Source organism: Haliotis cracherodii, unplaced genomic scaffold (genome assembly GCF_022045235.1).
Source record: "Haliotis cracherodii isolate W230 unplaced genomic scaffold, xgHalCrac1.p SCAF_18, whole genome shotgun sequence".
NCBI lineage: Eukaryota > Metazoa > Mollusca > Gastropoda > Lepetellida > Haliotidae > Haliotis > Haliotis cracherodii.
The window spans coordinates 18,371,156-18,512,102 of NW_027266273.1; the positions used below are offsets into that span (position 1 = coordinate 18,371,156).

A 140,947-nucleotide genomic window follows, 5' to 3' on the forward strand; every position below is an offset into this window, starting at 1 on the left:
CTAACACACAGTATGACATCATACATGCTGCACTGAACACAGCATTCGACACCACACATGCTGCGTCGATCAAGAAATATCTTAAGCATCTATCATACTATGTGCATCGCATTCATCGCACCATATATCTTCCATGTTTCATATTTCGGAAATGTAAGCCATCCGGCCAATAAATCGCAAACAATTCGCAAACAATATATTGATGAAAGGCCCGCCTTTGCACTTTCATAACATTACTATCAATATATATATCATCAACAACTGGTATTAATTCATATCACAGTGTTTTTCAATCCATTGTTTTCTCACATTGAAGCCATGAAATATGTATGCACCTAATCTCCATGCATGTTGGCTGTCACACATTGTCACGATATTGATAACGCTAAATTGTCCTTTCACAACGCTAACATACTTATTCCTCAGTCCCTTATACAAAGAACAGATCAACAGAAATTGTCCTTCATCTTCGATAACTGTCTTTAAACAAACATGTTTGCAATATATGCGTAAACTTGCTTTCTACCAAATATTTTCCCATCGTCCAGACTCAATATGTAAATTTTGATTTCCACAACGGAATTTACTTTAGCATTTCTAATGTATTCACATGGGTCCTGGTGAAAACGGCCAAGGTTGAAAACGACACCCGCGCAGTTAGAGAAAACCGCACCCGTGCAATTCGAGAAAACGGCACCCGCGCCATTAGAGAAAACGGCCACTGCAAAAGAGAAAACTACCAACAGGGTTCGTAAAAACAGCCACTACGAATGGAGAAAACGGTCCTACATTTACAATATTTTGATGATGGAGTGCATTTGGTACTCAGTTGTGTATAAACGTTCTGTAGAAACCATTTCACTGCCGATTTATAAAGATGTGTACTGCATCTAACACACCATATACACTGCATCTATCACAACACATAACCCGCGCATCACACCACATTCACTGTATCTATCACCATGCATAAAACACAACACAAGTACTATATCTAACACACCGTGAAGATCCGGCGAAGGATAGGTCTTCAGCAACCCATGCCCTGCCTGCCGTAAAGGGCGACTATGCTTGTCGTAAGAGGCGACTAACGGGATTGGGTGGTCAGGCTCGCTGACCTGGTTGATGCATGTCCTCGTATCCGAATTGCGTGGATCGATGCTCATGATGGCAATCACTGGGTTGTCTGGTCCAGACTCGATTATTTGGGGACCGCCGTCATAGAGTTGGAATATTGCTGAGTGCGGCGTTAAACAACAAACAAAGTATCAGCATGCAATGTATCACACTGTAAATACTGCAACCTGTAACAACTTATAAACACCACATAAACTACATCTATCACACAGCATCTACCTCATCTATCACACAGGGGGCACGGGTAGCCCAGTCGTCTAAGGCGCCGCGATTCGCTGTGCAGAGTTGCGTCCCTTGGGCACGCCAGAAACCCATGATTGTGGGTTCGAATCCCAGTTCGCCCCGATTATGTTTCTAGGTTTCTCAGCACCATACCCGTGCTCGTGGGTTTCACCGAAGTGGTAAACGTCTGAGACCTGCATCACTTCGGGCTTTCCTCCCACATTAAGCTGACACGCCGCGATATGACTGTAATACTGTTAAAAGCGGCGTTAAACCCAACTCACTCACTCACTCATCTATCACACAACATACACTCCATGTATCACTCTCCCTCTATAATACATGAAGCATTGCATGGTACATGGTATCTAACAACATGTTACTATACAGAATATTCTATACATTTACACGCAGTGACTACCATCACTAAGACTATTTAGTACGTTCTCAAACAGGTGTTCATATAACCTTACTCCTTTCTAGACAGAGCATTCCAATCAAGCACTCGGATTATAATGTGTCTGTTGATATCGTTATCCTACTGTTTATAATACCTGTGTGTATGTAGTATGCTTCATACCGGTACTAACAACAGATTGTTATTAAACAGTATAAAGAAGTTGATTATCAATACTTTTTCGTAACCAGTGCTTGATCAAATGTTTAATCATCGTTAGAGTGACAATACATGATTATCATTATTCATAGCTTGTTCAGTTAATAGTACCTGCAATATCTTCCTCATCTTGAGAGAGAGGGGGGCGAGAGAGAGGGGTAGAAGGGGAGACACAGAGTGAGAAGGAGAGACACGTACAGAGGGAGAAGGAGAGAGAGGGAGGAGGGGGGGGGGGGCAGAGTCAGGGAGACAACACATGTTTAACACACTCCAGTACCATAAGACCAGCGCATAAAATATACATAAAACGTCAAAGCCAGCGTTAAAGGCAAAATAGCAGTGAAAATTATATGAATGTATCACAGAAATCCATTGACGACACCAGGTGTTCCATTCTACAAATTACAAACTATCAAACGATGTAAGCAAAAAATTAATTACCGGAATGAATTATTGTACTTCAAATTAATACAACTAAATGTTTTACGATTAATTTGAGACGGAATGTCCAAACAGGATGTGCGGGGATGGTTCTGGTGTTGGGTCTTTCAAAGCCTGAGCCAAGTGTTCGCCTGAAGGCTCGTGCTGAGCCAAGTGTACATCAGTGATTCTTTAACGTTACGTACCAACGCTCTGCTTGACGTAAAGCCACTCACGAAACATGAAATGTACATGTTTCACATGTACGATTAATTTCAAACCTAATGATGCATAAACCATTGAAGAAAGCATTTCCTTTGCAACGTGGGCGAAGCTTTTCCTTACAACTAGTTAATACCCTTTTCACGTCACTTAAACGTAAAACTAATCTTCCTCAAAATTATGTTCTGGTTGTTTTTACGTTAATTATTTCATGTTTAAGCGACATATCATTGGTGAAAAGCACGGACAAATGATTATATTTGCCACGACGCGAGACACAAGTTACTTGTTGGGAAAATATTTATTTTTAGCGTTCGCCAGTAATTAGTTTAGTCAGCGATCCGTGTAGAGGTTTCAACTACCGGATATGTCGCGAGGGAAGCGCGATGTTATCACGAAAGCTTCGCGTTGAGTTTGGTGGTGAGGCAATCACAGCAACGACAATATCCGTGTAGATGTAGACATGTGGAACACACGTTTATGGAATGTTAAACAACGTGAAAGTATTTCTCCTAACTGCCTCATCCACGTGTCAAAACTGAAATTTAAGTAAAGATATTCAGACTGACAAACGCAATATGTTAGGTAACAATTTATTTCTTAATGATATATTCTGGCAATAGTAGTAAGGTGCCAAGCTGGGTTTGGAATAGGGTGAGTGAGTGAATGTGTTTTACATCATATATAGCCAGCCATACTCATCTTTTACACGCCATGGATTTGAGTGAGTGCGTTTGCTAACTATATTCAGTAGCTGTATCAAGATATGAATTTGGGTTTGGGTGTTGGTTACAACTTCAAAGACTTTCACTCACTCATCACTAGTCTGCCATACAGACCCTGAAACAAATGTATGCAGTACAGCCCGCAAGGTTTGGCAAGTCTAGATTTCTGCAGTATCTGAAAATGAAAATTCTGGGCTCCTTTATATTATATTATATTATTAATATTTTTATAATTTTATTTTAACAACTGTTTTCATCTGATGATATGTTCATTTCAGATACGAGATGTTAGTCTACTCATTCACCTTAATCCCAGTTCATGTTGTGATATTGCTTTACTGTATAGTAACAGGAATATTAATATGTTTTAGTGTACCGCAACCATTTCTTTTGCTGCATAGCTACATGACTTTGTTTTACTGTATCCCAACATGGAATTGTGTTACTGTATCGCAACATGGAACTGTTTTACTCTATCGAAAAATGAATTTGCTTTACTCTATCGCAACATGAAATTGTTTTGCATGTAATTGATTCACTGAATCCCAACATGAAATTGTGTTACTGTATCGCAACATGAAATTGTGTTACTGTATCGTAACATGTAATTGTGTTACTGTATCGCATCATGAATTTGTTTTACTCTTTCGCAACATGAAATTGTTTTGCATGTAATTGATTCACTGTATCCCAACATGAAATTGTGTTACTGTATCGCAACATGAAATTGTTTTGCATGTAATTGATTCACTGGAACCAAACATGAAATTGTGTTACTATATCCCAACATGAAATTGTGTTACTGTATCCCAACATGAAATTGTGTTACTGTATCCCAACATGAAATTGTGTTACTGTATCCCAACATGAAATTGTGTTACTGTATCGCATCATGAATTTGTTTTACTCTTTCGCAACATGAAATTGTTTTGCATGTAATTGATTCACTGTATCCCAACATGAATTTGTGTTACTGTATCGCAACATGTAATTGTTTTACTCTATCGCAACATGAAGTTGTTTACTCTATCGCAACATGGAATTGTTTGACATGAAATTGTTTTACTGTATCCAAAGATGAAATAGTTTTTTTCCGTTTTTTTTTTTGCTTCACTGTATCGCAACATGGATTTGTTTTACTCATCGGAACATAAAGTTATTTTACTCATCGCAACAAAAAGCGGTATAAGTGAGTGTGTTATGTTTTCACGCCACATTATTTCATTCTATCACGGCGAGTCAGTATGTGGAGGAAAGCCCGAAGTGGTGCAGGTCTCAGACCTTGACAACACTAGTACTAGTGCTGCAACCAAGCATCATAATCAGGCTTTGGATCCGTAAGAGAGCAGTTTTCTATCGCAGCCAGCCACATCTGTTAACTGAACATCATGAAGGATGATACGAAGCACCTTATTCCCCTGAGATGTAGGTTAGCCTCTTGGTGACAGGCGTATGTTAAATGTACATGTGTACTCTGGTTTTGCCACTGGATGTGTGGAGCGAGCGTGTTTTCACGTTTGTGACCAAAACATGGAATATCCACTGTGTTGCGACTGGCCCTATACTAACATCTAGTCTCTGAAATGAACATGAATGAACAGAAAAAACAGTTGTTCAGTTATCTTAATACAAATATAATAAAAGGGAGCCCAGTGACTCTCTTCATGTTCAGATACTACGGTAATCTAGACTTGCCAAACATTATAGACTTGCATGGGCTGTATTTGATATATATTTGTATCAGGGTCTGTAAGACAGATTACGTCAGGCCCCACAACATGCCAATACATGACCGCTGGTACTTCTCCAGAGACTTACAAGTTCAGTGTTGACTGTCAGTGAAATCCTGTTGCCTCGCAGTAACACAGAGGACGATGCTAGTTCGTGGATCTCCCTTTATACCGCTTAACAAGTGGTCGCCTATGTCGATGTATCAGCTACGACTACTGTATGTCGATGTATCAGCTACGACTACTGTATAGTCTTCGGGATCAGGATACGCCGACCCTCTACCTGACTGCCAAAGTGTCATGTCTCATATCTTATAAGCTTGAACCGTTGAATCTGGATGATCAATGATGCATTTCTTTTAGAGCCTTGGTTTGGGTCCTAATAACAATGTTTCAATTGACTGAGGGAAGGGTTGTTTCTTCGCATCGCAACAGTCCAGCTATTCCGCAACTGTCCGTAATATTCGAGTCTCATCCGAGCAAACCTGGGGTTGATGGCAAGAGAGACTAACTACGTTGGGTTAAGATAAAATACAATCAACTGGTCACACGCTGTGACAACCCGATCCTATTTTTGCTATTTAGTCGGCAAAGCTTTGGTACTGAGGATCTATTCTGTCACAAAATATCCATGGGACTTATATACCTCCTGCTTGATTGATGTCAGGACGCTAGGTATTCATATATCCCTCTTTATCGTTAAACTGACCCGTCTTCTCTTATTATCATTTCCATATCCAAATGAAGATACTAACTAAATGATGCAAAACGTACTTAAGTTATCATCGATGTAAAAATACAATCACATTTTAAGAACTAACCTAAATCAACGATTTTTTTGAAACTGTACCTCAACATACTCTGTATATAAATAGGCTTTAGTGAAATTATATTCTGTTCGGAATAAGGTCTCAAATTTCGTATACCCTATTAAGATAATCAAAGCAACGTTAACCAGAAAGTAAAGCTTATCTAAGGCTATATTAACCATCCATTCATTCAGTTTAGTTGTAGCGTGAGTGGACGAATAGTATAGTGAGATGTGTCTAACGATTACCTATATGAGCCGTGACACTCGGTCGCCGGGGGCTCTAACAGCTACCCCTATCAGCTACCCCAGCATTCAGTGTGGAGGGTGTATCTGGATGAAGATAGACTGTCTAGCAGTGTGTAAATCAGAAAGGTAACAAGCCGTTAGTGGAAAAGTGGGGGTCATCTTGCTGGTGACACGGAGACACGATACCTGCCAGGCGAGGGGCGGGTAAGACTGTTGTTACAAATGGGCATTCCTCCACAAACCGTCGCCACATCTTTCTCATATACCCAAACTGATTCCACAACTGTTTCAACATCTCGGGTAATTTACAGCACATAATCACAGCTCTTCAGCGGCAAATAACAGGTTTGCTGGGCCTCTCAATTCGCTTAACGGCCTCCTACACAATAGTTGGGGGCAAGGGAACGGTCATTCCTCGTAGAGATGGGTTTCGGCCTTAGGCAGTGGTTAAAGCATTATCTAAGCCTTTACGCAAGGCGAGGGGGTATAAATATCTGGTAGAATTGGAAGATGGTGTTCTGATTAGACTCTGTGTAAATATTTGACGTCTGACGACAATACGACTGCGGAGGCGGGCTCCAGAACGAAAGAAACAATTGTTACAGGGTTATCTTCGCGGATTACGTAGGAATCTGTCTCCGGCAGATGATATCCGCCATAAGTCTCTCCCGCAGTGAATACATCCAATCCCGCAGTGAATGTTTATTACATTTTGATTGGTAGAGATAATTAAATACCACTTGGAGATAGTTATTTCCCTGTACGTCCTTTCACGGTCGTAAGACCCCATTTTAACAGCCGTAATTCAGACGGAGACCTGCTGTCCATGTTTACTTAAGGAATCCATCACCAAGCTCAGGACAAATGGACTCTTCTGTTAATCAAAAGGGCTGACGGTGACAATTCAAGTTACGAACATGTTTGATTAAGGCCATTGCACGTAACGCAGGTACCAGATTAAGTATTCAATGCGGAACAAGTCTGTCAGATAAAATATCTAATTAGGTTTCGTAATTTGGGTCAGGTTTCTACTGTTATAAAGCCATTACACGTACGTCATATGGCTCCATCATGACATATCTAAACTGAGGTGATAGATGCCCGGTGTATATCTACACAGCACACGCAGGCCTTAACAAAGTATATCGTTGACACCAAGTTAATTACACCTTTGTTGACCACAATGCTTACTGGATCATGTTGATTGTTTCAGTAACACAATTCAGTATCCCTAGCTAGATCTGATCCATTATGAGTTATAAAACATGCAAGACATTAACCCAATAAGTACATGGTCCGATCAATTGCGTACCATTCATTGTTGTGTTGTGGATGTAACAATGTCGAAATGAGTTCCCAGAGACAGACAACTTCACTTAGTTCATTCTATTCCATCGAGAAAAGTTTGTATGAATGTGTATACTTTTGAGTACCATGTACCTGATCTATGAAAATATCAAATCAACGATAGCATATGTCTAGTTAATACAATTATCAGAACCCCATCAGCAGGCAGTAAACACCGTCCATGACTTTGTTCTTAAAATATCGGGTGGAACAAATGACTTTCTAATGTGTACGTATAAATACAGCAAAAACATATGACATACGGAAACGGGTTATATTGCTATATTTGAAGGCTTCCCATTTAATGCTGACGGTGAAGTTTGTCCACAGTCGGTTTGTCCCAACCCCGTTATATTTGCCGCTTCTCTTATATTTTGGAGTCCTTCTAGGTACACAGTTCATAATGAATGTCGGGAAAGCATTTTGCGTCAGGAATGTTAATTTAGATAAAATATAGTACGAAAACTCTCCAGTTGTGTTGTGACCATATTTCTTTTATGCAGATTTAGTTGAGAAAGGACATTTCTATTCAGTCTTGAATTCCGTTTCAAATGTACCCAGTTTAGTTGACAGTTAGGCGAGACACGTTTTCCAAGAGTTGGTCATCAGATGAGTATCTGATTATTTCTACCGTCCATGTAACAGCTATGTTGTGTGTAATCGACGAAGTACGTTTTTACCGAACGATTTTTATATTTATCATGATAATATGTTTTAGGATAAAACGCGATTGACATATACTGATTTTACTTTTGTGGAATTCACTGCTGCCACAGACTTAGGAAGGACATCATTCAACCTGACTCTACCTTGACAACAATCACACTGTTACATTCCAGCACGATATGGAGAATATAAGCCTACTTTAAACGTGTTCTGTCTCAAAATTAAATGAAGATATATCAAATTTCAAGAACATAAATTAAAAACACCCGAGTTTAAATCAGATATGAGTTCACATTCAATCTTATTTTACGGCTTACAATTTGAATACCATTTATATTCTAATTCGCCTTTAATTTCCAGTTTTTATATTAAAATACCGAATAAAATCGTGGCATTATCATCTGATAGTTATGTTTCCTGTCGCGGAAATCCGTTCCAATGCAGTAGGAGATTATGTTTCCTACCTGGCCTCATCCTGTAGGAGTCGATTACAGGTGTCCTTTCATCTACCTGTGTCACACCTGCACACAACCCCGAAACGTCTATTGATATAGTCCATGGGACAGAGGATACATATACGATGCAGTCTAATGCAATGTAATCTTTCATCGCTGGAGTTAATATATTCGACTTCTTGCAAATTACGTTTATAAAATGAACATGTCAATATGCAAAACGCTTTATTCTGTTTAATATGTATTTATTTTATCATTATTCGATTGGAAAATGTTGATATTCATTTTTTGTTATTAAATTCTCCCAAACTGTGTGCTGCCCACAGCAACATATTTCGTCACTGCAGTCTTAAGTGACGATATTGTTGCCCCACAGAGGCGATATCTGGTGTCATTACACCGTAAGACCGCCTCCGTGGTCTAGTGGTAGAGCGTCCGCCGGGAGAGCGGAAGGTCCTGGGTTCGATGCCCGGCCGCGTCATACCAAAAGACGTTAATAGATGGTACTTGTTGTAACCCTGTCTGGCGCTCGGCATTAAGGGGCTAAAACAAGGACTGGTCGGCTCGGAGTCAGTATACTGTGTCTGAGTGGGGTATTCATGTTAAACTGCGGCATGGTATCTCAGTTAGCTAGCACTATAAATCGGCATCAGTCCGAACTAGTACAAGCAGCCACACAAACATACACACGTACATGCACGTCGCTATATAAGTTCAATAATCTTGGACGCGACGTTAACCCCATTTCACCTCACCTCACCAATACACTGTAGAGTGCCGATACATGACACTGAAGGAGTTAACTGTATCACCGCCATGTAAATAGTAAACTGAAGTAAGTCTTATGACAGACATCATAATCTACGTAATTATATCGTGTAAACAAAATAACCAAAACATATTTAATTTCTCAAAATATGGACATGTTGTTTTCAGTTCTGACATCGTTAACGGTTTGGACATTCAAACGCAACCGTGACATGGGTATGAAGGTGCTGGAACCTTAAAGGGTTAATGGACGTGGTGGAATCCTACTTCAGACGTAACTTCCAGAACTTTTCACTTCTTAAATTTATCTCACGCGAACAATTTGTCATCTGGATTATTATTTTACACAAACATCCTTCAATATTTCCTGACATAATGAATTTCATGGCTCACCACAGTGTCGCTTACGACCCTCGGAAATAAGCAATTATTGGATTACTCGATTACCTCCCTTGCGCTCGAGCGCGCGTGCCAGGCCGCCTCTGTCACCAAAAAATGAAAACTGCTCAATAAAATTCCTCATGCAATAAAATAATCAACATGAAAGATGTGGTAATACTCCGTGGTCGGGCGTGATAAGGCCAACCATTACGGGAAATGTTCTGAGGCGAAAATCTCTCCTAAAAGACATGTTATCCCGCCGAACAGGAGGGCTTCGGGCCATCCCAACCCAATAAACAGTATTCGATCAATCCGTCATTTACAAGCCCGTTGATTCACCTTTAACGCTAACTATCGATTATGATACTCTGCGCGGTTTGACTGCAAGGCCTGTGTAGGCTCGGCTACAACCTGTACGGGTGCTGTAGTGACGAGGCGAGTGGCCACCCAGCCCCACCCGACACAACCCCTTGACTTAAAAGCACACACGAAAACTGCAATGAACTTTGCAGAAACACTTATGCATATTTTTTGTGTGCATTTTTCTGTATCCCTTTACAATATAACATGCGCGTTTGCTGGAATGATGTGGCGTTAGGATATCATAGGACTGTTCCATGATCTACGTGCCATTTAAAAAATCTTTTAGACATATTTAAAAAAAATATTTTATGTTGTTTGCCCCAAATGTTAACCGTTCTAAAACCTTTCATGGGTGACAAATCAGGACAATAATGTCAAATTGCAATCTACACTAAAAGTCAACAACAATGATTAATGAAATTAGATATCCAAATATTTTACTGTCATTTATTTGTAACACGCGTAAGATACCTCTGACCAAATCAACAACTTTTTATCAATCTATTTTTTTTAAAGTGCAGTATAACTATAACACCAATGGATAAGGAGTATATGTATCATACACGATGAATGTAATAGTTAAAATGTCAAATGTGTACGAGAAATTATTTTTAATCTTTAAATAATCTTGATATTCTATTTTGACAGCTACCTATAAATAATCTTAAAATGAAAAGATTTGCGTATTCAAAATCAGTCTGTTAGTATTCGGCACAGATGGACCGCCATATCTACTGCTGTTGGCACCAGAGGCGTCAAAGAGATCTGTCAGGGTTTTTTTCTGCTAGTGAGGATATTCCGACTAAGTATGATGTGAAGATGCAGCACACATCTCAATGGGAAGCCCAGACCAGTAAGTTGCTTCTTCTAAACCCCGAGGTAAATTCCCCTTGAAAGCTCTCAGAATACAAAGTAACTTCATGTTGATGAGACAAACGGTGTGGTGTGTATGGAGATGTATAAACAACTGATGTGTTAAATCATCGGACGAAATATACCGTTACAGAAATGAAATGTTTATACATGTATTATAGCATATATAATGAGTACTTTTTGTATTAATGTCATATTACCTTCAGCGGTAAGCAGAAAGGTCTGTTTAGAAATAATCATAGATTTATTGTTATTTAAGCAAAGAAAAATCGTCTTCCACCTCTTTATTTTTACCCAAAATAAACCAGGACAAGATTAAGTGGTTGTTTTATTGACAGATTCACCTCTGCACATTCACCTGACGACTATAAAGAGCTATCGGAACTCATGGTAATAGCGACGTCCTTAAACAAGACCAGTATGGCGTCAACGCATATTAATTTTTCATTATGTGAAGATACCATCAAAAACAGCGAGAGGTTTTTGTTGTCGCATGAATTGTCCTATGAAAGATACTAGTTGATATATATGTATCTAGACTCTTAAACAGGAAATTGGGTGCCATGGTATCACAGCAAATGACCATATGTTGCAGTGTATGCTGCATTTTCCTCCATTGTGTTAACATCAGCTGAAAGCTGTGTGCATCCCTTGTTTTAACCACAACTTCCCCTAATTTTTTTCTGATTTTATCTTTTTGAAACAATATTCAGGCGATCGTTCAAATACAGTCAAGTATAACCCGTCATACAAGAAATAAGGCGTCGAATACAGCTTAGCTGGCGGTGACACATGCACAGCTTATTCCTCTCAGCGATACGAACTCTCGGTATGAATAATCATGAAAAGGCGTGGGCTTATCTTGAGCAATGAACCTTTCATTTGGACATAATTTCTTTTTATCTTTAATCTAAATCTTTTATTTAAATCGTTAATTTTAAATTTACATTTCAATTGTGGAATAATTACGTGTTTATCTCCTATTGTTTAAATGGGCCATGCATCACTTAACACAGTTGATATGTTTACAATAATACGTCAGAGCTGTCTCCGCATTCACGTAGAGTGGGTGAAAGGGACGGACTAATGGTTAGTAACTATTCAGCCACGTCTAGTTATTACACATATTTATTCTGTTACAAAAGTGCGATAATAATTTACAGTACCAACCTCATCAATCATTTCTTTCTTCCTGTCGATGTTTGTGGCACCGATGTTTTTCTCTAGCGTGTGTTTGTTGTATGTAAGAAGATATCACGGCCTTCAATACATTTGTGATTGTTTAAAATTAAGCACTTCGTTAGTGGTAATAAAATCGAAAAATATTCATCGAAAAATGGTTGCATATTCATTGCTGATAAAGTGGATTTCTATTCACTTCCATATACTGTGTGATTAACGCCAGGTAATAACCAGTCTCGATTTTCTGACGAAACAGTTTCCAACGGAAGCAAAAGACATAAAGTGGTGAAACTATATGAATGGACAACGGAAAATCAGTGACGGCACCAGGTGTTCGTGGAAATGGTAAGCTCTCGACACACATAATTCGCATAAAAGGGTTAACAAATAATATAAATGATGTTTATTTTAGGGGAACGAGCATTGCAATATTTTAAGTTACCTGTTTACGGATTAACAATGAAGCAAACACAATAGGATTTTAGAAAGACACAATTATTGTAAACACAAACTCCGTTTATTTTATTCGCATTCTTTTGTCGGTTCAATCTTGCAACGTCGTGTATGAATATTTTATTCTTGAACGGTATTGAAATGAATGATAACAGGAACACCTATTTGCGTAATATATCATATGTGCCATTTTACATAGGATAGCATTGACAGTATTTAACGCAACGATCTATACATATTAATTGAGTAATCTACCATCAAATACAAGCTTATCCTTTCAATTCATGAAAGCAAAACACACACACACACACACACACACACACACACACACACACACAGGCATTCTACATACACCCATGGCTAAGATCCGCCATCCGACGTCCTCTTTGGGTAGACTCGTTCATGTGTTAATATTCTGGCGCCTACAGACACAAACCAGTGTCATTCTTTAACCAAGCTGTTCATATAAATTCACGACTGATTTTTCCAGAAAATCGCCCATCATCCGGTGAACTGGAATTCCATTGCTGAGTATATCAGTCGCTGCCCGTTTGTCAATGTACACTACTTCTGTTGAACGTCATTAAACCCAAGTTTTAAGGAGATTTCAAGCGCGTGAAATCTGTCTGTGGACAAGACCACTGGGTTAATTATTAAACGAGACATTTCGCGGGACACTCGATTTGTTTTCAATTATCGCACTCACTATGTGCATAGCATGAGCACGCGATCTAGAGCACACATTGGTCGAGTCGACACGCCACTCCAACAAAGGCCACGCCCCCAGATAGCGATTTACGACAAGTGTGTTTTTGAGTGTAGATGTCTCGGGTATGAAGTAAGCTCGGTTTGAATGGATGTGTGACAGAGCTCGGTGTGTTATCATCGCCTGTTGAGAAAGATACAGAGACAGACATGGGGGATTCACAACCAAACTGCCACGACAGGGACCATGATTCCGATAGTCAAGGACATGAAATGGCAGTTCAAAATTTAACGAACTTTTCCATTGATGAAATTCTTAAACCAGACTTTGGTGTGAAAAAGTTTACAGTGAGAATAGGGTCGGCGTTTTCGCCAGTGGACTTGAAGAGGCGATCTACCTCCCCATCCCTATCCCCTGCCCCCCGGGAATCAGCTCTACCACCCCCGGGGAAGACGGAGGTGAAGCCAGCTCAAGTGTGGCCTGCTTGGGTATACTGCACAAGATATTCTGATCGACCCTCGTCAGGTAGGCTGGGGACCCTTTACAGTGATAATCAGTCAGGCAGCAAAACATTAAAGTAAAACATTTAGCCATCTATCCTCCATTAGATCTTCTAACTTTGTGTTTGTGAATGTACCGGAATATGTGTTGTGTTATGCAACTTACATGCTAGATTAGATGCATAATTGAAACTGATATATATCTTATTGTAAAGTCATGAAATCCTATTCTTCACATATGCACGTGCAAGTCTAGTCATTTCCAGTCACCATTATTTCGTAACGGTTAATGACAAGGGGGAATATCGATATCTCAGAAATGTAGAATACATCATATATTGTTTGTAGTGTGATGGTATATGATATTGATATTAATACATAGTATTGTGTACCAATATATGTTTCGTGTGTTGTACAGAGATACCAGTATGATTTGTTCTAATGCTCATCTTCTTTCAGTCATACCATTATTTAGTATCAATTCAATCAATACTATTTACAACGTCCTTGAAATATATAACATTTCAGATTATTACTTTTTTTTAATATTTGTGATTTGTATTTCAAATAATCGTTCCGTGTGAAAACTAACACTAATTTATATAACTGAAATGCTTTGAAAGACGTGTGGAACATATATATTAAAATTTGATACCATGTTAATTATTCAGTTCTGCTGGAATCTCGTAAATTCGTTCGAGTGATTTGATACCTCTGATTGTACACAGTCAGTAATTGCATTCAGTGTAAGTGTCATCTGACAAATAACATACAACCAAATAATTGGAATGCAAAGTTACTGTTATTGCAATCTAGTGCTAAAAGCATACGGCAATTATTGCCACGAGAAACTGTTACCTACACTCATAGATGCGAATATACGATCAGTGCTTCCTACAGATATCAAAAACGTCATTTCTCTGCACAAGTTACTGTCGGACACGACGTCATGACGTCATACTTGCCCATTACATGTATATATATATATATATATATATATATATATATATATATATATATATATATATATATATATATGTGTGTGTGTGTGTGTGTGTGTGTGTGTGTGTGTGTGTGTTAGGTTATTACGTTGACGTCTGTCGAGTCTCTGTTAAAAAAATTGAAACATAAAATATAATTCCTATCTTTATGTGTATATTTCGTACAAAAGAATTCTCACCAATGTTGGTAAGCTTTTTATTTTATATAATACACGCTGTTATAATCCATTTAAATGTCATATCGTGGCGTGTGTTTTATGGTTAAGTAATATGTAAGTTTTCTTTCAATAACAGCAATCGCGTTACCCACACTTTCATGACAATATGAATAAAACTTCATGCCTATGTATAACAATATCCTCAACACTGGGAGTTTTTTTCTGTCGTGTTATATAAGCATTATATTAACGACTGTCAACAAGCTAGAGTTTCCAACGCATGCTGCGGCATCATCTCACGTTTCCCATTTCTTCCCCATACCGTTCTGCCATCGCTACATTTTCGACTATTTTATGGTCGTATGTTTGTGTTCCGCCAAAATATCCAATCTTGTTTGCTTGTGTATCTAACAGACGCGCGCAGATACACAGCTTAATTCCCCTGTAGCATGTCTGTTCTCTGCTGAGTCCCTCTTTGTCTCCCGGGGCTGCAGTCAAGAATAAATACACACAACGCAACGCACCAATTGTTAGGGATGTATAAAACAGTTTTATAGAGACAGCATGGTTCGAAATAACCCACTGTGACTAGTTTTGAATTATTGTCATTTCATTTTAAATGCCAGGGATTGCACTATCGTGTAATTTTCAGCTTGAATCCTTTCCCCAAACAAATTGATCTGCCACGTGTGTTGTTTGAACCAATGCGGTTTGATGGAGATGCATGTGATGATCCCTATACGCGCAGTGAACACAGTAGGTTTAGTGGAATCGGAAATGAAACACAAACATAATTCGTTAATCAGCCTATCATATGGATATTTTAGGTAGGAGACAAGATAGTAAATTCGTTATTTTAATATTTAAGTAGGCTAAGGACACCTTCTACTGGGCTGGTGAAATATGACAGTTTGCAAGGTATCAGCCTGAAAGGATACCTCTGAAGGAATCGGATATATTGACTTATGAATCTCTGTACATGAATGCGTATGTGTATCAGTTCAGTGTTGTTTTTTATCTCAAATTTACATCATATAGAATTAAGTAGTTGAAGATATCCATGCAACAACTAGATGAACCAGCTTTTGTTTGATTTATAATGCTACAGTGTGTGTGTGTATATATACAGTGACACAAACAAATCACTTATTCTGTAATCTGCATTTGTTAGACATGTATGATCAGTAAGTTTATTGTACCCTCACCTTACCTTCAACTTCATCTTTTGATGATAAGATCTAGATTTTTGTAGTTTGAAAACAATTCTCCTACAAAGACTATCCCTAGAATTATCCTTAACTCGTTCATCGCCTTTATGAAGTTATAACAGAAAAATAGGTTACCCCTTTGTCTGTTGCTGATGTAGTGAGAGAGAGGGGTGAATGTGTTGCGGGGGTGGAGTGGATGGGGAAGGGAGTAGGGTAGCTACGTTGTGGATGGGGCGTAGGGTAGCGTGTTGAGGGTGGGGCGTCAACAGTGATTTTGCGGGTGGGGCCCAGCGTGGTATTGAGAGGGTGTGCGTGATTAAGGAACCGTTGTTACACCGAGAAGGAGTGGAGCCAGCAACTAGTAGTATTCTTTAATTTACACAACTCGATGTATTATCTGAAAGATGTATAGTCGGATGACTTAGTTGCAGTATTGTTGATAACGCCGAGGTTTCAAGGTTAATTGGACATTCATCATTAATTATTTCGTCTGATTACATGGCCTGACATCACATCTCTGACAAATCTTTCATTTGCAATTATTAAATTACAAAAGTCCCCGTAATCTGCCGTATTGAAGAAAGAAATTAAGACAAGTTAGATGTCTTACATCAACCAATTGTGTTTTTGCTCATGCTATTATCTATTAATCGTTTTTGGCAATAATTATTAATCACAGTAACCTTTGAAAAATAAAATACACATTTTAATTCGTTGTTCTTCTCGGTTGTGAACGATACCCCAGTTTGAAGCATAATCAAAGGGTTTCTGCACTTTATTGTAGATTAAGAAAAGTTGTAACAATGTATTGGCTCAAGACGAATTCTGTCAGGCAAGTATGACGTTCGATTGAGGATTAAAAGATGATATTCAAACGGGACGAAATTTGAAACCCGAATAAGTGAGGGTGTTTTTTTAATATCTGGCGAAGGCACGCTTTGAAAGAAGGCACCGAACCATGCAGCAAGGAGGCGTAACACATCTCATTATAAGGAATAACACAATTAGTGGTCCCTTCTGTGAATGTTTGAAAACGTTACAGAGCTTCGGTGGGCTTTAAGTTCTGAGAGATTAGTTTTATCTTTTTTCGCCCATCGTAATTTTACTGCGTCTAAGACAACCCCACCAGTCAATCACAATTGTTGGCAAAAACATATTTATTTTTTTCAAAATTGTTGATTAACTTGTGATGTTTCTGATTATTTATTAAAATTATGTATTTTTTGTTTTACTGACACAGATAAATTGTTTCTTTACCACTCTTGCTGAAACTATTACATTACGTAGTTCCAATTCCTGCTGTTTCGATTTCAGTAATTCAGTAACATTAAAAAAAAAAAAAAAGAAATATTGCAAAACTATTTCATATCACTCGAAACCATTTCATCAATGCTATTACTTAAACGTAGAATTAGGAATCCACATGAGTGGTCCGAAGGGGCAGAGTTTCTATGTTGTCAAGTTTGAAATAGGAAAATCTGAAACGTTCATGCATACATCAGTACCGAAGTTCTATCGAATGCTATAGCAATGGACTTTGATCGTGTTTCTTCATTCCCAGCAAGGCATATCTATAACAAATCAGCTACACTAACATCGAACACGATGGGCCCTGGTTTAGAAATGCTGCCACATTCATATCCCTGCAAAGAAAAAGTTATTTCCATTCGGTGAATATGATAAAAACGAATACATTATTACTAAAACCAGTTATAAAATCGACACAACTTCTCTGATAACGGAATTCACAGATTCACTTCATTCTCTTTTAGCTACACAATATTCGAGAGAAGTTGATCTTTTACAATTCCACTGAACAATGAACACGTGGAGAACTATTTTGCACGGACAGAAGGGCAACTCTGTGATTAGGAAACTATGCATAATAATAAATAAATGCAAAAACACAAAACTATTTCCATAATCATAAAAATATTCTATATTTTATATAATATACTAAAACCAGAGTCCATTGTACGATTCCAACAACATGTATATGATGAGAATATGTTTCTGAATCACTATCAAATACCAGGGGATGGGGATACTATCAATACAGCCCAAAAGTATGAAGAACGTGTAATAGGGGTGATATCGTTATGCTATGCCTAATGTGAGAGTTGACAATTTCCCTAACTATAACAGAACTCTAGCAAAAGGCGCAGTTAGTGGATATTTTTATAAATACAGTAAATAATCTGCTCAATGAAATTAACAATTCTTATCAATTTAAAAATACAGATAGACAGGCGTATCCAAAATTAACACGGCTAATTGATGGGTGTAATGGCTACCTATTCTTTTAATGGTTTCTGTCAGTTTTGTGAGCGCAGTGGGAGCGGGTGAGTAGTTTGGGGGCATACGTTTATACTACTGGGAATAAGAAGTAATGATACACCAGATCACACACACCTTTTGTCTATGCAACTGAAAAGGCAAATATTTAGCAGAAAATACATTATATGCATTCAAGACACATGTAACAGCGCCTCCAGCAACTGAAAGGGGGCAGAGCAGTAAGACACTAGAGATGCCAATGTACCACGCACTGTGCCCTCGCACCATGTACCCATTGTTGCACCTTTGTTCTTGAGCTTACATTTTATCGCCTCTTCAAAATAGTATTCAAGGTTCTATTTGATTGATGTGAAAGTTGTCGAGTCGGTGGTGTTTATCTGGCACTCCTCATTATTGAAGGTCCATCTTCAGTATGGTATTTCTCGCTGACTACCGCACATATCCAACCACTTAATGAAGAAGTTTTGACACTTTCAAGTCAAATATTTCATTTCAAAACGCCCCTATCCCTCCGTCTCAAGAATGAATGATTTGAAATTGACAAACAATTCAACTGAAGAATCCTGTTATGGAATGGACTTGCGAATGTGTCAATCATTCGTGCATGTCCGTGCTACTCGGAGCGACCTCTAGCGGGAGATTTCTGAGTTGACATGGCGTGCTGCACGTGAGCGTCGTTATCGAGGTTGGGGGTGAAACTGAAGTGGTCGACACACTTAACCCCCCATCCTCAGCGAGACTGATAAAACAATAGAAGATTAGTGTGCGTGTTACCGAGATAAAGGCAGATTTTGACGTGTCAATTTGTGTGTACTTACAAGGTCAGATGACAGTAATACAGACCCTATACAACACAAGGGATTATATCACTCTCAGCATTCCTGTGATACAGACCCTATACCACAGAAAAGAATATATGTTATTAATATAAATATATGATAAACATATCCTCAAATACCTCATAATTGGTTCTGTATCATTTGTGTAGGGCTGTTCCACTTTCGAGGGTAACAGATAACAATTACTGGTGCAATCAGCCTTACCTCATCCCGGTAAAAACTGTATATTATATAAAATATAATTTAATGGAAACGTACTTCCTTCACGTTCATATAATGACAACATACTTCCTTCACATTCATATAATGACAATATACTTCCTTCACATTCATAAAATGACAATATACTTCCTTCACATTCATATAATGACAATATACTTCCTTCGCAATCATATAATGACAACATACTTCCTTCGCAATCATATAATGACAATATGCAACGTAAGATTTTCTTAGTTTTTCTATATTAATTGCAATAAATTTCTAAATTCAAATCGGCGTCAAATCGGCGTCATTATTCCTATAATAATGCGAAGAACACCCACGGGGTTAAACAGTCATCAGTCATTGTATGATAATGACACAACGCTATGAGAAGGGTAGAGTAAATGCCACTATACATTTGTATACGACACGAGGACGTACATAACACTCATCACCATTTCTATAATATAGGCAATATGCAATGTGAGGGCACTTCTATAATATAGACAATATATAATCTATCCTACAACGATGATAAAATGCTACTTTATTTGTTAAGCCTTACTCTTCAGCACTCTTTTGATAATGACAAAATGCTACCATAGACGTCAGATCTCTTCAGCACTCTTTTGATAATGACAAAATGCTACCATAGACGTAAGATCTCTTCAGCACTCTTTGGATAATGACCAAATGCTACCACAGATCATTCAGGTAGTGTTCTGTGCTACTGACCCGTGCACGTTTTATTTTCTTTAAACTCGGTTACACATGCTTCCATTAATCAAGGCCACGTGACTGCAGTAACAGCAATCAGGAGGATAAGGTATCAATCAGTTGGTCATGTTCGACATAAAGATATTCTTGAAAGAGTAGGATAGACGCGGCATTATTCCTAACACAATCACTATTTCAATTTAGTTTACACACATGTCGCGCAGTTGATAGCATTAGACTGAACCAGAGTCGAACATATATAGTGCCACTTTCCAGTCTGGGGATTTAATTCAAACTGTTACCTCTCGTGTGACTTGCACGTGTCTCGTTATTGGATATTTGCATTACCGAGTTTAATTAAAAGTTCACCATTGATTTTATCAATAACTATATCAACATTAGAGCTGGGCGAGTGCTGAATTTATGATACGGTGAGCCACATCACCCTTTTACAGGCCAGGTTACCCCTCTTCCAATTGTCATTTATTGCCGTTGAAATGATTTTATCCACATTAGTGTAATTAATAATTATATAGTTTTTCCTCTAATTAAAGCCTTGGATAGTTTTCTTACGTGTGTCTCTTTATTATTTCACTGTTTATTCATTCAATCCATCAACGTCTATCGTCATCTTATTAATTTGAAACATATTGACAGGTACACTCAGAAATATTGGACTTGTTATATGTATATCCGAGGAGCTATATCACGTTGCACCAAGTGTACGTGCTCTTATTTTTGAAAGAGTCACGCTGTACATCGATTTCATTGCTATATTAACGTTAATTAATCAGAAATAACGTTTGTTTTGCCCCAACTCAACGGCAGTTTGAACCCACGATGTGGACATGTTATAGTCGGAGGCAATAATATACAGTCAATAATCCAAGTTCCAAGTTGTCCGACTCCCCATTGTTCTCGGTGCCTAAGGTTTGGTACCTCACAATCTTTTCACTGACATTGGGAGATCATCATCATCATCATCATCATCATCATCATCATCATCAAAATTGTAATAATAATAGAACATCAAAATTGTAATAATAATAATAATAGAAATCATGACATGTTAATACGTTAACTAAATACAGCGCATGTATTCACACAAATAAAAGAAATGTTTTGTTTTTTATAAAACAAAAAATAACCAGAGTCACACGAATCGATTAATACTAATAGAAGAACTTCAAAAAGTTATTTCATAATGAGAGGAAGAAGCTGAAATATTAACTGTTTAACTATAATATCACCTGCATCCACCGATGTGAAATAGTGTAATAGACAAATATTGTATCACCGTGGTCCATTCTCCACGTCTTCTTTCAAACTGTTCTAATATTGTCATCATAACAGACTTGAGATAAGAGGTTGTGTGAACTTGGAATTAAATAACTTTGGTGTCTTTCTATATTTGTATTGTTGTATTGTATTTTCCTGGACTTATAACGATTGACATCTCACAACAAAACACAAATACATCGATATATAGAAGGGATAAATTCGAAACTGTTAAAATGCGATGTGCAAGTTAATCTATTCTTTTGGCATACCGTAAATTAAAGTGTGCAGTCATCAGTTGGTCTGAGAGGCTAAGGCGTATCTGCGCCAGGAGATGTGTATCAGTACACGTCTACTCATTGCAAATATCTTCTTCTGTTTCCCCGCACGTGGGAAACAGACAGACGCAATCAGAGCATCTTCCGCTCTTGCTTGATTTGATTGTTGACTTCAATCGTCACTAATTATAGTTCATTTAAATCTAAACTAGAACTTGGCCCCAATCGTTGCGATAAGGCGTGTGTTTTAGAGGGCAGACCGAGTCAATACATTCTAATAAAGGCTTGTTAAACGAAGTCTTAAGGGAACTATTACTGTGCCGTTAACTTAATGTTTCCTCCGAGGAGATTAACAAATTGTTTTCGGTCTTGTGGGTGCGGGTAGAATAAATCAAAGTTCACCGCCATAGTTGAGGCAAACCATAGCGTTTGTCCTCCGTCACTTTGGGAAGCCGCTTTGTGTTGTGGTGCTACCGTGTACCAAAGATTAATGGGAACTGCAAAGCAGCCCTGACGTAGGTGTAATTAGAGTCGGTCATATTATAGGCAATCAGAAATAATAGATTAGTCAACTGCTTAGCCTATTAGCCCCCGTCCTGGCTTTAATGACCAAATTAGTTAAGCTGCTCGATTATTAAGTCGCAAGTCGGGCTGAAGACAATCGGAGGAAGTACTACTTTCACACCAACTTATTTCTGTGCGAGACGGGGCGTCGGTTGAGGCCTGAACCGAAGCAAAATTGATGACGATAGGCTGTAATTAAAGCGGTCAATACTGGCGGGACGGTCGTAAACCAGCCCCATTTGTCCACTTGCCTCTCCAATCTGTAGAGACACCTGATTTGGGTACGAGGTGCTAGATTAGCACCCCTTCCCGTAGTCGGGCTTGCAAATCTGGATGGGAAAATTGACTCAGAAAATTAGTCTGACTGCAGCCTTGACGTGAGGTTAATATCGAAGATCAGTTGTCAAGAAAGTACAACGCATGAAAAATGACTAGCTTAGGTAGGGTGTTCTAATTGGCAAGGGTTAATTCCGGGTCACTCTGATGGACGAATCATGTACACTCAGGCCCAAATCGCTGATTATCAAGGCATTATCTCCCCCTGAGAGAGCTTTCATACAGTCTTCCGTCTATTCTACTAATACTTTAAGCAGGTATATCTTCTGACACCGTGTACTGTGTGGATTGTTCCACCAAACACACACTAATGTATTTAGACTGCTTCTACTCCCCCGCGATATCACATTTCCTATGACAGCTCCACTCATTTTTCAACATGTCTGGCTAATAAAGAACTACATTGAGCTTCAGAACAATGTCACATGCAATGTCTAACAATGGAGCTATTATACGTTTGCTTTTGACATATATGCTGGAAAATGAAGTTTGTTCAAGAATGTGGACGTACAAAGGATTCATTTTCCTTCAAAGCAACTTCAGTCATTGAATTAGCACGGGTACGTGTCCCTTTTTGCAATGTTCCCGTTATTACGACCGCGGACACAAGAACAAAGGCGATCTGACGCTGATCTTCGTTGTGACGAGCAAATGTTTTAATCACTAGTCCATCCAACAACCTTCAAAGCAGCTTTGTGAATATGTCTGTAAATAGATTGCAGGCTGAAATGTTTTTTTAGATCAAGAGGTCTTTACTGTCGTAGCGTATTTAACTCAACGGAAACAAAGTCAGTGTTTAGCAAATAGTCTGTTTTACCATCACACTTCCAATTCCAAAGAAGTATTACTGACTTTACTGTTCATTCTAAAATTCTTCTGACATTCCGAGCTGATTATTTTTGCCCTTTAGGGTGTTTGCTCTTCTGCACGACGTTCTTTTCAGAACATGTGGTAATATTTTAGAGTGTGTGAGTTCGGTGTAACGTCGTTGTGAAGGACATTTTAGTTATATCACTTTCTTTTGGAAAGGCTGAAGGTGATACATATCATACAGCACCGTATGGTTCTGACAAACACTTATCAACCCATTATCATAGGATCCTGGTGCAGAAAAGAGGGGTAACATATAGAATGAATTACCGATATGTGCTAAGCAACGCAATAACTGCATTATTAAAGTAATATTTAAATAAACATTAATAGTTTAGTGACATGTTTCCAGCAAATTTAGGATAGAATGAGCATTTGCTAGCTTGCAAACGGAAATTGTTTCGTGGATTATACATTTATGTCAAAAACAAATTAAATATGTAAGTGCAGTCCCTCCCCACCTCCCCAATCATATTACAAAAGGCTGTGCATCCTCCTTTCCATAAAGCTGTATCCGGGCTTGATTGTGCTAATTTTATATTCTTTGAAGGTCCTCGATCCAGGAAGACGAAGAAGCGAGAGAGACAGGAACAGCAACAGCAACAGCAACAGCAGCAACAGCAACAACAAGAGGACAAGCGCCCAAGGACAGCGTTCACAAATGATCAACTCCAACGTCTGAAGAAGGAGTTTGAAGACTGCCGGTATCTCACAGAACAACGGAGAAAAGAACTGGCTTTGTCTCTGTCACTCACGGAAGCTCAAATCAAGATCTGGTTCCAGAACAAACGGGCAAAGATCAAGAAAGCAAGTGGAGTGAAGAATCCTTTAGCATTACATTTAATGGCCCAGGGACTCTATAACCATACTACTATTAGTATGCATGATGAACTTATGGACGTGACGTCATAGCTCTAACCATGACGTCATCATGACGTAAACGAATGAAAGGGTGTGAAAGCGACTGTGATGAAAGTATCGTGTATTATGTTTATTTTCTCGGAACACACTTTTCCTTCTTATCATAAGTAATACTCAGTTGTATGTATGCTTTATACAAACAATAGGCTGGATGGACTTTTCATCCGATAACATCCGCAACTTATATTTTCTGTGAATATCTTGAAACGGTGTTCGATGTTCGATGTCCTGCTTGTGTAGTACGCCTGCTGTGTGCTGTGATGTCACTGGAACTCTCTGTTTCCTAAAGCTGTGCCGACATCAGATCAAAGTTTCGTCACAACATGACGTCATTCACTGACGTCACAAAATGACGTCATTTATGCTATACTACTGGATTCTATACAAGCACGGGTGGCTGTTCCTTGAGCGTCTTCCAATATCAAGGTATGTATATTATACCTTTTCATAAAAATATTTCATGTTCACATTTTTTAAAAACTTCAAATTGTTTCTTTCGGAGACATAGGAGGATTATCATTAAATACAAGCGACAAAACCCATTTCATAATCATACTACTCATTCTGATAAGCGTCACAGTGCAAATACTTGAACTAATCTGGTCGTCATCTTCAGTTGACTCATCGCTGTCCACAATAGCCGTGTGCAGATAGGCCGGTAACACAGATGTGATGTCCTCACGTCTATCACAGATACCTAACGTATTGTCGCATTCTTACATCTAGATAGGGATCTTCTATCACGCCAGGCATTCAATCTGCTATCTTACGAGCATTCATTGCATCCTCATTCATTCGTCAATGATCTGTACAGCGACGATTCAGCTGAATCTAAACTACCGGGTATAAAAAAGTATATACCCTTGTTTGATTGTGGTTAAAATGAAAAAGAAACAAGACATTGTTATTCGATGGTGATGTTTTTAATACGGGTATCATAAGTGTGGTTTGGACTTCAGTTTGTAGTGTTCAGGCTAGCAACGTTTTGATAAAGTTTGTAATTTTTTAGTCCATCCAGTTTTCAGGATCTTTGGATCCTGGGGAATTTATATTGAAACTGAATATCGCAATGATACAATGATAGTAACATCATGTATCAACTGCGTTGAGTTTTGATGTATGTGTTTGTCATGAAACTAACCTGAAGACATGACACTTTTGATGCATAACGACTTTTCTATTGTTTGTAAAGACGTGTCAGGGCTAATGAACGGGCAAGAAGTAGTCCTGAAACGTCCTTGCAAATAGTGAAGTCAATATGCATAAACACGTCGTGTGATCAATGTCCTTGGAAGCTCTATATGCCTGTCAAAGATTGGGAAGCATCCACTATGGACGATATGTTTTCAACCAACGTCAGCCAATAGCTTTGTTGTGAATACGTGTAATACGAGTATAAGTCTCAACTGTCGTGTCCCGAATGTAGCTTTAAAATTCTGTGATTAATGCTCTGTGTACCACATACCTGTCTGCATGTGGTGATGGTACTCATTCATGGTAAGGTTAAACTAAACGATAAAACCGTGAGATTCAGACAATTGCAATATTTTTTAAGTTCATTTAAAGTTGCTTGGATTGCCAACTGTCCCTAGTATTGTACCTCTATAATACATGCGCGTATTCAGAGTCTCCGCACACACGCACAACACCACCACTGAAACACAACACCACTCCCTTTTGAAGCATACTATTCGTTGTTTGTTGTTTAACGCTGCATTCAGCAACATTCGAGCTGTATGACGGCATTCTCAAAATAATCGAGTTTGGGCCAGACAATCCAGTGAGCACCATGAGCATCTATTTACGCAGTTGGGATGCGATACCATGCATCAACTAAGTCAGCGGGCCTGACCGCCCGACCCCGTTAGTCACCTCTTTCGACTCGGATGGGTTGCTGCAGACCTATTGGTAAAACATCTAAATCTAAATCATTTTGACACTAGATTAATATGCCTACTGCCAAACGCAATCTTGTTCCGTATAATGTGCATTGAGCTATCACTTTTTCCGAAACCTTTTCGCACTGATTATACCAGTGTCCAGTATTGAGTATTGCACACATAGCACGTTACACGAGGAAGGTCAGGTAGTATCACATCCTAATTTGGAGATATCTCTGTAGTATCTGTAAGAAATGTACAGATGGCAGGAGATCACACGACGGCGATAACCCTCTGTCACATTGTCATATGTATCAATCAGACTGCACGTATCACACATGCAGTGGATGGCCACGCTGTGACACGGGTCTGCTTCACTGCACGTATAAAGAGGGTCAAGAAATACAAGATAATTTTCACATGATTTTCAACTGCGAATTATTATATCCGCCACGAAGTGGAAGGAGATATAGAAATGGGTGTTGTGCGTCCTTCGTTTCGTTTTCTGAACAGAACTAAAAAAAACATGGGAGATATTTTAACTAAACTTGACACATACATAGATCTAGTGTAAAACTGTGCCTTTTGAAAGTTTGGGATTTTTTAAAAATTCATTTTTCGAAATTCCGTTGAACGACTTTGACTTTGATTGAAAATGTCGTTAGTGCTCCACACAACCGGACATGTCATATCGGCGGGGGATATGAGTATTTCATGCTTCTTATTTATAATAACCAGTGTACGGTATGGGAACTTATAATGAACGGAACAGTGTATACAGTTTAATTAGACACCAACTGTGAACAATTACGGTCATTTGAAATTGTCTGTATATTACAATTGGGATTCTTTCAGTGCATGCACATTCTTAATGTAAATAGATGTACCCAGTTCATAATATTTTGTCAATACGAATTAACATCTCCCTGATTTGTTTGTTTGCAGTGGCACGTTCATCAGCTGTCCCTCGTGCTGCTCGAACCACCAGCCTCCACTGCCGGTATGTGTGCTTGAGTTATCTCTATGGTGTCAAAGCTCCACAGTCTACATGCTTCTGATCACATCTCTTATACCAGCACAGGTATACTATCCTTGTTGTCGATGACGCCACCCTCTTACCATCTATAGGTTTTGTATGGGGTGATGTGAATTTCAGGAATAATCAGCTTGGAAAAGAGTTTTAAATATTACTTTTTTCCAGATTGTTCAGAAATATTGTAGTTCCATATGAAAGCATATTTATTTGATAAATATATTTGATATTAATGCTGAAACAATATGACTAAACTGACGAGTAAAATTAACTTAATTGGTCAGTCAGTTCCTGATGTTGTCTGAAAGCATATTTATTTGATAAACATATATAATATTGATGCTGAAAAATTATGAATAAGCTGACGAGTAAAATAAACTTAATTGGTCAGTCAGTTCCTGATGTTGTGATAAGCTTGTAGAGATTTGACATTTACAATTTAACACTTGACATGTTGAAGTATATAATGTAATGATACAGTGGTTAACATTAAGAAATATATTTCGTGAGTGTCCTATGAGAAACTTGTGGATAGAAACTACAGAATGACGCCATTATTGATATGTGGATATATGTTGCATGAAGGTAACATGTCACTGGCTAGCACGTGGAAATTAACGACGGAATGGTATCATTAATAACAAGTGAAACGTATTGTGTAATGGTACCATGATTGACATGTGTAACTATATTACTTGAGAGTTTCATGGAAATTAGTGACGTGAGTGTACTAAGACAAAGGTGAAATATATCACGCATAAGTAGTATTAATCACATATAGAAATGACTAGTGTTATTTAGTTGTTTCAAGTTTATAAAGTATATGTACAATGCATAGATACAAGTTATATGTATAATGTATGGGTAAAATCAATACTGGGCCGATGGTAGATGCTAGATGTTTATCATTCCCTGGAAATGGGGTGCTGAGTTCGGATGCGGCAGGACACCAGGTACATACACATTGCAATGTTTCCATTGATAACACCATGTCACTGTGTCGGCTGGGGAGCATGTCTCGTGTTGTGGTTGATACATCGCGTTCTCCATGGCCACGCTCTTATCAAACACAGATGATGTACGTGTAGGTTGACATGTTAATACTGATTGTCTTGTCATACACATTTCAATTATGAGAGATAACAGATCTCATCAAGGCTACCAAATAGAAATTGACTCAGACGAAAGCAATACATCTTTACTACTGGTTTGATTGGTTCCTGGGGTGGTGTGGTAGCCTTGTTGTTAAAGCGTTTGTTCATCACGTCGAAGACCTGGGTTCGATTCGCTTGAGTAAAACATGTTGATCTCATTATTGTGTCCACCAAAGTATCATTTTGCCTCAGGTTTTAGAAAACAAACACATGTTACACTCGGTGTCCTGAATAGAAATGGATTTGGGGTACAACAATAATTATTGAGGATGCCAGTCCCTAGTCTGTCCTACAGACCCTGATACAAACATATATCAAATACAGCCCATGCAAGTCTATAATGTTTGGCAAGTCTAGATTACTGCTTTATCAGGAAAATATGAAAATGAAGAGAGTCACAGGGCTCCCTTTTATTATATTTTTACTAAGATGACTGAACAACATTTTTTTCTGTGCGATATGTTCATTTCAGAGACTAGATGTTAGTCTAGGCAGTCCTCTGAATCCCGAATTCTACTACACTGAGAAAAGAGTGCGATTTGTAGTTAAATCACTGATAAATATCGAAAGAATATAATATATAATTTGGACTTTATTTTACGAAAACAGTTATATTTTTGAAATTTGAATCTGCGTACCAAATATGATTTTTGTTCGTCCCGCTTACCACACCGTTGAGCTCGAATAACCCCCAAATAGACCTCGGATCCCTCGTACCAAGCGGGACACAAATTATTGCCTCCTCGTGTCTTGAATGTCCCTACGTGCCTTTTCATGTCTCTGTAACCCGGGGTAGAATAAGTCTTCAGCAACCCATGCTTGCCGTGAAAGGCGACTATGCTTGTCGTAAGAGGCGACAAACGGGATCGGGTGGTCAGGCTCGCTGACGAGGTTGATGCATGTCATCGATCCCAATTGCGTGGATCGATGATCATGCTATCAATCACTAGATTGTCTGGTAGACCACTGCCATATAGCTGGAATATTGCTGAATGCAGCGTTAAACAACAAACAAATAAACAAACAAATCATGTTTCTGTGACGTATGTGCAATGACAGGCTATCATTGTTTTACAGGGATGAGGTACGTCAACCAATGAAGAGGCATCTCCTACACGGTGGTATACCCTGAAGTGACAGTCCGTGACGGGGTAAAGCAAAAGCACCGATTTGGAACCCCAGCGATACACAGAAAAACACACAGGTCTGACCGTTAGTATCCTTGTAAAGCAGGAGTATCGGTATGGGTCACAACATAACAAGGAATCACCCGAGAGTCTAATGAATGTACATACATACCTTACGGAACATGTATTGTGCCACTTTCTTATAATGAATACAATTACTTCCTTCATACAAGTGCTGAACTGTCCATAGTGTAAGAAACGTATGAATGTCTCTGACATGTAAACAATCGGTAATATAGATATAAATAGATTCGAACTCAAAATGGGACAAACGTTGGTTACAGAGACTTTACAGAAACATCATCCAGGTTGCAGATGATGTTAATCCTCGAGTTATGATCACATGCTGTCTTATCAGCACCATGCGGAAGACATAGAATTCAAAACGCTTTCATTGACTTCAAAACTCGTCTCTTCAGGTAACTTTTATGTGCAGCGTGAAGCGCTTCACTGACAACTCATGCCAACTCTCCTTTTCAAAGCAATATAAACAGAACACGTCAACACGTGACCGTGCATTCCCTTGTCAAACGTTTTCTGATCGCACAATGGCGTAATTCACCAAGGATATTTATACCTGAACTTCTACAATGTCAAATGAAAGCAATTTAGGAGATACATATTGGACAAGTGAAAGATTTAATATGATTTACGTATTTCAAAGTAAATCTTTAATGGTTTCGTCAAACATTGCATTTACGTGAAGAGTGACGTCACGTTTGTATAGGCAGTCACGTGCTAGTTGCAGAGTCAACATAACTAATTGTTCGCGCATGTGTTTACCATGTATGCTCCTGAAGTCTGTTTTATGCTTTCATGTGTAACTATTTATTATAGCAAATCTTGTCATTTGAAAAGAATAAACCACCATTTAATGGAGCATCGTTGTTTCTTTACCTATATTTTCTTTAGAAAGATGAGGGAGAACTTATTGTCCATGAAGAGTACCTGATAGAAGGTGTGTTTGTCTTCACGCCGTTTTTAACTGCACTAGAGCAATATCACGGCAGAGGACACCAGATATGGGCTTCACATATTGTAATCATATGGGGATTTGAACCGCGGCCTTAGGCGTTACGAGCAAACGCTTTTACCACGAGTCCACCCTGTACAGAATTTGACCCTACAGAAATACCTTACGTCACAATTGCTGTGACGTAATTATCATTCACGTTTATTTGTGATGAGTGCTCGTCCGTCATCTATCAGCCAGTCCAACAGTTTGGTGTTTAGTGCAGTAGAATCAGCTAATCATACCAACGGTGTTATGAAAAACCCTATTCCGCCACACACTCTTGCCCTATAATTCTTACCAACTCAAGGGTAGTTGTCGTGTTTCCAAACCTCTCTTGGACGTCTGTAGAATTTTCGACTCCAGATTCTCTTGGACATCTGCATTGTTTCCATTTTACCTCTTTGACACCGATTTACCTAGGCACCTGCAATGTTTTCCATTTACTTCATTTACTTACCTGGGCATCTGCGTTATTTCCAACTACCTCTTTGACATTTGTATTATTTCCCACTTACCTGAGCATCTGCAGTGTTTACATCTCCCCATCTGCAGTTTTAGAGACTTTAACGTGCATGTAAGAGACATGTCTTAACACCGACAGACTTCAGCTGTCAAACAGCATTGAGTGTCATGCACTCTTCAGTGTTAGAGACATTTACTTGCATCTAAGAGACATTCTTAACGTCGATAGAACGCAGCTGTCAGGCAGCGTTGAGTGTCATGCATTAAGAAAGCCATTGTCCAAAAGTCTTACTTTAAGAGGAATATTTTCTAAATACTAATGGCTGCATAATATTCTATGACCTTTAAAATGTATCCAGTAGGTGTCATCCTACAAAATACATCGCAAAATGCAACGTTGAAGCCAAACATATTGTTTTAAACAAACGCGAAGTTAAAGCGGAATCGATATACACACATATGACGTTATACAGAGCTGCAATGTTATAAACAGTCGTGACTTTATATGCATCATATATGACAATGTTATACATAAGTAATACATCGTACACACGGTTATGACGTAAGTTGCAATGTTGTACACATCTGACGGCGGTATACACACATTTGACGTTATACAGAGCTGCAATGTTATACACAGTTGTGACTTTATATGCATCTGACGGCGTTATACACAATAATGTCACAACCATCCGACGTTATACGTTGTTGTGTCCTAATGCACAGGCATGATGCTACACGCTTAGTGACGTTATAAACGTGTGACGGTACACACTGCTGTGACGTTATGCGGGGTGGTCGGGTAGCCTAGTGGTTAAAGCGTCCACTCGTCACGCCGAAGACCCGGGTTCGAATCCCGACATGGGTACAATGTGTGAAGCCCATTTCTGGTGTCCCCGCCGTGATATTGCTGGAATATTGCTAAAAGCGGCGTAAAACTAAACTCACTCACTGTGACGGTATGCACAGGTATGTACACTGGTGGCGTCATTCATAGCTGACAGCGCCATGTATAGTTCTGATATTCTTATTCGTTATACGCATTTGTGATGTAATGCACATTTTTTTTTGCGCACACACACACACACACACACACACACACACACACACACACACACGTGCACATCCCTATGTTACTGCAATAATCTGGAACGCGACGTTAAATCCCAATTCACATCACCTGATAGCTGAGACATTATCAGCAGTTGTGACAATCTGCATTATTGTGGTGTTGATATCACGTGATGCGCTGACCAGTAAACGGTCTGAGACCCACAGCTGACGCTTCTCTGAGAAAGTAACACAACACGAATCTCTCAAGCGGATTCCTCAGATGTGAGTCATCGTGTATACGACATAGGGTACAATGATTTTCCTATTCACTGTCTATGATAACAAAAAGGGTTGTTTTCCCACAAAAAGATTTCAAAGAATAACGAGTGATGAGTCACTTCAGTGACCGAGAACAACACTTATGAGTAAATAGTTTTGTGTACGCATCAATGCGTTTTTACGCCACTTTGAACAATATTTTATTTTTACCACATCGTATCAGATTAACTGCATATTAAAGGGAAGGGGTACATGTTTGCCGTATATGTAAAAACCACGAAGATTAACACAGTTGTGACAAACTAATGATTATAATTGACTCGTATCTGGGATTTGACCGCATGGCACCTTTAGAGCACACAGAATTCATATCTACTTTTGAATATCTCATACAGACAGACAGATTGACAGAGACAGACAGACAGACAGACATGCTTTTTGTGCTTCCCCGCACCCAGCAATATCCTAGCTGTAAATGTAAATAATCTGGACCAGGCCATCCAGTGACTAACATCATGAGCATCGATCCATCCAATTGGGATACGATGGCATGCGAGCCTGACCATCCGATCCCGTTAGTCGTCTCTTACGACAAGCATCAGTTGCTGAAGATCATTTCTAACCTGTATCGCACGCATGCATCCATGTGAATAGATGTAGTGCAATAAACAGTTGTTCTATTACACTATAAACCTATGTTTTCAATTTTCGAATCTACGAATCTGTACATTTCATTTAAAACGCGCAATCGCCTTAAATCCAAGACGTATTATTGTGTCTAAGCAATCCATGTGTCTCATGGGTGTTATCAGGCAACAACAATAATTAGTGGATTATTTCTAAACTTCACTTAGAGAAAACCGAGTGCATCTTGCAAGGTTTACTTCTAAACTATGCATTACTTACATGTCGTTAAATCGTCCTGTAGGCACGATGCTGAAGCAGTGTTCACGATATATTGCGACACGTGAACTGGATAACCTAAGAGTGGTATATCGGAACGTTGACGTCAACGTCTTCAAAGAAATCGTTGGCAAATGTAGTTTCGATATAGCTTGTAGACCATTGCTAGTGCGTTGCCGTCACTGTACTTGGTTTGTAACCTTATATACACGTATCCAGATTGTTCAGGGCCACCAATTCATTGACACAGCGTTATAGTGACCTCCAGTGACCTCAAGTGACCTAATGAGTGTATCATTCTAGAAAGAAAGTATATAGCATTTTTATAGATTCATGATGCGAAAAAAATACAGGTTCGATTTCACATCGCTTCATCAAATTTCCTGGGAAAGAAAATTTAAATAGGTGTAAATAAAATTAAATGTAAAGAGTCACCTTTACGAGATGACGTTAACGGATGTAACACATGGACCAATTTCGCGAGAGTGTCAGTTCGTATTTTCACACCTTGTCGCTATCTTTTCAATAGGTGTCCCAGGAACAGGACAGTCAACTTGACAGTCATCTTCCTCTGCAACAGTTCCTTCAAATAAAACATATGGAAATTTGAGATTATGCCATTTAAACGCTAAACAATTGGTTTTGAAAGAAAAATGTGTTATGCGTATCGAGGCACCTCACGTCCGATTATGTACATTAAATAATCCCCATTTGTAATACATTTTCCTTGAAGTTGGTATACTTTGTCGGCCCAGGTGATTGGTTAAGCCTCCCTTTGAGCAATTAAACCGATTTCGAATTTGCTGGCTACCGACGTGAGCTCGTTGCTCATGAACCTATGAATTCATTGTTCAGCATTCGTAGATTCTTACACCAGATAATGTTTAGTAGCATTTTAATTCCGCAGCTGATAATGAAAGAGCTGTAATGGTTTAGGACAGTTAGGCTAATGTATCATTCCTCGGCCTAAGGTAAGACATTGTTTCCCGTTCAGATAGTTATCTTGAACTTCAAAATATACCCCTTTTTTATGTTTTCTCACATTTCATAACTTCAGCCATTAACGCAGGCGCTATATTTTGTATTTATACTTTCATCAGATTACTACGCCATGTTGCACGATGTGTCATATATGTATGCCAATAAAACAACTTTATGATCCGAGATCATATTATGATGTTAAGGTTTAAACAGGCAAGCTATCTTTCAATCCTAAACCTATCCCGTCATGCCTTGTCATCCCGATGGCTGAAATAGTTCCCTTGACACTGTTAATAATATCACACTGTGCATATATGATTTAGACATATATTTAAAATGAGAATAATTTAACACTTCGGGGTATTCGGGTTGCTCGTAAACTCGCGTATAGTGCTATTATCAGAATATGAGTTATGGTGACAGGGACTCTTGTGAGGGAAAGGGTTTCATCAACGCGGAGCAAATTATAATGGACTACTGCGCATGCGTAACAATTCATCTGTGAGTATAACGTCTCGATGTTTGGAGCAACATGACAAATATTTATTTTTGTATCGTGAATATCATAAAGGGTGAATTGCCGAAGCATTAAAAGATACAATCTTGAAACGTTGTCGCTTATTTGACAATAGTGGCACAGTGATTCTCACAGCGGGAAAGAAAGTTGCATAAATTAAGTATGAGCTGTTTTGCATCAGGGATCAAACGTGACACAAGCTAGATTCAGTTGGTTAATGTAGTAACCAGCTGCCGACTTACACCTCGACATTTGAAGGACTTGCGCACTATTGTGTTCCAACTATGTCAGCCACTGATTTCAATGAATACTTCTTGGGGAAATATGTAACTTTACAATTATGAAGAGAAACTAATTGGAATTTGCATTTTATCTACACAAATCAGAGTGTTTTGAAAATTTGTAATATGCAAATTCTGTAACAGACGTGACAAATTCTAAAGTGCCTTTGGCACCTATACATGGGCTTTCACACTTATAATTATCATCGGTTCAAGCAAAAGTAATTTATGAAGTGTATTTCTCACATTTTTATTCAAAGCCTAGTATTATCAACGCCTTACAATGCATCCGCGGCCAAATGATATATCATAGTTGGATCTTGTTCTATCCTGATCCTATCAGCTGTTATGGCTGTGGAGGCAGCAAACAGGTGGGGTAACTTTACCATCCAGGTGATAAATAACGTAACACTTTCTTGCAGGAGACAATTACGATGAAGTGTGCTGCATATGAGGAGCAGTTTATTGCTTGATTCAAACATCATGTTTTTCTTCCCATAGATTGAAAACATCTTCAGTGCTTATACACATCAAGGTGATGCATAAATCTGATATTTTTTCAAGAATGTGTACGATCAGTAATGGTTTATTATATTACCCAAGCCAGGGTACCCCATTACTGAAAATTTTAAGGTGTATGTCTGAGTAAGAATATATTACCGTATTCGACGTAATAAGCGGCCAGGGCGCTCTCAAAATTAGAAATAAGGGGCTCTTATTAGAATATTATTTTGTGTTGAAAGATCGTAAAGTTCGTGGTTTATGCTGACAACCTGAACTGTTTATATACGACAGAAATATTTATCCAGGATTTCATTGCCCATAATTAAGGGTGCATATAACATACGAGTGCGTATTATACGCGAATAAATAAGTCTTGTGTACAGTTGGAAGGGGTGCTAATTGAGATTGTTCACTAGCCAATATATTAGCAAATATCACCGTGGGCGCTTATTGAGCAGGGCGCTTATTACGTCGAATACGGAACATGTACTTAAAGCTAATACGAATATAATAATGTCCATGCCAGCTAAGTAACATACACGCAATACTAACAATATGTATGCTAGTCTTACCATATCTAATAATGTTATGCTAGGCTAGTAATGTTCATGATACTTTAATCATGTTCATTGTAATCTATTTATGTTCACAATGGTTTATCATGTTCACGTGAATATAGACTATAAGTAATGTTCATGTCAGTCTTATCAAGCCCAGGATAGTTTAGTAATGTTCATGCAAGTCGAACAATGTCCTTACTAGCTTGATAATATACACTTTATCCAAAGATATATATGCATAAATATACGCTGGTCGTATGCTTGTCAAAGACTCTACAAGCTAGTCTGGTAATCTTTACATTAGACTAATAATATACAAGTCATGCAAATCAATTAATGTTCATGCTAGCCAGGAACTATGCACGTTAGTCCAGTAATCTATATGGTGGTCTTACAGTACGTTCCTGTTCAGGAATGTCCATACTTGTCTGATATGCATATTGCTTGCCCAATGGTGTACATTCTGGACTAAATTGTCTGTGCCAGCAAGATATACAGAAACATGTGCTTGGTTTAACACCAATCAACGTTAAGACAGAGTAAGATGTGTTGAGGCCCTGAAATGACGATTTCGATATTTTGAGGAGAGGGTACGGGTTGATGGAGTAGGTGGTTGTTAGAGACAGGATAAAAATTATTTCGCCACTGCTTCAAATACGTAGTTGCTTTTTTTCATGTCTGTGCACGACATTCAGCATGTCAAACGAACACCTTTTGGGGTTATTGTTGTTTCTTGTTGTTGGTTTTGCGTGTTTTTTTAAGGGGTGCGTAAAAAAAAAAGGTTTTGTGGATAAAAAAAAAATTGGATAACGACAGTATTGAGGGGACAAAACAGCAAGATAAATTAGTTTTAAAATCCCACCACCACCTACAACACCGCCCTCCCCTTAACCTTATACACACCCACCCACACACCCACACACACAGCCCCCCCCCCCCCCCCCCCCCATAAACACACAAACAACCACCACCACCACCCCACACACACACCCACCCACCAAAAGAAAAAAACACACACAAAAAACACACACATTCACACACACACACACAACCTCAGACCCTAACACCAACACGCACCATACTACACCTACACAATCCGCGCCACCCGTCAACAGTTATCTGCTGTCGCCTGGTGTGTGTCACATGCTATCAATAGTGAAACATTTTGGAAAGATATATTCACCAGCTTGGGAAAATATATTTTTAATTAAATGTTGAACACGGGGTGGGTTAATAAAAACACATTTAAAACAATAATAATTCATTGTGGTTGCATTTCGTATTAACTTCAAACCATCATTGTCTTACATTTGTTTGAATTTAAACTAACATACAGTCTATGAAATCTTATATTAAACAATGCAATTTCTACCCCTTATTGTTTTTCCTCATGATGATTTCCGGCAGACCCTATCGAGACATAACGTTGATTGTGGATGAGGTTATGTTGTATTTTTCTCTTAAGACACTTTGTATTATTTTCAATATAAATCCATGCATGGTTGATAAATCTAGACTTAATAACAAAGGTATAATACATTTCAATTAATTATACTAACGAATTACTCTATTGTCATATCCGTGTCTTCAATGCCTTACCATTACCTCTATTGCCATATCCGTGTCTTCAATTACTTACCAATACCTCTATTGTCATATCTGTGTCTTGTAAATACATAGTGTTTATTCCTAAGACAGGATATGTACCATCCCCAAACAAACAAGCGTGATAACCTCTTTATCATATAATGTCATTCTTTAATTCTGTGCTGTAAAATCGCCTTCCCTCTCTCACAAACATTACCGAAACATTGCGAGTTTTCCTGGAATGCGCGCATTAATATTTATTACGTCACATGGTAAGTGATGTGTCAGTCGGACAGTGACAGTAGCCAATATAGTTCCAACTGAAATCTGTTTCTTATACATATACATATTCTTCAACATATACGCAAAAAAACAGTTGTTTTTAATTGACTTTTGCGGCAATCAATCGGTCTGTCCGCTAGAGTAACTGCCCTTTGTCAAAGGGAAGCTACTCTAACCCTAGTCTATGAGACGTCACGGCCACGGTCAGACATTGTTGACAGTCGGTCTGTCCTGTTATAACGTTAAGAAGTGTAGTCAGATGTACACACAGCGACAAAACGAAACAAGGTAACAATTCAAACATATTTCGTCAAAATCCAACTATTTTAATTTGTGGAGAAGGTTTCAAGACGCAGAGGTCTACAAGCACAGATATGGCTACTGATCGCGCTTGGCTAGCCCTCGTGCCCTCGCAAAATTGTTCGAAAAACTTATAAAAAGGCTTAGCTACGTCACAGTTAGACACTGATTTTCTGTATATTAGACTGTTCTTTTGATAATGATGGCAATTATCCCTGTAGTTTATCCAGATTCCCGATGGTTAATTCTGACTCGATCGCCGAATGACGAGGGCGACGCCATGTTTGTTTATAAACTGAAAGTAGTCCTACTTGACCTTTGATATTTGCATCTCTATCTGCATATGACCCCAACGGATATCATTTTTATCCGTTGGCTTTATCCTGCCGAGAAACCTACCCATTATATGATAAACTTACATATGTATCTTCACAAGTTCAAGGCAATTATCAAACATTGAAGCAAATAAACTTTAAAGTTTACTTTGAAAACAATTTGTAAAGCGCTGGACTTCCTCATTGTTAACATCTATGTAGACTTTCGGAGTAAGTTTATATTTAGGCAAGAAGTGGTCATCCCATGGTAACCAATTGTGCTCCCCTTATTGCCGAGTTGCTTCTTTATGTTTATATATTGGAATTTCTGCTTGGATTTGCAAAGTCAAAAATGGTAATCTGGACAACAAGTTGGCCAATGATTTGATATCGTTCAAATAAACGTCGAATAGCCAAGACCCTTCCCGCTGATTTAACCACCTGAACTAGAAATAAAGGCCACCAGTGAGACCTCATCTGTTTCATATTTAGATCTTACACATAGTTTCAGAGTGACAAAAGACTTTCCACGAGACTGTAAACGTATCTAAGTAAACTGTAGAACCAGTATCTAATTTAGGTAAACTGTAGGAATAGTATCTGAGTAAACTGTAGAACCAGTATCTAAAAAAACTGTAGGACCAGTGTCTAAGTACACTGTAGAACCAGTATCTAAATAAACCGTAGGACCAGTATCTAGGTTAACTGTAGGAACATTATCTAAGTAAACTGTAGGCTCAGTATCTAAGTAAACTGTAGGACCAGTATCTAAGTAAACTGTAGGAACAGTATCTAAGTAAACTGTAGGACCAGTATCTAAGTAAACTGGAGCACCGCTATCTAAGTAAGCTGAAGCACCAGTAATCTACGTAAACAGTAGGACAGGTATCTCAGTGAACTGTAGGACTAGTACCTTGTGCAATATAAGACTAGTATCTAAGTAAACTTTAGGACCAGTACTATCTGAGTAAACTGCAGGACCTGCATCTAAGTAAACTGTAGGTCTGGGTGTTGTGTGCTGTATGGCCTGCATCTAAGTAAACTGTAGGTCTGGGTGTTGTGTGCTGTAGGGCCTGCATCTAAGTAAACTGTAGGTCTGGGTGTTGTGTGCTGTAGGGCCTGCATCTAAGTAAACTGTAGGTCTGGGTGTTGTGTGCTGTATGGCCTGCATCTAAGTAAACTGTAGGTCTGGGTGTTGTGAGCTGTAGGACCTGCATCGTGTAAACTGTAGGTCTGGGTGTTGTGAGCTGTAGGACCTGCATCTAAGTATACTGTAGGTCTGGGTGTTGTGAGCTGTAGGACCTGCATCGTGTAAACTGTAGGTCTGGGTGTTGTGAGCTGTAGGACCTGCATCTAAGTTAACTGTAGGTCTGGGTGTTGTGTGCTGTATGGCCTGCATCTAAGTAAACTGTAGGTCTGGGTGTTGTGAGCTGTAGGACCTGCATCGTGTAAACTGTAGGTCTGGGTGTTGTGTGCTGTAGGACCTGCATCTAAGTATACTGTAGGTCTGGGTGTTGTGAGCTGTAGGACCTGCATCGTGTAAACTGTAGGTCTGGGTGTTGTGAGCTGTAGGACCTGCATCTAAGTATACTGTAGGTCTGGGTGTTGTGAGCTGTAGGACCTGCATCGTGTAAACTGTAGGTCTGGGTGTTGTGAGCTGTAGGACCTGCATCTAAGTATACTGTAGGTCTGGGTGTTGTGTGCTGTAGGACCTGCATCGTGTAAACTGTAGGTCTGGGTGTTGTGAGCTGTAGGACCTGCATCGTGTAAACTGTAGGTCTGGGTGTTGTGTGCTGTAGGGACTGCATCGTGTAAACTGTAGGTCTGGGTGTTGTGAGCTGTAGGGCCTGCATCTAAGTAAACTGTAGGTCTGGGTGTTGTGTGCTGTAGGACCTGCATCGTGTAAACTGTAGGTCTGGGTGTTGTGAGCTGTAGGGCCTGCATCGTGTAAACTGTAGGTCTGGGTGTTGTGAGCTGTAGGACCTGCATCGTGTAAACTGTAGGTCTGGGTGTTGTGTGCTGTAGGACTTGCATCGTGTAAACTGTAGGTCTGGGTGTTGTGTGCTGTAGGGCCTGCATCTAAGTTAACTGTAGGTCTGGGTGTTGTGTGCTGTATGGCCTGCATCTAAGTTAACTGTAGGTCTGGGTGTTGTGTGCTGTAGGGCCTGCATCTAAGTAAACTGTAGGTCTGGGTGTTGTGTGCTGTAGGACTTGCATCGTGTAAACTGTAGGTCTGGGTGTTGTGTGCTGTAGGACCTGCATCTAAGTAAACTGTAGGTCTGGGTGTTGTGTGCTGTAGGACCTGCATCGTGTAAACTGTAGGTCTGGGTGTTGTGTGCTGTAGGGCCTGCATCTAAGTAAACTGTAGGTCTGGGTGTTGTGTGCTGTAGGGCCTGCATCTAAGTAAACTGTAGGTCTGGGTGTTGTGTGCTGTAGGGCCTGCATCGTGTAAACTGTAGGTTTGTATGCTGTGTATATATACTATAGTCAACTCTCGATATATCCGTATCAGGTTTAGTATCAGTAAATAGTGCAAAAATTGATATACCTGTTGTAGGTTCAGTATGTGCTAAATACTGCAATATTCGAATATTTGATATTCGCCATATCCCTAGAAGGTTCAGTGTGTAATAAACGGTGCAATAGTCGATATTCGCCATATCTGTAGTACGTTCAGCATGTCATAGACGGGAAAATAGTCGATATTCGCCATATCCATTGTAGGTTCAGTATGAAGTAGTCGATATTCGCTGTACCCGTAGTAGATTCAGTAGTGATAAGCACCGCCATGGTCGATAGTAGCCATATCCGTAGTTTGTTCAATATTTAGTACACAGTACTTCGAGAAAGGCCACTCTTTAACCTAGAACATAGTGCTACCATATGTGCTATAGGGTCCAGGGTTGGACACAATGTTCTACTCCATTCCATCATAAACGTCCCGTCGTTGTGTCGCTTATCGTGTACCGGTGTGTTACTCCTGTTAGCAGGCTACGTAAAGTATATGATCCCGTCGGCGGTCAGAAAGTCGGGTACATCAGTCATACATAGCCAGATAGTATCGTGTACGTCAAGCTGAGAGAGATGTAAAGGTGATACTCTGTAATTAGTGTCTGATACCAGCGGTGCGTGATTACTGAACCAACAAGTATATCACCCTGTACAGTGAGACGTGCAGAGACCCCTTATACCCGCTTCAGCTGGCGTGGGGACAGAGAAACCCCCACAGCCCCTTTAGCTGACGTGGGGGACTGAGACCCCACCTCCCACCCGCTTTGTAAACGCGGGGACTGAGGGCCACCCCCATACTCCCTTCAGCGGGACTGGGGGTAGGGCCAACCCTCATCACCCTACAGCTGCCGCAGGGGACAGAGACCCCATCTCCTACCCGCTTCTGTATGCGCGGGGACAGAGGGCCGACCCGATACTCCCTTCACCTGGCGAGGTGGACAGTGTCCCCCAACCCAACCCACCCCAGCTGGCGAGGTTGACAACGACCCCCAACGCAAACCCATTCCAGCTGGCGAGGTTGACAGCGACCCCCAACCCAACCCATTCCAGCTGACGAGATGGACAGACCCCCAACCTAACCCATTCCAGCTTGCGAGGTGGACAGTGACCCCCAACCCAACCCGTTCCAGCTGGTGAGATGGACAGTGACCCCCAACCCAACCCGTTCCAGCTTGTGAGATGGACAGTGACCCCCAAACCCTATCCGTTCCAGTTGGTGAGATGGACAATGACCCCCAACACCTATCCGTTCCAGCTGGTGAGATGGACAGTGACCCCCAACCCCTATCCGTTCCAGCTGGCGAGGGAGACAGTGACTCCCAACGCCTACCCGTTCCAGCTGGCGAGTTGGACAGTGACCCCCAACGCCTACCCGTTCCAGCTGGCGAGGGAGACAGTGACGCCCAAAGCCTACCCGTTCCAGCTGGCGAGGTGGACAGTGACCATCAACGCCTACCTGTTCCAGCTGACGAGGTGGACTGTGACCCCCTACCCAACCCATTCCAGCTGGCGAGGTAGACAGTGACTCCCTATCCAACCCATTCCAGCTGGCGAGATGGACAGTAACCCCCAACCCAACCCATTCCAGCTGGCGAGGGGGACAGTGACTCCCAACCCATTCCACCTAGCGATATGGACAGTGACCCCCAACCCAACCCATTCCAGCTGGCGAGATGGGCAGTTACCCCCAACCCAACCCATTCCAGCTAGCGAGATGGACAGTTACCCCCAACGCCTACCCGTTCCAGCTGGCGATGGAGACAGCGATCCCCAACGCCTACCCGTTCCAACTGGCGCGGTGAACAGTGACCCCCTACCCACCCATTCCAGCTGGCGAGGGGGACAGTGACCCCCTACCCACCCATTCCAGCTGGCGAGGGAGACAGTGACCCCTACCAAACCCATTCAAGCTGGCGAGATCGACACTGACCCCAAAGCCCTACCCGTTCCAGCTGGCGAGGTGGACAGTGACCCCCAACGCCTACCCGTTCCAGCTGGCGCGGGGACAGAGGTCAAACCCCCATACCCGCTTTAGTTGGCGCGGGAATAAAGAAGCAATCCCACACACACCCTTCAGGGACAGACACCCAACCTCACTTACCCAATGGGGCGGGGTTGGGGGGTTGGGGGGGGGGGGTGTAGAGAGAGAGCAGAGAATCGACTTCCCACGCCCCTTTTAGCTTTCGCGAGGGCGGAGGACCAACACTACGACTTTACTTACGACAAACAATAACAACAAGCAATATGAAAAAATTATACCTTCTGAAAATAAACCAGTAATCAAATAGTCACATTTTTGGCCGATGAACAATTCTAAAGTTATTTCAGTGTATCTTTTGTTATTTAACGCCGCACTCAGCAATGTTCCAGCTTTGTGACGGTGGTATGTAAATAATCGAGTCTGGATCAGACAATCCAATGATTGACATCATGACCATCAATACACGCAATTGGGATATGATGACATGCATCAACCAAGTCAGCGAGCCTGATCATCGGATCCCGTTAGTCGCTTATTACGACAAGCATAGTCGTGTTTTACGGCAAGCATGGGTTGCTTAAGACCTGTCCTACCCCGGGTCTTCACGGGTCTATTTTAGTGTAAAACGTAAAAGTATAAGTACATACTTTCTGGAAAAGAGGATGCTTCAGTAGTGGACAGCCGATCAGATACAGTACTGAAATAAAGCTAGGCCTCCATCAACTGGAGTAAGCTCCACCACAAGAATCGCTCTACAAGTTAAAAAAAATATTATTTGTATGTATTGTTTTGTCGTTGGTATCACCGCAACGGGAGTTTTTTAAATGATTTGTTTGCTTGTTTGTTGTTTAACGCCGCTCTCAGCAATATTCCAGCTATATGACGGCGGTCTGTAAATAATCGAGTCGGGGCAAGACAATCCAGTGATTGACATCATGAGCATCGATTCACGCAATTGGGATCGCTGACATGCATCAACCAAGGCAGCGAGCCTGACCACCCGATCCCGTAAGTCGCAAAGCATAATCGCCTTTTACGGCAAGCATGGGTTGCTGAAGACCTATTCTACCCCGGATCTTCACGGGTATGGGGATTTCATGAAAGAAGTCACATGTAGTTTGTCGTGTTATTACCAGGGGAGCGGGGTTCCAAAGGTTCTAAACAGGGAGAACAATGGTGTTACCATGAACACAACATATCTATTAATGAGTAATGCGTTGTTCAGCCAGACACAATAATTCTTATACGTCTCTACGAGATATATGCAAGGCCTTTGTAAATTCTAGTGTTGTGAGCAAAATGTAATTATATCAAAAACAAACAAACTAAAAATCGACTCCAACTTTTCAACTGAACACAGAAGTGCATATTCAGCCTTATCGTTTCACTGTCGGGTAAGATTTCGGGTAGATATTTAATCATCTATACCTCGACTATTTGATATTACAAATAAAAGTTTTCCTTTAATAAAATTGCTTCTTTGTAATTGGTTAGTATGTCTCAAATCACATACCGAATCTTAATAAACATGGCAGCATGTCGACGCATGCGCTGACGGTATAAATACACTGTTGGGCAAAAGAAAGTATACCATGTTTAATGGTGGCTACAAATGAAACAACAATGTTGTTCTATGGCGGTGTATTTAATACGAGCTTCCAAGTTGGATCTTGGATCTAAAGTTTGTAGTGTTTCGGCGACTGTTTTCAGTCTAGTAATGTTTTGATAACGATGTAATGCTTTGGTCAAATCCAATTTTCATACATACACTTTCTTTTGTCCGGCATTTCACTTGCCGATTTGTGCAGAATTCCTTTCTGTAAATATTACTTTTTCAACCTCATTCCACTCTTGGATCGAAACACAGACTGTGGCTCCACTGAGTAAGATCGAAGGACGTACATAGCCGATAACGTGGCGTCAGGAGATACCGTGACACTACAAACAGCACTACACACTCAACACGGAAGTATCCGAACTGCATATGGTGATCCTTAACCAGAGCGATATTGACTGAAGCTCTCGTACAATGTCCGTCTGGGTCCGGCTTCGTTGACCTGTGTGCTGTTTGATTACAATTCGAACAGATATTTTAATAAATGAATTTATCTTAATATCTGCGATGTACATGATGTATGTTACGCTATGCATGTCAATTCAACTATATAATATTAATTAATACATCATTAAATCGCTTTGTGACCAGTGAAGATCCGAGGTAAAATAGGCTTATAGCAACCCATGTTTTCCGTAAAAGGCAACTATGCTTGTCGTAAGGGGATCGGGTGGTCAGGCTCGCTGACTTGGTTTGATGCATGTCATCATATCCCAACTGCGTAGATCGATGCTCATGATGCCAATCAGTGGGTTGTCTGATCCAAATTCGATTATTTACAGACCGCCGCCATATAGCTGGAATATTGCTGAGAGCGGCGTTGAACAACAAACAAACAAGATAGGTTTGTACATAGATTCCATATGGCATGTTGTGTTGGAAAAACAAGATGATCTCTATTTCTGATTATTTATAGTTTAAATGTTTTAGAACAACTTCTTGTCCCCTTTCCTGTACCACACTCAGTCACAAGACGCCACTAAAGGATATGGTGTATGGTTATCATATGCGGTGAAGATGCAGCATCAAAGTCACCCTAATTCTGTTTCGTCGAGGCAAAATTTCAAAGAAACTGTCGGTGTTAATTAAACACGCATGGTACGTCTTAAATAACGTTGCTGCTAGTTGAAGCGTAAAGAACAAATAAATGATTACACAGTGTTAAATAGAGGCGGTGTCGTGTGTAGTAATGCCTCATCATTCTCTCATTAAAGCACGGCCAATTACACTAAAGGTACAAAATAACCATCCCAAATTCACAAGATTGATTTGAGATCGGCTTCCTTTGCATCAAATGGAGATCACGCGACAAATAAGTTAAATGTTTACTCAAGATCACCTGTATCAGAACCAATCACAATACAAACAATGATACAGCGATCAGGTCTTGCCCACAGGTAGGTATATAGGCGCTGCGTTGTACAGGTGAAAAGCCATCTTAACTTATGTCAACACGAGTCTGTGATGAGGTGTCGGATGACCGACTACTCGTCATGGTCGCGATCACCTGTACAGGTGAACAGTCAACTTACCTGGCGGCATGCTTTTGATGTGAACGTCGAGGTTGGGGGCACGCGAGCTGGGAAGCGAGAACATTTCGGGAAAATTGCTACAGGTGAATGACCTTTGTATACTTAGGAATCGGGGCGTGTTCGCTGTGTTAAAATGAACCCTTGACGATGTCATTATCAAACCATGATTGCAAATAAAGAGACAGATATGTTGTGTATTTAAATCTCATCCAAATTATTGAAGAAATGATAGACACAATATGCAAAGCAGACGGGCCACTCGTGACGGAATTATTGGAGATGAGTTGAGTAAACTGTACATGCTTACATACATACACTTTTTCATCATACGAAATTATGAGACGTATATTAAAAATAATTATACAGGACCGACTTCTGTTTTATATTAGCACATCAAGTTTTGGCCGTTACGAAATACATTATCGCATGATGCTAAGATAAAACAAACTTTTTGAATATCACAGAGATTATTAAAACTAATGTTTACCTCATAACATTTTTTTTATCAGCGTTGCAGAAATCCCACTGACATGTATACGAATACACAATGCCATTTAGAAAGTGGTCAAATGTAACAAATGTTAAATTTGGGATAACACTTTCTTACAGATTCTCGTACTTTTTTGAGTGAGGCACCTAATCGCCAGCACACAAAGTCAGCGATTTAACCCACTCAGCCACAGAGACTTCCACAAAATGAAAGTCCGACAACTGGTAGTCTAGATCACGTATTTTGAGTACCCCTCTGACAAGTGTAAATTGGCACGGCTCCCATGGCCGAAAGCTATGAATACACAATGCCATTTAGAAAGTGGTCAAATGTAACAAATGTTATATTTGGGATAACACTTTCTTAGTAAAGTACAGATTCTCGTACTTTCGTGTGGGTTCGAATCCCGGGTGGGACTCAACCCCCCAAAAGTACGAGAATCTGTACTTTACTAAGAAAGTGTTATCCCAAATATAACATCTGTTACATGTATACGACTGTGATCTGTGATGCCTTTGACGGATATTTGAGACTCACGTGAATTAATTTGTGTTAGATGACATTATTTGAAGGACTATGGTCCTAATGTCAAGTGCTGGTCAAAGCACGGTTGTCAGTGCCGTGGTGAGAAGATAATTGTGTAATTAGGGTATTAAGTGATTGATATACACAACGAAATGAACAATACTGCCAGTAACTTGACTCAAATCATCTTTAACATCGTATGTATATGTATAGTTACTAAACATGGGGATAGGTTGATAGGTTGGCAGAATAGACTTCCACCACGTGGTCAAGTGTTGTGTTGGCCAACGCCCCTTTCGGTTTTACCGGCAAATTGTATTACTGTATTATATTTGTCTTTACCATTGCGTATTTACAAAATATTATTGTGTGTGTTGGAGAGGGTGTCAAGTACGGTAGGGGCGGATACAGGATTTTAAGATAATGGGGTGGGGGATATATTTTATATTTGATGGCCTATTGGATGTGGGGTGGGTTGAGGTGGTAGAGACAGTGATTGTGCCGTCTTGGATCAGGCGGTAAGCCAGCTCGACGCCAAGACTGTATCCATATACTCGCTGTTGTACCGTCGTGGATATATATGCAGTGCTTGTACCGTCTTGAATCAGGCGGTAAGCCAGCTCGACGCCAAGACTGTATCCATAGACTCGCTGTTGTACCGTCGTGGATATATATGCAGTGGTTTTGTACCGTCTTGAATCAGGCGGTAAGCCAGCTCGACACCAAGACTGTATCCATAGACTCGCTGTTGTACCGTCGTGGATATATTTGCAGTGCTTGTACCGTCTTGAATCAGGCGGTAAGCCAGCTCGACGCCAAGACTGTATCCATAGACTCGCTGTTGTACCGTCGTGGATATATATGCAGTGGTTTTGTACCGTCTTGAATCAGGCGGTAAGCCAGCCCGTTCTCCATAGTGTACCCATAGACTCGCTGTTGTACCGTCGTGGATATATATGCAGTGCTTGTATCGTCTTGAATCAGGCGGTAAGCCAGCTCGACACCAAGACTGTATCCATAGACTCGCTGTTGTACCGTCGTGGATATATATGCAGTGGTTTTGTACCGTCTTGAATCAGGCGGTAAGCCAGCTCGACACCAAGACTGTATCCATAGACTCGCTGTTGTACCGTCGTAGATATATATGCAGTGCTTGTACCGTCTTGAATCAGGCGGTAAGCCAGCTAGACACCAAGACTGTATACATAGACTCGCTGTTGTACCGTCGTAGATATATATGCAGTGCTTGTACCGTCTTGAATCAGGCGGTAAGCCAGCCCGTTCTCCATAGTGTACCCATAGACTCGCTGTTGTACCGTCGTGGATGTATATGCAGTGCTTTTAACGTCTTGAATCAGGCGGTAAGCCAGCCCGTTTTCCATATTGTACCCATAGACTCGCTGTTGTACCGTCGTGGATATATATGCAGTGCTTGTACCGTCTTGAATCAGGCGGTAAGCCAGCCCGTAGCCCGTTATGTACCCATAGACTAGCTGTTGTACCGTCGTGGAAGCAGTGCTTGTACCGTCTTGGATCAGGCGGTAAGCCAGCCCGCCGCCCGTCATGTACCCATAGATTCGCAGTTGCACCGTCGTGGAAGCAGTGGTTGTGCCGTCTTGGATCAGGCGGTAAGCCAGCCCGCCGCCTAGACTGTGCCCATAGCCCCGGGAGATCGACCGACTCACTAATAAAGAAATGATCCAAGGGATAAAGCTTCACTGAAGTGGATATAAACTCGTGTTTATCTAGGATTGTGTTTCTAAAATAATGTTTTTACAAACAAACGCACCGCTGTGAATGTCCACACCATTACTATAGCTGCTGCTCAGATAGTGCTGGTTAGAGGGTATTGGTTTCCCTTTTGACAATTTCAGCTCTAGCGAAATGATGAACTAATTTGCCATAATGAAGTTTTAACATGCGGTTTCGGGTATATTTTCATAGAATTATTATATTAGGAGATGATTGAGGATAATTTGCCTCGCCGTGGGATATTTCTTTTGAGGTTATTGGTGTTATTAAATAGACAAGACTCTTTATTCTTACATAAAGCAAATGCGGTAGATCGGAGCAATTATACAGAAGACTCGGTGAGAACTAGATGGCCTTTCAATACCCCATAAGCAGGTGGCAGAATTCATACAGGCTTTCCTTTCATTAGTTAATATATTCAGGTAAAAACGATTTTAGAGAGCATACACAATACACAATTTCTTATTTAATTATACAATAAGCACTTTCCTGCCTTATTCATTATCTTCGTTGTTGATTGCCCAAGTTAAAAGAGAATGGTATCATGTTGAATAATGTTAAGGGAAATGTTTAGGATTCTAAACCTGACGTCCTTGTCTTCTTTGGGAAAAGATCGTACGATGCAATAAATGTATATGGACCTAGCCACGTTGACGACACCGCTGTGTAGTTACACATGATGAAAACAGTTTCATCGTTCCTTGTTAAAATTGTCTTCAATATTGTTAAAGAAAGAAGATGAAAATAACACGCTATTCGCCAGGTTACCATATAGATATAACAATACACCAGACAGATAAATATATATCAGATATCTTTATTTTTTAATCATTATAGGGACATTTTCTGACATTAATTTGGGGACACATGCGAGGAATAGAGTGTAGGGCTAATAAAAGCGACAAGCTCTTTTCCATAATCATAAGACATCTCTAATAAGAGTCTCTTATAAAAGTCCGTTGTATGATTCCGACTATATCAATGACTATTAAATGGTGATGTTACCAGGCCTTCGAGAAAAGGTGAGTATGTCTTGCCTCACCGGGTGGCACCCGTTACAAACACATGCAAAGGCATGTTACCCCTTCAGCTGAAAACACGGCAAAATATGGTTCAAGTCAATATAGGGAATTACATCGGCATTATTTTCGTCAAATTTAGAAATGTCCTCCACGTGTCTACCATGAAACCTTTTGAAAGAATGACTAAGACCTTGACTACTGTCGAAGGACTATCTTTGAAATCTTAGAAGAATGAGGATGTCCATTTTTCCTCAAAGTTGTGAAATGTTTGCACTAAAGGAAAAGCTAGGGCTGCAACAATATTACTCGAAATTAAGACAATTTGATTATTGGAAAGTTAAAGTCATCGCTCTTGTCATACAGATAGTTGATTTTATTGTGAAACTAGGACTTACGCCAAATTTAGTTATGTTCCCAAACTAGAACGTCAAGGGAAAGCCAAGAATTGGCTTCGGTCACTGTACCCACGTGCGGAATCGACCCAGGGCCTTTATCGTGACAAGCCAATAGTTTCACCACTGGACTACCCCGCCGTCCACATGTGTATGCCCAGTGCGTAACTGTCATTAGTCAATGCTTTGTGGATACGAATATCTCTGTCACCAGATAGGAAATTGAGACACAGAAAGCCGCGCCACGTTCACAGATAGGTGAAGGTGAAGGCAATGGTAACTCCATATTTCGTGCTAGTGAGTGAGTGAGTGAGTTGGACTTTACGTCTTATGTTAAGCACATTCAGGACATTCAAAGCTGACCCATCAGTGACAAAACGATGTCCGATGCAATTCCCTGTTTTGACTTGTACCATATGTTCCCGTCATTTTTCAGGTGAACAATTGACATGGCTTTATATGCGTTTGTGACGGGGGCCACCGATGGGGCAGGATACATTCACCTTTACGCGACCACCTTGTATCATCACTATTTGATGCTGATTCATAAACACATGCTCATGACATAGTCGGAATCATACAATCGACTTTGCTTTCGCCACATATTTTTCTGATTATGGAAAGGGTTTTCGTCCCTTTTATTCACGCATTACGTTCGTCAACCAAAAAGGTCTATGCAATACTGTGCATTATCAAGTAACTAGCAGATTACGACATTTTCAAAATGCGTTAAGTCATAATGTTAGGTTTCGTTAAATTGACAGGTTGTGTGTGTGTGTGTGTGTGTGTGTGTGTGTGTGTGTGTGTGTGTGTGTGTGTGTGTGTGTGTGTGTGTGTGTGTGTGTGTGTGTGTGTGTGTGTGTAAGAGGAAACGAGAAGCAAATATTTATTGCACAACCGAAACTGACTATGAAGTGTAGGTCCAAGTGAGTAGCTGCTTAGACTACAACCATACACGTCTGTGAAACTCTAGCACAACTAATAAAATGTGCTTCATAAACACCGTAATATTCTGTTAAAGAGACATTTCAGAAACAGATAATATTATGTATTTACATGCATCTGATTATTCTTATGTTGCCACCATAACTTTTTTTATAAAGGATATCTATAATGAGAGTAGTAACTGTTTTTTATGTGTTTGTTATTTAATCTAATTGTCCAAATGAAGAAAGAAGTGTGGTCAGTAAGCATGTTTATAGCGTAAGGCGCGCTTGGTGACCACCGCTCTAAATTCCCCCTTTACTTTGGAGCCGTTAAGAGAAATCACTCACTGTCTTAGGTTTGCATAAAAGTATTTAACTTATTTTTACCAGTATATTGATAAATCTATGAGAAAATGTCATTATTTCTCCATGTTGTTGTGCATTTGAAATAAATAGATAAAGACTTGCACATTTACGTATTTCTGAAGTGCAGCGACAATCTATTAATGGTGTCCTATGGTGCCTTGACGCCATTCATGGTTACAATGCAGTGACGTCATAGATTACATAACATTTACTTTTGCCGTAAGCAGCGCAGGACCTGTCGTAAAATGGTAGTCCAAAATTATTCAATTTTTGTTCGTTCATTTGACAATTTGACGATGCCACCGACTTAACATATGTCGTTAAAGGATTCCTGACAGTTGGAGCAAAACCACGACAACAGACATCCTAAACTGTAAAGCGGATCGTTTTGTTACAAAGTATTCTTTACAAGGTTAATGGAATGTGTCCATAAAAAAATAATGTCCATTTTAATACAATACAGATGTCACATAAAGACATCAATAAAACATACAAGTAACAAAACAAGCCCTCTTCGAATGTAGTGGCAAATAGTGAGCAAAAAGCTCAGGTAGCAATCGAAAATGTACATACAAATATCGGTCATACGATCGGCATTATTATTAGGTCCGGTACAGACTCGACGTTGAAGGCTCCGAAAGCACACAAATGAAGGCTCTCTATGCTTTGGTAAGGTCTTGGCATATTCCAAATGAACATATAGCTTAACAATACATCTCATCCAAATTTCAATCCGTCAATTCTTTTGTACAGCTAAAAGATTTAAATGTCAACTTTCTCTTTGCTAATATATATATTTGTATCCATTTTCTAAACAAATGCAAATATGATGTGAAACACTAGCCTAAGAAAGGATGTAAGTGTTATTATCAGTGTTAAATCGAGGATAATGTTGATAACGTATCTAAAGTACTGTGTACTGGGCAACCTCGACGTGTACACGCTCCGCATGGTGGCATTGTGTCGAGCTGGGCTGCTGATGGTGGCCAAAAACGCTTAATTTGCTGTCAACAAAATTAAGCGGTTTGCACCTTTGCTCTGTGTTAAAGTCGCGCCTTCGCCGTGAGAAGCAATCATTTTACCTGAAACTTGTTGTCACGATATCAGCAGAATCCATCAGGCGCTCCGACAACCATCATTATATCTGTGAGTAGTTGTCAACCAAACAGCAGAGTCAATTGAGACAAGAATTAATATTATGGGAAAAGGGTTGAGTGTAAAAGCGTCCCCTGAACCCAAGTATCTTCACAGCAGGATCGCCACCAGCTGAATAATGTCACAAGTTGGGATTTGTTGTTAGACAACTAGTACTCGACATTATTAAAGACTTCGTGACAAGAGCCAATAAAAATATTGCCCTTTTTCTAATGGCACTGGGGCGTGTTAGATTAACCCGACTGAATAGGAAAGAGGACGGTTTGATAACAAAGTAAACCTTCTGCTGTACATCTTCAACCTCCAGCGTCATCAATATGACACGCCGTGATATAACAGGAATAATGTTAAAAGCGGCATTAAACCAAACTCACTCACTCATCAATATGAACCTGGGGTTCAGCAGCAGTAGTCAACAATATCATTCACATGCCTTGCCTATCACGTCGACTGTAACATCTTTGTCACTCAAGAAAAGCATTCAACATCTTTTGTCTCACGACATTTATAATCACCATCAATATCAACATTTATCAGCTTCAGTATCTTTGCCTCCCAGGAGGAACATTCAACGTGATTACCTCACAGTAGTAGCATCGGCACTAGCTTCCTCTTCTGAATCTTTGCCCCTCAGGTGAAACATTCAACGTGTTTACCTCACAGTAGTAGCATCGGCACCAGCTTCCTCTTCTGAATCTTTGCCTCTCAGGTGAAACATTCAACGTGATTACCTCACAGTAGTAGCATCGGCACTAGCTTCCTCTTCTGAATCTTTGCCTCCCAGGTGAAACATTCAACGTGATTACCTCACAGTAGTAGCATCGGCACCAGCTTCCTCTTCTGAATCTTTGCCTCTCAGGGCAAACATTCAACGTGTTTACCTCACAGTAGTAGCATCGGCACCAGCTTCCTCTTCTGAATCTTTACCTCTCAGGTGAAACATTCAACGTGTTTACCTCACAGTTGCAGCATCGGCACCAGCTTCCTCTTCTGAATCTTTGCCCCTCAGGTGAAACATTCAACGTGTTTACCTCACAGTAGTAGCATCGACACCAGCTTCCTCTTCTGAATCTTTGCCTCTCAGGTGAAACATTCAACGTGTTTACCTCACAGTAGTAGCATCGGCACCAGCTTCCTCTTCTGAATCTTTGCCTCTCAGGTGAAACATTCAACGTGTTTACCTCACAGTTGTAGCATCGGCACCAGCTTCCTCTTCTGAATCTTTGCCTCTCAGGTGAAACATTCAACGTGTTTACCTCACAGTAGTAGCATCGGCACCAGCTTCCTCTTCTGAATCTTTACCTCTCAGGTGAAACATTCAACGTGTTTACCTCACAGTTGCAGCATCGGCACCAGCTTCCTCTTCTGAATCTTTGCCCCTCAGGTGAAACATTCAACGTGTTTACCTCACAGTAGTAGCATCGACACCAGCTTCCTCTTCTGAATCTTTGCCTCTCAGGTGAAACATTCAACGTGTTTACCTCACAGTAGTAGCATCGGCACCAGCTTCCTCTTCTGAATCTTTGCCTCTCAGGTGAAACATTCAACGTGTTTACCTCACAGTTGTAGCATCGACACCAGCTTCCTCTTCTGAATCTTTGCCTCTCAGGTGAAACATTCAACGTGTTTACCTCACAGTAGTAGCATCGGCACCAGCTTCCTCTTCTGAATCTTTGCCTCTCAGGTGAAACATTCAACGTGTTTACCTCACAGTAGTAGCATCGGCACCAGCTGTATCTTAAGTATCTTTACCTCCCAGGAGGAACATTCAACGTGTTTACCTCACAGTAGTAGCATCGGCATCAGGTGCATCGGCCGAATATTCGCCTTTCGGCAGCATCATTCAACATGTTTGACTTAAACGCCCTGTTTGCCTCTAAAATGTGTTTGGGTTCTCCATATAAACCTAGGCTTCATCATCATAACTAAGTATTTAAAATCTTTGTCTCATCATCGCCAATAAACATCTTTGTCTCTCAAGTTAAGCATGAATATCAGCATCAACATCAGCATCAACATCACCACACATCAACATCAACATCAATATCACCACACATCAACATCAGCATCAACATCAACATCAACACACATCAACATCAGCATCAACATCAGCATCAACATCAGCATCAACATCACCACACATCAACATCAGCATCGTTACACATCAGCATCAACATCAGCATCACTACACCTCAACATCACCACACATCAACATCAGCATCAACACCAACATCAACATCATTACACATTAGCATTAACATCAACATCACTACCCATCAGCATCAACATCAACATCAAAATCCTCACACATCAACATCAACATCAACATCAGTATCAAAAATCAACATCACCACACATCAACATCAACATCAGCATCAACATGAACATCAACATCAGTATCAACAATCAACATCACTACACATCAACATCAACATCAACATCACCACACATCAACATCAACATTAACATCAGCATCAACATCACCACACATCAACATCAGCATCAACATCAGTATCAGCATCAACATCACCACACATCAACATCAGCATCGTTACACATCAGCATCAACATCAGCATCACTACACCTCAACATCACCACACATCAACATCAGCATCAACACCTACATCAACATCACTTCACATCAGCATCAACATCAACATCATCATCACCACACATCAGCATCAACATCACTACACATCAGCATCAACATCAACATCAACATCACCACACATCAGCATGAACATCAACATCAGTATCAGCATCACCACACATCAGCATCAACATCAGCATCAACATCACCACACATCAACATCAGCATCGTTACACATCAACATCAACATCAACACCAACATTACTACACATCAGCATCAACACATTAGCCTCTCAATGTTTGCTTATGTCAATAATGAGTAAATATCAGAGCAAATGTAATCTATGAGTATCATGTTCTCAATTACATAAAGTTGAATGATTGTATTAAGTCTATGCCGATTCTTGATATCATTTATTTAACTATCTTAAATACAATCGAAATATATATATATATGTACCAGCATCATCTGTTTCATTTCGAATGACTGCTTTGCTGTATATTAATTTTGATAGGATTGATTTTATCCATTATATATCACCCCTTGATTGTATGCTTCGTCGTAATTGATCCATTTAATAATTTTTCTCAATAGAATTTCTGATTACTAGGTTTACAGGAAAAGCCGCCAAGCAAAACCACTTCTGTGTGTTACCCGGGGCCATGGGTTTACCAGTGGGATGCTGGCTTGGGTCAGGGTAGATTGGCCCCTCCCCCGGGGGTGCGTCTAGATGGCTCCCTTGGACAATGCTGTGCAAACATCAACAAAGCTGATTATATTTAGACAGACGCCTTCTCTTCTATGCGAAAATACCCCCTGATTTATTTCAGTCAAGTGTGACTCAAAATGAGCGTTTCAATTATATTCCCAGTTGGAGTGGGTTGTGTGGATATCTCTATTCACAGTAAGACCCATAAGTCCGTGCAAAGATATGATACCGTCATTCAACAAATTACCCACGATGCATCATACAGTCCGCCTACTGTAACCGCGAACCTGTTGACATTCTACTTGTAAATTATTTTTCTAGCCAGGGAACTTGTATTTTCAAATAATATTTATAGCACAACTCACAGCCCATGCTATACTCTACCTCCAACGTTACAGTCTCTCACAATGGAAGTTTTCAATAGATAGTTTTTAATGTGAATTTTATGTTTGTATTATAATGGTAATTTTCCATCGATTTAATACATTGTTAAGCGAAGGAGAAACTGGGAAATGTTTAGTTGGGGATTTGAGCCTCAAACTGGGATTTAATTTGGCGTGACTGAATTATGTGTCTATTTCCCTGTGACCTTTTAGAATCATAAACATATCGCATGAAAAACATTAAACATTAATGTCATATCTTAATTCAAACGCTTGACATACCTGTCCCCATCGGTTTGACATACAGTTTGTCGACAAAAGCAGTCGCTTGCGACCAGCTTAATAAGTGCCCGGTTTCTTAATAGGGTCAGATTCGAAAACAGAATTTCAACGAATTCACATTGTGAAACACTTATTTCGCAAGATTCAATTAAACGAATAAGCAAAAAAGAACGAGTTTGTTTGTGTAAACGTCCTGTGTATGTGTATATAGGTGTTGACATTGATAGTTTCAAACTGCGCGTGTATAAGTGACGACATTAACACAGTGACAATTCTGTGTCGTGGAGTCGAGATAAACACCCACTTCTTGGTCATCTGTCATGTTTGTTCGTTGCTTGACTCGACAGCTTATAACAAACTCAAATTGGGTGGCACTTGATAGCCTAAAACATGATGTGCATGCACAAACGTATATCTTGCATATTAAACCGATCGCTACATTTCAAACGTGAAATCCTTATTACAACTACTGTGAGTGAGTGAGTTGGGTTTAACGCCGCTTTTAATAATATTCCAGTTATATCACGGCGTGTCAGCTTAATGTGGGAGGAAAGCACGAAGTGATGCAGGTTTACCACTTCGGTGAAACCCACTAGCACGGGTATGGTGCTGACAAACCTAGAAACATAGTCGGGGCGAACTGGGATTCGAACCAATCATAGGTTTCTGGCGTGCCCAAGGGACGCAACTCTGCACAGCGAATCGCGGCGCCATAGACGACTGGGCCACCCGTGCCCCCTACAACTACTGCGTTTTACGTTGCTCCGACGACAACATATAACACAATTATGCCTTCAACGGGAGTCTTCACATCTCTTTATTCTCTGGCACTTTTTTTAAAGGCAAATTGTGCGAATGGCGGGACATTCTTTCCCTTTTCGGGAGCACTTGGAGTCGTCATTCATTTTCAGTGATTCATTCATAATTAATAAAAGTGCGGGTGGCGGGTCATGCCGGTAGTGCAGGACATTCTTACCCTTTTCCAGAACACTTGGAGTCATCACTCAATTTCAGCGATCTGTTCATAGAATTGATATATTTTGAACAAAATCAATAAATGCGCTATCGTGTTACTGGAATTTCTAAGAGACGTCTCACGGGATCTAGTGGTCAGGTTCAATGACTTGGTTGATGCATCTCATCGTATGCTAATTCAGCGATGCGCATGATATCAATCACTGGATTGTCTTGTACAGACTCGATTATTTCCCGACCGCCGTGATACAGCTGGGATATTGCGGAGTGCGGCGTTAAACAACAAACAAACACACGATCAAACAAATCTTGATTGTCTGGTTTGTTTACAGGCCATCAGGAGTACTGATGTGCGGAGTCAGACAAGGACACCCTTACCCTTTTATGCAAATTGTGTGAGTGTAGGGTGCTACCTAAAAGGCAGAACATACCCTTTACGCGAACACCTGGGCGCGAACCTGATCCATTCATATGAATTATGATAGTCTGTGAAGACTGTCAGATAAAACAGACCGTGAACACTGTCAGATACGAAAGAACGTGAAAACTGTCAGACACAACAGAACGTCAACACTGTCAGATACAACAGAACGTCAACACTGTCAGATACAACAGAACGTCAACACTGTCAGATACAACAGAACGTCAACACTGTCAGATACAATAGAACGTCAACACTGTCAGATACAGAAGACCGTGAAGGCTGTCAGATACAACAGGCCGTGAAGGATGTCAGATACAACAGAACGTCAACACTGTCAGATACAACAGAACGTCAACACTGTAAGATACAACAGACCGTGAACACTGTCAAATACAACAGAACGTGAACACTGTCAGATACAACAGGCCGTGAACACTGTCAGATACAGCAGACCATGAAGGCTATCAGATACAACAGACCGTGAAGGCTGTCAGATACAACAGACAATGAAGGCTGTCAGATTCAACAGGCCGTGAACACTGTCAGATACAACAGGCCGTGAACACTGTCAGATACAACAGGCCGTGAACACTGTCAGATACAGCAGACCATGGAGACTGTCAGATACTACATATTACTATATTAACAGTTACTCCGTGTGTGTGTATGGTGGAGGGGGAGGAGGGGTTCTGAACCCATGACTGGCTGTGTTGATGGAGCTGGTTGCCTATTACTTTTCAACATAATTCACTTCGAGGTCCACACACTGCCAACGATGCTGGAGTGCATGCATGGATCTCACCGGGGCAGAATGGTTCTTTGTATATGCCTGAAAACTGTAAAGAAATTGCTATATGTTTATAGTTCTTTATATATGCCGGAAAACTATAAAGATATTGCTATATGTTTCTGGTTCTTTTTACATGCCGGAACACTATAAAGAAACTGCAAAATGTTTATAGTTCTTTGTATATGCCAGAAAACTATAAAGAAACTGCAAAATGTTTACAGTTCTTTATACATGACGGAAAACTATAAGGAACTTGTTATATGTTTATAGTTCTTTGTACATGGACGAAAACTAAAAAGAGATTGCAATAAGTTCATAATTCTTTGCATATGCCGGAAAACTATAAAGAAACTGCAAAATGTTTATAGGTCTTTGTATATGCCGGAAAGATATATAAAAACTGAAATATGCTTATAATTCTTTTCATTTGCCGGAAAACAATAAAGAAATTGCGACAAGTTTATAGTTCTTTGTATATGCCCGAAAACTAAAAAAATGCAATAAGTTTACAGTTCTTTATACATGACGGAAAACTATAAAGAAATTGTTATGTTTATAGTTCTTTGTACACGGACGAAAACTAAAAAGAGATTGCAATCAGTTTATAATTCTTTGCATACGCCGGAAAACTATATGCAACAGTAATATGTTTATAGTCATTTTGTATATGCCCGAAAACTAAAAGGAAAACTGCAATATCTTTATGGTTCGTTTGACTATGCCAGAAAACTACAGAGAAACTGCAAAATGTTTGTAGTTCCTTATATATGCCGGAAACTATACAGAAACTGCAATGTATTTATAGTTCTTTGTATATGCCAGAAAACTATAAAGAAATTGAAATATGCTTATAGTTCTTTGTATGTGCCGGAAAAGTATAACAAACACTGCAGTATGTTCTTATTTCTTTGTATATGCCGGATAACTATTTTTAAAAAATGGAAAATGTTTATACTTATTTGTATATGCCAGAAAACTACAAAGAAACTGCAAAATAATTATAATTCTTTGTATGTGCCGGAAACTATAATGGAACTGCAATATGTTTTTAGTTCTTTGTATATGCCCGAAAACTACAAAGAAACTGCAATATGCTTATATTTCTTTGTATGTGCAGGAAAACTATAAAGACACTGCAATATGTTTATAGTTCTTTGTATATGCCGGAAAATAAGGAAATTGAAAAATGTTTCTACTCTTTTCTATATGCCGGAAACCGATAAGGAAATTGTTTTGTATAGTTATCCGGCACATACAGGGAAGTGTAAACATATTGCAGTGTTCTTTTTAGTTTTCCTGCATATACAAAGAACTATAAACATATTGCAGTTTCTTTATAGTTTTCCGGCATATGCAAATAAGTATAAACTTATTGCAGTTTCTTTTTAGTTTTCCGTAATATATAAAGAAATGTAAACATTTTGTAGTTTCTCTATAGTTTTCAAGCATATGCAAAGAATTATAAACTTATTGCAGTTTCTTTTTAGCTTTCGGGCATGTACAGAGAACCATAAACATATTGCAGTTTTCTTTTTAGTTATAGTTATTTGTATATGCTGGAAAACTAAGGAAAATGTAACATGTTTAAAGTTCTTTGTATATGCCGAAAACCAATAAGGAAATTGTTATATGTTTATAGTTATTTGTTATTGTCGGAAAACTATAAAGAAACTGTTTTCGGTTCCATATTCAATCCAAGTAAATATAAGGAAATTACAATATATCTACGGTTTTTAAATATGTAAGGAAACTACAGAAACCACAATAGACACTCCCGGCAAAAGGAACTATACACTAAAGTTTAGGTGGTCGCTGAACATGAAACAAACAAAAAATAGTTATTCGATGGTGATGGATATTCATATTAGGCAATAAACGTTATAAGGTTAGTAAGTTTTGGCTCAAATCCAATTTTGAAGTTTATACTTTCTTTTTCCAGCATTTTAGTTCGAAAATGATTGTTAGTGTAAGTGGATATTAACGACTATCACGTTTAATGTGTATAGACATTTGTTCATTGAATCGAATACTTTGATAAAACATTTATCTTTACAAATTGTATTGACTATATTTGCCATTCAAGTTAACAACTAAAATTGAAGACAAAGATTTCGAAAACAGCATTACGGTAACTTTTCCAAACTGCATCCAAAAAAAAACAAAAACGTTTTAACTAAACTCCTTTTTCATCAAGCAGCTAGTCCTTGAAAGCATTTGCCCTGAAGTGATGACAACTAAGTTAGGTGAATGATTTTATCCAACTCTCAACAATGGTACACGCAAATGAAACTCGTTAAAAGTCCCTGGCAAGAAAACAGTTAAGAGTAAAAGCACTTAAATGAGGCAGACTTTTGTGTACCTTGTGGCGGGGAAGCTCACTGAATTGATATTTTTCTGCATGTCAGCACCAGAATGATAAGAACAGAAATGTACATTCTGAAATGGGCCAGTATTATTGACAAGTATGCATGTCTACCCAAACATGTTCCTATAATAACGAGCTTATCGCGTATTCTCAAGCTTCAAATTACTTAACAATATTCCAGCAACCTCCGCTATGCTTCTTCAGTCATCTAACATATTTTAACAAAATGTCTCCTTAGCGTTTGATGACTGTCATTTAACAATAGACTAGAAAGTAATCTATATAGTGTTTACCCGTGTGCTGTGAATGGTTGTTATTGTCGGCGGGTTGAGAGATGTTTACCATGTTTATCCCCCGAGGGTAGATGACTGAGAGTAGGGGCATTGTAGCCAAACACAACCTTCAAAGTACCCCACTAACACTTCACATATTCAATTTCAAGTGACCCGTCGTAGGAAATTATTTCGACTAATGAAGTTCTCCTTTTGCCAAGCATCAATTGACGGAAGCCGCGAGACGGGAACGGTTGGGGAGGAATTATGCTGTTTGATTGGTTGTTGAAAGAATGATTGACAGACGCTCCGCCCATTTTGGAGCGCAACTGTTGTAAGCTTGACAAGCATATTAGAGGTGATGATAGCATCCCTTCCATCACGCGGGCAGATGCAGCATGGAGGCCTGACGCTTGCCCTTCAAACTATGGTTGCACAAAAACATTCATTTCAGTTGAAGATACATTCACAGGAGGACCATTTGATGGTAAACACTGACGGACGAGACATGAAACACACGCGTTTCTTTGTGGAAGACATTCTCAGACCTGACTTCGGAAAAGGTAACACCCACCCGGTATCACCAGACAGTCATCGGGGTGGGTCCCCTTCATCCTCACCCGAGCACCCTGGTAGCCAAGGTTCCGAGCCGCACCGTCAGAGCGAGGGGGAGGGGAAGGTGAACCTGTGGCCTGCCTGGGTATACTGTACCCGATACTCCGACAGACCATCCGCAGGTAAGCCAAATACTATATAATATAGTGTTCGACGAGCTTCACAAATAGTGCATTAATCATTTGGGCATTATCATAATATACATATTGTAAATCAAGTATGTAAAAACTACCTACACCATGGTTGTGGCAATGATCATGAATGTAGAAATACGCAACTGGATTATATGCAATAATAATTTATGAAAATTATATTATGAAATGTAATCTTTCCATCGTGGAATGTGTTTTTTTAAATAAAAACAATTTTTATCATGTTTTAAGTATGTGCCGTGATCACTAAACTCTCTTCATGTATATTTTAGGTGCTTATAATTAACAGGTGAAACCAAATGCACCATTACTGATACCAAATATTTTAATATCATTCAACTCTTTAATTTATTAGAAAATAACTTTTTGACACATGTCTTACTACGAAATTTAAATAAATTGTGTGAAGATTAAAACATTGCTCATGATCACGAGTCATCGGTATCGTACAATGGAGATTTCGTAGATTGTAAAAAAGTGTTCCTGTATTTCAATCAATGATGGGATCGAATTAATTGCACACCCAAAATTCATATTTATGTAAACAGTCACTTTCCGTACATTATTGTGCAGTATATCTACATTCCTGCAAATAATACTCATTGTGACTCAGTAATGAGATATGTTTTACAAATATCTTACAAAAGACCTGGAATTTACCACGTCAGCCGATATCTATATTTCATCCTTCACACATTCCATGGCTTGAATTCCTTATTTCAGAATCCATCTCTCAATCTTCTCCTCCTACTTCTTTTCCCCCAATAACTTATCTAAAAGCATGTACTTCGCTACATGGCATGTCTTTGTCTGATGATCAAAGTCTCTCCAAAATCATGATGAATGTATGATCCTAACAGTCTATGAAAACTATGTCTTTTATCCACAGCGATAGCATTCTACACCAACAAAGGTATTCTTAGATAAAATGCTTATTAATATTAAAGTTACGTTCATTAAAAATGACATGCGTTAAAGGATACGCTCGCATTTTCCCGAACACCTGGTGCCATCACGATTTGATGGTGATTCAAAAACACATGCTTATGAAACAATTGGAATCGTACAATGAACTCTGCTTTTAGCAGAGATCTCTGATGATTATGAGGAGGCCTAGGATTTTGTTCGTTATATTTATGTACTATGCCGCTGACAGTCTTTATAGGCTTTTAGCAGTTGGATGCATGACAAAGAGTATTATGGATAATAACTTCTTTATAATACAAACACAACGATTCTTGCCCAATAAGTTGTCTGGCGCTCTGAAATGTTGCGTATGTATAATAAAGTATTTGTCATCTATAATTCTCCTTGTCATGACTACTGTGTTGCTGTCAACATATATTACAACATAATCTATTTTGGCTAAACTGCACTACATATGTGGGATCCTATCCCAGTGTTTGCAACATCTACAAGCATTCAAGGTAGGCACTTGTCGTGAAATAGATGTTTCTATTTCTACGAAGCATGTCTACAAATGCTCAATATATGATTTCAACCCTCTATGCCATATGTGTATTTGCTATTTACTTGTTTAAAAGGTATTATCTATCAATATTGGTTTCTTGAAAAAGTCATGTCTTCAAATTCATGTAATTGTCCGATCTGAACATACATAGAAAGCAATGAGTAAATCGAACAACGTGTTGAGGGCGTTATACTATATGGACACGGAGAATGATTCGATCAACAGTGTCGTCAGTGGCACTGGATACTTGTTCGTGTCAGCTCTGAGAGGGGGAGTTTGACGAGAGAGATTCTGTAACGAAGATAAAAAAAAATGACCACTGATATCATCAAATATCTGTCACTCAACGCAAACCTTGTGAATATCCATCTGTGAAACGAAGAAGCATTTCTGCCCACAATGCATATATAGGTCTGCAATACATGTATATATCTGTACTGGGCCCTGTAATACTCTCAATATCAAATTTTTTATTGAACATTACTGTACGTTTATATTCAGGTGTTTATTTTCTTTTTTGTCATCATTAATTTTCAATGATTGATTTATATAATGTTTACAGCTAGTTTGCCGTATACGCCAAATGGAGTGCCTGTTTCGCCAGATGATTGAGGCTGATTATTCTCTGCCGTTGATGTTTTATATTTATGCATGATTTATGTAGACATTTAAAGTATCAATATTCAACGTGTACAGGCAGCACGTTATAACTAATTAATCCTTGAATTAACGAGGGGGCAAACCCTTCACCACTTAATACAGAGCCACAATGGAGGACATATTCTTCATTCACTGTTTTTAATTTTCTCTTGGCAAAATCCTTACTGTAGAAATGAGGATGTTGATTTATATCGTTCAATATATTGATAACATTAAATGTAATAACTGATCCTGATATGCGGTTGAAAATTACATTGTGTTTAGAATACACTTTTATGTATCATTTATTACAAACTTTATGTTTTTTCTGCACTGTAATAGAGTTAAGGGAAATTTTGCGAAAACCTTATAAAACGTTGAAATGTTGTGTCCAACTGTGACAGCAACCGTACTTAAATTGTTTTCAAAGAAACGGCGTCAAAAACATATATTTGGTTCAATTAAAGAATTTAATTACTCAAACATTCACGTGAAACCAATCTGAAATAAACGATCATATTATCTGCTTCCTTGACATCCCCTATATACGCACTGATGCATCGTCATATCATTTCTCAGTGGTGCATTTGCATATTTTGAAATTTGTAATATTACCCATCTCAACTTGAGAGAAGGGTTTTATATCTTCAGTGGTGAGAATAGGATTAACTTAATCCATCATTGTCATCAGCAACGTATTGTCGAGGACGAGATGTTCACAGATGCGATATAATTACAAAGTCATACGTGTTATAAATCGACATATTTTTTAGCGATGTATCTGCATATCGTGCGTTCATCTTAGGCCTCCACTCTCCATCACTTTCACCATGCACATCAGGGAAGATTGGTATCAAGTTTGGTTTTGAAGTAAAATGAACGATATTTTAAGGAGAATGCACTGAAATACAGACATTGTAGACACAAAGCGGGTCTGAGCCACTCCGGGACTCCATGTTGCTGATGTTGGCCACAATGCTTCTTCTCTCCAGTTGAGTTTGCAGTGATGTGTAACGCCCCTCTCAATACCGGGATAAGCGCACCGCTGATAGTTATGATAAAGTCCATACAATGTATCTATTTTAAACTGCCAGGCAAAAGATAGAATACACCCAGTTTAAAGTGGTGATGAATTTGATACGGGTATCATAGGCGATATTGGACCTGAAGCTTGCTATATTTTGGCGACTGTTCATCCTTGTGACGGTTTGGTAACGTTTGTAATTATTTGGTCAAAATACAATTTCCATATGTGTGCTAAGTTGTTCTTTTGCCCCGCAGTTTATGTCAAAGGAAGCAAACAGGTATCCCTCAGTCACGTTTAAATCAGCGTAGGACATTTGGGAAGAGAAAAACATTTGGGAAGAGAAAAACATACGTTATCAGAAGACTATGTGTTCACGGTATCCTCCTGCCAACACCAGGTGTGTCTAAAATACCGTGTTACAGTGTAACTGGAGGGTATGGATGGTTATTTTTTGTGGAGATGAGAGGTATTTAGCCGTCGATAGAGAACATACTGCAAGATAGAAGACGGAATTGCACTGACAGTATGTGAACAGTATCTCAGTAATATTACCTCCGTTACATCACCTTGATGTGGGAGGAAGTCCCACGTGATGCAGGTCTTAGACGTTTACCAGTTTTATGAAACCCACGAGCACGGGCATGGTGATGACAAACCTAAAATATAATCACGACAGGTAAAACTGAGAACGAACCTACGATTTCCTGACACGCCTATGAGAAAACAATGTGTCGAAAATAGTGGAGACATTTCTCGTTATGTTAACGGGAACACGGCTAATTTTGTTTCGAAATGTTTCATAAGAATGTCAGAATGTGATGACTATATATTGATACAATAGTGTCGGAAAGTATGTGTCTGTCTGTTGTCATTATTTGTTCTTTAACGCCGCACGCCGCAGTCATCAGCATTCCATATATATATATGAACAATAGAGTCTGTGCCACACAACCAGTGATTGATATTATGAGCAGCATCGTCGGGGTACGATGACACGCAATCAACCAAGTCATCGATCCTAACCACGTCCCAGATACATTTTATCGCCTTTTGCCACCGGCATAGGTTACTGGAGACGTAGTCTAAGCTTGGGTCCCCACGGGGGGCTTCGTCATGTATAAATGCTATATAGTATGTAATGAACACAGGACCAGATGATAATTAAGTTACAATTGATTCCTAACTTCGCACAATGAAGGCATAATAGCTGGCAAATTTATGTAGCATTTAAACTACATTAGTTATGTATAAAGACGCTCCTGCCGGTTGTACTTGTCTCGTGTACCCAAACGACATTCGCGTTTGAAATGAGATCCCTTCAATTATACTGACAAACAAAAAGCCTATAATAAAGAAATATGCCGACAACTGAGAATCGTGGCACTATGATAGCGGCCTGGGACTATTAATTACAGGGGAATGACAGGACGTACACTGGTCATGGACAGGGTGAATACAGGGGTAGACTTGAATATCTGATATATTACTGCACCCCCGGTAAAGAGCTGACCAACCTGCTATACCTGCGTCTCTAGGCGTTGCCGGGGAAGGAGGACAGGACGCTACATCATATCATATCATTAGGCATTATAAACCGTTTTATATATCAGTCCCTACCCTTAGAATAATTGTATAAGAACGCCATCGAATCTGACGCGTTTCAATATTGTCACAACCTATCTTTGACAAAGTAGAGATATCGATAATTATGATGTAGAGATGTTATCAGTAAATAAAGTGGTTGTTATCCATATATTATCTCTTCTTTGTCATCCACCAACTTCTAAGTAATACCTATCAAACAATTCAACCAATCTTTGTACGTGTTTTCCTCTTTGTATAATTATCAAAACTGTGCTTGACCTTTTACAACAATGCCACTCTCTTTTTGATAAGATATATTATATAAAGAACAATAAAACTATGAAAACGGTTATATAAATTATCCTTGACCCTTAAACGTTATTAAAAACGAATTAGACGTTTTACAATATCCCTGTTTTGAAAGTACTTTAATTGTATAAATATAGAAAACTATAAAACGGTTTTACATACCACCCTTAGCCTTCGAATAATTTCAAAAAGGAATATGACGTATTACAGTAAAGTAACGATACGTTTCTTAATGCAATTTAATTGTACTACAACAAATACTAACTGCAATTCAAGCTTATGGTAAGTTCAGCACCTCATGCATCATACACCAGACACACGTTCAGGGCAGCGCAATCACCATATGCTAGAAAGACTGATATTTGCACTCCCTTTCTGGCGTTGAGCAAACTTGCCCCTGATAGGCGCGTGTTGAGTGTGTATGTTATAGAGCATTGTATTATCCCACCAGGCACCGCGCCATCATATGCCAGCGTCCAATTGTAGTGGAGGCATCGGAGACTTGCAATGACACATGCATGAACTGTTTTCTCAAGGCCCAGCTTTCGCTGAAGCGTGCATCCGTTAATAGGCAAATTATTTCTCTGCCACTTCTAGCACAGGATGACACTCACACAACTGGTTCCAAGCTGAAGTCAATTTGCTGCGCCTCTGTATCAACATGGGGTCATCCAGCTTCAAATTATCTCAATTATGTGCCACGCATGTCGACAGTTGCGGGAGTATCATATGAAAATTGCATCGTCTTGTCCGCTTGCTACCCAACAACACCAGAGCGACGTACCCTTCTCACAATGGCAAACACTCATCTTCACATAAACGTGTCTAGTCGCCAGTTAATGCTCTCACTACATAAGTTAGAAGGAACGTGTACATGTCTAGTCGCTAGTAAATGCTCCCACAACATGAAGTGGGGGTTACGTGTCTTGTCGCTACAGTACATGCTCTCACGACGTAAGGTGGAGGTAACGTGTCTAGTTGCTAGCTAATGCTCTCACGACATAAGGTGGAGGTAACGTGTCTTGTCGCTAGTAAATGCTCTCACGACGTAAGGTGGAGGTAACGTGTCTAGTCGCTAGCAAATGCTCTCGCGACGTAAGGCGGAGGTAACGCGTCTAGTCGCTAGCAAATGCTCCCACAACATGAAGTGGGGGTTACGTGTCTTGTCGCTACAGTACATGCTCTCACGACATAAAATGGAGGTAACGTGTCGAGTCGCTAGCAAATGCTCTCACGACGTAAGGCGGAGGTAACGTGTCTAGTCGCTAGCAAATGCTCTCGCGACGTAAGGTGGAGGTAACGTGTCTAGTCGCTAACAAATGTTCTCACGACGTAAGGTGGAGGTTACGTGTCTAGTCGCTAACAAATGCTCTCACGACGTAAGGTGGAGGTAACGTGTCTAGTCGCTAACAAATGTTCTCACGACGTAAGGTGGAGGTTACGTGTCTAGTCGCTAGCAAATGTTCTCACGACGTAAGGTGGAGGTTACGTGTCTAGTCGCTAACAAATGCTCTCACGATGTAAGGTGGAGGTAACGTGTCTAGTCGCTAACAAATGTTCTCACGACGTAAGGTGGAGGTTACGTGTCTAGTCGCTAACAAATGCTCTCACGACGTAAGGTGGAGGTAACGTGTCTAGTCGCTAACAAATGCTCTAACGACCTAAGGTGGAGGTAACGTGTCTAGTCGCTAACAAATGCTCTAACGACGTAAGGTGGAGGTAACGTGTCTAGTTGCTAACAAATGCTCTCACGACGTAAGGTGGAGGTAACGTGTCTAGTCGCTAGTCGATGCTCTCACGACGTAAGGTGGAGGTAACGTGACTAGTCGCTAGTCGATGCTCATTACAGAAGGTTCCGGACCGTGTCCAAGTGCAAGTACATACTCTCACTACATAAGGTGTTGGGAAACATGTCTGCAGTAATTGTTCTCAACATCGGATGTCGAAATTTGTCAGGAATATATTGTCGGTCGCTGCTTCAATACACGTAACATTTCCTCTGTGAAATGAGGGGTTGATCAGTTGGAGTTTGTCTCACTACACATCCAGCATCTGCAGCGGACATTTTATTGTTTTGGTAAAACCTGAGGACAAACTCTCACTCTCTCTCTCTCTCTCTCTCTCTCTCTCTCTCTCTCTCTCTCTCTCTCTCTCTCTCTCTCTCTCTCTCTCTCTCTCTCTCACACACACACACACACACACACACAAGCGTGCACGCACGTTCATACACACACATGCACATACACACACAACATACACAAACACGCACATACACACACAACACACACACGTCCACGCACAAACTCACATACACACTCACGCATACACACACGCGCATACACACACAACATACACAAACACGCATACACACACGCGCACATACACACAACAGACACACAACACACACACGCACACACACAAACTCACATACACACTCACTCACGCATACACACACACACACACACACACACTCCACCTCAGTTAATAACGTTTTACACACAAAAAATCCATTTTCGAATTACATTGACTCTCTAGCTGTCGTGAGTGAGTAACTTATTCAGAAGTCAGCAAATGTTATCTCACACCGTCGGGGTACGATGCTACACAATCAACCAGGTCACACACCATGTGGTATTCATATGTTGGCCCTGGGACTGGCGTGGGGTACTGGGGTCATATTCACACCCACGAGGCAGCTGTGTGAGCGGGACTGATCACTGACATAGGCCTGAACATGCATTTCACAGTTGCTGCTGTGTAACAACATCGCGGATACCAGTGAAACTCAATTGCATTTTGGAATAATCTTCGAATCAAGGATGTTGGTATCTGACGTGGAAATCCATGGCTAATTACATAGAAAATAAACATGTTACTCTTGTACATTGATAAATGAACTGATCGTGAAGCAGTAGATTGAGAAGTGAGAGCAACTGTGTGAGCACAACAGCCTATTTGTCACGTTGTCGGGCTCACACATGTCAGCGTAGTTTGCCCTGATCACACAGATAAGGCACGACTGGCTTCAAACCATTTTCCTCAGACTAATTTCGATAGCAAAAACGCGTGATATATTTTTTTATATAAATGCGAAATTTAAATCTGGAATTGTCATTCCTAAGAATAGTTTTGAATATATCTGCTTTATAATACTTGAGACATATTGATATTGATTTTGGATGTGTCGTTTGATCATATACACATTATATTTTAGTCTTTTTTCTTCACATTAGGCTACTTCTAATTATATATTCCAAAACGTATTTAATAATCTGTTGTAACGATTGGATTTGTAAGAAAGAGAGTTAGGTATCTATGTTGCAGTCAACGTCTAGAATTCGTCAATATGTATATTGACAAAAAGAATTAGTCAATTTGTATATTGACTTATTCACTCGGGCAATGTACATATTGACTGAAATTTTCATTACACAGTTTGCCTGAAACATTAGACTGGATGTAGGACAGATTGACTCAAATGAATTAGATTCCTTAATTTATTCTCCTCATTTTTATTTAGATCTGTGTTGATCTTATGATGATCAAAGTAACTTTTGAAAGTATATATTTACACAATATATTGGAAGCAATCTGATATTATCTTCTCAAGACCATAAGAACTATTTCGTGTCTCAATGGTTGCACCATCACTTTCTATTACGAGTTACTTCATTCCTGTGTCCCGCACATTGACCAATCAGATTCCATCTCTCACATCACGTGCATGAAAAGATCTGTCGACGCCCAGTTGACGGCACACGTGCTCTACAAATCTTACAATCGACTGAGTGAGTGAGTGAGTTCGGTTTAACGTCGCTTTTAACAGTATTCCAGTTATATCACGGCGTGTCAGCTTAATATGGGAGGAAAGCCCGAAGTGATGCAATCGACTGAAATGTGCTTGGAGTTGCCATCTTGTTTACGAACCGAATGTCGATTTCGTTAAGCAATTTTGATTTGACTGAGCACTGCCTCGTTAGGCCAGCCAAAATATTACTCAGGAATTCCAGCCTAGTTCGACAAGGGTGGAAACTGGATTTTTATGGTCAATTAAATCCCTTACCTCGGGAAGATGTTAATGAATGTCAATACATCACCAATTATTAATATTATTTTGATAAATTATAAGTAACACAGATTAGACGCCCAATAGTTAATTAGTCAAATAATAGGTACCGGTGACCTGACGCAGTCTCCTCATCAAAGCAAATGCCCTGATTAGAAGCCAGATAATTACAATGGTTACATGTCAAAACAGTAGGTGACAGTGATCTATACGATAAAGTGGACCGAAATTCTATAAACTTTCTACAAAGTGTCTCATAACATGTCCTCATTATTGGCCAAGAACGAGTATTTTGCGTCACTTGAAAGAAACACATATCTACGATATGTTCGGCAGCACTAAGAGAGGTCACGTTTCAAATTGTCATGGTGGTCTTGACGAAACAACACGTATAACAAGACCGGGAGTAGTTGTCCAAGGAGTCTAATTCATTTCAGCCAATCTGTCTGAAATCCAGTCTTATTTTCCATGCAATATGTATTTTGATTGAAAATTTCAGTCAATATGTTCATTGCCTGATTAAATCAGTCGATATACATACTGAGTGAATTATTCAGTCGATGTACATTTTGACTGAATTTCTTAGTCACTATACATAAAGACATTAAATGCGACATCTATATTACTCAAAAACATAACGGATTACCAGATTTGTTCATATTGATATAGTTAATCTGGCAAAGGCCCGGCCATTTGTTGTATATATGCTGTATATATGTTTATAACGAACTACGGTTATTACGAACTAAATCTAGTTGTCCATTGTGTTCGTTATAACCGTAGTTTATTGTAGTAATACGAAAGAATCGGGCGCTCCTAATTGTCTTTTAAGTTGTATAATTGGGTGTAATACTACCTGTTTGATTAAAGATAATTAGCTCGGGAAAGTCCTTGTATAGACGCGAGGACTTTATTGTTTTATATTTTCGGGTTGATCTCGTATTTGTATTTTATTGCATCCTCATATGACATTGATGTGTCATTCATAGTGAATGATTCAAATGACTCCAAGTTATATTAACTTACAGGAATGTAGCGTGACTGTGTATGGGCATTAAACGACGATAACGACGATGACGACGATGACGACGACGACGACGATGATGATGATGATGATGACACTGATAATAACAGTGAAAAATGTGTCTAATGCACAGAATTCTTACAGGATTTCTTTTTACTCTGCTGGAGAATTATTTTTAAAAAAGCTTCACGTTATAAATTATTAGGCCCTACAAACTATTTGCACTTTAACTATCTCCCAACTGTAATGTAACATCTAAATCAAGGCGAAACCTACTTATGTAAATGAACATTGAACAAATGACTTTCTTTATTTGTGTAAACATACCATTGTCTAAATTTCCTTCCAATCACAAAACAGTTTTAGAAACAAGAAAAACAAACAAGCAGTTCCTCCCCGCCTATCTATCAAGTCTTATACTAGACAGGAAGTGCTCTGTCAGCCGTGTTGAAATACCCGCCTGGTAAGAAGACAATTAATTTCTGAGGTCGCTAGTCTCGTGGTGAAATTAAACGAAAAGCCGAGGAATCACAGTTGGAGGGGAGTTTTTTCTCTTCTGAAAAGACGCACAGAGGTGTGGAGTGAATTCTAGAAACCCGCACACCGCGAGCTTTAATTGACTAATCACCTCCTCAGCGGTAGTCATGTTCTAACACCCAGCCCTTCATAAACCCGTCACATTCGCTTTCACATACAGAAAAGTGAACGTTAGGGCTGAATTATAGCGTGTATCTCTATCGGTGCTTGTCTATCTCAACTATCAGAAGTTATTTTCGTCCTATTAATTTCTATAGAGATCTCTCGCCAGGCTGGGGATCCCCTGTCACAAGCTATTAACATGGTCATCTACCTGTCTGTTAAAGCCACATGTAGTTGTCATATCCAAATAGAAAGCATGTTTGTATATGCCTATTTGAACGTGGCCAAACACACCTGCAGAAATATTCCAGTGTTCATGCTTTGTGTAGAATAACGGTAGAGTAATAATAGTAGTATAATAACTTAACTGGAATACATTCACATTCTTCTCATTCCAAACATTGCAAGATTTGTCTTTAAATATATATAGGGATAATTAGGTGTGCACTGACCATCCTAGTCACTCTGTGTTAAATCGGCTGTAGAGAGCTTTAATAAAAGATAAAGGGGTACTGATCTCGACAAGTTTGTGCTCATGTCCATACTAGGTCTACTGTTTAAATCTGGCGCCCTAATTTGATATTTCCTTGTGGGATGGGAGTCTTGTTTTAAAAATAATTAGTTCCCAGAATACTGGAAAAATATTGTATGCCAACTCCCAAAGCCCACCTCCGATAATATTACAAGGCCGGTGCTATAGTGCTATAAATAAACTTGAGACATTGTCTGAATGTATTAAGAATAACCACCTTCGGACCTTCTTACGGACCCCAGAGCATTTCTTAAAAAAAACACATTCGCGAGTATCTGCCGGTACAGTTACATTTGGCTTAAGAGACAAAACAATGGTAAAGATTATATGACAGGATCGCTGAAAATCAGTAATGACAACAGGTGTTCGCGAAAAGGGAAACCAGGCTACCGGTGTGTAAACATTCACCCCATTCCATTCTCACCCCATTCCCAGTGCCAGCACTAGCAGTCTACACTCACCCCATTCCCAGTGCTAGCACTAGCAGTCTACACTCACCCCATTCCCAGTGCCAGCACTAGCAGTCTACACTCACCCCATTCCCAGTGCCAGCACTAGCTGTCTACACTCACCCCATTCCCAGTGCCAGCACTAGCAGTCTACACTCACCCCATTCCCAGTGCCAGCACTAGCAGTCTACACACACCCCATTCCCAGTGCCAGCACTAGCAGTCTACACTCACCCCATTCCCAGTGCCAGCACTAGCAGTCTACACTCACCCCATTCCCAGTGCCAGCACTAGCAGTCTACACTCACCCCATTCCCAGTGCTAGCACTAGCAGTCTACACTCACCCCATTCCCAGTGCCAGCACTAGCAGTCTACACTCACCCCATTCCCAGTGCTAGCACTAGCAGTCTACACTCACCCCATTCCCAGTGCTAGCACTAGCAGTCTACACTCACCCCATTCCCAGTGCCAGCACTAGCAGTCTACACTCACCCCATTCTCAGCACTAGCACTAGCAGTCTATACTCACCCCCTTTTCAGATAAAAAAAATAGAAGACTTGAGAGTTCCTCAATAACCGAGAGGTCTTTTACAGATTTAGTTCATTTAGCCTCATTCATAGCTATATTTCATGGACTATATGTCACTTTAATGTGCATTATACAATGAGAAACAAGAGGGGTTTGAAAAAGCTTGAGGTAAACTTGCTGAGACTGCAAATTTATCCTGAGAATAATTCCCCATTAACATTCTTTGTGATACAATTTGTTTTCTATATGAAATGACTCAAAGGTCAATGAAAAGAACATTAAACATAGTCTCTGCCTTTGTCAGGGTGTATTTTTATTGGCTAAGCCTTATTAAGGAATCCTTACTGTTAAGGTGTGATATGTGCGTTTTGAAATTGGATTGTATGTCGATATGAGTGCATTAGACCGTCTCTCCGAAACTGCGTATAGATCACCTACCAGTGCCTTTCTCGTGAACAACTGTCAAAAAACAGAATTCAAAAAATATCAACCGTAAAAAAATACTCTCATAAAGAATATCGCGTCACAACAAACAATAACTTGCAAACATTCAGTTTCTCACAACCGGCCATGATGTATTGCTGGGGGTCACGCCAAAAGCCAATCAGAATGATTTACAGCACATGTTGTCGCTTGTGACATGGACAAATATGTCGCTTAGATTGAGTTGTTGACAAGCGTTTCGACAAAGCGACAGGCGAATTCACTGGAATGAAATTAACGCCCCGAAATTGACGTAGCGACTGTTGACTATGTCAGTGTTTTAATTGAGAGTTTAAGTCAAGCTGTGTTATTCACCATGTTAATTAAGAGTACGTGCCTCTTTATTCTCAACCTGTCATATGGACTATCTGTTCTGTCATTAGCAGCATTCCCGTTGTTTCTGCTGAAATATAGGATATGTGCCTGGATGGGAGATATGTCCTCCAACATGTAGCGTGCAGCTATTGGTGCATAACTCCTTCTACAGCATAACTGGTAGCATTCGGAACACTTACATTCAAACTGGTGGGGCGGTAACTGTCTCTGTTTTGTTACAGTCAATGTGTAACATGTGGCTAAGTATGCTAGCATAGGAAGCCCCAAACACTATATGCTTTCATTTTCGTTTGTTTTAATCCTATAGTTTTGAGTCACTGAATGAGGAAATTCAACATAAAACTGTTTGGAATTAGTTATCGCCAAAAAATAAATGCACATATTTCTCAGTCTGTTTGTAAAATGACTGAAATATTTAGGCATTTTGATAATTGAGAGTCATTTAACACTATAAGTTTCTACTTACGAAAGAAAAACATGTTTATTTAATTACTTGCCATTAATAGACCATATTTATATTTTATCATAAAGCCTTATGTTTTTAATTACACATCGGACAATTAGATAATTTCATGTTTACATTCAACTTGACCTTCTTTGTTGCTGTGAGTAATTTTCAGTGATTTTCAGTAAATTTTCCATTTATTCAATTTTCAACACTATTTTGTCTTTTACGCCCAATTGAATCTGTTACGACAGAAATAAGAAACTAATTAGTGGAAAGTGGACATCAATCTTTACTTGTTTATATATAGTGATCATACATTCCATTGACATTACACGTTTATTGTATAAACCTCAGATGATATGTTGCTTTATTGTGGTGACGTCAGAGGGCATTGTTTCGCCGGTGTATCTGACAACACAATTTCACGAATTACGTCATAGGGTATTGTGACGTGTTTGAAAAGTTTGTGGTACTGTATTCCAAAGCTTGGCCCAGAAAGGCCTACTTGAAACCAATTGCGAAAAGTTAAACGTTCGTGATGTCATGTCATGTCATGATGTCAATCACTCGATTGTCTAGTCCAGACTCAATTACTTTGAGCCATTGTCAAACAGCTGGAATTGAGAGCGGCGTTAAACAACAAACAAACAAACAAATACTGGGAGCCGTACCGCCCTTATTAAAGGTTTTTAACTTCTAATTATCTATTAACCAAACAGACAAGTTAATAAAATCGACGTGTACAACTGCCGATCTTCAACTCATGTGCAATATTTTATATCAACAGGTCCCCGTATTCGCAAGATGAGGAAGAGAGAGAAGAGCACAGAGGAGAAGAGGCCCCGGACAGCATTCACAACCGAGCAACTGGACAGGCTCCGTGATGAATTCAACGACACCCACTACCTGTCCGAGGATCGACGTCGTGTGCTGGCAAAACAACTCAGTCTCAACGAAACACAGATCAAGATATGGTTCCAGAATAAAAGGGCGAAGTTAAAAAAGTCATCGTCCTCCGAGAAACCTCTTGCCAGTAAGCTAATGGCAGAAGGGCTATACAACCACTCAACGTTCAAACCTGACGGAAGCTGACGTCAAGCATTTCAGTGATGCCAAAGACATGTGCATTTAATGTTGCTGCGTTCTAGTTGTGCGCAGTATGATACAGGCTTAACGTTGTGGCCCAGTGCGTAAAGGTAATAGTTGGGCCATTGGTGCATGATGCTAAAAACAACCTCTATTTCACGATATGACTTTTATGTATATAGAGCTTTTTCAATATTCATTGAATGAGTCACCCATAAGCAAGGGAACAATCGAACACCTCAGTTGTGTCGGAACACCTGGTGTTAACCAGGAAGAACAGCCAGAGACTGCACCCATCACCTCTGCGTTGACACCAGTATCCCAGTTCCCCGACAGAAAAGGTGTCACACCTCCAAGGAACAATGTACATATTATACACAACAGCTGTAAATTTGGTATTTTATCATTTCCAAGATCTTTATGTTATAAACCCTTATATGTAAACTCACATGTATTTGTGCGAATACGCTATGTTGTAAAGAATGAGGTTATGGCTCACTTGAAATGTCAATTATAAATTTACGGGAATTATTTACATATTGTTTTGAATGTTATGGGGCATGTTGATATGATAAGCACTGCTTTTTCTTTCTCTCGCTTGCAATATTAAACCTTATGCAAATGATATGGCTAAAATGAGTGAAGATTTCAAGTGTAGTAGAATGAGCACATCTGCTACCCAAGGGGAATATGTTACCATGTTTGTACTGACTTAGACTGCATCTCAGAAAATCGGCCTCGGTCAAAGACATTGTTACAGTGATGTTAACTTTCACAACGTTTTCTGAGGATATGGCATATTTCTGATACACTACTCAACAATTGATAGGGATAATCAACTATGTCATTTTATTTAAATATACACGTGACGTGTAAGAATCAATTTTGTACATCATGGAAAGGTTACAAATTTCCCTATCAAAAGCGGAGTAGCGTATAATGGAGACAAAGTAGGCCCTTATCACAGCTCGTTCTTTCGATGAATCATGACAGGCAATGTGTACGTACCGAATTATAGTGAAGTGCATTCTTTCTACGCAGTGAACTTTAACACGAAATACTAATAAATCATTTTGTAAAAAAAATAAGTTTTTTACATTTTCTATTTCCTGCATCTCGGACAAAATATTGTCAAAACAGACTTACTGGTTGTAACTTCGGTTCCCAGACAGGTTATCAGTGTCATAAAGATGTTGTGGTGGACCGCCTGTCCTCGAGATGTCCTCGAGATGAGGACACATCTTCCCTTGGACGAAGCAACAAGCAATATTTGAATCCCAGTTTTCCTATGATGCTGGCTTTGATGAAATCGCCTCATCAGCAGCCAGACGCACTGAATTATCTCTTTACGAATAAATTACACTATTTCGACATGGTTTCTCGAGTTTTATTTTCAGAAAACGCCTTTCAAATCTTGATAGTCGACCTTATCTGGATTTACTGACAGCATTGCTCTCGAATTAAATGGAAGATTTAGTGCGAGACGAAAAAGTTAATGTTTTTGCATAAAGCGACTTGGTACAGGTAAAAGCCTACTTCTCAGAATCTGTTAATATCAGTATTGGATTACTTAACCAACACTGATGTTAAACGACCTTTGTCAGCTCGTATGGGAAGGAGAGCACAGCAACTGAAATATCTTTGAATAAAATGGCTGATTAAATCATGTCTTTTATCTTCTTATGGTCGGACTCTGCGACAAACATGAAATTGTAATTTGAATATCACTCTAATAGAATCATCAGCCCTGAAGCATATTTGGTTTGGATGATGAGGGATGATGGTGGGTTTTTGCCTCTTTGTAAGATGGTGAGTGCATACATATGAAGCCAGAGCATGTATTTTAGTTCAGAGATCAAAGTACCGATGATAATTGACTGGATGTAAGGACATGTGGGCAATATGTGAAATGATGACAATGCAAAATAATTTACAAGATAATTAATCAGCATATGTACATCCTTTGTAATCTCATAATACATTTAAAATGTGATTTTACATTCCATATCAACTTTATAACATTCATCAGTCGGTACCGTCCGAGTTTATCGACTTAACAATGACACTACAGCTGACGTTTCATTGACGTCATAATGACGTCATGTTTGTGTAACATTGACGTCACTTCCTCCCTGGGAGCCCTGGGATACTGCAGTGACAGGCGTCTCCACCCAGCTGGATCGAACATAGATAGTCGCATATGTCTGTCGTGGTAACAGGCGCAGGTGTCGTCCCGGAGTGGTGAGTGAGGTTTTCCTGGGGCGCAGCCCGTTCCCGGATGTCTAGAGGTAAAGCGACATGAACATAAGTAACAGTAAGAGGGTACAGGAAGCTAGAATTTTGTTCAAATGATAATCCATCTTCCCGAGGCAAGAGTATCCACTAGCCTTATTACCAAAGCCTTGTAAACTAGGCTTGCTATAGGTTAGTGGCCACGCATCCCTCGTGATCTGAGGGAATGGAATCATTCAACACATATAGTTATTATCACAAGTAACACAACTGATACACGTACGTGTATCTAATGCCTTACCACCTTGTATAACCAATTAGATTTATTTTGCAATGCATACAAACACATCGAAAGATATTCCCCTTAAGGAGGAGCGAATTCCAACCTAAGTACCAACCTTTAAATCTGATGATCTGTCCACGTTCATCTGTCCATCTGTCCACGTTCGCACAGTCGCAGTGGTCCAGCTTCTTCATGGCGGGGAAGTCATCCCCTTGCGAACAGAAGATGAGGCACACAAGAGGGGAGGCGTAGACGTAGCACGCTGACAGTGCCAACGTTGTCAGGATGGGCACACACGACCGCATGCTTGATTCACCAGGACTCACCTCTGACAGAATTCGACAAACTTGTACGTAGACTGTCGAATTGATCTGGGATAAAAACACATATATACTTTACTGTTCGTTCAACTACAGAAGAAGAATTATGTCTTCTTACAAATACTCATTCTTAACAAATTATCTATCCTTATGATGTAGCGTAGATTTCACTTCGAGGGTGCACTTGTTGACAAGTATGCGTGCATGGCAATACAGTAAAGTACGTTTATAACGAACACGCTTATAACGAACTGACGGATATAACGAACTGATTTTTATGTCCCGACTATTCGCTAGAGTTATGCTGTATATATGCTTATAACGAACTACGGTTATAACAAACTAAAGTTAGTGGTCCCTTTGAGTTCGTTATAACCGTAGTTTACTGTAGTTGGTGAAGAAGGACGTGTAGATTCCGAAAAGCTTGTCCAAAGAGCCGACTGAACACCCGTTCTTCAAGCTTTGAACAACTGTTACGGCCGTTCTGACATTGCTGGAGAACGCACGCACGCACGCACGCACGCACGCACGCACGCACGCACGCAAGCACACACACACACACGCATGCACACACACACACACGCACGCACTCACGCATTCACTAGATGTCACCTATCTATAAATAGACAATGCCTTTTAGAAAGTGGTCAGATGTAACGTATGCTGTATTTGGGATAAAACTTTCATAGTAAAGTAAAAACTCTAGTCCTCAGAGTAAGTCGCTAATCGCTAGTCAGTGTGCTGACGATTGGGACGTCTACGCCGAGAGTGTGGATTCGAATCCCGGATGGTACTCCACTCAAACAAATACTAGAATATGTACTTTACCGAGGAAGTGTTATCCCAGTACAGCATATGTCATATCTCTGTCATGGTCACACAACTTATACATGACACACAAGGCTCCCTAAATTATCATTATTTACTAAATGATATAAAGCTATATCACTCAGAACCCCTTCACGTTTCAAGCAACCTAAAAAATGTAATTCACATGCTATCTGCCTCTTACGAGTCAGCTGATATTATGCCGAACTTATTTATTTGTTTATGGCAGTGCCCGACAAGGTGAGGCAAGGCTCCTACCTTCCACAAACACACCGTAAATCAGGACACTACGCCGGGAGACAGAAAATACATTATCTGCTTGTAACCAAGAACCTTTGGTGGATCTTTATGTCTTAGGAGCTATGTAACACTAGGCCCGGATACACGGGTATGTTTGTGAGCTACTCCACGACGTGTAACGATGGCAAGGCCACTCTTGTTTATGATACTCGTAACGTGCTGTATTAAGTCCTTGTAAGGTGAGACACCACGTCCTGCCTGTCATTTCAACGTATACGGATTTGCATTGATGGTCCTGTGGTTGGAATTGCCATGTGTAACCCACGTGCGCACACCGTTAACAATACCAGGAGATTTGACCACAGACCGCATGTACTAGAATGTATATGATTCTCAAGTAGTCGTATAGAGCCGTGTCGTGGTAACAGCTCGCTGCGTTACAGAGCAGCTTGTTGTTTTTTTCAGTTGTTTATTTACAGCTTTACGTGTTAGGCAGGTTAACAAGCATACAGAAATACGTATCCTCTCGTTAGATACGTTTTGAACTACACGAGTCCTAATAAACACAGTTTTTGAGGAGACACCTATGTAATTACGTATGAATTGAATGGTAATTCAAAGAAGAACATGAGACATTAAATACTGTTTCCCAGTGGTGAATGATGCAAAATAAACAAAAGTCACTCGTCTAACTGACGTTAAAATAGTAAGTTTGCTGTACATTGTTTTTATGATAATTGATAACAACAAAATAATCGTGTCAAATGATGCGCTCAGGTAGGGGTGAGTGAGTGACCTGGGTTTAACGGTGTAGGTCTCAGACGTTCAGAACTTTGGTGAAACATACGAGCACGGGTATGGTGTTGACAACCTAGAATCATGGTCGGAACGAACGGGATTCGAACCCACGATCATAGGTTTATGGAGCGTCCAAAGGGACGCAATTCTGCCCAGCGAGTTGCTGCGCCTTAGATGACTTGGCCACCCGTGTCCCCTCACTAACACTTATGAATACAATTGCAGCTTAGTTACTCCGAGGCTGTAGTAGAAGTGATCGTGTAGTGGTATTAGAACCACGAAAGCCGAAATGCCCGTTTGTCTTTGCTGGATTAATCTGTACTGGCGATTACTTGGGATGAAGATAGTGAAGATGAAACTGTTTTCCAAATTCAAATTCAACCAATATCGTTTCTTTAAAGAAGTTTTATTTAAATCATGGATATTTCACTGTCAATTAGAAAAGGGAAGGGAAATGACTTGTGTTGATTTCTCTTTTACATATCAAGCGATTATTGTGAATATTAAAAGAAGAATGAATAATGTGTAAATCCAAACTATATAAGAAAGGCGCATTACGAAGAATATGTTACTATGATTATGAAAGGTTCTAACCCTAACTACGATAGATGTCTAGTACACCTGTAACAGTTTGCGTGTATTACGTACAATGCTTTCCACGCTAAATGGCTGCATCCGAAGCAAGTAAATAACCAGGCAACATATTTCTGCAAGCATCAAAATGACTAGATATCAAAAATTGTCTACAGCGCTGTCATCAAGTATCTCCAACTGAAAGGGCTAACAGATGCGGACAAGGTGAGACCTTTAGGGGATGATACTCTCTCTTTTGCCTCTGCTAAGAGGTGAGCAGTAGAGTTAAAGATGGGAGGAGAGAGTATCGAGGGGGAGACCTTCAACCGCCACCAAGCAAATTTGATATTTTTTCTGCCTCAGCTGCAAAACCATTTTTTTAAATTAAAACCATGAGCCTAAATATTTTTCGTTAAAAAGCGTCTTGCAACAATGTTGTTTTTCAGGCTGACAAAAAATAATCCAACAGCTTAAAGCATAATTCTTTTTCAAGCACTTTCTGTGACAACTTTTTTAAGGATATCAACAGGTCACTGTGTACAATAATTTACATGCTTACAGACTGCATCCAAAACAAATAATGTGTGTATCTCGGATGGTGGATTTCTCCTGTTGGACTATTTCCCCAAAGGTCAGAACATTACTAGCCAAAATATGCTAATCTGCTGAGAATATCAAAGCTACACGTCGTGGAAAACTAAAGGTGTGATTATTCCACCAAGTAATTACACCGCATAGGTTTTCTGTCGCCATGACTACAAAGCATGACTGTGGCTTTAAACTCATTGAACCTCCCCGTATTCACCAGATTTGGTACCGTCTGATTCCAACATCCTCCCAAACTTGAAGAAAGAAGTGTCTGGCAAGCATGATACAAATGGAGATACTTTCTGCTGGACTTATTACATGACCGGGAGGTAGCCTTCTATACCAGTGGGATCCAGGCACCCCAGTATCGGTCACAAAGGTTGGGTGCCTCAGAGGAATTATGTTGACAAAAGATTTATCCGCCACCAATTCCATCAACGCAGTTCATCAAAGATGGGCTCCAAAACATTTCACTCACCCCTCTTACTACATTTTATACAGATCATATTGCGATACAGAACAGAAGTGGTAATACATGTTACTATATTGGAAGTACACGTTACTAAATGAGAAGCACATGCTACTGTAAAGGAAATTCAAACTGTACGGTCAACGAGAGAATAACTAGTGTCGAATATCTGCCGAAACAGTGGGTAGAAGTGTGAAAACTCCACGAAAAGGGCACAGTATGAGATAAAATCGCACATCACATTGACAATCGACGTGTCATAATTAGTAAATTCCTCTGAATTCTACAATATTTTTTGAATGATTTAGACAGAGCTTTGAAAAGCATAATTGCAATCAAATGTCCATCTGAATAATTGTGCATGCGCTAAGAAGCCTCATCACTGGACATATGCTGATGCCCTGAGGTAGAGTTGATGTCATGTTGCTCGACATGGAGGGGAAGTCACCCCTGCTGTCGTGCAGCGGGATACTGAGGCTGCCATCATTACGCATTATACACAGTGGTCTGTCAGTTGGTCATCTATATATCTGAAAACTGAATATGTGTTTTTTTTGTTACTGTATGTTACTGTACTATATTGGTTGTACGGTTTACTATATGGAAAGTCCACATTACTATATAGGAAGTACCTGTTACTACATAGGAAGTCCATGTTACTATAGTGAAAGTTTATGTTACTATATGGATGTAGAGGCTATAATATGGGAAGTACAAGTTACTATATGGACAGTGAGTGAATGAGTGTGTTGGGTTTAACGCCGATTTTAACAGTATTCAAGTTATAGCACAGCGTATCAGCTTAATGTGGGAAGAAAGCCCAAAGTGATGCAGGTCTCAGACGTTTACCACTTCGGTGAAACCCACAATCATAGGTTTCTGGCGTGGCCAAGGGACGCAACTCTGCACAAAGATTCGCGGCGCCTAAGACGAGTGGGCTACCCGTGCCCCCTATGTTCAGTGAATGTTACTATATGGGAAGTGCATGTTACTATATGGGAAGTGCATGTTACTATAGGTATGTACAGGGTATTGTATGGGAAATGCAAGTCACTATATGGGACGCACATATTACTATATGGGCAGATAACATAACCAGACAAACAAAACATATGGGCAGGTCATGTTACTGTATGAGAAGTGCATGTTACTACATGGGTAGTACATGTTACTATATGGTAAGTATATGTTACTGTATGGGAAGTGTATTGGGAGTGCAAATTACTATGTGGGAAGTGCCTGTTATTATATTGGAAGTGTAGGTTGCTGTACGGACAGTATTTGTTACAATATGGGAAGTGTATGCTGCTATTTGAAAGTGCATGTTACAATATGGACAGCACATATCACTATTTAGGAAGCGCATGTCACTATATTGGAAATACATGGTACTGTATGGGAAGTGCAAGTTACTATATGGGAAGCGCATGTTACTATTTGGGAAACGCATGCTACTATATGGGAAATACATGGTATTGTATGGGAAGTGCATGTCACTATAAGAGAAATACATGGTACTATATGGGGATTACATGTTACTATATGGGAAGCGCATGTTACTATTTGGGAAGCACATGCTACTATATGGGAAATACATGGTACTGTATGGAAAGTGCATGTTACTATATGGGAAGTGCATGTTACTATATGGGAAGTGCATGTTACTGTATGGAAAGTGCAAGTTACTATGTGGGGAGTACATGTTACTATTTGGGAAGCACATGTTACTATATGGGAATTACATGGTACTGTATGGAAAGTGCAAGTTACTATGTGGGAAATACATGGTACTGTATGGGGAGTACATGTTACTATTTGGGAAGCACATGTTACTATATGGGAAATACATGGTACTCTATGGAAAGTGCAAGTTACTATGTGGGAAATACATGGTACTGTATGGGGAGTACATGTTACTATTTGGGAAGCACATGTTACTATATGGGAATTACATGGTACTGTATGGAAAGTGCAAGTTACTATGTGGGAAATACATGGTACTGTATGGGGAGTACATGTTACTATTTGGGAATTACATGGTACTATATGGAAAGTGCAAGTTACCATGTGGGGAGTACATGTTACTATTTGGGAAGCGCATGTTACTATATGGGAAATACATGGTACTCTATGGAAAGTGCAAGTTACTATGTGGGAAATACATGGTACTGTATGGGGAGTACATGTTACTATTTGGGAAGCACATGTTACTATATGGGAATTACATGGTACTGTATGGGAAGCATATGTTACTATGAGTGCAGTGCATGGTACTATATGGGAAGTGCATGTTACTGTATGGAAAGTGCAAGTTACCATGTGGGGAGTACATGTTACTATTTGGGAAGCACATGCTACTATATGGGAACTACATGGTACTGTATGGGAAGCATATGTTACTATAAGTGCAGTGCATTGTACTATATGGGCAGTAACTGTTAATATGTGGGAAGTGTTTGTTACTATATGGGTGTACAAGGTATTAAATGGGATGTGCAAGTTACTAAATGTATTTGGGAAGTACATGTTTCAATGTGGAAAGTAAACGCCACTATATGGAAAATACACGCCACTATAAGGGAAGTACATGTCACAATATGAGAAGGACCATTTTTATGTGAACCAATGTACCGGATCTCTGAGTATGACATATTACCATGGTGAAGTTATGTTTTAGTAAATACGTTTACTTACAGGACAGGTTACTATAGAGGTCACAGTTCTGGGAAGCAAACATCATGTTACAGTATGGGAAGGACCTATTGTATGGGAAAAGACAAGAGTCGTGGTATACGAATAACATATCACTGTACATGTAGACAGGTAACTGTATGAACATTAAAGGACACGGGTTGATGCATGGGAGTTATCATTAGAGCGAGACATTAGCGTGGTAATTTGTTGTCATCGTTGCAATATTACAGTTAGCCTTGAGGGTAGGTTGTTTGAAATTGTGGGTCCAGTTTCTGCTTTGGCCCATTTCTCGTGAATTGTACACGAGTCGGAATATCCATATGGCATGTGTGTTCTGACGTTAATGTTTCCAGAAAAAAACAGTATTTTAAGGGGCCAAGATTTACACAAGATTTGTTTTGAACCACAGTCTTTCAAATTTAGGAACCACCCAATTTCATTTCCCTGTACGAAAGTCAATTATAATAATGTGTTGCAGAACTTGGACTTGGCAGCTTATGATGTAAATTCCTCTAGTTGTGGCTGTCAGTACTCATGATACTTCTACGAACCTACTGGTCAATCTTTGCCCAACTTTATCGAAAATCCATTCCTTGTTCCTCGAGACATTTGTCATAAAATGTGGTGACCATAGCTATAGTTGCACCTTTTTCTTCAAAGGTTCACGCCATTTTGTCAAAAGTGAACCAATTGTAATCTGAAGTTTACTGAGAAAACTGTGTGAAAGCTGGACTTCCTCACTGATTGGATGTATTGTGGGATAGGATATTAAGTCAAGAAGTAGGCACCCAATTTGCACCAAATGTGTTCCGATTCTTGCTGACCTGTTTCTTGATGACGATATTAATCAAAGCAAGGGAAATTGTTTAACTTAACCATCAAGTATATCGAAATCGATAGCGATATCGCTCAATAACCATCAAATAGGCAATACCCTTCACGTATTTACTCACCTGAACCAGCGGCCAATGTTACAGCCTCATCTGTTTCATAGTTAGATCAATGCATAATAATTCAGAGTGGTGAAAAAACAAGGTTGTATGACAAGAGGGACTTCAACTTTCCAACTGCCCCTTTATGTCGAACAATGTTCCAGCAGAGCTAGGCTTTCGTGCCCACATTTCACAACTTTGAGATACAATCCGGCGTGTTTTTTCAATGAAGATTTCAATACGACTCTTGTTTAAAAGTTGTTTGATCACGGTAAAAAAACAAACATTCGAAGCCTTAGTAAAGCTTTCAAAATGTTTTATGCTAGACTTGTGAAGGATTTCCAAATTTGACACCGCAGTAAACAAATTTGTGTCCAATGCAATACCCTGTTATGCCTTGTTCCATATGTGTTTCAAGTGAACAGTTGACATGCCTTTGTATGTGTTTGTGACAGGTGCCACTGATGGGGCAAGATACGCTCGCCTTTACGCAAACACCTGGTGTCATTACTATTTTGATATTGATTCATAAACAAATTCTTATGATATCGTTGGAATCGTACAAGGCTTTTAACAGAGCTATCTTATGATAATGAAAATGTTTTGTTGCTTTTCGTGATCCACAGCGAGAACACTTTCAGATTATCCTTATTAGGTAACTCGGTTGCCTCTTATTTGGTCTGCCTAAACTTACAGATAATATTTACTGCCCCAGATTTTGACTTTGCCAGTTTAAAGTTTGAGTTTGTGTTGTTGTTTTCTATTCATTACAGACATACTGCTCTGGAAATGCAAATATTAACTTTCTATCCCAAAATTTGAGAAAGATAATTCAATCGGGAAATCTAGAAACTCACATTTTTAGATATCCGAACATATAGAGTTACTTTCAGTCTAAACATATTGTGACCACATCGCTTAAAAAATGTAATAAACTTAAATTGTTATTCATTGAAATTAAGTTGGAATAAACAAGTTTAAAAAATAGATACATCCAACAGAAATCATCACATTGTATAATGAGAATTTGTTGATCAAATAGACAGATATTAGTATGTAATGTCAGGTGTTACAATCACTCTACGAAACAACATACAACCTGTCACTAAGTCTTTGGAATGCAGCTATAGCTTGTTTTACCTGTATCCATTCCGAAAACAGCACATGTACCAGATATGCGTGTCATGAAACTATCGTGAAATGGAATGTATACAGAAATAGTGCATTCCGTGCGGAAGGGTCACGGGTTAAATAATATACATAAGATGTAACCGTAAATCATATTTTAGAAATTAAATTTTGATTCATCATAAAAATATGTCATTGTGAATATCAATACTTGAATATGGCTTTCACTAGTCAGTGAGTCAAGTCTAATTCGTATGATGGCCATTGGCCCATATACAGAGAAAGTGTGTAAATACATATTACAATGTTAGATGAATTCATAAACAGCTTACATCATATTATTCCATTTCATAACCTTGACATAGATATTTACATAAATGTCTTGGTAACCTTACATTGTTCGAAGACAAAAACGTTATATACTTATACATATTCGGATTATAACAAAACATTTCAGGCAGATAAACGTTGTGTTCTCATAGAAATTACATATAAAGGTAAAATGATATTTATCGTCTATCCCTATCTTATAATATTCCAGTAGATGGATAAATGTCTCTACTAACCTTGTGCGCAATTATTTCAACCCAGCAAGATGTTGGTATGTGTGTGCTTTGCTTGGCACTCCTTAGCACGATTGTCAGGGGCCGACAACCACTTTGGCTGTCACAAGTATTAAAGAAACCTAGTATCTAAATGCACCAGTTCTCGGAGTTGAGTTCATTTTAATGACATTTATCCAGGTGAGAGGGTTTCCGGGCAATTCCCTGCTGGAGTCGAGAGTACTAAATGTAGTGTTGATGATCAGCCAGTATGTGGAGGGTCTGTTGACACAGTTGACGGAGATAAGGGACTTGTTCAGTCGCAATCACAAGATATATGTTCCTTCCATTTCGTGTGTTCAAACACGGCAGATTAGAATGGGCTGATTCATCACTGGAAAATAGAAGTGCGACTGCTTCTTCACTCGATGTATTTAACCAATGGATTAGCGAATACGTTATGAGGGCACTTGGGGGTATGATTGGGTATCTGAAGTACAAAAGTAATATTTCATCACGTGAACCACGTACATGTTTAAGGTTTCTTGAGAGGAAGCAACAAAGAGTATAGTAATCACATATGGCTTTCTCCTGACTGTTCGGGGCACGGTGGTGTCCTGATTCGCCCTGAGTTTGATTCTTGGTATGTCAGCTACTTTTGTCTTTCATCGAAGTGGTAAACATCTAAGACCTGATCCACCTTGGGCTTCCGTTCCAGCTCACACGTACGATTTGACATGACCGTAAAACAGTTCACAGCGGCGATATCATTGTGTGTGTGTCATAGTGTATGCTATTATATATGGCATATTACATGTCACTGTGTAACATAGTGCATGTTATTGTGTGAGTGTCATGCAGAATATCATTAATTTTGGTTAATGCATGTCACTGTGCTTCATAATGCATATCACTGTGTGTCACAGTGAATGACATCTTACTCTTACTATATCTAAAATATGTCCTCTTGAAAATATTGATAATACGTAGTTAGTTTGTGAAGACTATTTCAACTCTCTCACTCACATACTCTTTAATGATCTTGCAGTTGTTTTACACTTCAAATTCTGTTGAATTTGTGCTGCATCCATTCTTTGAGACTTCAAGATTTTCGTAAACGCTTCCGTTCCCTGGGATCTCTTTAAATTGTACTCGTATTGACATTTACATATTTAGATTCCTTTATAATAAATTATACGCTGGCAAAACATGACACCATTAGTAGTTTTTGATTTTCTTAGCAAAAATATCAGTTCGACCGTCTCTATCGAAACGACGTTTGAATGATGTAATTTGATATTTCAGTGATATCAATCAAGAGACGAAACTAACTAGGACACTGATATGTTTAGCTAGATCAGGGAGTCAATAGAAGTGTCTTCTTCACTGTCTGGTGGGATGAGGACAGTCTGGAGGGATACACACTCTTTACATAATTGATGACAGATCCTGGTATTAAAGGATTGACTCCAGTGAACAGACGTATTGATGCATTTAATTAAGTTTTGCTTTGTGAATACCAGTGTATGAGTCATACAATAACCACGTTCTTTGCCGAGCTAGATATATACAGCCTAAAGTCTGCCATGGGTCTATTATCTAAGCTATGTAGCTCGTTGTAAGAAGTACTGTGACTATATGTTGGAACGAGGACATGTGTTGTCCGCGTGTGACGTGAGGACGCGTTTAACAACTTTCTATTCCTCCCACCTCTCTCTGCTCTTTTTTCCTCCCCCCACCCTCAGCTCTTTTTACTCCCACCAATACCAGTTCTCTATTCCTCCTACTACTAACAGCTCTCTATCCCCCCACCACTTAAAGCTCTCTATTCCTCCCACCACTAAAAACTCTCTATTCCTCCCTCCACTAACAGTTCTCTGTTCCTCCCATCACTAAAAACTCCCTATTCCTCCCACCACTTAAAACTCTCTATTCCTACTACAACTAACAGCAACCCAATACCAGTGCTTGTGTTTCGTTATGAACTCACAGATTATAGAGACACATAGTCATGTACCTGTAATATTCTCCAGTCGCTCACGTATTGGGATTTCAATGGCTCATACAATTGTGTGTGTAATAGTGCACGTCATTGTGTGTGTCATAGTGCATGTCATCGTGTGTCATAGTGCATGTCCTTGTGCATGCCATTGTGTGTGCCATAGTGCATGCCATTGTTTTTGTCATAGTGCATGCCATTTTGTGTGTCATAGTGTATGTTGTTGGTTATGTCGTAGCATCGTGTGTCATAATGCATATTAATGTGTGCCATAAAGCCTATTACATTACGTGTCTTAGTGCATGTCGTTGTGAGTGTCATAGTGAATTATGTATGGTTAACGTGTGTCACTGTGTGTCATAGCGCATATCATTGTGTGTCATGTACATGCCACTGTGTGCCATGGTGCATATCAATGTCTGATCATGAATATCATATTTGTGTCGCAGTATATATTTACTGTGTCATAGAGCATAGCACTGTGTCACTATATGTCATGGCAGATATCATTGAGTGGCATGACGCATATCATTGTATGTTTGTGTCATAGTGTATGCCATTATATATGGCATAATGCATGTCACTGTGTGTCATAGTACATGTTATTGTGTGCGTGTCATAGTGAATATCACTAATTTTGGATAATGCATGTCACTGCGTGTCATAGTGAATATAACTGTGTGTCGATTTGCATGTATATTGTGTGTGTCAAAGTATATATTGTGCTTAAAAGTGCATATCACTGTGTGTCACAGTGAATGCCATCGTACTCTTCGGTCGGGTAGGATACTGTACCTAAAATATGTCCTCTTGAAAATATTGATAATACGTAGTCAGTTTGTGAAGACTATTTCTCTGAGCGACGTATTTAAGACCTAGATGATTTGATTTTTACGTTTCATTTGAGAAAAGGAGATTTTTGTAAATTCAAATACGCTTGATGAACTTACTAACACTTTATGTTTGGAGAAATATCGAGAAATCCATCACCGCGTTGATGGTTTTACATAATAGTATTATTGATGGTATCTAACTTATACAATATGTTAACTTCATGCACAGAAAACACCGTTCTATCTGTTGGTGTGTTAGCAAATGTCTGCCTCAATTTCTAACGAGCAACGGGATGCCAATTACTACGTCATTGCGTCAATTAATGAGTTTGCATTGCAGTGACGTCATGGTTCATAAATAATTGCGGCGTTACTCTCATTCACATTTTTAGTATGAAATACACACCCTATCGTAAAATGGGACATGATTAACATTTTATTTGACATATGACGTGGTACCGATTTGACTTTTAAGTATATGATTCTCGACAGCATCGCTTCATACAAAGTGACACATGTCGCACTAATCACTGCTGTTCGAGTTGCGCAGTGAACACTAAAATCATACCGTCAGACATTCTAAAATCGTGACTGACCTATCTGACATGTAGCTAACTTGGTCACTTTATGACTTGCCGAAAAGACATTCATGCATACTTGATTCATTATTTTTATGTTTATTAATCGTTCCTCAGAAACCCCTGTTTGTTACTGAAGCTGTCTGGGTGACATGGAATGATACATCGTGAGTGAGTGAGTTTGATTTTCAGCCGCTTTTAGCAATATTCTAGCAATATCACGGCGGGGGACACCAGAAATGGGCTTCACACATTGTACCCATGTCGGGAATCGAACCCGGGTCTTCGGCGTGACTAGCGAACGCTTTAACCACCAGGCTACTCGACCGCCGGATGATACATCGATTGACCTAATGAAAATATCAAAGTTGACGTAAAACAGGCATCATGTAACACATTAATTGTTATGACGTCACAATATATGATGATGTCAACGTCAATATCGACGTCATATTGACGGTGTTAGCTTATTGACATTATTTTTAAACTGGAAGACACCACAAGTATTTCTTCAAAGCATCTGATGGAAAACATATTTATACAAAAGGATGAAAGACATAATTAACACGTGACTAAAACCTCCCTTTCTGCACACGTCAGCTGTACAACATCTTGACTAAATTCATCTACAACATCATCGGGCCCGTCGTTTTTGTCTTCACTCAAACACAAGCCATTTGTGGCAGCTTGATGGATACCTGATGATCCGTGTTCGTCAACACAGCCTTTTACATTTACACAACTGTCTGTCTGGAAATTCAGTCCTTCTGACATGTGTATGTAACTTATGTAAAGTATTACATACAAGCATGAAACCATCTCTACGGTGTGGATGAGGAAAGTATCTGTCAATTTATTCGTTGTAATTGTATAACATATCCATGTTTTTATGCTGATGTTGTCACGAATATCATTATAGAGTTCCAGCTGTCTCATTGGGGCATATAGTAAGCAAGTATTATACCTGGGATGCCATCCTGAAGTGGTCGCAAGGCTGACACAATCACCAGCTCCCCGAGTAGCCTGTCATACAGCTCCTGGAAGAAAAATAACAACTACATCCAATGTAAGTCTATAACAGTTGGCAAGCCTAGATTACTGCAGTTTGAAGATAGTCTCTAGACTTCTTTTATAATACTCTAATAAGACAATTTAACAACATTCTTTTCCAAAGGCAAACACTCCGCGATGCATGGAATCTGATGGCAATGTTCTACTTAATTAATGCAATGAAGTCAAGCAGGTTGTTTACAACAACATACCTGTTTACAAACATTTATCTTAGAATCTTTTACGTAAAACGAATATTACAGTTACGTTCGAGTCTTCACACAAGTACACACGTACCCACACGTGTTCGTAGAGTATGAATGTGCGAATGTGCGTGTGTGACATCGTGTGAAGGGGTGTTTATCTAATGAATGTTAAGCAAATTACAGCATCTGAATAACCTTAAGTTGATGCAAAACAGCTGGCGCTAAAGTTACGCTGACGTGACGTTTGTGGGTCGCCATCTTTGTATTCGCAGAGGAGTCAGTGATACAAGCTTGGCTATTGGAATGCATAGCGACAGAGATACAAATCAAGTTACGAAGTAAGTCAGTTTCCCTTGTAACGTATCGCTAATTGCCACTGAAGCCAGTACAACAGTTGCATCGTCACTGAGGTGGGATTGGCTACGAACGTATGGTTACAAGACGCCGACGCCATTCTACGTCACAATGACGTCAGCAGCGTTATCCAGATTAGGAATAGGTAAATATAGCCAGCTGTGTTGTATCTGGAGATAACCTTTTATCGTGAAGTTAAATATAATAAGGAGACTATTCTTATCTCCTGTCGTATGTCACATGACCATGTCATGAGCTCTCTTTGTTCAAGGACGGTCTGATCTTTGTGAAGCGCGGAGGGATCGTCATACCTGACAATACCATCAGAGGGTGTTTGTTATTTGGCTCGGATCGGACTAAACAGGTTTTATAGTGTCAAAGATAACTTCAAGTAATTAAATTGAAAGTTTAGAGAGTTAAACAGTCCGAAATGATACGTGATGCGCGGAAGGCACATAGATCCTATTCACACAGTTAGGCCCATCCATAAATTCATAGCGCTACGACTTTCGTACTTAAACGACTTACGATAATCAAAGAGTGTAAGATCTTTTATGATACTCGGAACATTCCGATGTTTAGAGTTTTATGGCTTTAACCTGAAGCACAGTGATTCCATCAGGGAAATCCTTACATCTTTATGTGTTTTCACAAAGGGACTAGACAGTGTTGAGGTGTCAGCGAGACGATGATCATGATGGGGTGTCAGTATGTGATGTACATCGACATAATAGAAGAAAGACTGTCAAACAGAGCATATAAACTTTCCAATATGAGTCTACATGCATGGACAGGTGCAGAACTGTAGTTATACATCACAGCTCTAGTACTGTAACAAACCATTTCCTAGGGAATCACAGCATTCCCATGAGGGTAACCTTACCAGAACGCCTGTCGCATCCCAAAGGCTGAACACCAACAGTGAGTAGTCGTATTGTTAGATTTGGGGAAGTGAGACAAGGAAGGGCGTTTACGGATTCTGCCTTGTAAATCAGACTAGTCAGATATGTTGAACTACATTAATAATGTCACACGAGCACACATAGATTAATTGAAAATCAGGGGATGTGTTAATCAACACTGTTTTTTCATGATGCGAATTTTTTCTGCATTCGAGCTAATGGGACTAAAGTATGCAATCGCCGACCATCACCGCCAAGGACAGGCATGGACGTGTGTTGCTGTTCCTCTGACAGTGTGTGAGATTTACAGACCCTGACACCCTACAGCTGAGTTACTTGTCGGGGGTAACACTGGGATGTGTTCGTCTATGCTTTTTTCTAATTGAGTCGTCCACCTGCCAACAGCGTACGTAACCTGCCATATACCCTTCACGATCCGTTTGGAATCAAATTATGTCATAAACAGTCGTGTCTTTGAATGGAGGATTCAGTGTAAATGCGTGTCTGAATTTATTTTTAGTTTTATATCACTTATATGCTTGACCCAGGCTTAAACAAGTATCATATCAACTAAATGGGCTGGAATGACGATCGGCTTATATTTGACAGGAATGCACACCACGCGTAAGATTGCAAGGGGAGATAAGCGAAACAGTTGTTATCAGACCTCATTGGGGGCGTTATCTGCCCCATCTCTGCCGAGAGAGCACAAAACAAGAGGCAATTAGAGTAGGCAATTTTCAGAATGTTAGAAGTATGTATATGACATGCAAGAGCGACACGAGAGGGGGACCGGTGATGAGCTATTTGCTGCCTTGTGAATAATTGTCACCGGACAGGCGGTGTTTGTTGACTAAATACCCTTTATCGCTGAAATACATCTTACTTCTGTGCCAGTCTCCTTATCTATGGAAACAGTGAGGGAGCATTCCTTGTTGATGGAGGGAGATGTGGAACTGGGACCGATGTCATACTCGACTTCCTACAAATACCTGCTCCTTGTTAGCTACGTCGTCGACGTGCTTCGGGGATATTTTTCTTTATTTCTCTCTGAGTATTTCGACATCTTGATTTCGTGATTTGGTCTCTTGACAAGATGTTTAAAATACAATAAAGCCATTCTGACAATTTACCACCAGTTTAGAAGTTCAAGTTTTAGCACTGTTGGCGGTTGTTGCAATTCTGCTTGTTAAACTGTTTATATCAATTAGTGTTGAGAGAAGAGGGACGCTGGTTTGAAGAATCGGCAACAAGCTTATAACGTCTGAGTGGTACCCTGTCGGAGAATGTTCACTATTTTAGTGTTTGAAGTGACTCGGATATTTGGTTTGAGATGCGATAAAATAACAATATCCAAATCTACATCCTCATCACGAGACCCACCGGATGGTCGTCACTGGGCATGACGTGAAACTTACCAGCATCACATATATCACCTTTCTTATAAACTATAAAGGGAGAGTGAGAGAGAGATGGGGGGAGGGTGGAGGGAGGGAAAGATAGAGTATAAAGAAATTAAAAAAATAATCACGAATTTCTCTCCTATATGTTTATGTTTTCTTCAGGGAGAAGTGAAGCTTCATGTAAAACTGAAACATGTAGAAGAGCAATTCGTGTCGTGTGATTATTTGGTGAATTTCTCTATACATGTGCTACTGAACACTAGGTAATTCCACCTCTTCATTTGTACAATCACACACACACACACACACACACACACACACACACACACACACACACACACACACACACACACACTTAAAATCAATCAAACAAACAAACACACACACACGCATACATTTTGTGTCATTGCGTGTATATTTACAAGTTAGGAAACAGCACTGCCTGTCTGAAAGTACAACACAGCTTTGAAGCATTTCACATAAGGTAAACTAATAACTGAAGATGACATGATACAATTAATGATAAGAGTGAAAATGTGTATTATTATGTTTCGCTTTAATTGCGAATAAGCGTATGTTTCAGGAAGGTCATGGCAACAGGTAACCAGGATCTGCTGTGTGTACTCACGTTGATCGATATTCCAGTGCAGAATATGATACAAGTGCCTCAGGCGAGGTCATGTTGGACAAACACAATGGCACCAGAGTATACATAGCCGTTGGGTGACTGACCAAAGGCATCCTCATCTATAGCGATCTTGCCTTGTTAATGGCGTGTCTCACCATCCGTCAGTCATCACGCTTGTACCAATAGTCCGTGATTGTAGAATATTGGGGGTGCCTTCGGGAATAAACAAACAGACAATTCATCGAGAGCTGTGGTTCAGAAGAGGTAGGGCAAGTTAGCCAACAAAACGACTAATACAACAAAGGTCCCAAGCGAAAAATGCAACATGCCATTTCGAAATGGTATGTATATTTCGAATGCGCAATATCAAAAGGAATATGACCTGTTTAGATTTTCACGTCCAGTCAAGTTTAAGATGTTCAGTAATAATACCATATACATCTATTTTTCTTTGCATTTAATTACAGTACAGTTCAGAAGGTCAAACTTCTAAAACAGATTTTTGTTAAAACCATACTTACCACTCCTCTTCACGTAAAACTATGAATGGTAGGAAACAGTTTTTTTGGGTAACTAGTAACCAACTCCTGGAATCCAGGCTGAAACTAAGCTGGAACTGATTATGGGACATCAGTCCATAGATTATTGACTGCATATCAGTACCTGATGGAGATCAATCAGGAGGAGGCTGGCGAACCTGGGGGCTTATCTCATCTGCTTCCATCACTATGTCCTGTGTGACCAAATCGGCGTCAGCTAGCTCTTTGACAGGATTGGATGATGATTATCTATTATTTTACGTGTGTCAGATGCAGGTGTAATCTTCCATCTGATCCACCAGACATGTCAGTCTCCGTGTGACAGCCCCCAACACGGAAGGACGTGTGTTTGTATATAAGGCATGGAACAGGAAGAGACGACACATTTTGTGAGTTCCACCTGATACAGGACATCCACTATGATGAAAGCCACATGTTTCCTGGTCGCTGCCGTGAGTTATCAGTTTCTATTTTTTCTACTGAATACAAGAATGTTAAAATATTTAAATGTTAAAATACATTCGCTAGTTCCAGCCTCTATCTAAATCCCACACATTATATTCCATGTGGTTGTTTTACTGAGTGACCGACCATTTGTGTGTGTGTGTGTGTGTGTGTGTGTGTGTGTGTGTGTGTGTGTGTGTGTGTGTGTGGTCAATTTTACAATGCTAAAGAGCAAAACCTTCGGACAAAATGTTCATGTCCAGTTTTTCTGCAATATTATTTCCCAAACAAACCCTCAATATAAAATGGTGCCTTTAACAATATTAAGAATAGTTATGTATTCTTACAGAAAAGACATTTTGACAGATGTTATTACTGTTGCTATACATTGATTTTCAACATTTACAGCTTCTGGCATGCTGCTATGCCCAGATGGGAGGACAATACTGTGGGGTAGGGTATCAGTTATAAATGTGTTCATTATATACAACTATCGTGTAATAATCGATCAGCTGATAAATATTTTAATTTCCGTTTTGGGTGTAAAACTGTCTCTCTATCTAAATACTATCAAACTATCTTTGTACGGAATGATACGTTTCCTTATGAATCTGACCCGTGACGATTCCGCGGTAGAATAGGTCTTCAGCAACCCATGTTTGCGGAAAAATGTGATTATGCTTGTCGTAAAAGGCGACTAAAAGGATCGGGTGGTCAGGCTCGCTGACTTGGTTGATGCATGTCATCGATCCCAATTGCGTGGATCGATGCTCATGATATTAATCACTGGATTGTCTGGTCCAGACTCGATTATTTACAGACCGCCGTCATATAGTTGGAATATTGCTGAGTGCGGCGTTAAACAACAAACCAACCAACCCACAACCTTATGAATCTGAAAAACTAAACCTTCAGTGATATAAGATGACTGTGGACGAATCGGAGATACTGATCCAAACATATCTTTTCCTTTCAGAATGTTATGTGTCCCCAAGGGTTTGCGTGTAGTTATTCCTCGATGGGCCAAAGCCAGTGTGTATGTGAGTACTGTGTTTCTCTGAATGCTTACTGGACCGCCTCCGTGGTCTAGTGGTAGAGCGTCCGGGGTTCGATCCCCAGCCGCGTCATACCAAAAGACGTTAAAAGATGGTACTTGTTGTTACCCTGTCTGGCGCTCGGCATTAAGGGGCTAAAACAAGGAGTGGTCGGCTCGGAGTCAGTATTCTGTGTCTGAGTGGGGTATTCATGTTAAACTGCGGCATGGTATCTCAGTGTGCTAGCACTATAAATCGGCATTGATCAGCCCGGACTAGTACAAGCAGCCACACACACACACACACACACACACACACACATACACGTGCATGCATGTCAATATATAAGTGCAATAATCTTGGACGCGACGTTAAACCCCATTTCACCTCACCTCACCTCACCTCACCTCACCTGAATGCTTACTGCACTACATTCTTTTCTCAACCTGTATTGCTCTGTAATGTACACAGTTGAAATTCTTTAGTAACAATTATCGACGAAGACATTGAATTGCCAATGTTTACTTAAATATGATGAAAGTATTGTTCTTTAATGAAGAATTCTATATCCGCACGTACGAAGTGACGTATCTGTGAGATGAAGCAGTTTATATCAGTTGTCCAATAGCCATTGAAACAATGAGCGTGTGGCGTCTTTACACAAACATACATGGTGTTCTAAAGACAGTAACATAGATGTATATAGATTATATTACTGCAAAACACCCTTTCAACCTGTATCGCTCTGTCATATCAACCGTTGAAGTTCTTCAGTAACATAAATCGACGAAGAGATTGAATTTCACATACCAGTGAAATGAAGTAGCCCACACAATTGCGGTCACTTCATAGCCATATACTACGTTCTGTTTGTCGTACAATGTACTCACGGCTATCTTCTGTATGTGTACTTAAAAACTTAATCCGGATTTCTGATCCTGAACGTTAACTTTCATCCCTTCAGCTAACAACTTCGTCTGCCCACAAGTCTGGATCTCCAACACCTATGACTTCAAGTCCTGTTCTGGGTTCGCCGGATGTGACCCTTACAGTGAGAAATGTTGTAATGGTGTGTGTATGAAAGGTCCTTCTCTGGTGCAGTTCTCCAACAACGGCTGGGGAAGCGGCCCCGGCGGCCCCGGCGGCCCCGGCATCCCCTTCTCTGGTGCTGAGAAGACCTCGGAGGAGGGCAAGAAACCAACGGAGTCCAGTTAGGAACGTAACTACAGCCTTCACCCTCGTGGTGTTGTTGTGATTGATAAATAAAATCTGACCACCATGCGTTTATTTGACCCATTTTATACTATTACGACAAAGATGCCTAGTCCATTTATGATGCCCAAGATTCCTACAATCTGGCCTATGGCACTAGAGCACATACCAGTATGGTGTAACATAACATAACATACATGCAAAGTAATCACAGCTACATGAATAATGCCGTGAAGTGTAGGCTGCAGACATTAGTGTCAAATGGAGACTTAAAGGCTTAAAAAGAGCGAGGCTGCTTCGGGTATTGTGAAACTATTCATTCTGATTCATGAGATTTTGCGAGATAGTCAATATGAGGCTATTAGAGCAGGTGTTTTGACAACATTTGAAAGGTTTTTTTGTGCAAATGCGTGCTGCTGTGTTTAGTTTGCGATTGAGTTTCTGAAATTGTTCCTTTGATACCTTACTCATGAGACTTCGGCACATACCTAGATTTATCATATAAAGGGTAGGTTTCTCGGCAGGATAAAGCCAACGGATAAAAACGATATCCGTTGGGGTTATAAGCGGATAGAGATGCAAATATCAAAGGTCAAGTAGGGACTACTTTCACTGTTTATAAACAAATATGGCGTCGCCCTCGTCATTCGGCGATCGAGTCAGAATTAACCATCGGGAATCTGGATAAACTACAGAGATAATTGATTTCATTATCAAAAGAACAGTCTAATATACTGAAAATCAGTGTCTAACTGTCACGTAGCTAAGGCATTTTATAAGTTTTGGTAACTTTGGAGATATAAATTTCGACACAATTTTGCGAGGACACGAGGCCTAGCCAAGCGGGATCAGTAGCCATATCTGTGCTTGTAAACCTCTGCGGCTTGAACCTTTCTTCACAAATTAAGATAGTTAGATTTGGCCGAAATATGTTTGAATTGTTACCTTGTTTCGTTTTGTCGCTGTGTGTACATCTGACTACACTTCTTAACGTTATAACAGGACAGACCGACTGTCAACAATGTGTAACCATGGCCGTGACGTCTCATAGACTAGGGTAAGAGTAGCTTCCCTTTGACAAAGGGCAGTTACTCTAGCAAACAGACCGATGGATTGCCGCGCAATGCAATTAAAAACAATTGTTGTTTTGTGTATATGTTGCTTCGCCACTGTATAAGAAAGAGATTTCAGTTGGAACTATATTGGCTACTGTCACTGTCCGACTGACACATCACTTACCCTGTGACGTAATAAATATAAATGCGCGCATTCCAGGAAAACTCGCCATGTTTCGGTAATGTTTATGAGAGAGGGAAAGCGATTTTGAAGCACAAAATTAAAGAATGACATTATATGATAAAGAGGTTATCACGCTTGTGTGTTTGGGGATGGTAAATATCCTGTATTAGGAATAAACACTCGCGTGATAACCTCTATATATCCATATGTGCTTGAGAGGCATCAAATCCGATATTTGTTGATTGTCATCAGCATTACACTAATCGTTCAAACAACACTTTGAGATGTGATTACACTAAATATGTGGTGCAGGGAGTGGAGATACCTTGGGGAAACCTACATGTATCAACAGTGCTGTCTGATCATGTGTCTTGTTAGACGGTGTTTCATCACGGCCTTGTCAAATGTGTCCTGCTCACAAGAAATGTTCTGGGGACATTTGTTAAATCTTCATCGCTTTCGGATGTAAATCACCCAATTAATATGTGTTTCCCTTTATTCTCTTCCCTGAGGCACCAAGGCAGGTTTGGGTGTTTTGATTTACTGATTTCAATCACAGTTATACATTTGTCTGTGTATCTCAAGCTTCGACTTCAGTCACAGCCTTTGTTAAAGACGTTGAGTTGTCTTCTTGCTTGGGTTCATAATACATAGGAGGGGCTGACTGATTTGATATTCTTCACCTGCCGCTTGTTGATCCAGCATCTGGGCAACGGTATGAGAGTATATTTGAGAGATAAAAGCGAAATAGTGGTGATACCAAGAGTTCGTGAAGAGGTGAGCGTATCACCCCACACAGGTGGAACATGTCACAAACCAATGCAAAGGCAAGCCAACTGCTTACCTGAAAAACACGGGAACGTATGTACAAGTCAAAATAGGGAACAACATCGGTCTCCACTTTGGGCACTTTTTGCGTGAAAGTTGGAAATGTCCTCCACATGTCTACTAAGTTCAATCAAATGGTAGGACGAGGTGTTGCATCAAGCTTAAATTCCAGCATCGTGTATCTCTGATGGTTCAGGGAATAACACTCCGATGTTGCCTCAAGGGACAGTTCAGTCTGAACCCAGTTGTGATAAGACAACTGTGTGTTCACATTAGGTCTGGATATAATGTCAAAATCGCTCCTTGCAACAACCGTCGATTATGAGACCGGATGGTAGGCAGGACAGGCTACTGAACTCCGGTGTGTTTGTAGGATTCCAGGACTCTTGATATATTTCAATCAAACCGTTTATTATGTGAGGATGAGTTGTTCTGTAAATGCGAAATTAATAGAAATTGACACTGTCAGAAGAAAATGTTAATTCCATCAAGTCCATTGTACGAGTCCGTTTATACCATAGGCACATTTATCACTATGAATCGCCATCAAATAGTGATGATACCAGGTGTTCGCGAAACACTGAACGTAGCATGTTCCTTCGGTGGCACATGTCATAAACACACGCAAAGGCAATTCGATTATTCATCTGGGAACACGGGAACATATGGAATTGCATCGGGCATTATTAGAACAAATTGTTGGAATCTGTTATTAGTACTTGTGTTATCAATCATCTGATATGTGAATTTACGGCAATCCCCCACTGACGCCTTTTTCCGCGGAATATGCTCCTCGGAGAATCCGAAGAGGCGTATAGTAATGTTTCTAAAAATGCTAAGTGTTTTTCGAAAATGCCGCCAAAGGCATTCGATAAAATATATCATAAAGATGTTGGCATTTCACAGTGGTTCCAATGAAGGAACGGGTAGCTTTCACGCAGAGGAAGATATTTTAAAAATTCCACAAAGAAATGGAACAGCTTTAAACTTTGTGTCATGTCATCGCGTGTACATGGTGCATGTTATGTTGTGTAGGAGAGAGGGTCATCCAGTCCTCTAAAACCGTTACATGTCATGGTGTGTGTTACAGCACATGTCATGGGGCATGTGTGTTTCAGAGCATGGCAAGGTTTGTGTGTCACAATGCATGTCATGGTGTGTGTTTCAGTTCATGTACATTGTACATGTCGTTGCAGGATCTGCTGATCGTGGGTTTGAGTCCAAGCTTCAACCCCTGCAAGGTTCGTGTGTCACGATGCATGTCATGGTGTGTGTTTCAGTTCATGTACGTGTCGTTGCAGGATCTGCTGATCGCTGGTTTGAATCCTTCAATCAGCATACCCGTTTTCGTCGGTTTCTCCGAAACGAATTGGATTATACTGTCATATCATGCTGAGACATCGTGACATAACCGATGTTTGCCATGGGATGTCTTGTGTCGTGGTATCTGTCAGTGTGTATATTATGTAGTCCTGCACCATGACTGTGGAATATATTCATCAAGAAACGTATACAAAAGCAAGTCTAGCCAGCTCTAGCTAGCTCTATTCTGCAGGAAATCAGCACAGGGAAAATTATTATTTTTATTTTTAGAGTCAAGAAGCGTATTGTGTAATGGGTATAAAAGAAGCCAAGAATGGGTATAAAACATGTGCGTTAAGGGGATTCCATATGTATTGATTAGCATCGTGCTGACAACAACCACTCGTAAAAACAACAAAATTACGCAACTATTCAACATTACGAAATGCCACGCCTGTCCGAAAATGAGTGTCTGCGAGCCATTGGTATGCTTGAAGCAGTATCGAGTCAACGTGATGTTGCAAGACAATTTAACGTCCCCAAAAACACCATTTGGTGTTTATGGCAACGTTGGCAATAGACGAATGCAGTCAGAGACCATCCTCGGAGTGGCAGGCCACGCGTAACCAATCATCGACAAGACAACTAGATTCGAACAACATACCTACGAAATCGATTCCAGCCAGCAGCAGTGACTGCAAGAAGCATCCCTGGCCTTCGACAAATATCTTTACAAACCGTACGTCGTCGCCTCAGATGTGCAGGGATTGTCATCCATTAGACCCGCCACACGTCTCATTTGGACAGGAAACCACCGTCAAGCACGTCTACAGTGGTGCAGACAGCGTCTACGCTGGACGGCCATGCAGTGGGGACAAGTTCTACTCACTGACGAGTCTCGTTTTCACCTCAGCCGCAGCGATGGACGGATTCGAGTGTACCGACGTCGAGGTGAACGTTACGTCAATCATTGTGTCATGGAAGAAGATCGATTGGGGGGCGGCAGCGTTATGGTATGGGGTGGGATTACAGCAAGACAGAGGACCCGTTTGATAGTGGTAGAGGAAAATCTCAATGGACAGCGCTACCGCGACGAGATCATCGGCCCTGTTATTCTACCGTTTTTGCGTCGTCATGGCCCAGGCATTACCCTTCAACCCTTCAACATGACAACGCCCGGCCTCAATTGCTCGACTTGTTCAACAAAACAACGTGAATGTCATCCCCTGGCCGGCTCGCTCTCCTGATCTCTCACCAATCGAGCACATGTGGGATGAGATGGATCGGCGCCTTCGACGTCAACCACGTGTTCCAAGACACTCCAGGAACTTCGAAACATGCTCCAGCAGATATGGACACATATCCCACAGGACTTTGTGCGACGCCTGGTCCATTCCATGAGACTAACATGTGTTCCTTGCATCACAACCAGAGGTGGACACACACGCTACTGATTTGTAAATTGACATTCTGGCATGTTCATGCATTTAATGAAATCACGTATTTTCTGAAGTCAGTATGGCAAATTAAAGCATTTGAACACTTACATGAGTCTTTTATCTGTTGCAAACCGAAATTGTTGCAGATTTGGTAAAAATAATAACTTTGCATTAAATCTTATTCAATGTCACAGGAACTATTGTTGTTCAGTATATATTTCATGGTGCATTACATGGTACGTGTCACGATGGATTGAATGATTTGAAAAGCAGCCCATGTGCATCTTTCCGAGGCAAGGGCGTTAACTGACTGTAAAAGTCCAGTTTCCACCCTTGCCGAACAAGGCTGAAATTATGGAGCTTAATTTTGGCTTGACTAACGAGTCTATGCATAGTCGAATCAAATCGCGTAACGAACTAGACAACATGGATTTCAACGTGCAGATTTCGGTCGACTGCAGGATTTGCAAAACATGTGTACCGCCAACTGGGCTTCGACAAATACTTTGCAAATTCTTTCATGTTTTTAATCCAGGTGCTCACGTTTTTTGGTGTACTCGTTTTATTACAATACAGATCTTAACTATCGAGTAGATCGTCTTGACTGGGCGCCGCCGTTTTGTTTGAAGGAAATGTATGTGATGTGAGAGATGGAATCTGATTGGTCAATAAGAGAAACATAGAAGGAACATAACTCGTAATAGCCACTGGTGGCGCTACGATCGAGCCAAGAAATTCCAGCCCAGTTCGGCAAGGGTGGAAACTGGACTTTTATAGTAAGTTAACACCCTTCAAGTTGCCTTGGAAAGATGGTCCATGTGAAGATCTGATTCATAGTGTGTGCTGCAGTTCAAAACATGGTATGTGTAGTTCATAGTGTATGCGATTGTGTGTTGGCCAAAATGCACGTCATGACGTAAGTCGCTATACATGTCTTGGTGTTAGTCACAGTGCATATCATGGTGTGAGTTACAGTGCATATCATGGTGTGAGTTACAATGCATGTTATGGTGTGAGTCTCAATGCATGTTATGGTGTGAGTCCCAATGCATGTCATGGTGTGAGTCACAATGCATGTCATGGTGTGAGTCACAATGCATATCATGGTGTGAGTCACAATACATGTTATGGTGTGAGTCACAATGCATGTCATGGTGTGAGTCCCAATGCATGTCATGGTGTGAGTCACAATGCATGTCATGGTGTGAGTCACAATGCATGTTATGGTGTGAGTCACAATGCATGTCATGGTGTGAGTCACAATACATGTTATGGTGTGAGTAACTATGCATGTCATGGTGTGAGTCCCAATGCATGTTATGGTGTGAGTCACAATACATGTCATGGTGTGAGCCTCAATGCATGTCATGGTGTGAGTCCCAATGCATGTTATGGTGTGAGTCACAATGCATGTCATGGTGTGAGCCTCAATGCATGTCATGGTGTGAGTCACAATGCATGTCATGGTGTGAGTCACAATACATGTCATGGTGTGAGTCCCAATGCATGTCATGGTGTGAGTAACTATGCATGTCATGGTGTGAGTCCCAATGCATGTTATGGTGTGAGTCCCAATGCATGTCATGGTGTGAGTCACAATACATGTCATGGTGTGAGCCTCAATGCATGTCATGTTGTGAGTCCCAATGCATGTTATGGTGTGAGTCCCAATGCATGTCATGGTGTGAGCCTCAATGCATGTCATGGTGTGAGTCACAATACATGTCATGGTGTGAGTCACAATACATGTCATGGTGTGAGTCCCAATGCATGTCATGGTGTGAGTCCCAATGCATGTCATGGTGTGAGCCTCAATGCATGTCATGGTGTGAGTCCCAATGCATGTTATGGTGTGAGTCACAATGCATGTCATGGTGTGAGTCACAATACATGTTATGGTGTAAGTAACTATGCATGTCATGGTGTGAGTCACACTGCATGTCATGGTGTGAGCCTCAATGTATGTCATGGTGTGAGTCCCAATGCATGTTATGGTGTGAGTCACAATGCATGTCATGATGTGAGTCACAATGCATGTTATGGTGTGAGTCCCAATGCATGTCATGATGTGAGTCACAATGCATGTCATGGTGTGAGCCTCAATGCATGTCATGTTGTGAGTCACAGTGCATGTCATGATGTGAGTCACGTGCATGTCGTGGAGTGTGTTTCAGTACATGTCATGGGGCATGTGTGTTACAGCATGGCAAGGTTCGTGTGTCACAGTGCATGGCATGGTGTGAGTTACAGTACATGTCAATAGTTTGTGATGTGTGCGCTTCAGGGCATGGCAAGGTTCGTGTGTCACAGTGCATGTCATGATTAGTGTCATTTGATAGACGGTGCGTATTTGCGATTGGCGATTAGGCGTTGAACCCATCTCGGATAATACAACGAGTCCACTTTCTGGGGTGTAACTGTTCCCTGCTATTACAGGTCAAGGGCAAATTGACTTCTTTTACAGTTGGCCACAAAGGAGATATTAGCTTCTGCATCACAATCGTTTTAACTTGTACATTACTCCCTATTGGAACACCAAACAATAACTAGGGTATCCGTTTGACAAATATATCTTATGTTCACCATTATCACTACAAGCAAGGAATATGATACAAGAACTTCAGGCGTGGTCACATTGAACTTAAGTTTATATGGTCGGTATCGTACTATGGACTCAGTTTTAAGCGGAAATTTCTAATGTTTATGGAAAGGGTTTTGTCGCTTTAATTTAAGTGTAAAAGGAAACAATGGCACGGGGGCATTCATGGTATTTGGGTTACTGACCGAAGGTTCCCTCACCTACATGTATCTTACCCAGTAAAAGGTGTGATTCGTAATCTGTCAGCGAGTCTTCACACGTGTAACTATAGTCGGTGTACGGAGAATATGATGAGTGCCTTCGGGAATAAAGCTACAGATAGTTGGTTGGTAAGAGCTGAATTTAAGTGTGGTTGAAGCAAGTTTGACAACATCCTCAGAAAGACGAGAAAGGTCCCTATCGAAATATGTCACATGCTAGTGACTTTCCTAGCACGGGGGGCACGTGCACGGTAGGCCCAGTCTAAGGGGCCGCGATTCGCTGTGCAGAGTTACGTCCCTTTGGCACACCAGAAACCTATGATTGTGGGTTCAAATCACGGTTCGGCCCGATTATGTTTCTAGGTTTGTCAGCACCATACCCGTGCTCGTGGGTTTCACCGAAGTGGTAAACGTCTGAGACCTGCATCACTTCGGGCTTTCCTCCCACATTAAGCTGACACGCCGTGATATAACTGGAATACTGTTAAAAGCGGCGTTAAAACCTAACTCACTCACTCACTCACTCACCTTTCGAAAAGACAAATATATCAAATGTACGATATCAACAAGAAATACATTTATATAGACTGTTTCGATTTTCGCGTCCATTCCAGTCAAATATGATCATTTATGATTATTTTTGTTATATCATTTACTTTTATTTCCCAACTGATTTAATTACAGTAGCTCAAATGTCTACACGAACAGGGGTGGTCGGGTAGCCTAGTGGTTAAAGCGTTCGTTCGTCACGCCGAAGACACAGGTTCTATTCCCGACATGGGTACAATGTATGAAGCCCATTTCTGGTGTCCCCCATCGTGATATTGCTGAGATAATGTTAAAAGCGGCGTAAAACCATACTCACTCACTAATATCAGTAAAAATGGTTTTGTATGCCCAACTCCAAAAATCCAAACTGCGACTAAGCTGAAGGAGATGATCGGAAATCTGTCTATAGGTTATTGACTGCATTGCTTCACCTGATGGAGATCAATCAGGATGAGGATAACGAGCCTGGAGTCTTATCTCATGTGCGGAGACCACCTGGCTCTTTGACGTTGTCGTGGTAACTGACATGAAGATTGGATGATGATTATCTATTATTTTACGTGTGTCAGATGCAGGTGTAATCTTCCATCTGATCCACTAGACATGTCAGTCTCCGTGTGACAGCACCCAACACGGAAGGACGTGTGGTTGTATATAAGGCATGGAACAGGAAGAAACGACACATTTTGTGAGTTCCACCTGATACAAGACATTCGCCATGATGAAAGTCACATGTTTCCTGGTCGCTGCCGTGAGTTATTTCCATGCTCGTATTTTTTCTTTTAATTCATTTGCACCTTTCATGTCTGAAGAAGATGTTCGATTGCCCCATACTTATACACAATAGTATATAACTCGCATCACCTAAAATGTCTTATATATTATAATTAATATTTACTCTATATATCCCCGCGGTAGAATTGGTCCCCAGTAACATATGTTGAAACTGATCGGGTGTTAGTTTCAACAAAATCAGTAAATGCGCTATCGTGTTTTGTCAAGACTTCATTGTTTACAGGCCTTATGGTAGGAGTACTGCTGTAAGGCGCCAGGCAACAAAACACATACATATTGTGTAAGCTGCTGGTTCTACCGATAGGGCAGGAAATACTAACCCTTTTAAACAACTTTCATTCAATCACTGAACAAAATAAAAAATAGTATTTTCCATGAAACCAACGACGAGGGACCATTCTTAGTTATTTATATACGCACTTCATTGAATTTAATTTTATATTTGGACCACCTCCGTGGTCTAGTGGTAGAGCGCCCGCCCGGAGAGCGGAAGGTCCGGGGTTCGATCCCCGGCTGCGTCATACCAAAAGACGTTAATAAATGGTACTTGTTGTTACCCTTTCTGGCGCTCGGCAATAAGGGGCTAAAACAAGGACTGGTCGGCTCGGAGTCAGTATACTGTGTCTGAGTGGGGTATTCATGTTAAACTGCGGCATGGTATCTCAGAGAGCTAGCACTATAAATCGTCCGGACTAGTACAAGCAACCACACAAACACACACACGTACATGCACGTCGTTATAAAAGTGCAATAATCTTGGACGCGACGTTTAACCCCAATTCACCTCACCTAATTTTATGTTTGTCTGTTTTCAGCTTCTGGCATGCTGCACTGCCCAGATGGGCCAATACTGTGGGGTAGGCTATCAGAAATAATATAAACCATATGCACCCTATGTAGAATAAATGTAACGTTGATTACATTTAAACTCATAGATGTTGAATATCTAAAATCGTTACCGAAATCATGAAGCTTCTTTCATGTTAACATAATTGTGCTTATAACTCGACAGGCTATGTCTCTATACCATCCCATTCTTCCATTATTTACACAACTGGTACACCCTAATAATCCAATGTTACTAGTTGAAATACATGTAAATAGAATTTGGAACAATCGACCAATTATTACATATATAGTGATCAAATCATTCTTGTATATTTGTTACAGAATGTAATGTGTCCCCAAGGGTTTGAGTGTAGTTATTCCTCGATGGGGCAAAGCCAGTGTGTATGTGAGTATTTCTATGCCTGTATTACATTGTTATACATTGTCTTTCCCTGTCACAGAACTTCAAAACTCTGCCAGTTTAGACATTCTTGAATCAAACAAATCGACAAAGACCACTTGTCAATGTGACATCTTCAGTTCAAGCAAGGAATGTTTAGTGCAAGCAGATATCTATGGCGTAAGCATCTATGTTTCTTGGTTAATACATATTTATATTGTTTGGTGTTATAAATGCTTGGCACTCTTCTGATTGGTTTCCCACTGGTCCAGATTGTTGTCATCATGTTTATCATTACATATCTGTGACATGAAGTTGCCCATACTATTAGAGGCACTCAATAGCCATTCAAATACCATATGTTTGTCATTCATACACACAATGTACTCACGGCTATCTTCTGCATTTTTACTTAAACACTGAATCCAGATTTCTGATCCTGAACGATAACTTTCATCCCCTCAGCTAACAACTTCGTCTGCCCACAAGTCTGGATCTCCAACACCTATGACTTCAAGTCCTGTTCTGGGTTCGCCGGATGTGACCCTTACAGTGAGAAATGTTGTAATGGTGTGTGTATGAAAGGTCCTTCTCTGGTGCAGTTCTCCAACAACGGCTGGGGAAGCGGCCCCGGCGGCCCCGGCATCCCCTTCTCTGGTGCTGAGAAGACCTCGGAGGAGGGCAAGAAACCAACAGAGTCCAGTTAGGAACTTAACTACAGCCTTCACCGTCGTGGTGTTGTACATATTGTGATTGATAAATAAAATCTGACCACCATGCGTTTATTTTGTCCACTTCTACACTATTACGACAAACATGCCTAGTCAATTTATGATGCCCAACATTCCTACAATCTGGCCTATTCTTATGGCACTAAACACATACTAGCATGGTGTAACATAACATAACATACATGCAAAGTCACCATAGCTACATGAATGATGCCATAAAGTGCAGTCTCCAGACACGAGTGTCCAATGGACACTTTAAAGGTGTTAAACAAGCGAGACTGCATCAGGTAGCCCAGTTAGTAATTTACCTACAACCTCAATCGTCATGTGTATAGTTGTGACAGTTTATTTTGTCCACTTCCATACTATTATGACAATAACAACTCGTCCATTTACAATTTTCAAGATTCCCACCATCAGGTAAATTCTCTATCACATACCAGAAACATTTAACAGCCTGTACAATTCCTGCTATACCATAAGCATTTGGTTATGAATCACTGTTCAACAGGGATGATACCGGGTGTTCGCAAAAAATGCGTAGCCTGCCCCATCGGTGGAAGTCGTCACAAACACACACAAAGGCAAATCATTTGTTCAAATGATCAAACACTAGAATAAATTGCACGAATCAGTTGTCAGAACTAGTATTATCATTTGATCTCCTTATGTGATATGTCAATCACGGTAATACCCCAATAACGTCCTGTTTGCGTGGAGCCGATGGAGCACATTTTCTTTATGTTTCCTGAAATCTTAATGTTTTAATATTCGAACAACACATACATTTTGTGTCATTGTGTGTACAAAGTTCATGTCATGGTATGTAAGAGGGAGGATCACCCGGTCGTCTAAGACAGCTGCTATTCGCTGGGCAAAAGTACGTCATTTCAGTCGTTCAAGGATCTGCTGATTCTGAGTTTGAATCCCGACTTCGACCCGAGGATCATCCTTTGTATGTCATCACCATACCCATGATGAATACATCTCTTTGGGTTATATACAGTCATATTATGCTGAAACGTCGTCTTATATAGAGATTAATACACGACTGCCTATCAGATACCATTCATCTTACAACGAGTTGTTTCAAAACGGATTTATTCAGATACACTTTGAAACAACAACTTGCAAGATAATGGTATCTGACAGGCACGAGTGCAGTAATCTGTTTTTACACACCCTAAAATCGCACCATTTCAACATTGAATAGATGCATTTAGTCTATGCTCATGATGGCAATGGCGCATTAATACATAACACAACGATCATGAATGACGTCATCCAACGTACTGCTTACTATTCATAAATTATTTGACCCTACACAAAAAGATTTCCGCCATATCTGTGGATTATCATGGCGATGATGATCAGACAAATTAGATTAGATCAAAGAAAGAGTAATCATAATAGTTTCACCTCAAATAAATAGCTAAATATGAACAACAATGTTTATTCCGTATGTCAACACTACCGGTGACCGACTTTTGTCTAAATGGAGTGTTCACTGACAACAGTCTGCGGGATTTTCAGTGGAGGGTTTTCGTTGATCGAGGGATTATATAATACATGTGTCATGTAAGTAATCAGAAACAGTCTGACAATTTGCGTACTGTTATTTGTTTTTATGTTTTCAAATAAAACCAAGAGAATTAGTCAGATAAGCAGATAACTACCGTCGCCGTTGTGTGTGATTTTGCGTCAGTCATGGCGTCACACAGAACGGAAACGTTTACGATTTCTGTTAAATTTACCTGATCATTGTTATGCATATATTTTTAATTCCATAATTCGTTGCTACGATACTCTTCCCTTGAATATCCTCAAACACGTGAGCCAATGTATGCGCTAAAAGGGAAGAATGGAACTCTCAAAATAGGAGAAAGTGTTACACAGAGTAAATTCTGAATTTTGTTATATTTACATTTCAAACACGTACAGTTTTAGTAGCACAGCTTTCGCTCCCACACCTAATTTATTTCGCTTGATTCGATCTGGACACTTGGTGCGTTGTCATTAGATTCTAAATTGTATGAGCAATTCAGAGATTATGTGTCGCAGTTGAGTTTGAAATATATGTGATGTTATGGACGTCTCATAACCGGCACACATCAAACGTGATTTGCGGAAAGTACACTTCGGGCTTCGTGTTTGCGTACTTTCCAAAATATTCGAAACGATTCTATGCTTTCTAACGGCGACGTTTCAGAATTAGCAGTGGTGATTTGGTGAAAAACATACACCCGTCATCACAAATGTGTTATTTTTCGAATTCAATTCAATTCGCTGTAAATCTCCGATATTTCGATTTCTAAACCTACATTAAATATCGCCGTAAATTGTGATTCTGTAATGTATCGAAAATGGACACATTTGCATTGAAGTATGGTACGCTATTTTATCGCGGTACTTAATTTATAATGGATCGTAATGGTGCACGCTTACCAACCTATAAAATATGTCATTCGCAAAATAGATATCACACAACAGGTAACTTCCCACAGAATTCAAAAGAATTCATTAGTGTGCGTGATGTATTTATAATTTTATTGAAGTGTGGCATCCAGGGGGCACTCTAAAACCATAATGTTCAACACAGATCTAGGTGAACATTCGACTGGAGCACGAGTAACATCAATGACCGTCATAATCTGACCTTAGGTCATCACCAAGGAGTAGCCAATCACAGGCCTGGAATTCGATCCACCCATATGTTAGATTCCAGTTATCTCAAATGGGTTTCTAACCCACAGGTGTGTAAGAAAACCGAACTACACATAAGATGTTGTGCGATGGGATGGGATGTTTCGTGGTAGCTGTTAGTGTGTATTTCATGGTGTATGCTATAATACATGTCACAGTGGATTTGATGACACAGTCCATGTGATGATGTGAATCATAGTGCATAGGGGTTGTGGGATAGCCCAGTTGTTAAAGCGTCTGCATATGCGTGTCTTAGTGTGTGTGGATTCAAGGGTTTATAGCATGGTGTTTGTGTTTGTGCGTTGCATGGTGGGTTTTTTTTTCACTGTGTTTGACAGGATGTATGTGTGTCACAGTGCATGACATGGTGTGTGTATTTCACTGTGTTTGACAAGATGTATGTGTGTCAAAGTACATGGCATGGTGGGGTTTTTTCACTGTGTTTGACAAGATGTATGTGTGTCATAGTGCATGACATGGTGTGTGTCTTCACTGTGTTTGACAGGATGTCTGTGAGTAACAGTGACTGGCATGGTGTGTGTTTTCACTGTGTTTGACAGGATGTATGTGTGTCACAGTGCATGGCATGGTGTGTGTATTCACTGTGTTTGATAGGATGTATGTGTGCCACAGTGCATGGCATGGTGTGTGTATTTCACTGTGTTTGATAGGATGTATGTGTATCAAAGTACATGGCATGGTGGGGTTTTTTCACTGTGTTTGACAGGATGTATGTGTGTCATAGTGCATGACATGGTGTGTGTTTTCACTGTGTTTGACAAGATGTATGTGTGTCATAGTGCATGACATGGTGTGTGTCTTCACTGTGTTTGACAGGATGTCTGTGAGTAACAGTGACTGGCATGGTGTGTGTTTTCACTGTGTTTGACAGGATGTATGTGTGTCACAGTGCATGGCATGGTGTGTGTATTTCACTGTGTTTGACAGCATGTATGTGTGTCACAGTGCATGGCATGGTGTCTGTATTTCACTGTGTTTGACAGGATGTATGTGTGTCAAAGTACATGGCATGGTGGTTTTTTTTCACTGTGTTTGACAGGATGTATGTGTGTCATAGTGCATGACATGGTGTGTGTTTTCACTGTGTTTGACAGGATGTATGTGTATCACAGTGCATGACATGGTGTGTGTTTTCACTGTGTTTGACAGGATGTATGTGTGTCACAGTGCATGGCATGGTGTGTGTCACAGTTCATGGCATGGTGTGTGCCACAGTGCATGGCATGGTGTGTGTATTAGACAGTGTTTGACAGGATGTATGTGTGTCACAGTGCATGACATGGTGTGTGTATTTCACTGTGTTTGACAGGATGTATATGTGTCACAGTGCATTGCATGATTTGTATTAATTAGTGGACTGTGCACTTTGTTACACATTACCTGTAGGAACATTGATATTTTGTGACAATAAATCAAGTTAAATCAGCAACTTTAATGTGTGATCATATCTCAGCATAAGGTGGATAACAAAGCCTTCCTCTAACAGAAAAACTTTACCTTGTGAGATGGACCGGGTGCCTGGGCTGTTCCAGAACGTTTCAGTTAATGTAAATAACATATTATGCATAACCGGAACCATTACGAACATTATTTTCTCAAATATATTATTTCTAAAAGAATCGTTATTTGTGTGGTTTCATAGAGTCCTTCCATCCAATGTTTACATCCTTGTAGCTTCTTCTAATGAGGTATGTGTGTCACAGCGCATGGCATGGTGTGTGTATTTCACAGTGCTTGATTCGATGTGTCGAAGCGTCACAATTGTGACACAAAAGTATAAACGGTTATTTGCAACCTAATCATATTCACGACCATGGCTCAACATCAAATACTTCTGACAATACATTTATGACTTTGTTGATGATTGTCTATCCATACCTACACTTTAAGACTGTATGTAATACCATCTCAACAACCCACAGTACTTCTGCAATAGACGATTAGGCTTTGAGCACACGTCGGATACTACAAGGAATCTACTTTGACGGAGGTACATGTACCTTGCTATTGCAATACTACATCAACTGTTATGCTACTACAATTGACCACAATGATAATTGTTACTACTGCATCACAATCGTAATACCTCATAGCGCCAAACAATAACTAAAGTATCAACTTGACAAATATATCCAATGATCAACACTATTACTACAAGTAGAGGATATGATACAGGTACCTCAGATGTGGTCATATTGAACTTAAGTTGATGTGGACGGAATCGTACAATCGATTCTGCTTCATGCAGAAATATCGAATGACTATGGTAAAGGGTTTTGTTGCTTTTATTTATGTTGAAGCGGACACAACGGCACCTGGGCATACATATAGTATTTGGATGACTGAAGAAGGTTCCCTCATCTATATTAACTAGTTAATGGCGTGTTTCACAATCCGTCAGCGAGTCTTCATGCGTCAACCAATAGTCCGTGTTCAGAGAATATAAGGGATGCCTTCGGGAATAAACCTACAGATATTTGGTTGGTAAGAGATGGATTTGAGAGTGGCTAAAGCAAGTTAGACAAATTCCTCAGAAAGTGTTAAACGACAAACGTCCTAAGCGAAATATGTAGCATGCCAGTGACTTTCCTTTCGAAATGACAAATATATATCTAATGTACAATATCGAAAAGAAATGCATTTATATAGATTGTTTAGGTTTTCACGTCCATTCGGGTCAAATATGCTGAATAATAACATTAATAATGCCATTTGCGTCTATATCTCCTTTGAATTAATTATAGAAGCTCAAACGTCTAAACGAACAGATTATATCAAAACCATACTTACCATTACTTATAAAACTATCAATAATATCAGCAGATAATAGTTTTTTTGTAACCATCTCCAAACCTCAGAACTGCATTAAAGCTGAAAGAGACTGCATATCTACATATCTACATATCTACACCCGATGGAGATCAATAAGAGGAGGTTGGCGAACCTGGGATCTTATCTCATCTGCTTCCATCACACTGTCCGTGTTTCTAAAGCGGTGGCCACTTGGCTCTTTGACATTGTCGTGGTAACTGACATGAAGATTGGATGATGATTATCTATTATTCTACGTGTGTCAGATGCAGGTGTAATCTTCCATCTGATCCACCAGACATGTCATTCTACGTGTGAAAGCACCCAACAGGGAAGCACCTGTGTTTGTATATAAGGCATGGAACAGGAAGAGACGACACATTTTGTGAGTTCCACCTGATACAAGACATTCGCCATGATGAAAGTCACATGTTTCCTGGTCGCTGCAGTGAGTTATTTCCGTTCTTTTCTTTTTTTCTTTTAATTCATTTGCACCTTTCATGTCTGAAGAAGATAACAAATCTAGCATGTTCAATTGTCCCATACTTATATACAATAGTATATAACTCGCATCACATACACTGTCTTATATATTATATTTTATATTTACTCTTTATATATCCTCGCGGTAGAATTGGTCCCCAGTAACATATGTTAAAACTGATCGGGTGTTAGTCTGGTGCATAGTGTCTTGTCAAGACTTGATTGTTTACAGGCCTTATGGTAGGAGTACTGCTTTAAGGCGTCAGGCAACAAAACACATTCATATTGTGTAAGCTGCGGATGCTACAGATAGCGTAGGAGTTGCTTAGTCTTTTAAACAACTTTCATTTAATCACTAGACAATATCAAAAATAGCATTTTCCATGAAATCTTAGCTATTTCATACGCACTTTATTGAATTTAATGTTATATTTGTCTGTTTTCAGCTTCTGGGATGCTGCGCTGCCCAGATGGGCCAATACTGTGGGGTAGGCTATCAGAAATAATATAAACTATATGCACCCTCTGTAGAATAAATGTAACGTTGATAACACTTAAATTCATAGATTTTAATATCTAAAATCGTTACCGAAATCATGAAGCTTCCTTCATGTTAACATAATTGTGGCTCTTACTCGACAGTCTATGTCTCAATACAATGACAACTGTTACACCCAAGACAACTGTTACACCCGAATAATCGAATGTTACTAGTTGAAATACATGTCAATAGAATTTGGAACAATCGACCAATTATTACATATAAAGGGATGAAATCATTCTTGTATTTTTGTTACAGAATGTAATGTGTCCCCAAGGGTTTGAGTGTAGTTATTCCTCGATGGGGCAAAGCCAGTGTGTATGTGAGTATTTCTATGCCTGTATTACATTGTTATACATTGTCTTTCCCTGTCACAGAACTTCAAAACTCCTCCAGTATAGACATTCTTGAATCAAACAAATCGACAAAGACCACTTTGAATGTGACATCTTCAGTTCAAGCAAGGAATGTTTAGGATAAGCATATATCTATGGCGTAAGCATCTATGTCTCTTGGTTTATAGATATTTATATTGTTTGGTGTTATAAATACTTGGCACTCTTCTGCTGGGTTTCCCACTGGTCCAGATTGTTGTCATCATGTACATCATTACATATCTGTGACATGAAGTAGCCCTTACTATTAGAGCCACTCAATAGCCATTCAAATACCATATGTTTGTCATTCTTACACACAATGTACTCACGGCAATCTTCTGTATTTGTACTGAAACACTTAATCCGGATTTCTGATCCTGAACGTAAACTTTCATCCCCTCAGCTAACAACTTCGTCTGCCCACAAGTCTGGATCTCCAACACCTATGACTTCAAGTCCTGTTCTGGGTTCGCCGGATGTGACCCTTACAGTGAGAAATGTTGTAATGGTGTGTGTATGAAAGGTCCTTCTCTGGTGCAGTTCTCCAACAACGGCTGGGGAAGCGGCCCCGGCGGCCCCGGCATCCCCTTCTCTGGTGCTGAGAAGACCTCGGAGGAGGGCAAGAAACCAACAGAGTCCAGTTAGGAACTTAACTACAGCCTTCACCGTCGTGGTGTTGTTGTGATTGATAAATAAAATCTGACCACCATGCGTTTATTTTGTCCACTTCTACGCTTTTACGACAAAGATGCCTAGTCAATTTATGATGCCCAACATTCCTACAATCTGGCTTATTCTAATTGCACTAAACACATACCAGCATGGTGTAACATAACATAACATACATGCAAAGTAATCATAGCTACATGAATGATGCCATAAAGTGCAGTCTGCAGAAATGAGTGTCCAATGGAGACTATTATGACAACGATACCTAGTCCATTTACAATGTTCAAGATTCCCACAATCAAGTCAATTCTCAATCGCATACCAGAAACATTTAACAATCTGTACAATTCCTGCTACACCATAAGCATGTGTTTATGAATCACTGTTCAACAGGAATGATACCGGATGTTCGCGAAAAGCTTAACGTAGCCTGCCCCATCGTCACGCAAAGGCAATTCATTTGTTCAAATGATCAAACACTAGAATACATTGCACGAATCCGTTGTCAGTACTAGTATTATCAATCATTTGACCTCCTTATGTGATATGTCAATCACGGCAATACCCCAATAACGCCCTGTTTGCGTGGAATTTACTACGCGGAAAGGCCGATGAAGCGCATTCTCTTGACGTCTTAATATTCGAACAGCAGACACACACACACACACACACACACACACACACACACACACACACACACACACACACACACACACACACACACACACACACACACACACACACACACACACACACACACACACACACACACACACACACACACACACACATTTTGTGTCATTGTGTGTGCAAAGTGCATGTTGGATACGCAGAAATTAAGAATGCTTCACTTTGGGTTATATACAGTCATATTATGCTCAAACGTCGTGATATATAGAGATTAATAAACGAGTGTCTATCAGATACCATTTACGTTACAACGAGTTGTTTCAAAACGTATTTATTCAGATACGATTTGAAACAAGAATTGTAAGATAAATGGTATCAGACTGGCACGAGTGTAGTAATCTGTTTCTTACACACCCAAAAATCGCACGCTTACAAACCCTAAAATCGCACCATTTCAGCATCGAATCGATGCATTTAGTCTATGCGCATGATGGCAATGGCGCATTAATACATAACACAACGATCATGAATGACGTCATCCAACGTACTGCTTACTATTCATAAATTATTTGACCCTACACAAAAAGGTTTCCGCCATATCTGTGGATTATCAGTCCGATGATGATCAGTAAAATTAGATTAGATCAAAGAAAGAGTAATCATAATAGTTTCACCTCAAATAAATAGCTAAATATGAACAACAACGTTTATTCCGTATGTCAACACTACCGGTGACCGACTTTTGTCTAAATGGAGTGTTCAGTCACAACAGTCTGCGGGATTTTCAGAGGAGGGTTTTCGTTGATCGATGTATTACATAATACACGTGTCATGTCAGGAATCAGAAACAGTCTGACAATCTGCGTATTAGTCAGATAAGCAGATAACTACCGTCGCCGTTGTGCGTGATTTTGCGTCAGTCATGGCGTCACACAGGACCGAAACTTTTACGATTTCTGTTGAATTTACCTGATTATTATTATGTATATATTTTTAATACCATAATTCGTTGCTACGATACTCTTCCCTTGAATATCCTCAAACACGTGAGCCAATGTTTGCATCAATTAGACGAGTGGAACTCTCAAAATAGGAGAAAGTGTTACACAGAGTAAATTATGAATTTTGCTATATTTACATTTCAAACAGGTACAGTTTTACTAGCTCAGCGTTCGCTCCCACACCTAATTTATTTCGCTTGATTCCATCTAGACGCTTTGTGCGTTGTCATTTGATTCTAAAATGTATGAGCAATTCAGAGTTTAGGAGTCGTAGCTGAGTTTGAAGTATATGTGAAACGTGATTTGCGGAAAGTACACTTCGGGCTTCGTGTTTGCGTACTTTCCAAAATATTTGAAACAATTATATGCTTATCGGCGACGTTTCAGAATTTTCAGTGGTGATTTGGTAAAAAACATACACCCGTCATCACAAATATGTTATTTTTCAAATTCAATTCATTTCGGAGTAAATCTCCGATATTTCGATTTCTAAACCTACATTAAATAACGCCGTGAATTGTGATTCTGTAATGTATCGAAAATGGGCACATTTGCGATGAAGCATGGTACGCTATTTTATCGCGGTACTTAATTTATAAAAAAATCGTAATGCTTCACGCTTACAAACCGATAAAATATGCCATTCGCAGAATATTTCTTGTTATTTGTTCAGCCTTTATGACACATCAATCAGGAATGATCGATGCTGATTTTCTTTTGCGATATCGGTAAACAAAGTCGATTTTCAGAGGTGGTTTTCAGTAAGTTTGTTTTGCCTAAAAGTGACAGTGGTGGATATCACACAACAGGTAACTTCCCACAGAATTCAAAACTGTGATGTGTATTAATGTGCGTGATGTGTTTTTATTTTCATTGAAGTGTGGCATCCAGGGGGCACTCTAAAACCATAATGTTCAACACAGATGTAGGTGAACATTCGACTGGAGCACGAGTAACATAAATGACTTACGATCAGGAAGGTAGTCCGTCATAATCTGACCAAGGAGTAGCCAATCACAGGCCTGGAATTCGATCCACCCATATGTTAGATTCCAGTTGTCTCAAATGGGTTTCTCACCCACAGGTGTGTAAGAAAACCGAACCACACATAAGATGTTGTGCGATGGGATGGGATGTTTCGTGGTAGCTGTTAGTTAGGGTTTATAGCATGGTGTTTGTGTTTGTGCGTGACATGGTGGGGTTTTTTCACTGTGTTTGACAGGATGTATGTGTGTCACAGTGCATGGTATGATGGGTTTTTTTCACTGTGTTTGACAGGATGTATGTGTATCACAGTGCATTGTATGGTGGGTTTGTTTCACCGTGTTTGACAGGATGTATGTGTGTCACAGTGCATGACATGGTGTGTGTATTTCACTGTGTTTGACAGGATGTATGTGTGTCACAGTGCATGGCATGGTGTGTGTATTTAACTGTGTTTGACAGGATGTATGTGTATCACATCGCATGGCATGGTGTGTATCTTCACTGTGTTTTGACACGATGTATGAGTGTCACAGTGCATGGCATGGTGTGTGTATTTTACTGTGTTTGACAGGATGTATGTGTATCACAGTGTATGGCATGGTGGGGTTTTTTCACTGTGTTTGACAAGATGTATGTGAGTTACAGTGCATGGCATGGTGTGTGTATTGCACAGTGTTTGACAGGATGTATGTGTGTCACAGTGCATGGCATGGTGTGTGTATTTCACTGTGTTTGACAGGATGTATATGTGTCACAGTGCATGGCATGGTGTGTGTATTAGACAGTGTTTGACAGGATGTATGTGTGTCACAGTGCATGGTATATAGTGGGTTTTCACTGTGTTTGACAGGATGTATATGTGTCACAGTGCTAGGCATGGTGTGTGTATTAGACAGTGTTTGACAGGATGTATGTGTGTCACAGTGCACGGCATGATTTGTATTAATTAGTGGACTGTGCACTTTGTTACACATTACCTTTTCAAACATTGATATTTTGTGACAATAAATCAAGTTAAATCAGCAACTTTAATGTGTGATTACATCTCACCATAAGGTGGATAACAAAGCCTTCCTCAAACAGAAAAACTTTACCTTGTGAGATGGACCGGGTGCCTGAGCTGTTCAAGAACGTTTCGGTGATGTAAATAACATATTACGCACAACCGGAAACATTACAAACATTATTTACTCAAATATATTATTTCTTAAAGATTCGTTATCGTTGCTGTTTCATGAAGTCTGTTTCATTACATATTTGTAGCTTCTCTAATGAGGTATGTGTGTCACAGTGCATGGCATGGTGTGTGTATTTCACAGTGTTTGGTATGGCCACAGTTGTGACACAAATGTATAGACGATGATTGCAACCTAATCATATTCACGACCATGGCTTCGTTGGTGAGAGATGGATTTGAGAGTGGCTAAAGCAAGTTAGACACATTCCTCAGAAAGTGTTAAACGACAAACGTCCCAAGAGAAATATGTAGCATACCAGTGACATTCCTTTCGAAATGACAAATATATCTAATACACAATATCGAAAAGAAATGCATTTATATAGATTGTTTAGATTTTCACGTCCATTCGGGTCAAATATGCTCAATAATAATAATGATAACAACAACAACAATAATAATAATAATAATAATAATAATAATAATAATAATAATAATAATAATAATAACAATGCCAGTTGCGTCTATTTCTCCTTTGAATTAATTATAGAAGCTGAAACGTCTAAACGAACAGATTATATCAAAACCATACTTACGATTAATAATCTTATAAAACTAGCAATTATATCAGCAAAAAAAAGTTTTCTGTAACCATCTCCAGACCTTAGAACTGCATTTAAGCTGATAGAGAGGATCGAAAATCTGACCATCAGTCTATAGATAATTGACTGCATATCTACACCCGATGGACATCAATCAGGAGGAGGCTGGCGAACCTGGGGCTTATCTCATCTGCTTCCATCACCCTGTCCGTGTGACCAAAGCGGTGGCAACTTGGCTTTTTGACATTGCCGTGGTAACTGACATGAAGATTGGATGATGATTATCTATTATTCTACGTGTGTCAGATGCAGGTGTAATCTTCCATCTGATCCACTAGACATGTCAGTCTCCGTGTCACAGCCCCCAACACGGTAGGACGTGTGTTTGTATATAAGGCATGGAACAGGAAGAGACGACACATTTTGTGAGTTCCACCTGATACAAGACATTCGCCATGATGAAAGCCACATGTTTCCTGGTCGCTGCCGTGAGTTATTTCCGTTCTTTTCTTTTTTTCTTTTAATTCATTTGCACCTTTCATGCCTGAAGAAGATATCAAATCTAGCATGTTCGATGGTCCCATACCCAATAGTATATAACTCGCATCACCTAAAATGTCTTATATATTATTCTTTTCATTTACTTTATATATCCCCGCGGTAGAATTGGTCCCCAGTAACATATGTTGAAACTGATCGGGTGTTAGTTTCAACAAAATCAGTAAATGCGCTATCGTGTCTTGTCAAGACTTCATTGTTTACAGGCCTTATGGTAGCAGTACTCCTGTAAGGCGACAGGCAACAAAACACATACAAATTGTCTAAGCTGCGGGTGCTACCGAGAGCGCAGGATCTGCTTAACCTTATAAACAACTTTCATTCAATCACTGAACAAAATCAAAAATAGTATTTTCCACGAAACCAACGACGAGGGACCATACTTAGTTATTTATATACGCACTTCATTGAATTTAATTTTATATTTGTCTGTTTTCAGCTTCTGACATGCTGCTCTGCCCAAATGGGCCAATACTGTGGGGTAGGCTATCAGAAATAAAATAAACTATATGCACACTCTGTAGAATAAATGTAACGTTATTTACATTTATACTCAGAGATGTTGAATATCTAAAATCGTTACCGAAATCATGAAGCTTAACATAATTGTGGCTATATCTGGACAGGCCATGTCTCTATACCATCCCATTCTTCCATTATTTACACAACTTGTACATCCGAATAATCCAATGTTACTAGTTGATATACATGTAAATGGAATTTGGAACAATCGACCAATTATTACATATATAGTGATCAAATCATTCTTGTATTTTTGTTACAGAATGTAATGTGCCCCCAAGGGTTTGAGTGTAGTTATTCCTCGATGGGGCAAGGCCAGTGTGTATGTGAGTATTTCTATGCCTGTATTACATTGTTATACATTGTCTTTCCCTATCACAGAACTTCAAAACTCTGCCAGTATAGACATTCTTGAATCAAACAAATCGACAAAGACTACTTTGAATCTTCAGTTCAAGCAAAGAATTTTAGTATGAGTATATATCTATGGCGTAAGCATCTATGTTTCTTGGTTTATAGATATTTATACTGTTTGGTGTTATAAATGCTTGGCACTCTTCCGATTCGTTTCCCACTGGCCCAGATTGTTGTCACCATATATATCATTACATATCTGTGACATGAAGTAGCCCTTACTATTAGAGTCACTCAATAGCCATTCAAATACCATATGTTTGTCATTCTTACACACAATATACTCTTGGCTATCTTCTGTATTTGTACTTAAACACTTAATCCAGATTTCTGATCCTGAACGTTAACTTCCATACCCCCAGCTAACAACTTCGTCTGCCCACAAGTCTGGATCTCCAACACCTATGACTTCAAGTCCTGTTCTGGGTTCGCCGGGTGTGACCCTTACAGTGAGAAATGTTGTAATGGTGTGTGTATGACAGGTCCTTCTCTGGTACAGTTCTCCAACAACGGCTGGGGAAGCGGCCCCGGCGGCCCCGGCGGCCCCGGCATCCCCTTCTCTGGTGCTGAGAAGACCTTGGAGGAGGGCAAGAAACCAACGGAGTCCCGCTAGGAACTTAACTACAGCCTTCACCGTCGTGGTGTTGTTGTGCTTGATAAATAAAATCTGACCACCATGCGTTTATTTTGTCCACTTCCATACTATTATGACAAAGATACCTAGTCCATTTACAATGTTCAAGATTCCCACAACCAAGTTCATTCTCAAAAACATAACATCACATCACATCACATCACATCACATCACATCACATCACATCACATCACAATCACAATCAACATTTAACATAACATATGAGATATGAGATGAGTCTTCAGTGGATACTTAAAGGTTTACTAATAACGAGACTACCGAAGGTGTTGTGGAACGATCTCTGACCAAACTTCAGTTGGAATTCTTGAACCTTAAGTAGATTTCAATTCTGTGAAATGAGAGATCTGGATGGTTTGTATTTTGTCAGTTCAATATAATTAGTCAATATATTGCCATAGCAGCAGGTGATACTGAACGGGTTTTTTGTGCAAATGCGTGCTGCTGTGTTTAGTCCAGTTAGGAAGTTAACTACAGCCTTCATCCTTGTGGTGTAGTTGTGATTGATGAACAAAATCTGACAACCGTCTACACGTATATTTTGTTCATTTCAAAATAGCGGTGACAATTATATGAACGGATCACTGAAAATAAGTGATGACACCAGGTGTTCGCGAATAGGGTAAGGGTATGTTCTAACCAACTGGTTGCACCCGCCACTCACATAACTTACATATAAAAGTATGGGTTTGTTGCCTGAGTCAGTAGTACTTGTGCCATGCGGTCTGGAAACAACAGATAAGCAAGTGATGTTCCACAAAATCCAATGACACGTTTATGGCGCATTTACTGATTTTGTTTAACATATATTTTACTGAACACAGTAGAATTGGTTTCTCTTTCAATGGACACGCCATCGTGTTATATGCTGTATCCCAATAATTATTAAGGATGCTTGTACAGAGCTTAACACCATATATACATGTATGATCGAGGCGCAACAAAGTGTGTGTTGCTTGCACTTGCAATTAACACATTTACTGTCGATGAATATAGTTACTATCTGAAACATGCTTTATTTGATATAAAAATGCATACTGGTATACGGCTGTGTTTCACCTCTGAAGGGCAGCAACTTTGACATCAATCAACATTTCAAAACATAGTTACCGTAATTTCATACGGAAACAATTTACCAATACCACATGGATCACCAAATGGATGTCTACACTGGTTCTACCCCTTTCAGGCCTATAATTGTTTGGAATGGTACGAGTTTTGGTGTGTTTTTTTGTAAAAAGGCACTCATGGAACGGTTTCCGGATTTGCTTCCTAATCATGACTAAAATGAATTGCGATAAAATGAACAATTGACTTAAAAAGAGATACAATAGTCGAGCATTGGAAACTAAGAACAACTTCAACAAAATTAAGCACTGTGCCAGATCAGTAAAAACATCTTATACATTAAAGTCTACATTTCTACAAGGTTTGGTAGAAATCTTGTAGAAATGTAGACGTTGAATAGATAAGATTGTTTTGGTCGCGTTTTATTTTCTAAAATGTTCGATGACACTTCGCGTATCCGTTGTTTTGCTTGTCAAAAATGTCATAAATAATTTGTTTCGAAAGAAGATATTTCACATCAGTTTGTAAAAAGACTCAAGAATGTTAGTGCAATAAAAGAAGTTAATTGGTACGGTGTTTTGGAATTCCCTCTCCCTGAAAGAAGCACAGCCTCCCAAGCGCTAGATCCTGGCGTGTGACACCCCAGACTGAACTGGGCACTTGTCTTCCATGTAACTGACTGTGCGTATCAACAACAAAAACCCGTCGTTATGACATCGCTGCGGTATACTTCCATTAGTGCATACCCCGTTATAGTTGACTAACTGCCCAATTCAAAACGGCAACGCCAGGGAATAATCAACCTACCGACACAGATAAGTGAATAGTGATAATAATAATATGAATGGATTACTGAATATCAGTGATGACAACAGGTGTTCGGGAAAAAGCATGTCGGGATCCTGCTGTATCGGTTGCATCGCCACTCAAACTATTTCATTACAAACGTAAGTGCCAGTGCCAGTGAGAAAGGATGTGTGGAAACTCAGTTGCGCAGTTGAGGTCATTGTTTGATTGAATGTGACTTAATCCGCTGCTGATGTTTGATGACACGTTTAGCATAAAAACAATACAGCCATGTTATAGATAGTCATTGTTAAAAGTGTTGTTATTTTGTTGTATACAGCCGCACTCAGCTATATTCGAGGCACATGACGGCGGCCTGTAAACAATCAAGTCTGGAACTGACAATCCAGTGATTGATATTGTGAGAAACGATCCATGCCTTCGTGGGTCGATGACACGCCATCAACTAAGTCACCGAACCTGACCATCCGATCCTTTGGTCGACCAGTACAGGTTGCTGGTGACCTATTTAATCCCAAATTCCCCGAGGAGTTGTTACACGTCAATTTGTATACCCCACACCTCAGTTTTGTGAGCACAGTCGTCGCTTAAATGTTCAGATGTTGGGTCACTCCTGGCATATATTTAGAATGTGTAAAAACATGTACTTCAAACTGTGTCGCCCATACGCTAATGAAACAATAGTTTAATTGAGCATACCCAAGAGAGGCCTTTGTCCTCAAATACAGGAGGTGGAATGTAAGAAAGCATTAGCTTGCCAATAAAACGGTAGCGATGACACATACTTTCGAGGAACAGGTGACTATGGAATTTCCAACAAGGAAACAGAATTGGATTTATAAAATAAATGCTTATGTGTTTCTCCAAAGCGGTTGTTTCCTATAAGAACTACCTATCTCATAGCCTGATGTCACAATGTGGCACGCGGTCCAGTATAAAGCGCACAGTTGACAATTCGGGTGATGGTATGCAACGTTTGAGGCGGAGAGTAGTTGGATGGGTGACTGCGCTTCGCAGTTTGACTCCAGGCCTTCGGTCCCGCCCCACGCTGAATCATTAGTCCCCTTAGGCAATTGACTTTGGTTTCTGTTCACCCAGCTGTAAATGGGTACCTGGTAGGATGAGACGGTAATGTCACCATTAACCTTCTACCGTTTCATCTAACAGTCTGCATCATATTGGGCGTCCGCCCGGAGAGCGGAAGGTCCGGGGTTCCATCCCCGGCCGCGTCATACCAAAAGACGTTAAAAGATGCTACTTGTTGTTACCCTGTCTGGCGCTCGGCATTAAGGGGCTAAAACAAGGACTGGTCGGCTCGGAGTCAGTATACTGTGTCTGAGTGGGGTATTCATGTTAAACTGCAGCATGGTATCTCAGTGAGCTAGCGCTCTAAATCGGCATCAGTCCGGACTAGTACAAGCAGCCACACAAACACACACACGTACATGCACGTCGCTATATAAGTGCAATAATCTTGGACGCGACGTTAAACCCCATTTCACCTCACCTCACTACATCATATTGGTACGACTATGAAGGATGAGTATAATCTGAACATGAAGGATGAGTATAATCTGAACATATCCCCCAATATTGGTAACATGTGGGTTTGTTTGTCTTCATGTATATCTTTGTTTTTCGCTAAACTTACGATGTCGGCGCCATGTTCTGTCTGCCCACGTGAAGAGCCTTACATTGCCTCAGATGTCCGTCATCGTTTGCGGGTAAAGCAGGATAGAGAACTGTACTTTAGGTTCAAGCAACAGCAACATTTTTACATCGGGAAGATCTTACTACAGCGATTTAACAAAAGGTTTCAGGCTTCATTGACTGGACAAGATTCCATATGCTAGTATGTTTATTGTTTCGGTGCTGGTGTACTTATTGTCGTGACTTTATCAATTCAATTTTCATTAACACGGAGAGATTAGTTTGTAGCTGAGGTGAGGAGAGGAGAGGTAAAATTGGGTTTAACGTGTGTGTGTGTGTGTGTGTGTGTGTGTGTGTGTGTGTGTGTGTGTGTGTGTGGCTGCTTGTACTAGTCCGGACTGATGCCGATTTATAGTGCGAACCCACTGAGATACCATGCCGTAGTTTAACATGAATAACCCACTCAGACACAGTATACTGACTCCGAGCCGACCAGTCCTTGTTTTAGCCCCTTAATGCCGAGCGCCAGACAGGGTAACATCAAGTACCATCTTTTAACGTCTTTTGGTATGACGCGGCCGGGGATGGAACCCCGGACCTTCCGCTCTCCGGGCGGACGCTCTACCACAGAGGCGGTTTGTAGCTAAGGAGCGGTTGGATGATGTGTACAGGAGGCCCCAAGGATTTGAAATCTGGCGTCTCTCTTTTGTAATCACACTGCTAATTGTCATAACCTTGGGAAAATCAGCTTCGTTTTCGGTTGAATGAACCCTCTTCGGACGTCATTCGTGTGACAAGCTTCTACACTATCGCGCCGCCACAATCAGTGCAACACTGACAAGAGTGACGGTTGTTGGGGGTCATAAGCACTTTCCATTCTCTCGCTTGTGCACAAGTAGATGATGTTTATGTCACAAATCATTTGTAAATGTCCTCTGATGCGAGGTAAGGACTTTCAACGATATTGTCCTTATCCGACAGACATCGCGTGTACCGTGTCCCTAGTTTATCTGATCGAAGGCGACACGGAGTTAGTTCCCTCATGACTGGCGTACATAATTACCACTGATAGTCATGATGATAAGTCGTGTGGAAGGTGTGCGATGAGGGACCAGTCATTATTTGCTGTGGATAGGCTACAGCCGCTTTGTCCGCGCTGCGCGATATGTATCTTTCTGAAGACGGGATTTAAAGGGGATCTGCGCTAAAGAATATCAACAATGTCCAAGTAATAGTATGTAATTCTGATCTTACATACGACACAGCTCTGGCAGGCGGGTGATGGATGGCCTGGTTGTGTCTTTATTGTGCTATCGCTACATCTCGCAGAAGTAACATGACTATCAAGACGTCAATAATAGAGTGATCTCCCTTGGCGTAGACAACCGTCGTTAACAATATATATGTGTCGACTCGGACAGTTTTTGCTCCGAGGTGTTAAGTACATAATTTAGCATTAATGACATCACGTGTTAAACATCAGTGATAGCCATGTAGGTTAAGGTGTTGAATCTTAAACATTTGAAGACGACACAACAGTTACTGAAATGTAGGATATATCTCGTGTCATGTTGACCAGTATGAATGCCAAAAGGCAACAATTGCTACCTTTAACCAATTTAGGATTTATAAATAGTTTATGTATTGTCAACGGCGTTAATTCCAAATCATTCGCAACATATTTTAGAAGCCTGTTATTATTGTATTTAACAGTTTAATGAAACGGTTTCCATATAAGTACCTTTTATCGTTGTCTAGTGACAAAATCGTCATATTTTAATGAGTGAGTGAGTGAGTTTGGTTTAACGCCGCTTTTAACACTATTCCAGTTATATCACGGCGTGTCAGCTTAATGTGGGAGGAAAGCCCGAAGTGATGCAGGTCTCAGACGTTTACCACTTCGGTGAAACCCACGAGCAAGGGTATGGTGCTGACAGACCTAGAAACATAATCGGGGCGAACCGGGATTCGAACCCACAATCATAGGTTTCTGGCGTGCCCAAGGGACGCAACACAGCGAATTGCGGCGCCTTAGACGACTGGACCACCCGTGCCCCACATATTTTAATGAAGTAACTTATAGGCAGTTAGACGGTTGAAGAACACACGTAAGTGAATATATTCAGTTAACACAGCGTGTATTCAGCTTACTCAGTATTCCCAAGATGAAGGAGCAAAACGTAGGCCTGAAACGTCGTTACCATTAATACAGAAGCTGAAGAGTCTTTGAAGGCGTTTAGAAGTTGGATGTAACCATGACAAGGAGTGTTATCATGTATACCAGCTTCTTTGTTATACATACGCAACGTTTCAGGACCACTGCTTGCCCCTTCGCCAGACACCACTCTGTTATTCACCTGGTGAATTGGGCAAAACGTAGCCCTGAATCATTGTGTATGTATAAAGAATCTGTTATCCAGAACAATTGTCCATGTCCAGAGAAGAAGGTGGTGTCCATAACAATACGCCTTGTCCAATACAGAAGATGTTATCAAGTACAATACGCCTTGTCCAATACAGAAGATGTTATCAAGTACAATACGCCTTGTTCAATACAGAAGATGTTATCAAGTACAATACGCCTTGTCCAATACAGAAGATGTTAATATCAAGTACAATACACCTTGTTCAATACAGAAGATGTTATCAAGTACAATACGGCTTGTCCAATACAGAAGATGATATCAAGTTCAATACACCTTGTCCAAAAATCAATATACTTCAATGGGAATGCAAGAATAATCCACATTATTTGGCCAGCACTCGATTCTGATTGGTCAGTCAGGGATTTCAAACCAAAACAGATGATTTGAATATTAGCGTAATATAAGCTGATATTTATAGAAACGTTATTTCATTAAAAATACTTTAGGCAGACATTTTGAAATAGCCATATGTATAATTATGGGTTACTAAATGGCTTCCTTTACAACGCTGTGCGTTCAGTTTTAAAATTCCATTTAGCGCCGTTAAATCTACAGTTAACCTCGCTCTACATTGAAAACACAGTATGTATATTTACTAATTAGTCCGTTGACCAGGGTTATAACGCTTTGACGCTGACCCTGTGTGATGTGAAGACTTCATGCTTCATCATTATTGTTGCTGTTGTTGTTGAAGATGACACCGATATCGAAAATATGTGATGTGAACACTGATTTCTAAATGTCAATCAATTTCTAACATGCTTTTTTCAAAAGCTCATTATAATGTTTGGGTTGTGATTTTATTCAATTAGAGTTCAACAAGCATGCAAGCACTACACCTGGCTTCTTGTGTGTTCCTCTAGTAAGTCATAAACACAGGCCGGTTCTCGAGGCGCTAAGTGGAGTCAAGTCCCCATGATTAATTTAACATTAAACGCCGTAGACCACCTTCCCCTGACCTCCCGAAACAGAGGTCACGTGGTCACACCTCAATATTTCCCTGTAGATAATACAGGCCCATAAACTGTTTCCAGATGTTTTCAAGCACCTGTCACAAGCGTCTTTGAGATCCCATCTTGTTTCTGATCCCCGGTTTACCACCAAGACCCGATATTTTGTACTGGGTATTTTCCGGACTTCGTTTTATGGCAGCATCACAGAGACTAATCAAGAGTTATTACTGCCCTTCAGCTACCCGGGACGCACTTGTCGTTAATGTTCCACACAAAGCCGGTCAAATCACCCAATTTGGCTCAATTACTGTTGTCGTAAAAATTCTATCTACGTTCTTGTAAAACAAGTCAGCTTATTTCCCATTGGATCGCTTTCTTAGTTCTACTATTTGTATACCCTTCTCTGTTTTATTAAGACCTATCATTAAAGCACTATCCTACAATGAAGAAAACTTTCCTTTAAATACATACACTGTATAGAGCATTGGTTTTTAACCAGTTTGCTTGTTACAATATGCCACCAACGTTTTACGGCAGTTGATTGACATAAGTGGCCTCTTTATGGCACGTTAATTAACGAAGCTCTCTGGTAGCCCATGGATATGGTGCTTGTCAGTTTCACTAGCTTAACTTTATGAGATTTGTAGTTTTGTTAGCTTTTCATGAACTCTGCGTGGCTGTATTTTCTCTTGTTGTGGACCATCGTTTTAGCATTGTTGTCCTAAACTGCATATAAGGAAATACGTACAGGTAGTTTTATTCCTTTCTCTACATGTTATGCTTTAGTGGCTCACAATGCAATCGTGATGAAGTGATACGCTTAGAAGAAATGTGCATCTCATTGGAAGGACGCGCACATGTGCACAGTGCACATTGTTCAGCTATTGCTGTACTTCATACAGTGTCGACGTTGACGCTTGGTATGACGTAGCTGTAGTCGTTCAACATGCAATTGAACTATTTCTACTATTAGGAATCATGCTATTGTGGAACGTGAGGCGGACAAGGCGATAGTGAGCCCCGACTTAACGTTGAACGCTTTCCTTTTGGGGAGATGGGCCTGTGTCGCCATGAGTGACATATATGATGATATGATTTATGTCCCGAACACCGCGACCAAATGTCACTAGTTTTACAACGGTGATCAATGACATGCAATGATAATGTATATTCTGGAAAATCCTCAAATAAGTGAGTGAGAAGGATTTTACGCCGATTTTTAGCAATATCACAACGAGAAACATCAGAAATGGGCTTCACAAATTGTACCCACGTTGGAAATCGAACCCGAGCCTTCGGCGTGACGAACGAACGCTTTAACCACTAGGCTACCCCATCGCCCTGCACATATGAGTGGGCGTGATGTGGCCCAGTCGATATAACACTGGCTCGTCAGGAAGAAGAGTCTGGTTCGTTATCCATGTTTAAAGAAATTTGATTTGTTTCTCGGCGTGATAAGGCTGAAATATAGCAGGTGCGGCATAGAACCTGACTCACTCACTCATCAGAGATACTTCTATGCAATGTAATGAGCTGGAGTGCTGCGTAACAATACAGAACATAGAAGTGTTAGATGTAAAGTGATTTCTTATGACATTATTCGATTGCCATGAACCACATTGACAAATATCGTAATGCACGACTGAAATGGATCATATATCCACAGATCATATCATGCGAAAATATAAATAATAACACCAGAATAATGTTTTTGTTAATTTCAAACATAAGATGAGCATATGCTGACGTTTACAACTTGGAATGTATATATCTTATGTAAAGAATCCGTATTGTGCTTTAATCAGGAAATGTGATAATACGGGCGATCTCACTCGGAATAGTAGCGTCTAGATTACAGAGGTTGTTAACTATAGACCTATTGTTCACAGTTGGTTTTTCTCATGAGATCAAATTATTAAGAACCGGTGTTAAATTCCCAATTAGACCACCACCGAGTGGTAACGTCATCAAAATATGATGATTGACATATGGTCCAACTCTAGTAAGTGTTTCCATGTAAACAAGATGGTGATGTGCTTCGGGTCGTCCGTCTGTCCCCCGTAGCTCAGGCAACAGGAAGCCATGGCGGTGATTGATAATCAGATTCGATTAGGCGATGATTGATTCATAACAAATTGATTAATGGTTTCATCTGGCTCTCGGCGCATGGCCCGCTGATCGGTCGTTGGAGTCGGAAATGATCGTGACCTGCCACAATATGCCTGAAAGGCGTTCATTTTGAAAATTAAATAATCATGTGTTTCAATATTTGATGAATTTATCTGCTATATTTAACTCGTGTAATTATTCTATCTTGACACGCAGCTTGTTACGTGCGTGGACATATTTAATCTTAATCAGTTTTATTACAGAATCGTGATGGTTGACTTAATAAATGGTCAGTGTGCGATTTGTATCTTGTTTTCCATTAAGAAAGATGGAAGATTTTACCGTATGTGACTTTATATAGATCACAACAATCAGTTAAATACTCAAGTCAAATATTTAGTTATGAAATTTTCTTGAGGGATATAGATTGCCAGGAAAAAGAAAGTATACACTTATAAATTGGATCGACCTAAAAATTACAAAAGTTATCAACACGTTACTAGGCCGCAAACAGACGCCAAACCACTGAAAACTGAAGGTCCAAAACACAACTGTGATCACCTATCGAATACACCACCATCCAATAACCGTTTCTTGTTTGGTTCATTTTAGCCGCCATCAAAAATGGGAGTGTATTTTTTTCTATTTATTGTTTTGCCCTGCTGTTTGTTAGCTGTTACGGAATGTAGTTAATTTCAACACCGTGTTTTACAAGGCGGGGTTCATGTTAACTGTTAATATAACGAGCAGCTGAAGGAATATATTTCAGGTTATTACAATTACACGCTTCTGATTGTCTTCAGCAAAGTCATCTACAAAAGAAGACCTTAAGATCGTTGCTCTGGAGATTATGTGCACATACCTTCTCTTGACAATACTCTGGTTATTTCATTCATTTCCATCCTAAATAATGCAAAAGTACGACATGTACTCTGATTGATGTTTTGGCCTTAAACAAAATAGCCATTACATCACTACATTAATTGTTTGATCATAATAATACCACATATAAGGCCGGTGTGTTAGCTGAGGATGAAACCTGCCCAAACCTTGCATCACTACTATCAACTTTTAAATTGACTATAAAAAACCGGAAGACATGTCGATTCTTTTTTGTATTGGATTCCAAAGCTCCATAAAAATCGATACAAAGATATATTTTCTTGGGCCCAGCAAATGTATCACAAATCGCTGTCTCAAAGATTAACAATAATCCTTAGTATAATCAAGCAAGTACTTTCTTTATATTCACAGAAAGTATTTGAGATAAGTGGAATTAATACCATGTGGATTCTCCACAACTCAAAGGATTTGTTTGACTTTTTACAATCCCAGAAAGGAACCAAGTTCAATTCTGTCAAAATATCTGACTTTTCAACTTTGTACACTACTATATCACGTGACAAAATGAAAGAAAAACTTCATTCCTTGATCCGTTGGGCTTTTGTTACAAAAGGTGGTAACCATCGATATAGTTACGTATCTATCTTTAGAGGACTTCCTCATTCATCATCTATGTACACTTTGGGGGTTAGACATTTAGGCAAGAAGCAGGCACCACAGTGGGCATCAATTGTGCTCCCTTCTTGCTGATCTGTTTCGTTTTGCATATGAATCAGAATTTCTACCCGGATTGTCAAATTCAAATAAGGTAATTTGGCCAAGAAGCTTAACTTAAGCTTCAGGTATATCGATGATCTGATATCGTTCAATAACAATCAAATAGCCAATTTCCTTCCACTGATTTACCCACCTGAACTAGAAATAAATAAAAGGAGTGAGGCCGCTTCATCAGTTTCATATTTAGATCTATGCATAAAGACTGAGAGTGACAAAACACTCTCAACAAGACTGTATGACAAGACGGATAAGTCAGTTTTCCCTTTATGTCGAGTAATAGTGCTGCAGCTCCAGCCCTTGGTGTCTACATTTCACAATTGAGTATGCCCTTTCTACCAAGATTTCAAAGAGCGTCATTCAACTCTCTCAGAAGTTGTTCGATCAAGGTTACACCATTCAAGGCATTAGAAAAGCTTTCATGGTAGACACGTGGAGGACATTTCCAAATTTGACCATCCGTGACAAAAAATATGCCCGATGCAATTCCCTATTTTGACTTATTTCTCAGGTTAACAATTGACTGGACTCTGCATGTGTTTGTGACGAGTGCCACTGGTGGGCCCGGGTACGCTCACCTTTTCGCGAATACCCGGTTTCATCACTATTTGATAGTCATTCATAAACACATGCGCATGATATAGTCGGAATTGTACAATGGCATATGGCATAATGTGTTTGGCATATGAATATGGAAAGGATTTTTTCGCTTTTATGTTCCTATCATTGTAAATTTCTTATTTGTGCAATTGTTTTGGTATTTTGTTTTAACATCGAAGGTATGTTTTTAGTCATCAAAGAAATTAGCTTTATTCATTGGCTAACGGATTTATCTTTAAATATCCCGAACTCTTTGGTAATTAACTTTACTCCATTTTTTTCCCAGTGGTTCTCTTCACGTCAACTCTGATAACACTTTTCCTAATATCTTTTATATATTTAGCACCAGTGCCATTGTATATTGAACTAGTAAAACCAGCGCCAGTGAAGTCAAATTTGCCCCTGAACCTTGCTAAATGAGAAACAACGCCATTGCAGGGAATGAATGCTCCATTAAACAGTGACAAGTTATGAATAAACACATTCTATATAACAATTAAGCCGACGTTTTAGTGTAGATTCTATCACGTTATAAAGCAAGTGATGTACAGCAAGGTGAGGTGTGGGTTATATACATATGGCTGGCTAATGTTAATACAACAGATAAGGTTGAAATACAGAGGGTCGTTGACGTTTATTCACGGTGTAATAAAACAGTGGTTGGTGTTTCTCAGTTGATAAGATTGATAAACATCAACCAGCTTTATGCACACTTGCTTGTTTAAGGTAAAATATCTGCATTAAAACGTCGCCCCGAGTATCATGAGTGCGTGAGTTGGTTTTACGCCACTTTTAGCTATATTCCAGCAATATCATAGCGGAGGACACGAGCAATGGGCTTCACACTTTGTACCCATATCGGAATCGAACCCGGGTCTTCGGCCTGACAAGCCCCAAAGTATTATGAAGAAGCTGTTGATCCTCGAGAACTTGTCATTGTTCATCACACCAGCTTCTAAATTCCATTTAAAGAAGATGTGATCCTTTGTCACAAATGGTGATGTGATTTAAAAAAAGAATATATTCCGTGTTTGAATCATATTTAATTCATTTTGATTTGACAGGCTATACATGATAACTCTAAATATAACAAGTTTCAGAACCATTAAACTATAATGATAACAATAATATCACATGAGTACGTGTGAAGTTACAGCGATTGTATGACGTCACGTATGACGTACATCATGCGTCACGATGCGTCATATCTTATCGCACAATGATAACACGTTTAGGTGATAACTGTTAAAACATAACAAATATCCTAGCACTCTCATCACAATAAGAATCATATCACAAAACACGTACATCCGTTAGTCTTTCTCACTACTGACAGAGGAGAGGAAAAACGTATCTCTTCATCGAGAGCCGAAGGGCGAATAATATGAGTTTATTTTGAGAATATTTTGCAACATCATTTATATTACACATGGGCGGGGAGCCATATGACATCTGTCTGACATATCGTCTATATTACACGGGTATCACAACGTCTATACAGAATGGAAACATTATAAATGATACCACATATATCAGCAAATCCTATTGACCGTGACAATTAAATCTCTGACATGTGCCACCTGATTACATGCGTGCGTGTATATAAATATGTTATAAATAGACTTACGAAACCCTGTAGTGACTTCGGTTTTACGCCAAACTTTTTTAGACTTGTATCACTACGTGTCAGCTAAAGGGGGGTAGGGGATGTAGACGTTCAACTCTTTGGTGGAGCTCAAGAGGGCGGGCATGGTGCTGACAAACCAGGAGTCACAAGCAGAGATCATAGGATGCCAAAGGGACGCAACTTTGCACATAGAACTGCAGCGCTCACGTCGACTTTGTCACCCCTGACCCCTTTAAACTTTATATTATATTAACACAACAGAGGAAGCCGGTATACGTCAGCACTATACATGCATCTACTGAGACTATCAAAGCTGAACTGCCATCAGTTCCGTCAGGTTTTCTTTGTTTGTTGTTTAACGCCGCACTCAGCAATATTCGAGCTATATGACGGCGGTCTGTAAATAATACAGAGATTGACATCATGAGCATCGATCTACACAAACAGAATACGATGACATGCATCAACCAAGTCGGCAGGCCTGAACAATCGATCCCGTCTGTCGCCTCTTACGGCAAGCATGAGTTGCTGAAGACAGTGGTGTTTGATTCATATTATGAAAGCGGTAAATCGCATAATCTACATTGAACTTTAAATCAAAACTTATCATTCATACATGAAAGTACTGTTCATGAATATAGACGTGAAAAAAACGCTTACGTTGGTCTTATTACGTCGTGGTGTGGTGAGCGGTGTGTTTAGGAAAAAATGAAAAACAGAAGCCGACTTCCACCCATACGTATCTGAGGTGTCGGTTGAAGTGGCCCAGTTGAAATTGTCCGCTGTGCGCAGTTGTATTAGAGTTACTCCCCCTTTGATGGCCGCTAAAACAACGTACACAAACATTGACTACATTTACTGATTCTATTGCTACGTACACTGAGGGGCGCACAATCCGTGCGCATATTGCTAAGAGAGACATTTATGTCAACTATCAAAACCATAACTATACAAATTGGTAATATAAAAAGACACTGCCACACTGCATCACAGAATGTCCTGCCAGTATGTGACATCCGGGCGCCATTAACAAAAACAAACATAATCATACATCGCCCGTGACAAGTGAATATAAGCGATATAATTGCGATATCTACATGCAGCCAATACGGGTAACCGAGATCCATGCTGTGTCGAGGTCTATGGCGGTACCAGATTATCGACTTAAGGACCGGCGATTTGATATTCGGGAGGGAAGGGTTGGAAGGTGCTGTTTGTTCGGTTTTGGTTTGTTTTTTGTTTGGTTTTGTTGTGAACATCTCTGGAAGTAGGAGTCAAACAATGTCCTACAAAATATTACTTTTTAAGACGTCCAGAGAACGACTTTTTTTCTGGGCCAAACCTTGAAAAATTCTTTTCCAACATGTATGGAAACAGATTGTATTCTATTTGTACAGCAAGTCGAAGAACCGAGCCTTAACCTGTTTGTTATACATAATTTGGGTTCACCATGGCAACTACTGCGATGTCAATTGAAAACTGAATTATTAATTGGTGGCAGTCTCAGATGTTTCATCAACATAATCAAGTAGGACATAAATATGACCCACTTGTGTACTCTACACATCCTGACGCCGTGCCACACTGTACGTATGCCCTGTACGTAGCGAGTGTTCTCTGTGTGTCACAGTGACAGTGTCTAACACACCGTTCGGCGTCTTTCCACCAGACACTGGTAAGAGAGACGGGGACGCACACTCGTACTCTTCAAATGTTGGGGTCATTAAATATGTGAATGTTTAACAGAACAATTGTATGAAACACGTCCCGTTTTAATTCTGGAAAACAATTTGTCCAGAAGCGCACCGCGCTGTGGTAGGTCTAGGTCAAAGGTATTTACATACTTCCACGTCATATTCATGGGTACTAAGGAAAGAATGAAAAAAATATATATTTTTCGAAAACTCAAATTTCAAACCATGTTGATAAATTAACGACAGGCTTTCTACAAGTGATATAGTATTCGTCAGTGTTAATTATATGTGTATGTGTTTTGAGTCACATTAGGATATACATAGTGAGAAGAATGATCAACTGTACTGATTACATGATTGACAAGGAACTTAGAAATCCAAATTGCATACTGTTCTATTGTACCACAACAACACACATTTCATTTAAAAATGTACTCTATCTACATTCATGATGCGAGCTAAATGGATGTGCATAGACTTCGCCTTATCTACAGTTCGTTGGCTTTGGCTGAGGTCGCTATCCACTACAGGCAACGGTCACTCCAGACACCAACAGCAACAGAATATGGCCATGCATATGCAGACACTGCCGTCCTCTAGACATGACATCCCACGTGCACAGCCCCCGCTGAAGACTTGATGTGACATGTTTCCTTACATGTTAACTTTGCACTAAATAAACTAGAAACATGGTTGCGATAGGCATGATATGTAACTACATTTGATAAGTGACGTGGCTTTGCATCACATACTGTGTTTATCTTGAGAATCTCTTGCTACACGTCATGATGGCTCCACACCAGAGATAGTATGAACGAGTTGGTACACCCTCCAAATACCGCTTCAAGATCAAATACAGATGATACACCTTCAAAATACCGCTTCAAGATCAATACAGATGATACACCTTCAAAATACCGCTTCAAGATCAATACATGTGATACATCTTCATAATACCACTTCAAGATCAATACATGTGATACATCTTCATAATACCACTTCAAGATCAATACAGATGATACACCTTCAAAATACCGCTTCAAGATCAATACATGTGATACATCTTCATAATACCACTTCAAGATCAATACAGATGATACACCTTCAAAATACCGCTTCAAGATCAATACAGATGATACACCTTCAAAATACCGCTTCAAGATCAATACATTTGATACATCTTCATAATCCAACTTCAAGTTCAATACAGATGATACACCTTCGAAATACCACTTCAAGATCAATACAGTTGATACACCTTCGAAATACCACTTCAAGATCAATACAGTTGAT

General features: G+C 39.9%; 7 protein-coding genes across 7 annotated transcripts; 6 read left to right on the plus strand and 1 right to left on the minus strand.

Annotated features, from left to right (window-relative positions):
* Positions 1-13,532: 13,532 nt before the first annotated feature.
* Positions 13,533-30,456, plus strand: LOC139465342 (homeobox protein engrailed-1-B-like). Its single transcript, XM_071247045.1, has 4 exons — positions 13,533-13,848; positions 24,125-24,921; positions 27,321-27,375; positions 29,640-30,456. The coding sequence occupies exons 1-2, from the start codon at positions 13,533-13,535 to the stop codon at positions 24,484-24,486; spliced, it is 678 nt and encodes a 225-aa protein (XP_071103146.1). The 3' UTR covers positions 24,487-24,921; positions 27,321-27,375; positions 29,640-30,456.
* Positions 30,457-62,207: 31,751 nt separating this feature from the next.
* LOC139465343 (homeobox protein engrailed-1-B-like) lies at positions 62,208-77,644 on the plus strand. The gene is made up of 2 exons (XM_071247046.1): positions 62,208-62,583; positions 76,938-77,644. Exons 1-2 carry the CDS (start codon positions 62,208-62,210, stop codon positions 77,240-77,242), a joined length of 681 nt encoding a protein of 226 aa, XP_071103147.1. The 3' UTR covers positions 77,243-77,644.
* A 1,537-nt stretch (positions 77,645-79,181) lies between these two features.
* LOC139465344 (uncharacterized) lies at positions 79,182-89,103 on the minus strand. Its single transcript, XM_071247047.1, has 3 exons — positions 88,888-89,103; positions 79,867-80,122; positions 79,182-79,518 (listed from the first exon to the last, which is right to left on the minus strand). The coding sequence occupies exons 2-3, from the start codon at positions 80,054-80,056 to the stop codon at positions 79,358-79,360; spliced, it is 351 nt and encodes a 116-aa protein (XP_071103148.1). The 5' UTR covers positions 80,057-80,122; positions 88,888-89,103; the 3' UTR covers positions 79,182-79,357.
* An 8,671-nt stretch (positions 89,104-97,774) lies between these two features.
* LOC139465345 (uncharacterized) lies at positions 97,775-100,048 on the plus strand. The gene is made up of 4 exons (XM_071247049.1): positions 97,775-97,807; positions 98,208-98,252; positions 98,776-98,839; positions 99,798-100,048. The coding sequence occupies exons 1-4, from the start codon at positions 97,775-97,777 to the stop codon at positions 100,046-100,048; spliced, it is 393 nt and encodes a 130-aa protein (XP_071103150.1).
* An 8,871-nt stretch (positions 100,049-108,919) lies between these two features.
* On the plus strand, positions 108,920-110,931 carry LOC139465346 (uncharacterized). Its single transcript, XM_071247050.1, has 4 exons — positions 108,920-108,952; positions 109,812-109,853; positions 110,167-110,230; positions 110,690-110,931. Exons 1-4 carry the CDS (start codon positions 108,920-108,922, stop codon positions 110,929-110,931), a joined length of 381 nt encoding a protein of 126 aa, XP_071103151.1.
* A 5,974-nt stretch (positions 110,932-116,905) lies between these two features.
* Positions 116,906-118,536, plus strand: LOC139465347 (uncharacterized). The gene is made up of 4 exons (XM_071247051.1): positions 116,906-116,938; positions 117,420-117,461; positions 117,773-117,836; positions 118,295-118,536. The coding sequence occupies exons 1-4, from the start codon at positions 116,906-116,908 to the stop codon at positions 118,534-118,536; spliced, it is 381 nt and encodes a 126-aa protein (XP_071103152.1).
* Positions 118,537-123,412: 4,876 nt separating this feature from the next.
* On the plus strand, positions 123,413-125,064 carry LOC139465348 (uncharacterized). The gene is made up of 4 exons (XM_071247052.1): positions 123,413-123,445; positions 123,955-123,996; positions 124,300-124,363; positions 124,814-125,064. The coding sequence occupies exons 1-4, from the start codon at positions 123,413-123,415 to the stop codon at positions 125,062-125,064; spliced, it is 390 nt and encodes a 129-aa protein (XP_071103153.1).
* Positions 125,065-140,947: the final 15,883 nt, after the last annotated feature.

Excerpts from the sequence above, each read along its gene's own strand:
- LOC139465342 (XM_071247045.1), top strand. The coding sequence starts at position 13,533 with ATGGGGGATTCACAACCAAACTGCCACGACAGGGACCATGATTCCGAT. Across the intron at positions 13,849-24,124 it reads TTCTGATCGACCCTCGTCAG|GTCCTCGATCCAGGAAGACG; the intron begins GTAGGCTGGGGA and ends TATTCTTTGAAG.
- LOC139465343 (XM_071247046.1), top strand. The coding sequence starts at position 62,208 with ATGATAGCATCCCTTCCATCACGCGGGCAGATGCAGCATGGAGGCCTG. Across the intron at positions 62,584-76,937 it reads CTCCGACAGACCATCCGCAG|GTCCCCGTATTCGCAAGATG; the intron begins GTAAGCCAAATA and ends TTATATCAACAG.
- LOC139465344 (XM_071247047.1), bottom strand. The coding sequence starts at position 80,056 with ATGCGGTCGTGTGTGCCCATCCTGACAACGTTGGCACTGTCAGCGTGC. Across the intron at positions 79,519-79,866 it reads ACAGATCATCAGATTTAAAG|ACATCCGGGAACGGGCTGCG; the intron begins GTTGGTACTTAG and ends CTTTACCTCTAG.
- LOC139465345 (XM_071247049.1), top strand. The coding sequence starts at position 97,775 with ATGATGAAAGCCACATGTTTCCTGGTCGCTGCC. Across the intron at positions 97,808-98,207 it reads CATGTTTCCTGGTCGCTGCC|CTTCTGGCATGCTGCTATGC; the intron begins GTGAGTTATCAG and ends CAACATTTACAG. Across the intron at positions 98,840-99,797 it reads GGGCCAAAGCCAGTGTGTAT|CTAACAACTTCGTCTGCCCA; the intron begins GTGAGTACTGTG and ends TCATCCCTTCAG.
- LOC139465346 (XM_071247050.1), top strand. The coding sequence starts at position 108,920 with ATGATGAAAGTCACATGTTTCCTGGTCGCTGCC. Across the intron at positions 109,854-110,166 it reads AGATGGGCCAATACTGTGGG|AATGTAATGTGTCCCCAAGG; the intron begins GTAGGCTATCAG and ends TATTTGTTACAG. Across the intron at positions 110,231-110,689 it reads GGGGCAAAGCCAGTGTGTAT|CTAACAACTTCGTCTGCCCA; the intron begins GTGAGTATTTCT and ends TCATCCCCTCAG.
- LOC139465347 (XM_071247051.1), top strand. The coding sequence starts at position 116,906 with ATGATGAAAGTCACATGTTTCCTGGTCGCTGCA. Across the intron at positions 117,462-117,772 it reads AGATGGGCCAATACTGTGGG|AATGTAATGTGTCCCCAAGG; the intron begins GTAGGCTATCAG and ends TTTTTGTTACAG. Across the intron at positions 117,837-118,294 it reads GGGGCAAAGCCAGTGTGTAT|CTAACAACTTCGTCTGCCCA; the intron begins GTGAGTATTTCT and ends TCATCCCCTCAG.
- LOC139465348 (XM_071247052.1), top strand. The coding sequence starts at position 123,413 with ATGATGAAAGCCACATGTTTCCTGGTCGCTGCC. Across the intron at positions 123,446-123,954 it reads CATGTTTCCTGGTCGCTGCC|CTTCTGACATGCTGCTCTGC; the intron begins GTGAGTTATTTC and ends GTCTGTTTTCAG. Across the intron at positions 124,364-124,813 it reads GGGGCAAGGCCAGTGTGTAT|CTAACAACTTCGTCTGCCCA; the intron begins GTGAGTATTTCT and ends CCATACCCCCAG.